This window comes from Erithacus rubecula (assembly GCF_903797595.1).
Source record: "Erithacus rubecula genome assembly, chromosome: 1".
Lineage (NCBI taxonomy): Eukaryota > Metazoa > Chordata > Aves > Passeriformes > Muscicapidae > Erithacus > Erithacus rubecula.
In genome coordinates, this window is record NC_136658.1 from 40747698 (window position 1) to 40891876 (window position 144179).

General features: G+C 40.9%; 3 protein-coding genes across 8 annotated transcripts; 1 reads left to right on the plus strand and 2 right to left on the minus strand.

The window, feature by feature from the left end:
* Window positions 1–11296: 11296 nt before the first annotated feature.
* ALKBH8 (alkB homolog 8, tRNA methyltransferase) lies at window positions 11297–54495 on the minus strand. 3 transcript variants are annotated; one of them, XM_079311963.1, is made up of 13 exons: window positions 54421–54495; window positions 50855–50991; window positions 49906–50046; window positions 47825–48065; window positions 46675–46806; window positions 45746–45841; window positions 44292–44396; window positions 41572–41642; window positions 24489–24595; window positions 21625–21779; window positions 20513–20778; window positions 13183–13332; window positions 11297–12005 (listed from the first exon to the last, which is right to left on the minus strand). In XM_079311963.1, the coding sequence occupies exons 3-13, from the start codon at window positions 50035–50037 to the stop codon at window positions 11436–11438; spliced, it is 2025 nt and encodes a 674-aa protein (XP_079168089.1). In that variant the 5' UTR covers window positions 50038–50046; window positions 50855–50991; window positions 54421–54495; the 3' UTR covers window positions 11297–11435. The 3 variants fall into 3 exon arrangements, with proteins under 3 accessions (XP_079168089.1, XP_079168090.1, XP_079168088.1); XM_079311964.1 differs by lacking the exon at window positions 54421–54495 and adding an exon at window positions 53509–53660 and having other exon boundaries at window positions 49969–50046; XM_079311962.1 differs by lacking the exon at window positions 54421–54495 and adding an exon at window positions 53509–53660.
* A 9542-nt stretch (window positions 54496–64037) lies between these two features.
* On the plus strand, window positions 64038–103360 carry ELMOD1 (ELMO domain containing 1). Of its 4 annotated transcripts, none has more exons than XM_079312007.1 (11): window positions 64038–64308; window positions 79195–79289; window positions 87557–87702; window positions 87854–87882; window positions 89040–89137; window positions 92945–93074; window positions 95748–95881; window positions 97071–97139; window positions 99503–99553; window positions 101054–101187; window positions 101994–103360. In XM_079312007.1, exons 2-11 carry the CDS (start codon window positions 79273–79275, stop codon window positions 102164–102166), a joined length of 981 nt encoding a protein of 326 aa, XP_079168133.1. In that variant the 5' UTR covers window positions 64038–64308; window positions 79195–79272; the 3' UTR covers window positions 102167–103360. The 4 variants fall into 4 exon arrangements, with proteins under 4 accessions (XP_079168133.1, XP_079168132.1, XP_079168134.1 ...); XM_079312006.1 differs by lacking the exon at window positions 64038–64308 and adding an exon at window positions 64595–64900; XM_079312008.1 differs by lacking the exon at window positions 64038–64308 and adding an exon at window positions 64833–65122.
* An 18907-nt stretch (window positions 103361–122267) lies between these two features.
* Window positions 122268–124156, minus strand: SLN (sarcolipin). Its single transcript, XM_079321185.1, has 2 exons — window positions 124019–124156; window positions 122268–122925 (listed from the first exon to the last, which is right to left on the minus strand). Exon 2 carries the CDS (start codon window positions 122814–122816, stop codon window positions 122721–122723), a length of 96 nt encoding a protein of 31 aa, XP_079177311.1. The 5' UTR covers window positions 122817–122925; window positions 124019–124156; the 3' UTR covers window positions 122268–122720.
* Between the last annotated feature and the right edge of the window lie 20023 nt (window positions 124157–144179).

Below are 144179 nucleotides of genomic sequence, written 5' to 3' on the forward strand. Positions count from 1 at the left end.
AGAGCATTATTATTATGTCTGACACCAAATGTGTCCACAGCTGCCAGGTAATAATATTCTTTAGGCCAAGGTCTGAGCTTGGGTAATTTGTTAGCTATTTGCATGGGACAGTATGTTTTCAAAGTGATAACAGTAATTTAATCATAATCTCCATGGTGGTATTAAATGTGTAAATTAAATTTGCATATTTGCTCAATTTTTGCGGACAGTTAACAGCATCTCAAGAAAAACCTGTTGTAGATCACCACTAGGTGCAGAATGATAACTGATAGACTTTCATAGGCACCATTTGGAAAAGCAGCATGTGAAACCTCTTCAGGGAACCATTTACAGAGCAAACAGATGGATACAGAAGATGTTCCAGCAGGATTGACTAATGCTACTTTCAGTCCTTGGCTATATGCAGCAAAGTACTCTGCTTGAGAGGGGAGAAGCAAGAAAGGAGCATGTCTGCCCCATTAAGGAAAGCCTCTTCTCTGATTGTGATGTGCTCCTCTCACCAACAAATCAGTTACTTTCCATCCCAGTGCTGCTACCACTTGTTCCAGACATCCAGCAGAGTAGCTCAAGTGGGTGCTCTCTAACTCACTGAGCACACAGCCAGGCAGATGGGCTTAATGGATTTGTATTAAATCTAACCAGAAAATTGATAGTCCATGAGTTGAGCCAACCACTTGTGGCTGAATCAGTTTAGGAAGTATTTGAAAATGAGAACAGAAAGTCTGGAAACTGTGGCATAATGTGAATAGTGACAAGTATGGACAATTTGGGAGTGGGAACAGGGAGTGTGTTTTCTACAGCAGAAAGTTATAGGTAAAGAAGAGGATTCAAAGCACAGGGTGATCTCTTGCAGTGTTAGGTGCTATTCTTCATACCTGTAACCCTCCATGTCATCAATAGAGTGGTTCTGCAAATTTTAATTTAAAACCATTTTCTAACACTCCTGGTTTTAGGAAAGAAACTGTGAAGCAAATACATTCTAGAATCTCAAAAACTGAAGAAGAGTAAAACCTAGAAGGTTATTTCTGAGAGCTGCCTTTAATTTTGAAGTCAGCAGTTAGGGAAATGTTGACATAATTTAGTTTCATTTCCTTTCCTTGTTTGAGAAAAGTATTTTCTCAAAGGAAACAGGTAAAAATTAAAGTTTAGCCTTACTTCTTTCAAGATATTAGTATGTCTGAGAGCTCCTCACATGCTCAGAAATCCTCAGTGAGCCTAGAGAACTAGTTCTTGGTATACCATTTTTAATGGTCAGCTGGGCACCTCTGTTCAGTTGTCTCATTCTCAGTGCTAAAGTTAAATGAGCTAATAAAACAGTAATGCCTTGGAGGTACTGATTTTTGATTAACTCCTTCAGGGAGGAACTGACCTTTCATAGTGAAGTATTATTTTCTGTTTAATGGCACATTTTATACTTTCTCTGAAAGAAACTGGTGAATCTCCAACTGACCTTTGTTATAAACCTCCATGCTTCTAACTTTCACTACTTGCCTTCAACTCTCTGCTTGATATTTTATTTTATTTCAGAGATGTTAAAAAGAAATAAAATCCTCTCCACTCCTGTGATCCTGGGCAGTTCTCTTTAAACAATAGACAAGGTTTCACTAAGGGAAAAGAGGTGCTTTTTTTCATGAGAATACAAAATCTTTTTCGACTATGATGCTGGAGAGAATTTCTAACCTCAGTTATAACAACACATTATAAAGTCCTCATACTAAAGAAAAACAATATCCAGTAAGGAGCTGGTAAGAGGATAGAAAGGGGACACACCCCAGTCAAAATGTACTTCAGTTAATTCTCATTCTGTTCATTTTTAAAACCACCTTGTTTTCAGTTGCCATTGGTACTATCGAGCATTCAGTTCTGAGGGATTACTTAGACTTAGATGGGAATTTTCATTATCTTTTCTCAGAAATAAAAATGTCAGTCCTTGGAGAAATTGCAGCAGGAAAAAAAGCCCAAACAAACAAAGAATTATGCAATTACAGGGAAAGGCATATTTATTTCATAGAAATTTCATTACATTTACTCAGGAGAAAATTAAAGCAGCTGTGTCTAAATTCAGTGCCATAAAATGATAGAACACCTCACCCAAAAATCAATGTAGCAGCAATGCCAGGTTATTAGTTGCTCTTGCCTGAATTGTGCTGTGAGTGCCTCAATTGTGCAGTGAGCAGCTGAAGTGAAAAGCTAGACAATTTTCTACTGTCCATCAAGAAGAGTGCTCCTGGCAGCAACAAAAGAGCCCCAGTGGCACTGAGGCTCCTGACAGCCTTGCTTGGAAAGGAGAGCTCAGCTTGCAATGAGAACAAATGAGGCTGTGGTGGATCGAACAATGATTCACCCATTATTCCATATTCAATGGCAGATTGCTAGTTGGTCTGCCTCGAGCAATAGTTATTTTGTTAATTTCCTCAGCTTCTTTGAAAAGAGATGATAATTTTGGCTGTAGTTCAGCAAACCAGGGAGGTGGGGTTTAGAAACGTCCATTTCCCTCTCCTCACCAAAGTTTCATGACTGTAATAAAGCAAATGCTTCATCTGGGAAATTCTCTAGTGACAGATTGGCAGTTCTGGGTTAGTGGTTGGACTCAATGATCTTAGATTGGAGGCCTTGTCCAACCAAAATTATTCTATTATTCTACTAATAAATGTTTTGTGAGGCAGCTGCTACACATGTGAAATAACTCATTCAGTTCATTTCTTGGGAAGCTTTTACATGCTTTGTTTGGCCTTTCCTTTGAGAAGTTGAAAACATTTTTATCAGACAGGAAGCCCACAGCAGGGGTACCACTCATCCTGTCTGTGATTTGCTGAGATTGGTAACACACCTTTGAGGAGAAATTACTGCATCCTCTGGTGCCTGCTCATCTTGGAGAGGTCGAGAGTTGCACATGTCAGGGAGCTTCAGATCAGCTACTTTGAAAGTGAGACACAAATACTGACTCAAGATCACCTGGCTGGGGCAGAGGATTAAAACCCTGGGGCTTTCACTCATCAGTCCCTATCCATCAGACCAGTGCAATAGTAACTAAAATACTCTAGACGGAGTTTCAATGCAATGCAATGGGTTGGTTTTGGTTTTAAGTGAGATTAAAGCACACTTTTGGTTCTTACAGGTAGGCCAGCTCCAGAGGCCATATTATAGCATAGTCTTACAGTGTTATATCAGCCCCTTTGTTGAAAGAGCAGCAATACCTTAAACTGATATTGGAGACTGTGCAGAGTAACCACAGCCTTTGGCTGCTCCTGAGACCTTGGGGCTTTGTCCTTTTCTCCTGCAGTGCTGCAGCTCAGTCCAATACACACTCACATGGGCAGCACACAGCAAACTGAAGGGAGCTGCAGTAACTGTCCCAGCTGGACTGTACACATGGAGTATTTCAGGAGTCCCCTCCTTTCGCTGCAACATAGAGAATAAAAAAAAGTTGGGAGCATGTTTTCTTATAAAAAGGTTAACACTCATGGGAAAAAAGTGTTGAGACCAGTGAGGTCTTGCTCCATGGAAAGGGCTCCAAGGCAATTCAGCACCGTGACAATAATTGCACAGAGAATTTGACTGCCACAGAGAGTGTTCATAATTGTCTCTTTCAGCAGCAACTTGAACAATTTACTCCTCTCCAATTTTCACCTCACAATTCCTGAAATTGATTTTCATTTTTCTTTGTGTTATACTACTCTGTTTAGAGGGAAGGGCAATTTCACATGCAATTCTTGTCTTAGCCCTTGACCCAGAAATAGCTGTAAATACTGAGTAATATGCCTGACATCCCAAGTCACTGTCTCTGTCTCTGTTCTTGACAGGAAACCCTCTGACAAGTGTGACACTGCCACCTTGTCTAGCCACTCATTTTGAAGCACAAAGGCCCCTCCAGGCCCCTGTTGATGCTAACACACAGGCTACACTGAGCAAGCATATCTCTAAGCATATGCTACCATGCTGGATACCACCAAGCTGGAAAAGAGACCATAAGTGGGAAGACACTGGATTTCTTTTAGTGTGCTTTTTAGGCTCTTCTGTCCCAGAAGTTTCAGAATGGGAGAGACCATAATGTGTCCCATAGTCAAGTTTCATTTAATAATTCCCCATGATGTGGTTTCAAGCCTCACTCAGTCTCTCAGAAGCATCTTAGGGAGCTACTGACACAGGCAAGATATAAACATCCTTGCAGGATGTCCTGCCAAAACGGTGGATTTAGAAAGGGATTGGTCACACAGGAATAGTCTTATTATGAAGTCTTTATACCTTGTAAAGCCAAGCACTTTTTATACAGGGAAGATGGGCAAGAAGTGATTTTTGACCTTATGTTCTCCCAGGAGATTATTTGGTATGTCCATCTGAATAAGTGGATTGACTGAGAGGATTATTTGGAAAGATCAAAGGTGAGGCAAGGACTCTGGCCATCCTAACAAACCTCCTACCAGGGGTCTTGGAGTGATAAATCTCACTGTGGCCTGCAAGCTGTCTCCATGTCTTTCAGGTTTTGCAACAGAAATGAGAGAGAATAGTAACAGCACCAGAGATTGCGCAATTGTGTTTATTTAATCTGTGAGATGTCCGCAGAAAGAAAGAGATTAATCTCTGTGATTTCTCTAATTTAAAGCATACAGAGAAGTTACATCTCCATAATCAGCATTTCTTCATTAAAAAGAATTGCTGAAAATGTTTTTTACTCCAGAACACCTTCTAATTTACATCCTTGCCACATACAACCTGATATCCAAGAAAGCTTGAGGCACAAGAAGAATGCACAATAAATATTTTTTTTTCCTTTTTTAGTGTATTCTTAAAACTCAGCAGTTGCGCCAGAAGAAATATACCCCCTCATTGTGGTAGCTTGATGAGAGGCATCAATGAATTTTAAATAAAACACCCTCTGAACGTTCCTTAGAATATGGGATGAAGAGTGAGGAAAGTGAGATGGGAAATGAGTACATGGAGCAGAAATCATTACAATGGCAATTTAAAAAAATAGGAAGCATTCCCCAAAGAAACCAAGCTCTCTTGAAGGGCAAAACTCCTTAATAAAAGGGTCATGTAGAAACTGCTAGGTACTGGTTCTTATGATAAATTAAAACCAGCATCAGGCTAGTTACCACATGGGCTACTTATTTAAGGGCTTTATGTCAAAATTTCCCAGCCTGAGATGCCTGTAAGAGTCCCAGAGATAAATAACCTGAGGAGAGGATTTGAATGGGAAATATAAAGTGTTAGGATTTTCAAGGACTCAAGCATGTCATTACTTATGAGACAAGGAGTCATTTGTATTGGTAAATTAGGAAATCTGATTTGGGTGAGAATTCATAGATCATGAAACCAGAGAGGAAATATGTAAATAAAGAAAGGTGAAAATATTGATGGCACACACAAACAAGTCCTCAGAAAGGGATGTTGTGCACAAAAAAATCGCTTTGCAACGGAAGAAAGAGGTGGGGGGAAAGCCAAGAGATTTGTGCTAATAAATTTATAGAGCACAGGAGAACATGTAAGGACTATGTACGGTGCAAATCACTTTTGGAAACTAAGCAAGTGGCAAGTGAAAAAAAAAAAAAAGAATGAACAACCTCTTCCCTTTTTCTTATCCTTGCTATCTTTAACTGGAAGAATAAGGCAGTGTGAAAAGCTGAGGAGCTTTGAAATTGGAACTGAAGGGAGGATTTGCCTTCTAATAATGGGAACGTGGGATTCACTGTAATTGTTCTAACAGAGCTTCAGATATTGCCAGATTGTAACTTGAATTTCTGCCAGAGAGAGCTGCAGCATACTGGAAAGGACTCTGCCTCCCTGAGATAGGTGCTTTAGCAGTTCCCTGGTTGCAATTCTATGCTTTGAATTCATCCAAGTGTATGAGGAGCCTAACATTAAGGACTGATGTGTGTTTGAGCAGTTGAATGTGATAAGAAATTTGCTGCTCTGCAGAAGGCATCAAAGATGAACTATCTGAGGAGACAGGATGGCTCAGCAGCACACAATAAGCTACTTTTATTGTTAGTACTTTCTAAATTGTCTCTAGGCCTTGGAATCACAGTTTCAGTTTTGATTTAGAGTCTGAATAAGACATCACATGGAGAAGCACAAAATAATTCATAAAAATATGTATTTCATGTTAATTTATTCTACTGTCTTGTGCTTTGGTTCAATAGTTTTCAAATAAATTTCAGTAGGAATATAAGACAAAGACATTGCTAAGAAAAAACACATCTATATAGTTGATTGTTGTGATCAAAGATTGGTTTCCTTTTTGGTTTTTTTTCAGATAAAGGTCTTGCTGTTGACCTGAGTTGTAGACTTCAACACCCATGTCTTTTACAGTTCAGTGAGGTGGCTGAGCCCAGGAATTTGTGTATGATAGCACCATGAGGCACAAGCTGTCTGCATTCAACAAGCATTCAACAAGCATCTCTGTAACAAGTGTCTGTTAAGGAGGCAGGTCAGAGAAGGAAAATGTTTCATTTCCAGCCACTTGAGATGTCAGGCATGGTTTTAAGAGAGCTTAGACAAAGAAGTGCAAGTCTGATTCTGCCTCAAGAGCACATAGCAAGTTATTTGCATAATAAATTAGGGTCCAAGTACTGATGTCAGTATAATCACTTCATATAAAACACATTAACACACCTAAAAGAGAATTGTAATAATGAATAGAATGTCTTTCTCTCTTTTCTCCACAATAAATTATAGAAAACCACAGTGACACACAGAAAGTGATAATGACAAGGAATCTTTAATTGTAGCAGCGAGAAGAATACACAAAACAAAGCACACTGGAGACAGTAGTTATTAATCTTCTTCAGTATTCCTGGGCAAATCTTTATCATTTTCACTTTCTGTGACAGGTGTAACAGAACTGGAATTCTGAAACTAAAAGGTTAATTTTTTTTAAATTCTGGTAAACATGAATATTTTGTAATATACTTAAAATGTTATCACTCTAAATCTCTCATAATTTAATGGGAATGCTCCCCATCCACCTAGTACTGTCAGGGGAACAGTTTGCAAAACTCAGAATATTTGCTGTATGCATTCACAGCTGCATGACATTTATTTCTGGCACACGGTTCCCCAAACACGCTCATTGACATTCACATTTTATAGAGAATTTCTGTCATCTGTATTTGTACTTACATGAATTAGAAGCTTCATATTCATAATGCTTCTGTGAGAGAAAGAAGATTCCTAATCCTGGTATGAGAAAGGAAGCAGCTGCAGAAACAACGTGTGATGAATTGACCATAATCCCCATTCCCCATCCCTCTGAGTCACTGCAAGGAGTTAGGGGATCAGAAATAAAATTAAGGCTGGGAAGAAAGGAAAGGTGGAAGAAAGGTGTTTTTTAATATTCAGTTTTACTTCTCCTTTTTCTACTCAGGCCCATGATGGTAATTGGTGAGTGATCTCTCCCCAGTGATATCCCATCCCATGAGCCTTTCATTAAATTTTCTCTCCTGTGTCTGGCTGAGGGAGGGCATGATTGAGTGACTTGGGTGGGCACTAGAGAGTACAAGAGTTCATCTTTTGTTCACAGTGCCAAGGCCAGTCCTCCAAGCTCTCTTAAGAGAAGCTATGGTCCTCATTCAGCTTTTTGTGGCTCTCTTTCAGCAAAGCAATGCAATCAGCATGTTGTCCCTTGCCATCTGCTGTCCTACACCTCTCCCTGCTAAGCCTAAATTGAGCTCTTCCAGGGAAATCCAGCCTCTCCAAGGTCCGGAGGAGTTTTGTCACGGGCTTGGCTGCACCAGGACATCAGTCTGAAGAACCTCTATGAAATTAAAAGAAGTCCTCCATGTTTTCAAGGTTTCATTTTTTGCCTGCCCCAGAACAAGAAATCTCCTCATCATGTACTTTGCTTTAAGCCCAGGGATGCACTAAAGCATGGTTTTTTTTCTAAGGGCAGGATAGTGCAACACATGGCACAGGTCTGCCCAGCACAGGGTCAGGGCACCTGACCCAGGATGGCTTGGTGGTCTGTGGAATGGGAGGCTGGACACAAGGGGGACAGTGACCCCCAAAACAGCCACTTCTGGCCACCACCAGATGCTTGCCTGTATGTGCCCAGAGATAGAAATTTCAGAGTAGAATTCCCACCTCCCTAGTCCTGGGTGCACTGAGACACTTTGATGATGATCAGGGAGGACTGCCATAGGAGAGGCACTGGCATTCACAGCACACATCACACAGGGAGCTTTGCTTTCCCTTTGTCTTCTAGACTGCAAATGAATAACCATTTAAGCACATTTGTTATTTCAATAAGGCCAAAAAGGGAACATAATTACTATGAAAACCAGTGCACCAAGAAACTTGCAATATTTAAACCCAAATGCTGACCTTACAAGAATTTAATCTCATTATCACTTCCAGGATGGAAAAAGGGGGAAGTGAATACTGCTGAGGGCATCTGTGGTGGCATGCAATTCTGTGTGTCTCTGCAATACTTTTTGTTAACATCTACCTGCCCTCCTCCCTTGTAATTTTCTCCCTCACCACTTCATTCCTCTTAGAGGATCTGAAGAGACTCTCTGACTTTAACCAAAGAAATATTTCATAACATTTCCAGGCCTCAGAGGATGTCAGAGTACCTTTAACTTTTCTACTGTCTTTGAAGTGATGGCATGCCACTGGGATCATTCCCTGGTTCACAGCCCTCAAAGTGCCAGGAAAAGCCTCCTTGGTAAGGAATTATGTATTGCATGTTCAATCCAGTGTTGGTTCAAGAAGTGTTGCCCAAGCTGGTATTCCCCATGCTAGAAGTCCTTCCAGAAGCAGGACCCACTGGAACTCACCCCTATCTGCCTAGGACAGGGAGAGTGACACTCTGTGCTCTGAGCCAGCATGAAATGGATTGAAAAAGCTGCTGTGACTCAGCTAAAAGGAATACCTTGCAGGAAGACTGATGGCATCCAAAAGACTGACAATGAAATTTGACTCTTCTCTCAGACATCCCAGGTGCTTCACTGCAGACCTGGTGAGAGAGAATCTGACCTATTCATACATATGGCAGTCAATAAATGATGTTACTCAGCCTGGAAGGCAAGAAACACTAAATGTGATACCAGACACTGCCTAATGCTGCCTCTGCCAGGGAAACAGAGGGAAAGCTGGAAAGCTCTACAGGAGCCACAGGGCCTGCAAAAAATAGATCAGTGTTATATAAAGTCCACATTCAATTATTCAGGCTTTGTCTACTTGATGCATTTGAGCCCCAGGTCAGAACAGTGCTTAACCCTGTCCAGTCAGACAATGAATTTGGAGGCAGCACCTCTGCACTATCCTGAGTCAGAACAAGGGTACATTGAGTAATCGAGCACAACTACAGACCTGATTCCTAATTTGTCACAAGGTCATGATATGGCAACACTTCAGTAGGACTTTCAAGCAGTAATTGTTCCTTGCCAGAACACCATATATTCTTAAAGAAAGTGCAGCTACAGCAATGTACAAACACAACAGCAGTTACTCTGTGCTCAACAGGAGTCCAGGCACCAGCAAACACACATGCAGACACAGAGCTCAGAGATGTGTCCTCCTCCTTTATTCTACATGAATGCAATTCACATAATCAGAAATAGGGAGCCCAGTCTAGTGAGTTAGTCACTGCACAGACACCCAGGAGAGGCTGTCCCTGCCTTTCTCACCAGTGACACACGGACATCATGTAGCACTGCACCTGGAGCTGTCAGGCCAGCTCTGGTCCCACAGTCCAGCTGGGAAAGGGGCGAGTTCCTGCACCCAAACACTGTGTCCCAGTACTGAAGCCAGCTCAGGGCTTGATGAAAGATATTTCCAGCTATGTGATATTCACTGAATGTGTGCACATCAGCCCCTGAACATGCCCAGAGGGCTCATTGCTACAGACATGCTTCCTTTGTTGTCTGAAGGAAATAAATCAGTTAAGACAAGGCTGTTGCTATATGAACAGCATGTGCAGCTGAGGAATGAGACCTTCCTTCCCAAGGGCTCTTCAAAAGCAGACAGCAAGTAAAGCACAGGCCAGGTGAATTGTGGTGGCAGCAAGCTCCTCTCTTACTGCTCTCATTCCCCTCAGATTTTCTCCATTACAAGATGGGAGCCTAGGAGAAATGGTGACTGTGAGCAGGCTGCCAGCACAGCAGCCTTTAACCTGCACATGGTAGGCCAAATTGTGCTCAAAGTCCCCACACGATTTAGGAAGGGCACCTCAGCTTATATGCCATTATTCACAGCAGCACAACCTGCCAATACCATAGATCTTGCCACAACTACAGGTGATCAATCAATGTAACAGGCATGGCTTAGCAGCCCTGGTTTCCAGAGGCACCAACAGCCATTCACCCTACAAAAGTCAGCCCATTATTGTAGCTCCAGAAATGCATTCCAGGTATCACGCTCCTTTGGCAGCACAAGAGTTGTATCAAATAAATTGCACTTGTAGGCCACAGCCAAAAGGGCTGTTCTGAGTCAACCAGCCCAGCATCAGTTCTCTACTCCAGTGCTTTGCTCTTCTGAAGTACATTAAATAAAACTTGCTCCACTTGCCAGCATTTAGGGTTTGAAAATATCCAGAAGAAACCTGCACCAATATTGCCTTTAATATTTTTCCCTTTTATTTCCCTGTAGGATCTCAGGGTCACCTCACCCCCACAACTCCTGATGCTACAGGCACAGAGACATGCACTCATAGAAATGCAGGTGTGTAGCAGAGCTGGTCTGGCTGTTCTAGATGGGCTGGAACTCATACCTCACAGGAGTTTTCACACAACACTACAATGAAGAGCTACAGAAGTCTGGGGATGGACAGCACAAATTGAGGGTATTTGAGTCAAGGAAGAGAAAAATGTCTGTGGTATCCTCACTAACTTTCCAGCTCCCTTTGAGGAAATCATTATTACCACAAACAAGAGAGTAAAGTCCAAACTGAAAGAGATCTGTCACCCCTCATGGACACCAAAACAGGCAGGACCAAAGCTGAGGCAACAGTTTGGCTCTTCAGCTTAACTGCTTCATATGCCATCCCCTCCCTCCTCCCTGATCCACAGTTTTACACAGCAAACAACTCTGCCTTTCCTGCCCAGATTCCATTCCAATTAGCTGTGGACTGCAGGGAAAGCACTGCAGCTACATCAATATAAAATGGTGTAAGAGAAGAGAGAACCAAGCCCTTTGTCTTTAAAAGCTCAACACTGGCCTTAGTGATTTGCATGGGCATATTTTCCCACTTAATCCTCTTCACTGTAATTCAGAGAAGTAAAGCAAACACTCTGCAGAGGTAGTAGCTGAGTTTGGCCATTATTTTGTTAACATATGCACACAGTGTTAGCCACTCTTATTAACTCAATACACAATCTTTATTCTGTTATTTTAAAAGAGGCAATGGCTGGAACCTGCATTAAAAATACCTTTTACACAATACCTTTCACTATAAAAAACAAAAACTCTACAGATAGTAGAGGATGCATCACAGGCTACAACTTTTCTAGAATCACACACCAGTTTCCCTGATCATAATAGCTCTTTTGAACCCTCACACAATCCAGGGATCTGCATACTGCTTCCAGTTCCCCTTCACAGAACACATGGTAATAGCGGTGGAAAACAGGGCTGAATTCTTGTGATTCTTTGGAGCCACCTGGAACCAACACTGCATCAACATTTTTCTCTTTCTTTTTAGTTCCACCTTTCAGGTGCCAGGGAACCAGCAAATCTTGAGAGTGAAAGGAGGTTCTGTTAGTGTGAACAGGCAGTCTAAAGTCTGCTACTGGCTTGGCACTGCAGCTTTCATCCTTCAAGTCATTAAGGAGCTGGTCAGACCAAGCTGAGTCTTGGCTGCTGTTATCAGGCTCTTGGTCACTAAGTGGTCTCTGGGCTGTGCCAGTATTCATTTCCTTGTCTTTGTTTTTACTACCATTCTTTTCCTTAAGGTATTTAGACTTCTGGTTTTTGTATTCTTGTTCCATTGCCCAGACATAAATGAGTGCTGTTCCACCAGGTCTTAGAAGCCGAGCTAGTTCCCGGACAGTAGCCAGTCTCCGCTCCTGGAAAGGAAAAGTGTGAAGCTAGTACATAAACAAGAAGTCAGGAGAATGGAATGGCAGCAATTTCTCCTTACCAAAGATACAATAAAACTTGAAAAAAAGGTGGTTTTCCCACTATTTATTTTCATTCATAATATAACCCACCACTGTGTGCAAGCCAAGGTATTTTCCTAAACACAATTTCTTTGTGGAGAGACCATTCATATCAAGCACTGGAACAGGCTGTCTAGGGCAGTGGTGGATTCACCATCCCTGGAGGTTTTTAAAGGACCTGTAAATGTGGCACTCAGGGACATGGTTTAGTGGTGAACTTGGCAGTGCAAGGTTAACAGCAGGACTTGATGATCCTAAAGGTCTTTTCCAGCCTCAATGATTCTACTATTCTCTTTCCATTTGAAAATAGTTCTGTGCTGAGCAGGATTTCTTGGACAGATTAGTCCACCTGGAAAAGACAGACACCTTTTCAAGAAGGTGATTCAGTATTTAAAATCCCAGATTCAAATCTACCACACCTGATTGATGCACAGGCTGAATCTATAGCTGAAGGGGTCAAACTTACAGTTTAAACACAGGTCCTCTGACCACACCAACAAAGATATGTCAGCCTTCTCCAAATCAGAGTTCCTTCTACTTTTTTTTTTTTTTTTTTTTTTTTTTTACTGGATTTGGAAATATTCACCTCATTTCTGGTATGCAAAGATCCATGAGGCCTCTCTAAGATGGTCTAGAAACTTGTTGCCATGGCACAGTTTCTGCCAAGAGAACCTTATCCAACCTAGAGATGCAGAATGGTAAGTAGTCTCCCTTTTGTTTGGAGATGGACAACCAATGCACAGATTAAAAAACCCAAAATCACAAGACCTATCTAAGATCTGAGCCAGGAAATAATATAATTCTTGACTCCCAAAGCAGACCCCACTTCTCCAGTGTCATTAATTACAAGAACACAAAAATGATACCCAAACATAGGACCAAAGCTTCAGGGTGAGCAAGGGCATCTGAGAAACAGACCGTGAACAGAAAGTCTAAGAAGCAGCAGTAGCACAACAGCTTAACTCTGCTCTGACAACTGCTTACACCAAATGCAAACTGTGGATTTCTTCCCGTTTGGTTCTTGCCTTTGCTTGTATTGTAGTACTAGCAGCTCTGCAGTACAGTGGAGCAGAGGGTGACTTACTGCTGTTGAGAAGTGGTGGATCACAGCAATTGAGATGCAGGCATCACAAGAACCGCTGCGGATTGGCACTGACAGGGCATCACAGACAAATGCCTGGAAATGTTTTTCTCCACAAATATCCACCAGGTTTTTGCTGCGATCACAGCCAACCTAGAAGAAGAAAATGTTTCATTAAGCTTTTCATGAGAGGATAATTACAAGACTGGAATATGATTTTCATTTGATGCTTACAGTAAGAGAGTCATCACAGTCTCCTACTGAGGGAACACAGTTTAAAATCAAAACAAGAGCAAGTGTGAGTAAACAGCCTTAAGAGGAGTATATTGTTCCCAGGTACAGACAAAGAAAACAACCCTGATGACACACCTGCCCAGTGTCCACATCAAAGGCAGTAAGACAAAACTCACTGTCTTTGAAACATCAGCATTTAGAAGTATTTTTTTAATGCCTGCATAAAAACAATAAATCTAATAAATATAAATGATCGAGGCACCTTCTGAAAGAAATAGTGAGGCATGCACCACCCTTTTTTTCATGTCTGCCATGCACACTGAATACTCCCAAAGCCCTGTTACCAGGTTATATATATCAAACTTTGCATGTATGAGAATAATAAATATATTTGTTTTCAGTGACTAGCAAGAAGCAGATTGCAGAGAACAGGTTCAGAATCCTAAATAATTACTGTTGACAGTGTTTATTGCATTTGACACCAAAAGAATACTAAGCCATCTTTGATGCAAGAAGAATAGCAAACAACTTACCCTGCTTAATCAACCCAGAAGAGACAGCAGTACCACTAAAATTAAAAACCTCTTTTGCAATGATTACTGGAAATATATTTCTTTTCCATCATAATTTTTCATTTTATCTGTTCAAATCCTTTTATCTTTCAGCCTTCCACCACCGTTTTGAAGAAAACCAGAATTCTGTTCCAGTATTATTTTGTGAAATCTTACCAGCTGCCTTCTACTCAGGTGCCTGACTTTTGATCCAAAGTAAATTAAACAGTTGTGAAAATGCCAACCTGACAATAAAAGATAATCCTCCACAAAAACTATGAATATGTACATATAATCCTGCCAATTTGCAATAAACAGACCTGAAAAGATCAATCCTAACATTGCTTTCTTCACACTCATTCCTCAGTCTCTCGCATTTACTAAAGCACTAAGTGAATTGTGTTGCTTATGAATAAAAAAGGAAACCCTTATTTACTTGAATGCAAACAAATCCCCATCATTTTACACAGGCAGCCAACTGAAGTGTCTTTAAATTACTCTGACAACCTGCATGTTAGTGATTGCACACCTCATTACTGGTACCTTTAACTACTTCTGCAATTAAGACATTGGCTTGGAGTTCTTAATAATAAAACTCAAAGGACCAAATTCACTGCTGGCAGAAGGAGGAAGAAAAATACTTGCAGCTTTCAGTGAGGGGAAGCTTTCCCAGAAAGAACTGCTTTGGCCCTCCACATCTAGAGTGAAAATGGGCTGGATAATGGAACACAATCCCCCGTTCCCAAAATGACCTTGAAAAGGACTACAATGTATGTTGATGAAATTGAATGAACTGAGAATAACAACAAAGGCATGACTGCCAGATTGCAAAGCCCTCATTTGCATCTAAATTATATCAAATATTATGAAGTCAGGTTTACTTATATTGACATACTTTCTAAAGCAAATGTACATCCAAAGCAAGAAGACGCTGTTTTACAGTGGAAATGGAGACCTTGAAACAGAACACTTTGAACACATGGCTGCTCTAAAAGAGGTGTATTAGGCTAAAACTTTGTGGTTTTAAATGCAAACATGACAATAGGTGCTATGTATATAGGCATACATGGTGAACACAGGGAGTCACCACAGATGCCTGGTGCTGAAGCAAGGCAACTTTAGCATCCTGACTAGAATTACCTCTAGGTGATATCTCAAAATAATTATAATCACCACACTCCTGCTTCTTCTAACTTACAAGACACATGCATTCATTAAAAACCAAAACACATTTGTTTCAGTCACTTAGAAAACAATAAGGTAGCAAAAAGCAGATAAGTTTAGTGGTGCAATACCAGCTTAGAGCTGCAAAATTACCTGTGGTGTTTATGAGTACAGAACACATTTACAGCAAACTTAACTTTTCCATTACTAACTGATTTTTAAATTCTAAAGCATGCAGAAACTTTGATGAAAATTCATCTACAGAAGAGTTCAAAGGACTGTTTTAATTGAGAATAGGTTTTTCTCTCTCTAATTAAATATATATTTAAAGCATTTAAAACAAATCTCAAAATATAGCTGTAAAGCTTTCATTTTTGCCAGCTCATTTCTCTATTTTTGATGTTCAGAGCAGGATATTTATTGTCATTGCTAGCATCTCTTGTAGAAGAGTGGAGAAAGGCAGGTGAATTACTATTAGTCTGGCATCCAAACCCAAAAGAATCTAGTACATTTCTTGGTGAGTCAAGCTGTATGTATATGTTTTTGGTTTCTATTTCTTATTATCTATTATTCTTCTCAATCATTTCTTATATCTCAGCTTTAAAAATCAAATTCCTTGCTCAAACTCCACAATTTCTCATATATATCATGGCTGATTATTCAGCTGAGTCTGCCTCAGCAAGTCACTCCACACATTTCAATATTTCCATAAAGGAGGCTGGCTTCTCATGTTTTTCTCATTTTGCTCCAGACATCCACATGCACGCCCTTTTTGGGAAGCACTTCCACCCATCTCTTCACCATTTTTTGTGATGTAATCAATAGCTCACAAGAGCTCAAGAGTGGCCACTGACAGGTACTGTGACTAAAATCCACTTGGATTATATTATCCTTATACACTGAGTTTCAGTGTATAAGGATAAATATCAACTGCATCCAACTCTTACTTTAAAACAGGAAATCTGTATGGAGGCCTGTAACTCTGTAACTAGAACCTCAACAAACAAAACTTAGGAAAGGGACAAAGGTATGTCATCATTCTGGCATACCATACCCTCTCTGGGCACACTAGATAATGCAAACCTTTAGATAAGGTATCAAAAAAAAAAAAAAAAAAAAAAAAACAAAAAAAAACCAACATAAAAGAGGAGAAGTGAAGAAGAAAAAATGTAACACCTGCCCATGCACCTTCACCTCCACCTTTACAGCAAAGAGTACCTAAAGTACATTTTATAAAGTCTGTTTAATATTGTGGTTTAGTATAAATCATTAGTGGGCAAAAGACACTAATAAACAGCTTGCTTGTAATGATGCTGCAAATCTGCAAAAGGGAAACCTTCTTGCATGCTGAAAAAAATATATGTAAAGACAGGTTGAGATTACTCACCACTATGTGTTTTCTTTCACATTATCTCATTATAACTAACACAGCCTGGTAGACTTAGTTCGTTTAAGTATCTGGGAACCTGATTTATTCAGCACATTACAAAGTGATGAACAAAACCATATCTAATTCTGAAATCCAGCCACCGAATAGAATTACGTCGCTCTCCAGAGAAACACCTCAGCTATAACTAACAGCATGAGAAGCTCAAGAAACCAAATTACATTCCAGCAAACAATTCATCTGAGTCAGGCTTTCAGCATTCCTTTCATGTAGTATTTTGGTTTTCCATTGCATAGAGTCAGGCTATCTCTGAAAGCAAAGTGCTATACCTAAGATCTGGAGTGCATTTCTCAGTGACAAAGCAACAGAACCAAGCTGAACAATTCAGCCTTCTTTCCAGTTTTGTGCTGCTCTTGCCCAGTTCCTTCTGTGCTCTCTTCCTGATCTCTCACCCATTTAATGACTATTATTCACTGAGAGAAAAGGGCAGGAAAGGTTTATCTGTCTCTCTCTTCAGTTGCTAAGATATTGTGCACTTACTCCAGGCATACCTTCACTAATTGGTTTTGTCCCTCCTGCTTTTACCCACTACTGAAAAGTCCTTGGGAGAGGAATCTGTTCCCAGTCTGTACAAACCCAGTGCAACTAAAGCCCACCCAACATTATGCAACCATAACACAGTAAATATTCACTCTCTCTCCTCCCTATACCCTGGAAAAAATTAATTTTACATAGTTCCAGTAGATTGCCGTTTGGGACAGTAATGCACAAAACAGAGGTGCACATTTCACAGCAAACCAGGTCTTACAAAGTCTTGTGAAATATTAACTGTGTTACCAATTACCTCTGAATGACATACACAACAGAAATAGCAATGTCTGTATTAAAGCAAATCATTTTGGCTCCTCTATTGCTATATATTTTCCTATCATCAGTACTCAGCCAAGTAGCATAATTTCTTTATACAAAAAGAAAACCTATCTAACCTATGGCATTTTCAGTTATTTGCCACTTAATTTCCCACCAATTCATCAGTTCAATTAAAAATGTAAACGACAAATTTGAAAGACTTCAATGACTTTTCATTCATGCTGTAGTCTGAATGTTCCTGCAGAGGCTTACACATCACCTCTTGGAAACAAAGAAGCAAAGCTAAAGGATGGAGAAATTAATGAGATCATTGCAATAACATCAATGAAACCCTTGTGGTTATCAGGGGAATGGCTAAGGCTGAAACACTTTGTTCCACAAAAATAAAAGCTCTGCTTACACATATGAATATTAAGCTTGAAAACACCTAAATAAACTCTGTTAAAATAATTCCCCCAAGTGAGACTTGGTGGGAAGGGAATTGTGGAAAAGTAACACTAAAACCATGTCTCTTTATTGCATTCATTTAAACAATAACAAGGTGGGCAAGATGAAAAAGTAATCTAAAACTCTGGTAAATTCAACCTTTCCCCAGCCCTTGTGCTAGCTACATCAGACATGGATTCCACCTCCAGCTGCAACATCCCTAACCTGAATTTGTTTGTCGTGGAATTGCTGCTCTCTGACTGTGTCAGAATAACGCAGCCACTGCAGCACTGTCACTTTTGCTGAGCGTAGAGGGACTCGTGCATTTCATTGTCACACGGGACACTCAAGTAGATAAGGCTGCACGTAATCATCCAGAGAAACTGAAGCAATTACAACAGCACAGGCCACGGTGGAGATGTTTCCAGACAGTACCTAAGATTAAAACCATCAAGAGAGCTACCTTAGCTGTGATCTACCATTAGCACTGCTACTTAAACCATGAAAGTGCACAGTAACCTGTAAAGCACATTGCTTGCCTTCAGGAAATGCTTGCCTTGGGTTTTCAGTACCTCTGAGTCAAAACACCCCAAGCTACAGAGCTGTGCCAACAGTGCTTTACCCAATCCCTACACAATTCCTAATTTCACAGCACTGCTTTATTGCTTCTTTCCCAACAGGACCTGGGCTAAGAGCTCCATTACACTCCGCACAAAAAAGAGATATAGAATTTATTGAGTTTATGCCTGGATTTTATGCCTCCAACTAAAGAGAGTAAATGAGGGAGAAAACTGATGTCCTGCATCTAGAGAGTGCTCCCTTTTATCTTAACAATGCACCTCATACATAAAACCTTGTTATCCTTCACACTCAGCTCCATGACTAAACCATGGTAGATGGAATTAACAGCACTTGAGATATCTTGTCAAAAGTTTAAAAACATCTGTAAACACAATATACACAGAGTTTTCTTTAGCCACACTGGCTGCTACAGAAAAATAATCTGGTAGAAAGCAGTCAAGTCCATCCTTCTGAGGCTCTGTGCTGATTTGCAGATGAAAACAGCCAAATGCAAAGTCTAGAATCTATCTCCATCTAAGAACCACTAGTTGTCACCAGGGGAAAATAAAATGTCAAGGGAGGCCTACAGAATGAAGCAATTCCCAGATTCTAGTTTTCAACTGTTTCAAGTGCTTCTTTAATAGTTTCCTCCCCTTCACGCTTATTTCTAATGTTTTTATTTCTCCTGCAGACACATATGAAATTAGATAACTCCTGAAGTATTAGAGGAGAGGAGCTGTCTTTCCTTTGACTGCCATCCAACATAGGATCTTTCCCTTCCTTAGCTGGTTAACTGTGGTCTCCAGAAAACAGACTGGTGCTGGCAATTTCTCAACACAGTAGCTTGCATTAATTTCACTTTAAAAGTCTACCACAAACCTCCCAAACTGCAATTTACCAAATCCATTTTAGGACCAGCTGACCTTCATGATACCCTGATAAATGTTTCTCCTCTCTAGTTAGGCTTGCTGGTTTTTTCTTACAGTAGTCAGGACTGAAAGACTAAAAGACTGAAAGGTACTGAAATAAATAACTAGACTACAGCAGTCGGGCATAAAGATGCCTATTTATTAATTGGTGGGTGTTGTTCTAGCCCATAAGAACAGTAAGGGAAGTAATTTACTAACACAAACAGCATTGTAAATAACAACTTGTCTTCTTTAGCTGAATATATATAACAGGACAGAAACTACTGAAACAGGAAAAACAACTCAAGTTTTATTATCAATAATGAATGCTTTGCCCTATATAGAAGTTTTCAGATGAATGATGGATTTCAGAGTGTTTCACAGGACAAACATGTGAAAGAATCAGACAATCGTGGAACACGACAGAGGAGATGCCATCACACACATTCCTCTGAGATTTCTTTGGGGCTAGAACAATGGCAAGTTTGACTTTTTGATTTCCTCCAAAAACATCTTTTAAATATATGCAATAAAAGCTATCTCTTGGTTTATATTTGTACATACTTTATTTCTCCCTGACAGGAAGGAAGAGAAGTAAAACCCAACTAAGTAGAAACAATGAGAGAAAATAAGCAAGAATTATATCAGAACTGTCTAAAAGTGAAGAAAAGGGAGTGAAAGGTCAAAAATTGTACCATAGTCGAGATCTCTCTGTGAATTTTATGTTGGCATATTTATTGGGCCTGTGCACAGAGCCAGAGGTGGAACAGCCAAACATGACATCATTCACAAATGAGACGTGTCACCAAGCCATAGGGAACTGAAGAGGTCATGAAAAATAGCATTGCCCATGGAGATTTCACCCACTCACCAAACAAATGACAATTTTGTTGGAAGCATTCAAATTGCCCAACCATTTAATAAATTTATTCAACAAGGACAAAAAAGGCTAAACCATCCATTACAACTTTTCAATCCACTGCACCCATTACTATTTCTCTTAATGCATTTTGAATTACAGAGCAGAAGTGGCTTTGAAAAAAAGAAAAAGGTAATGCACATAATGAATACATGTGGAAACATAAGACAATTGGTAATTGATCTTGGACCAGGAAATACCTTTCTGTCCTTGGCATTCTTCCAATGCCAGCCTGATCCTCCAGCATGCTACAAGTGCATGGCAGAATAAACACCAGAATCAGTGAAAACAAATGACAGTAGCTACTACTTACCATGTACAAATCCTTGTTGATGCCAAGGTACTTCCCATTACCACAACCAATATCAGCCACTATTGACCCTGTTGGCAAGGACCTGAGAAACTCTACAATCTGGGGCCATGGGCTATGCCTGGTACTGCTGAAGTGTGTGGCAATCTCTTCATACACCTTGTGTACATATTCTTGCTCCAGTTTTGAGGCCTCCATCTCATTCTGAGGAAATGAAGGTTGCATTGGTCTCTGCTGTTCTTTCTGGCTGTCACAGACAGATGGGTAAACTAGATACAGCAATCGATACAAAATATTAATTTTTTTAAGCAATTTCTCATTGATTAAGCATACTTAGTAAAATTAACTTGAAAGTGAAATATTAAAATGCAAAAAATGCTTCATTTCTCCTTTACCTTTTAAAAACTGAAACATAGGTCAAACTACAGAAGTGTTTGATGACCTGAAAACAAGTAACCGGCCCACATGTGCCAGAGGCAGTTTGCAGTGATCATTAATCTGCCATGTTAATGATGTTTACATTCTCAAAACTGAGATAGTGCCCTCAGTGCCAAAGACCACATCATCATCACAATTCAGCCTCTGAAATTCTGTTTTAAGGGCATAAATGGACTTCAGTTCCATGTGATCATTGAGCCACCTGTCTGTTATTATCTCTACTGCCCTAAGGCACTTTACATGGTTCTGTCACTGCAGATACGACTGCTTCTCCTTCTCTAATGTACCTATTTTCTCAAAATTACAGGCCCCCTCAAAACAAACAAACAAAGAAAAAACCAAACCAATCAAAGCTGAGGAAAAAACTTGAAGCATAGTAGTTATTTCTATTTTGTTATATTATTAAGCATTTGAAATGTCCACGAAACACAAGACTCCAGATTACTTGCCTGGCTCTGGAGCAAGCCAAATGGCCAAATGCCTTCATATGTAGAGAAACTTCAGCAACCATGAATGGAACAAATTCAAGCCATATAGTATGCTATGAACCATCCAAGAATTGCTATGTTGACTGCTAAAACTACCCAAAGGAATCAAATAATCTGCTCAAAAGAAGAAAAGCTGCCTATTGGTGATAAATAACAATTTTGACTAGAAGGTTGCCTCAAGACACTTACTGCAATTGCAAGGGCTTCTCCTCACTTTCCTGAATGTAAATGATGTCCTTGTTTCCCTTCGATTTAATGTTAAATCTCCCACATCACTAGTGATTGTTCCAACTTTGTGCCCAAGTTCTGATGCCTGAATAACATCATATTTCCTGGGTGTGATCCTAAAATAAAGCAACACAAAATAAAGGAATAATTCAATTTGCATAATCAAAAAAAGCCAATCCATTTTTGTAAGAAGGCAATCCTTATACTCTTTGATAGAAATGTGATTACAACATCCTATTTTAACATACTTCTGCTTCTCAGTTTTCAACTTATTCAATTTCAGAGAGAAAAGAGATGACACAAACTAATGAAATGAAGTGTTGTTTAATTGCATGTAATTGCATTTCCCTTCCCTTCTTTGATTTTCTTCCATAAAGTTTGACTGTTTATTTGTCTAGTACTATTTATTTATTTATTTATTTATTTTAGTCCTGGTTTGGCTGGGATAGAGTTAATTTTCTAAGCATCTGTGCTAACAGCAGCAGTGCTGTATTTTGGATTTAGTATGAGAATGATGTTGGCAACACACTGATGTTGCTGTTGTTTCTCATAATAGTTACTCTAAGTGAGGAATTTCCAGTTTTCCATGCTCTGCCACTGAGGAGGGGCAAGAGAAGCTGGGAGACAGCATGGCCAGGACAGCTGACCCAAACTGGCCAGAGGAATATTCCATACCACAGAGCATCATGCTCAGTGTGTGAACTGGGGGTGGGCTGGGCATCAGTCAGTGGGTGGTGAAAACTGCATTGTGCATCTCTTGTTGCTCTTGGGTTTTGTTCCTCTCTCTCTCTCACTTCCTTTCATTACTATTACTAGAACTTCCCAATGTCAAAAATAAAATGCTGCACACCCTCTTGCTTGGCACAGAGTGGTTTCACTATTGCAGTGTCAAGAATGAAGTGTTGCTAGGTTATCCAACCAAATATGGTAAACATCACTAATGAACTTTATCAGAAAAGTCAGAATTTTACTTTCACCTATGAGTCGAAAATACATCTTTCATACTCCTTGATGACACTGCATAGCTTATTTCTAAACCACATATTTCTCTTTCACAAAGAGCTGAACAAAAATGCTTTTCCTGTGCACTTTGTTAATGGGGTCAAAACAAAGTCTCTAATTCCTTGGCATCCAAGCATACACACTGAAAACATGTCCAGATTAATTTCAAAACTGACTCTAGTGCTCTTATAATTTGACTTCTGAGGTGTAGATAAAAGGCATCACAAAAATACATTTTGACATTATGTATGCAAGTGAATTAGTTACAGCTTCTCACTGGATGATTTTAATTTTGATTACAATACAACATTCCAGTGGCATGATGCAAGGCTTACTCCAGCTGAGTATCTTGACCCACTATTGCTTTTAAAAACAGAAAAACTATATTAGGAAAGGTGGACAAGAACCAGCATGGGTACATCTGTACATGAAGAGAAAGGTCTGGGATCTTAATTTTCAATGCAGTTGACTCATTGGTTCTCAAAAGACAGCCATCACTGGAAGTTCAAGGGAGTTAAGTAATAATCTCATTCCAGGTTTTAATAGACAAGTACACTACTCCAATCTCAGTGGTAGCTGGCCAGAACTGCAAGTGCCCACCAGCTGGTGGCTGCCCATCAGCTTCCCTGGCCAGCAATGTCACTGACATGGAAACTGCACTGTGCTCTCTGAGCTCTGCATGACCTTTCCAAAAGACAACTGACACTATTTGACAGGACAGAATAAGAAACTTACAATGCTGGTACCTGTATTCAGTCCTGAAAAAGGGAGTTCACTGCCCTGGGCTTCTATAGCAATGCACAACAGAGGGACCAAGTGCTTTTTACAGCTCTTTAATTTAACAAGGGAATATATGCAGGTGGTATAAGAGCTCTATAAAATTAACAACATTAGTGTTATCAGGGAGTTCCTATTCATTCTGTTTTCATAATACATATTAACCAACAAAATTAAAAGGCAAAAATTTTTCTGCCAATAAAAAGATTTGGTGTATAATTTATGCAGAATGTAATTAGTATCTCCAATTGACTGCTGAACCAGTGACAGCTTGGGTCAAACAACAGAAGAAATGCCTTACTCTGGGCATTTCTGTCCAATACAGGGTTGCCATATGCTTCTAAAATGCATTACTGTCACACTCAGAGTTCATAAAGGTTTTAGCCTTTTTGCCAATTTCAGCACTCCAATTGAAAGTATCTCCCAGTGGTGCACCATTTTAAAAGCATGTATTTAAGTTCTACAATAAGCAAAACCCCAAGACATATTTCAAGAAAACTCTTCCCAGCATCCCAAAACTGCTCAGTGCAGTCTTACCAAGCAGCTAAAGTGTCTCTAAAGCAGCTGGGAACAGCTCAGGAAGACTCCACTCTGCCACCCTCAGGCTCTCAGTGCAGGGGAAGTCAATCTCTTAAACTAGTCCCTCTCTCAAGCCTTTGGCATATGTGATCCAATGGGAAAACTTGTGGGCTGAAAAGAGCTAAAGGGAATGGTGACACTAATTGCACTACAATCAATTCTTTGCCAGCTCAGAGTCATTGAGAACTTTCACACTGCAGATGTGAGAGCAATTTCCGACTGAAACCTCACTTGTAACAGCAGCAGGAAACTGCACCTCAGGGACTGGCAATTAGCTTCCTAAATCCCCAAGTTTTTCAGTTTAACCTAAGCAGCATCTGAGCAGCAGAGTGAATTTGTACATTAATTATAAAACTTGACTTGATTTCTGTCAGGCAATTTTAAATACAGAATGTCATTAAACAAACAAACAAACAACATTTATTATTCCTCTATTATCAGCAGTGCAGGTACTCTTACATACATACCCATGTGTCCACAGGTATCTGGATTCTCCAGTCATCACCAATAAACTGCATCGGGGCAACATAACTGCCACTGTATGGCCATCAGGGTGTTTGAAATCCATCACAATCTAAAAAGAAACAAAACCAGCCACCATGAATGAGCATGACTTATAGAGCTTCTTATACAAGCCAGGTATTCTCAAGCCCTAGCTTTGTTTGTCTCTCTAATGTGTTCAGCTGAATACTGCTATGAAATAGTCACATATTTCCTAGGGATGCAAAAGTCATCAGGTCTCCTGCCCAAAAGCTCCCTCCCTTTCAGCACTATGTTCAAATCAGAGGCAGTCACAAATATGTGTATACAGAGGTAATTACAATTACATATCAATTACATTTCACAATAAAAACTTTGTAAGAACAGTAGCACTGTTCAATCTCTATGTATCCCTGTGAGGCAGGAAAGGACTGCCATTGCTCAGCTAAAGGCAGCAGCATGAGAGGGTTCATTAGCTGCATCTCAATCATCTGAAAGTTATGTACCTGGACTAAGGCCATCAGCTACTGTCTTTTTGTAATATCTATGCAGAGAGACAAGTTTCTCCACGGGGTTATTCATTCTAGTGTAAAATGTAGAGCTAAGTGATGTGAAATGATGCTATGCCCTCTGGAATTGCCTATCCACTGCCATTCACAGTGGATGAGCTGAGACAATTAGCTCAGTAGATACATAACACTGAGATAAGCAGTATTAGGTGAGAGAAATAATTTCCAACCTGCCCAAATTCTTGGAGATTTGAAGCACAACAAGCACATCCCAAGATTCTGACTAACATGCCAGCTATCAGACCATCCTTTTATTATCTGCCATCTGGCCTCCAGCCATGGCAATACACTGAGGTAACACTTTCAGCTTTATTCCAATTTCACAGCCCAGATGGCAGTGGTACATTTTGCTTCTGCTTGGGCTAGGAATGTTATCCTTTTACATTTCCCAAATGAGAGAAACTCTTGCTGTGGAAAATAAGGAGCAGGTCATTTAAGCAAGCCAAATGAGTTACAGAAGATCTACTGAAAAAGAAAAGTGGTCAAAACCTATTCAAGTTAGCAGTTGCTGCTACACTGGAGAATTAGCACCATGAAAATGCTGCCATCTGATTTGTAACCTACTAAGTATGCAATTTAAAAGCAGGCTTACTCCAGTATACCAGATTAAAACAAATTAGGCAGTTCTCCTTCTGCGTACAGATGCTTTTAACAAAGAAAAAACAGTGGCACAATCATCAGTCATTCAGCACAAAAACCCAGCATGACAGAGACTGAATAAGCAAGACTCTTAAACACTACAAATTGCCACTAACAACAATTACTATTTAATGTTGTGCACACTGAAGCAAAGCACAATGGCATTTACATTTATAGGAAAAAAATTATTTATGTTATACTACCACTCAAACAGCTTCTCCTGTTGGGCTATCTAAATTTAAGGGAAAAAGTGACAAGGGTGACAAAGAGTGGGGTTGAAAAGGTAGAGAGATGTCGGGGAAGAGTAATAAAGTGTAACTATAAGCTTTGATTAATAAGCATGAAACATTTCAATAGCTACACAAAGTGATGAATGGCAGACACTTGCTACTGTACTCCTTCCCTTGGACTTTGCAATTCCTTCTAGGAAACCTCAAAGAAGCATGGGGTGAAGAAGGAGAAAATACAGCAGGTTTTACAAGTCTGATGGGGATCCTGTCCTGTAAAGCACAAGTAGCAGAAGGTCTCTGTAAAAGATGCCACTATCTCAATAAGGCAAATAAATCAGAAGATAACTAATCAGGACTAGCAAGCAAGGAAAGAAAAATATTGGGAAAAAAAATGGGGAGTGAAGTGGTAGGATGAAATGGGTCAGATGCCTCAGTCTGTCTTTTGCCTCTTGGCTCACTGCAGCAGGGGACACATGTGAGGGGACAAGATAGAGTCCAGGTTCTTCAGCAGAATGGCATAATAAACTGAACACAAGAATGTCCAGATTCTTTCCTGGAAGTAATCCTGTTACCCTCCTGGTCCTATTTCTGAGTCAGTAGTAACTACAAAGCTCTGCTCTTGCAGATGATATTAAAAAACTACACTTAATCCACAAATCAGTGAGGAGACCTCTAATGGGTTTCCTTGCATTTCCAGTTCCCATCTCCCTCCAGGGCCCAAAAGAGGACCTTGTTCCCTTTCACTTCCATATGCCAGACTGGTGACTCCATGTGAAGTAGTGGGAAACAACAGTGTCTCCAGCTCCCTGCCTTCTCTGTTGTTTTACCTTATTCAATTCCTCTCCAATTCCTTTTCCCCCACCATCTGTGTGGCCCCAGAGTCTCTTCACAGGAGATGCTCCTGAAACCCTGTCCTTTAAACAACTGTGCATCCAAAACAACAGAGGGTCAGAGTGCATATAGGCAGGTGACACATTGGGAATGAGAGGCCACGAAACTATCCCTGGCAGCTGGATTTTCAGGCAGCAGCAGCAGGAAAATAGAGAAGAGCATGTTCTCCTGGCTGAATTTCAGCTACACTAACCCAACAAGAAATACATGAAACAAAATTTCTGATAGTGCAGAATTTGAGGCTGAAAAGCAAGAATTTATCTTGGTAACATCTAGTCCTCAAAGAATCCGAGCTCTGTTACTGCTCCCAACTTTTCTGGGAAGGGAAAGCTTCTGTACTATAATCTCACTGTGTGTAGCTGCTCCCCATCTAACTGAATTTCATCCTTATGAAAAGCTGTGATGATTTGGGAAGAAAAATATAAATAAAATATTAATTTGCTTTCAAATGGGCAATGATATTAAGCAATTAGCAGTAATTAAAACAGTCAAAAATCTGAAACTGACTCTTGCTTATGAAGCAGACTGAGGTCCTCAGTCTAAGGTTTTGCTTTTCCTAAGGTTTTCCACTGATCTATTAACAACAAATTTGACATTGCAATTGAGACAGAGAATAAAATTTAAGGAACATCTGAAGAAAATTATTATAATTCCTATGCTTCATTCCTTTACCTAGATTAAGCACACCTGAATGTTTAAAAACCCCAAGCAGGAGAACTTCTTCTATCCTTTGTTTACAGCACAGTAAAAAGCATTCAACCCAGAAGGATTTCTGAAGAACTCTGCTCCTATCTCTGGCAAGCCTGTTACTGACTGAATTAGATAACATTCCCACACTCCTCTATGTGTCTTTATCCTGGCAGAGCATTCTCAATTGTCACTGTCAAACACACATGCACACAGAAGATTAACGCATTTGGTCCTCTTTTTAATTTACTAAGGACTTACAATCAATAAAGTAACTTTGCCCCTGCTGAATCAATCTGCTTCATGACAGCTTTGCTCCACAGAAGCTATTTCCAATTACTATTTTTGTTTTTACCTATTTTCTTTTTTCTCTTAGCTGGCAGAGTCAATAGAGATCAAATTTCCAGCTAGCTCATGGTGTATCATCCAAGGATTAATCAAAAATGAAAACAGTGGGTGCTATATAAGTTTTACCATTTTTCCTTCTACTATGGAAAAAGTGGGTCTCTGAATATAGCCAAAAAAACCTTAAAAGAAATAAACAGCTAACATCTACTTGTGGTTTTAAATAACTCGTCATGATGCCAAATTATTTAAGAGAGTGTTCATGACAAGGGAGCACATGAAGCAATAAACAGCTTTCAAGGATGGCTAAACACAAAGCAAAGAGACACCCACATTGCAGACATTGTTCCTGTGGTATCAAGTACAGCAAAGTGCAAAAATCATGAAATAATCCAACGTAAGAAGGGAATAAAGTATCTTTTTCTTAACACCTGAGGGTGCAGAAGTCTGCACCACCTTTCAGTGCAGTGGTACTGTATTCATGAAAGAGTAGGAGGATGAAGGTGAATGACTGGTCTATCAAACAAGTAAAGATTTAAAGGTAAAACAGAAATAATGCAACAGAGCTACAAGGACAATGTCAATAAGAAATTCACAGCTACAGTGAGGATTGACAATTATTTTTCTAAGCTTTGTCTCTGATGCAATTTGTATTTGATGTTAATAGACTACCTTAGACGAAACACACTCTAAAGCTAAAAAAAGTACAATGTGGAATGCTTCTCAAGTCTCTGACATTATTTACTGAATGTTCAGAGAGCAAAGACAGATTATCAGCCTACATAACACTTTCCCACATGTAAAACAGATGAAAAAGAATGTCTACTTCAAAGACAGCTGAGAGGTTTAAAGCCCACACACGAAGCTTGAACAACACAGTGGCGCTGTATGCAGAGACAAGAGCCTGCTGGCTCACACAGGACCAAAGTAATTAATTGGTAACATAGAGCACCTTCCACTGCAAAAACCATGCTAAATTACAAAATCTGAGATTCAGAAAATGCTGAATTTTAAAAGGAAAGCAATTAGGATTACCTTTCCTGAATAATCCACATCACAGCAAATTTACCTTAGGTAATATATGCAGATATTTACAGTGTATCATGTTCTCTGGCCATACTTCAGAGAACGAGTGCAGCATTGACAATCGTGACCATCAACTATTTCAGTACTGCCTTTCTCAAAAATCTCTCAACACATGTGCATATTAGATCTATACCAAAGCTCTTGCTAAGCCTGTTTATCCACTTAGGCACTACGGTGGTATTACTCAGATGCTTTATACACTTACTAGGCTTTTTTTCTTCAAAAATCATATTCAGGTTTCCATCCATGCAATATGTTACTATCTTCCTGAATTCTCTGTCATTTTAAGTATTTATGTATTTCTTCCTCTTAATCAAAGTCTATCATATAAGTGTTTAAAATATTTCAATATATGGACAGCACTTCATTCCTTTATATGAGGTCTCACCTTGTTATGATTTTCTTGTTAAGCCCATGGAGTTGAGTGCACCCACTGAACAGCACACCAGTATCTCTCCTAGTTAGTCTGTATGCCGTTTACTCCATGATACAAATTGTCTTATTGTCTGGCCTCTGTCTAAAAGATTCAGGAAGTGCACAAGAAGAGAAAAACTATTGCAATTTTCAAGCTAACCAGGGTTGGATGGAGGAGCTTCTAATCCTTTACAAACGTTGTCACAGCTAGCTGGAATATACACCACTCTCCTTCTGTACACAGGGATTCATCTCTGGAGGTTCACCAACTCCAAGTTATTAGAAATTATCAGTCACCTCACTAAGCTGGATGCCAGCTCCTTGTAATATCCAACAAGGGAGCTGCTCTGCCCAGCCTTGGCAGAGGTGGAGATGCTGGTGGGATACTTCTGGCAGCATCCCACCAACTTTTAACTGCTGCTGTTCCCACTCCAAGATCACTCACAGATGCTACAAACTTTTGTGCTTCACTCATATGTTTTCTCAAGGTGACTCCTTGTTTCAAAAGCCTCAAAGTATTTCAGTTCCTCCTGCCTCTAAAAATATCAAGCTTCTTTTGTATGTGAGGACATTACCTGTGGTCTTTGCACCTTCCCAGATCATTATCTGTGTTAAAATTCAATGCTGAATATTAGACCCACATATAAAATGCTTTCAATCCCTACAGTAGAAGGCAATAGTTGCATTACCATTGCTCTCCTCCCTTTCTCCCCCAACAAGTATTGATCTCTTCTTTCTGGACTGTGCTATCTGACCCAAGCATAAAACCTTGATGTCTTTGTGAATCCAGAGTCAAAGAGTCTGTCAAGTTCCCAACAAGAACCAATTTATTCATTCTCACTAATATTTCATCTTCATCCATTAATAAATTGCCTCCCTAGCTCTTAGCTTAAACTCTTTTAGTGCACAAAAAGCAAAAAGGCTAATGCTGTTAGTCTTCATGTAATTTATTTTACTGACTTAGCCTCCTCTGCAGCATTTTCCATTCTTCCAAGCCATGTATCTTCCCTCACCAGGGGTGCTACTACACAGACATACAGGGAATTGCATCCAACTATACCAGGGCAGAATGTGCCTGAAATTCACCAAATCATTCGCCTTCCATTCCAAAGGAAAGAAAATTTCTAAGGTTTTGCATCACTTGCCTTCAAATGCAGTACTATTCAATGGATGAGCACAAGAGGACTCCTAACATCCTGACCCTGATGGCCTCCATAGGGTTCAGTCTGTTAAGATATGAAGCCCAGACATCATAAGAAAACAGTTCTGTGTCCTCAATTATACCTCCTCAGACTTGCACTTAATGTATTACTCTATGTCCTGAAAGCAAATAATCATTATTTACATGTCTAATACTGTACCAAATGTCCACCAAGAAACCACTAAACAAGTCCTTACAACACAGACACAGCTGTTCTATAACAAGCACTAATTTATATGCAAGTATGATATTTAGAGGATCCTAAATGTGGTAGCACATGGTCCACGTGATGCAGTGGCATATCTGTGGTATATCTGTAATTCTTCCACTCATTTAGAAAAAGTTCTCAAGAGATTTTCAATATCTAAGTAGAAAGAGAAGCACTTTGGTATTCAAAATGCACATCTCACCTTTGACTATTTACCAATATCTGTGGAAATACACACAATTCTCACGTGACTGCAGTTGCAAATACAGATAAGCAGGACTCTCTTCAACTGTAATTTTATGTCCATTCCACACTCCCTATACATTTATCATCCTGTCATCAACCATTCCAGGCTTTAATTGCAAGTTTTCTACAGCAGAAGCAGTGTGAGGAACAGTAAATAAAGCCCCCATGCAATATAAATATAATTGATACAGCAAAAAAAAGGCTTTGGCTGAGTAATATTGCCAAACATGGAACAGGAAAGTGTAATTTGCAGTAAAGAGAGGACCTGAAATAATTACATGCAAAGTGTAGACTCATACCAAGTACTAGTACAGCACAGACCCACCAGCTGTTGCAAAATAGCCCAAGTGCTTGCAGGTTCAGTGTATTTCAAGGCATGGATAAAACATGCTGTATGTTAATTATCCTACATTGTAGAAAACCATCTTCTCTGACTCTCTACAAACACTGAGATTTTTCATTAGACCTTATTCTCCTCTGCAGGTCTCAGCTTTCTGCTTGCAGTGATGAAGTACAGGAATTCAGGCTAACTTTAAGTCTATGATGGAAATAGGCAAATCAGTTCAAGATTAAGATCTATATTTGGTCTTAGATTTTAAAACAACCCATTAGGGAACTGAAACCTATGAAATGAAACAATAGATGCCTAACTCAGCATGAACTGAATTATCCCATAGGCTGGACTGACTTAATCCCCATTGATTACAGAGGAGCTCAGGCATGCAGTGCACAGGTACACACCTACTTGTAAACACTAAAACTTCAGTGTTTTAATTCTGGACTAAATACCACAGAAAACAAGTTATTTAATAAGGCATCCAAGTATGGATTCAGCAGATGCTTCAACTCAGTTTAGAACAGTTCTGCTTTAATTTAAACCTCTTCCTGAACTATTATCACCACTAAAATCCTGGCCCCTACTACTGAGAAAGTAGTATGGAAACAGTGTGGTACTGAATATCTGTAATTCAAAGGGATGAAATGATGAATTTATGCACTCATTGTTTGAAACAAAGGTCAGCTAGTCCTTCTCATACCTGCATCTAACAGCTGTCCCAGAGATCATTATAATAAAAGGGAACTGCCAGGATACAAGACATGCAAACTGTGCCTTCCCAAACTAATTTTTGCATCATATATCATAAGGGTTGACAAGACATGGTTTTTAATCCATTGCTATAGAAACTACCATATGGTCTGTTTCTTAATCCTCTACATCTCCACTGTAAAAGGGAAATCTACTGAGGAACAAGATCTAGGCATGAATTTAAAGCAATTGCTTCTATACATTAAGAAACCTCATTCCTTAGCAGTCAAAAGCATAAAACCCTCAACCCCCCAAAAAAGAAAACAAAAAAAACCAAAAACCCAAACAATTAATGAAATCCAATTAAAGCCATCCTCTTAGTTAATTATGTCTCCTGTGGCCATAAAGTATAATTCAAAACACTGCATGACACAAAAACACTTCTTTAAAATCATTGAAAGAAAAAACTGTTTTATCAATTACTCAATTGCTATGTTTCACTCCACAGAGGTCCCACACATCTGACATATACATATTATTTTAAAGCAGAGAAAAACAACCATAAAGGAAAAACACATTCTGAAATTCAGATAGGCAGTATTCCACACTGCTGATTTTCATCAAAAACAATGTCATCTCTTTCTTCTGTCATTGCCTCCATCTGCTTCATTAGCACAATGTCTTGTCTTCTCATAAGGCAGCCAAAAGTTACACAAAAGGGCTCTAACCAGGGCCTCAACATCTGGCCTTGAATTTACAACTGACTGTGTGAATGCACATGGCAAAGATGCACCATCAACCTTGGTTTGCTCCAACCATTCCTCTGCCACCCCAGCAAACAGACCAGGGTTTTCCCTGCACTGCCCTGGGCAGCACCAACAGGCTGCCTGCCTACTTGCTTCTCTGCTAAGGGCACAACTCTCCCACTGACAGAATCCTTCAGCATCACAGGTCTGACAGCTCCAGCACACTTCAACTGCTCAAAATTCCTGTTCCTCAGCAAAAGTTCAACTCTACTGCAACAAGAGCTCTGTGGAGAAACCCCTCCCAAAACACAGCTGGTAAGAAAAACAGAAAAAGAACATTACAGCATGCAAAATACTAAGATTTGTAAAGACAGTATAAATGTAGATAGACTTCAAACCCCATGTGCTACATTTACTGCTACTACAAAGTTCTGTCCAAAGCCAAGAGAGACAATACACCACAGCAGGAGCTTAACAAGTTAAGCTTGTTTCTTTGCTTATAGGCTACTTGTGATTATTATTATTGACTGACCAGGCATTTCTACATGAAATTTGCCACAGTCATAAAACAGGCTCCTGTGACAGAGAAAACATCAACAGCTAATGAAATTAGATTTCCTTATTGAATTCCAAAACTGAGGTACAGTTGAAATGCAACAGCTAAAGATAAGAACCTTTTAATGTTCCAGTTCAGTTTGTTTGCTGTTAATTGGTAGCAGACACCAGGATTGCATTTCACTCAACAAGTGTTAACCTTCTAAAAATAACATGTGGAATTAAAGTAACTTCCACTGATGCACCTCTTAAAAAAATAAAAAATCCTTTAAAAAATTTAAGAAATTAGTAACTACTAAAAAACAGCAGAGGTTTCTATTAAAAAATTGAACTAGATTTCAAGAATGACAACTCAAAACCTGACTCAAAAACAATTTCTGCTGTAAAAATACCAATTGAAATATAAATTCAAATGCTCTGTTAGTTTTCATAGAATCATAGAATGGCTTGGTTTGGAAGTGACCTTCAAGAGTATCTAGTTCTAAATGCCCTGCCAGGGACAGGGACATTCTACTCCACCAGCTCAGAGAACCATCCAGGTATGGCCATGAACCCTTCCATGGGTTCAACCCTTCTGATGGGGCATTCACAACTTCCAGCATCTCACCAGCCTCACAGTGAAGAATTTCTTCCTAATATCTAATCTCAATCTATCCTCTTTCAGTATCAAACCATCATTCCAAATTTTGTCACTACACTCCCTGATAAGGAATCCCTGTCCAACTTTTCTGTAGGCCCATTTTAAATACCTGAAAACTCCCCAGTCCTCTCTTCCTTAGGTTGAACAATCCAAACTTTCTCACCCTATCTTCACAGCAAAAGCTGCAGCTCTATTATCATTCTCATGATTCTTCTCTAGACTATTTCCAAAAGGTCTGCTTAGGCTGGCAGACCCAAAGCTGGATGCAGCAGTCCAAGAGGGGTCATGAGAGCAGAATAGAGGGGGAGAATTCCCTTCCTCAATCTGTTAACCACACTGCTTTTGATGGTCTCCTATCTGATGCTTCTTTTATTATATTAACTGCATTTTTTTCCCCTGGAATAAATAGAAACTTCATATTTAAACAGCTAATTCATCTTACCACCACAGAAGAATGGTTCATGTATCAAAGTGAAGGATACATGGGAGGCATGAAGTACAAAAAAGAAAAAAAAAAAAAAGTTTTAATTTAAAATGAATGGTACTGTATGCCATAATATAATGGTTTTTACAAGATTGTTACCTATCTACATTTTTCCTACCAGATGAAAAACAATTAGAAATATGTAGCAATAGCTATGGAATAGCAAGACACTTTTTAGAGAGTACATTTGCTTCCAGTGAAAAATTCAGTATCTGTATTTGTGTGTCACGGTAGCGCCTTAACAGCCAGACGTCTGAGAATTGAAAATGAAATGGTGCTGCCTCAGCATACAAAATAAGCACACTACAGAAACAGCAAATAGCCTGGAGACAACAGGTTCTGGTGAAACAGAATCAAGTTGGTAAAGGAATTAAGAGGAAGTTTTCCTTCATTATTTAGCAGTTATGACCCCAATCAGAAAATCGTAAGCTCTACCGCAGACTGCAAACATTTTAGAAAGCATTTCAATCACAGCAGGAGTTTTCTCACAATCACACAAAATAACTGGAACCATATGACATTTTTATAGCATCTCTATGTATTTTTCTATGTAATATTGAGTGGATTTCATTTTCAAATTCTTCCTAATTGCAGTTTCTTTTATCTCTCTTTCCACATTCACCCCGGATACACTGCCCAGAGGACTTCAGGAAACAAAGAGAACATTCTTCCCACAACCCTTTCTCAACACTAAACAGCTCAAACAAAACACAGGATGCTAAAAAGAACAACCAACTGACTGTGAAGAAAGCAAACTGGTAGGAACCAAGAGGAGCTGAAGCTCTGCCTTTCCCCCCAGTAGCCAAAATAATGGACCGTGAACAGGAAACAAAACCACTACAGAGAATGGAGTAAGGCAACTTCCCACTCTAGGAGACCCAGGAGAAATAGCTAAGCAAGTCACAGCACACTCTGCACATCAGAGATCCCACAGCAATCAAACCACAGGGTGCCTTCCTTCCTCAGCACTGAAGTAGCAGCTACTAGGCTTTGCATAGTGGGGAACAGCTTTATGGAAAGGCATGGGGGATGATAAGTTTCTTCCTTCTGTGGAGAGGAAGGCAAGCTGGTATAAATTCAACAGAAGGGAGACAGAAGACCAACTTTTGCAGAGCTATTTACTTGGTACTGACTCACTGGTAGTAAATGCCCAGCCTCAGACAAAGAAACTGAAAACTTTGATGTCTCCCCAATATGAAAGGGGAGTAAAAAAGAGTATTTTTACATATAAAGCTTTGAAATATGGTTCTGTCATAGCTTAGCTTTGATTTTGTTCTTCCCAAGTAGCTGAGATGATGTCAGAGAAATCTCCTAGAGAAATAATGCTATCAAATCATTGTTCTGGGGTCAATTCTGACCAAATGCTCCTCTTGTATCATCCTAACACAAATTGAAATTGATTAGCAGATTCTACAGTGCTTGGGAAACAAATGCTTGTCTGCATTAATTGCACAGTGGGTGCCTTGCTCTTGTTCCCCTTGGCTAAAACAAGAGTTAGCCTATCAACAACCAAGGAGTTTTTTTTTACTGCAGGACAAGCTCCCTCCAAACAGTTTACATGAAAGCTGGGCTTTCAGATCCTTCTAAAGGTTAAAATAACTCATCAGGTGGAAACATCAGTGAGCAGAATCCTGTATGCAAAGGGGGAAGAGACATCCAGCACAGAAATAAACAATCAGAACAGAATGTTTCACCTTCCCCAAAAGAGGCAGTTACACTGCTACAAGTATTCCCATGAAGGGACTGCAGGTTTTGTTGCTTATCTCAGAGGGCATATTTAAATGTTCAATTACATCAAAAGAAAGTTCTCCCTTGATTTTGGTGGTTCTTATATCTCATCCAAGCTCAGTGACAGTCCATCATGGTATGACATGGACAGAAACAAACACACAGGACATATCTCTAAAGAGAAAGTTCAAACAGGAAAGAGATTTATGAAGCCTGCATTTAACTTGCAGTGCTCAGCACACCCTTCACATGGAGAAGTTCCTCATTAGTTTTCAAAAATTAACTATCACTTTAAATGGAACAAACCAACTGAGCTTGGCATACAAGTCCATACATAAAGTCCATTTGGATTTCCAGTGAAAACCACTGCGAGTTGCTATTCTTCAAGAACCAATAAAATCCATGACTGTAAGACATGTTTCTTGAGTTGTGCCTGTCTTACAGATAGGGAAAGCACATTACTGAGCTTTATGAATCCTACTTCATCTGAACAAACTTCTACACTCAGCATGGTTGTAGTGATTAAAATCAGTATCTTCCATTTGGGTTCAGAGACAATTTGATTCTGCTAACACAATCTTTTTTAATAGTGATGACTATTACTACTATTTCACTCACTACCATCATCCTGCCAGGACAGAGAGAGAAAAAAGACTTTGGTACAGCCACTAACATAGTAATTCTTTAAATAGGTAAGATGCTTTCTGCCTTCCCTTACAAGAAAAATAAAGCAATATATATGTAAACAGCAAATTAAATTGAATTAGCAGCTAACCAAAATAAGCAGAATAAGAGCTGGGCCACACAGCAATATCCAGTGCCTGCCTATCTTATTAAAGTTCATGCAAGACACAAAACAGATGCTAACTGTCAAAGGCTGGATACAGTCTAGACTTTCTAAGGGCTTCTCATAAAAATCTCTCAGCTACTACAGAAACAGCTGCTGCTATACAAGCTACAGGTTTCTGTTTGTTAGCAGAGACAGACTGGAAATAGATCAACAGATAAAAAGCAAAAGTGACAGAAAAAGGGTCAATTATCAGACTGAGAGATGAGTAGAAAAAGCATATCTCATCCTATCAGTTCTAGAATGACCATACTCAAAGGGTGTTCAAAAGGTCTGGTGAAGCTTTTCTTTGAAACATTGCTCTGCTTTCAAGGCTTAAGAGTGTCACAGGTTTTCTTTATAGATCAAAGCACTTTAAGATCCACAGGCTAAGAGATGATGAATGTGTTCAGATGAACAGAAGCTAGGCAGAGGTCAAGGATGATCAATACCTGTACTCTCCTCTTTAACCCTGAGTCACAAATCTGGCTGACATCCCTAAAGCTTTCCTTCCTCAGACATTAGGTCAGGGAATAGACAGAGCATCACAGCAGTTCTCAGTGTTTGTACCAGCCTTTTGCCAGCCCAAGGCATAGGAAGCAGAGTAAGGCAAGGAAAAACAGAGCCAAAAAGAGAATGACAAGCCTGGGGCTGCAACTTATGAAAATGGGACACAGCAACATAAATCAGAGTATTGTAACATTACACCTCCTTTGAGCAAACTATGACTGAGTTTTGCTCTCTGGCAGGGGGCAGAGGGTGTCCCACAGGAGTCTTGGACACAGAAGGGCAGAGCTGACAAGGAAGGACTACAGGGTGTTATTGACTTGAGACTGGGAGTAAGATCTGCACCAAGGAAGGGAAAATTCTTCAATGGGTTGGATACATTCATAGCACTACTTAACTCATAATAGAAATAGTACCTCTGTATTTCTAAAATTTTAATGAATCAAGGCTTACACAGCAGTATATAAAATGCCAAATTAGGAAAAGTGGAAAAACAGAAATCTCAATATTGATCAAGTTCCTGCTGCAAACCTGCAAAGAGAAATTGGACACAGGCTTTAGGATTCTTTTGAGACAGCTGCAGACTTAGCCAGGCTTCTAAGATGAAATACTGTAAAACTGCTTATCTTTAGAGACACCAAATGGAAGCACTGAAAATAACACCTAACTGAAATAAAACCAAAATTCTCAGCAGAAAGGACTGATCCCTGGTTTTCCAGTACGTTGTTCAAATTCATGCATACAGATCATGATTTGCCACTAAGTTTAATAAAAGATTGCTCACCTAAATTTACTACATTGCCTTGTCTTTCCCAGTATGATAATATCTGAATATGAGAAAGCTGCATTCAATAACAGAGCACTGAAACTGATATTCATTAATACTTTCAGTGTATCAGCTCTTATAAAGACAGGGTGAATGTGATGATTTATAAAATGCAATTACCAGCCCATAGGACATTCTAGAAGTCTCATTTCATTCTGCAATTTCCCAAGAGATGGCAAAGAAATGGGTTACAAACAGGAATAATTAGCCGAGATACCCACTTTTCCTGAAGTATTATAGGACAAGACAAATCACCTCTCACTGCTTTGCCCTCTAACTATTCAGTAGTTTTTATAAGCTAGGCAGAAGTGCAAAGCAATAATGAGATCTTCCTCCTTCAAAACAAGTTTAATCCATCTTGTAAACTCAAAGCACAATGGATTGCACCAACCAGGGCAATCACTTGGCCATGCTGTGCCTCTCAATAAAGCTGTTTCATGTGACTGAGAGAGGAAAGAGGATCTCATACCTACATTTCCACCTATTTCACACAGATGCAAGAACTCGGATCACTGTAGATTATCTGATGCAAGACAAATGCAGTGTTGTGAAGAATTATGACTTTATTTCTCAAAATTATTTGTTTATATTTAAAATGAATATACATGTCAATAATTATTCCTTTTTCAACATAAATCAGATATGTAGAAACAAATTAAACTTACAATGATTCCTCTACCAAACAGTACAGAGTGCTTTGTTAGTGGATAAACTCATTCCACAGTGAGGAAAAGACTGATCCACAGTAATGTGAGTTAGGTTGCAAGGTAGCACTGCAGATGGTAGCAGCATGAAGCACAGTTGGAGACACATCACTACTGGGCTTGATACTTGGAATCATCACTTGGGATTGATACTGGGGCTAGCACTACTTAACAACCTCCATTAGTAGCCTGGATGATGGGGCAGAGCACACATTCAGCACCAGACAAATCTAAGAGAAGTGGCTGATAACAGAAGGTTGTGCCACCATTCAGAAGGATCTTAACAAGCTTAACAACTGCTGCCAACAGGAACCTCATACAGCTCTACAAACAGAAGTGCAAAGTCCTGCACCTAGTCAGAAATAATCCCATGTACCTCTATGCACCGGCAGCTGATGAGCTAGAAAACAGCTTTACCAAAATTTACCAAAAATGACCTTGAGGTCCTGGTGAGAAGTTGAACATGAGCCACAAATATACTCTTGGAGAAGAAAAGGCTAACCATGTCCTGGGTTGCATTAGGAAGAGCACTCAGCTGGTAAAGGGAGGTGATCCTTCCTCACTTATCAGCCCTGGTGAGGGAGTATCTTTTGCATTCAGTCCAGTACTGGAATAGACTTGGCTTCCCACTAGAAGAATGCCATGGACTTACTGGAACAAGTCCAGGACAGGGCTGTAAAGATTATTAAGGAATATCTTTACATAAGAGGATGCTGAGAGAGTTAAGACTGATCAGCCTGGACAAGGGAAGGCTCAGGGTCAGATAAGATTGCTCTTATTAATGTGTGAAAGTAACTGAAGGGAAGGAACAAAGAAGAAGACGGATTCCTCCTAACAATGTCCATCAATAGGACAAGAAACAATGGGCACAATTTAAACCCCACACCATTCCATCAGAACACAAAGAAACAGTTTGGGTTTTTACTGTGACAGATTTCAAATGCTTTGAAAGGTTACCTACAGAGGTTCTGGCATCTACATCTGCATGAATATCCAAAGCACAACCACAGTCTTGGACAACCTACTTTTGCTGACCCTATTTAAACAGGAGTTTGGACTGCATGACCTTAAGAGATTCCCTTTAACCTAAACAGTTCTCTGGGCCCATAAAGATGATATAAGAAATTAGAGAATCTGTGGTGATAACTAAGTCACCAGGCTGGGAGGGTGTATGTGTTTAGTCCTCTGTTCTGCCAGACTCCTTTTTCATAAGCCAAAGCATTTATTGTAGTTATTAATTATCACAATCTGCCTAATTCAGATCCTGGAGGGACAAGCATATAAGCAACTGAAAGAAATGCTCTTTCCATTACTCAGTATAATGAGGCATTCTGCTCCCTTTTTTTCCTTTGAAGTGTCTGCCAATTTCTAAAATAGAATACTGAACCAGCTGGGTTGCAAGGTTACTTCTTTATGGTACTTTTTATGTAAATGTGTGCATTTACTGTCGAGGAGAAAAAAGAAAGGACAAGGCATATGGCTTTATGCATGTTTTCCACCACATTGCAGTGCAACGCATTCAGGTAGGAAAAAATGTCATTCTACAGGGAGAAAAATAAAGAGAAGAAGAGAAAGATACACATACAGCATCAACCTTTGGTAAGTCAAATAATTTATTAACTTACCTGTGGTAAGATTCAATGGGAACAGAGAATGGGGCTTCACTCCTAAAATAGGTAACTCACATAATACTGCAACTGATACTTTCATTTTAAAATCAGATGAAGAGTTAAGCACACAAAACCACAAAGAAACCATAAAAAAGTTGTAAAAGTACTAGAAAGAAAAACCACAAATAATACAGCATTTCATGGACCACTGGCTTGTTTTACTACATTGATTGCCTGCACCTGAAAAGTGTATTTATGGCCCATTAGGAAAAGGCACTGAAATTTGTGAGATACCTAACAGGCTGTAATCCAATGCCTACACCTGAAATATCCAGAAATTGTCCAAGTGTGGCTGTGTCCCTAGTTGAAATGTACACATTCCAACCATTTACAGCTTCAAAACACTCCAGGCAGTCCACTTGGCAGAAAGGTTTGTATTTTTCATGTGATTAAAGTTGCTCTGCTTTTGGCCACCTCTGAGACCATTACAAGGTATGCTGCAATACAATAACCTAGAAATGCACTACTTATGGTGTTACATCAATGAAGAAACAGAGCATCTGAGGCTGTCAGCCCTTTCATTGAAATGGAAAGGATAAGAAAGCCCATGACTGCAGTACTGAGGCAGAATATGTGAAATTAAAGGATGAAATAAAGATGAAGAAAGTTTAATGGAGACCTAGATGCCAAGATTTAAAAATCACTGATATCACTGGCAAATCTTCCAGTGACATTGTACTGCAGTTACTTATTTAATCAGCATATCACACCACCTTTCATACTTGATATTAAATTCAGATGAATGTGGACAGACACCATGGAAAATCAAATTAGCAAATTAACAATATAAAAATGGAACTTCTCAGTAAAGCAACAGACCACATGCAAACATTAAGTTTACCTCAGCTCCCAAACTGAGTGAGATTATTTCATCTTCAAAAGCAGAATGTGTATCAATATGAGGGGGAATTCCTGTTTTAAAAAAACAAACAACAAAAAAGTCAATATAATAATAACATCAATGACTCTAAATGCTCTCCCTGCTGCAGAGTAGGCAATCTAGCCCTTAGCTGCAATACTTATGGCACCTATGGTGATTTTGGGTTTAGTTCATCCATGATCATATATTTCTTCCTCACTCCCTTCACAAAGGAATAATCTCAAATCCTTCTATTTCCTAAGCAAATGACTGCATTAAGGGCTTCAGCTTCAACATTAGGACCTACTACTTCAGAGCCAGGCACTGGTAGGACCAAGTCCTGCCTCTGTTTTGCACTTCCTAGGCGAACACACATCACTGCTAGGCTAACCCCTGGGTAATACATCTGCCAGGGCATGTATGAGCACACACACAGAACTGAGAATTGCCAAAAGGACAGTCATTTTTTAAGGTTTGTTTAGATTTCTCTTTCATATCTGCTAATTGGAAAGAAACTGCCAGTCCCTGCAGCTTGTGTCACACATTTTAATGCCAAGTGCTAGAACAGCAGTGTGCATGCCACAGCAAGATCTCACCACATGGTGGGGAACAGCAGTCAGCAGTGGAGCAGGGGAGAACAGCAGACAGCTTGAGAGAGCTGCAACTGCACCTTCCTCTGATCCACTGCAGGCCAAGGTAGACAGGGTCATTCCTATACCATCCAAACTGAAACAGTTTTATTTGTTTATTAAAAATTCTACCCAAGTTCATTTTGGCTCTGTAGAGAATATCCAAGCTGAAAACAATTATTTCTGAAGTGTCAGTCAGCTCTATAAAGTACCCTTATTATAGAGGCAGATTTTATATCCAGATGTAAATATTCAGAATTCCATTAGTTTCAGTGAAAACGATACCAGTGTTTTATGAGACCAACATTTAATCTGACAGAAAATCAGTGAGACTTTAAAACCAAGGACAGGAGCCTGTTTGCTATGGCTCATAACTTTGCCTCAGTACAAAGCACTGAGGCTCTGTTTAAGAGGCACACTGAAGTCAATGCAATTCACTGTGCAGCAGGAGTACACTGACAGCTTTCCACACTGTCACCAGTAATTCAGCTAAGACCAGACTGACCTACCCACCTTGTTTAATGTATCTTATGTGCAGCCCCTCCATCTTAGATACTCATAGCCATAACTCACTTTTTAAAATTTCAAGTATAATTTCCAGTGAAAAAATGGCTCAGAACCAAGATGCAGACAGTATTAATCTGACTGAGCTCTGTGCTCCTTCATGTTATAATGATTTGCACTTAAGAAAGGGTATTTTGCTTTGGGCTTGGGTTCTTATTTGATTTTTCAAAAAAATCTGCTTCCATTATTGATAGAAATCTACAACTCTAATCTCCTCAAATGTCCCAGCCAGAAGTACAAAACTATCAATTTAACAGATTGTCAGATACACAAACAAATAGGATCAGCTTTTCAGACCCTTGTTTAGCAGACACTGTAATAGCTGTTAGACATTAATTCTGAGAGTAAATCCATTGTTCTTTCTTCCTAAGGACAAATGAGAGACTCGCCCTGGAAAGCAAGCCAGATACTTAACCTTGATGACTAAGCTTAGCAAAAAGTACAGCACGTGATTTATTCCCTAGAAGTTTGATTAAAAGCTCCTTTTTCTTCAGAAGCCTCCAGTTTGGGAAAAAATTACAGAATTAGAGTAATTCCTTATTTCTAAGATAAGGGAGCACTGCTTGCCTCCTACTTGAGACTCCATATATCACATTCATGATAACATTATATCATAATGAATAATAACATAATATCATATATACTAACAGCAGGAGCCTTTTCCTGGAGACTGTATGCACACTACAGGAAGCAATTCAAGTTTGGAGTAAAAAAAATGAACTTAACTAGAATACCAAATATGACTATTTATTCCTATAACTTTTTATAGTTAGTTTTCAAATCATGGCCTTGGACTCAAATGCCATCATTTTCCATAACAGTAGTACTAAAAGCTGCACATAGAAGTTCCCATGTGCAGAAACCAATATTAAGACTTTAGTTTTGATTCAAAGCATCTCTGGTCACAATGGAAATACACTAAGGAGGTGCTTAAATCCTGTCCCTACACCATTCCATAGTTAGATGCTACACTCTCATGCTTTTTAGTGAAGTTGTACTGGTTTGGCTGGGATGTAGTTCATTTGCTCTACAGTTGCCTGCATGGTGCTATGCTTTGGATTTGTAATGAAAACAGAGTAGATAATACATGGATGTTTCAGCTCTTTCTAAGCAGTATTTAGACAGCATCAAGGTCTTTTATGCTTCTCATGTTTCCCTGCCAGCAAGTCAGCTGGAGGTGGACAAGAAGAATATTCCATATGATCATATGACATCATGATCAGTAATAACACCAAGGGACTAGCTGAGCACTGACTGGCCAGTAACCAAGGTTGGTTGTTTTTTTTTCCATCACTTGTCTTCCTTTGTTTTCCTTTTTTTTTTTTTTTTTTTTAATTTGCTAAACTGTCTTGATCTCAACCCATGAGAATTCTCACTTATCTTCCAAATTCTTTACCTCAGTGAGGGGAGTGAGCGAGCAGCTGCATGGTGCATGGTGCTTAGTTACCTACCAGGGTTAAACCACTATATAAAATAATATAAAAATTTTGGAGGGACAAATAAACTTACCTTGTCCAGGTTCATACTGATTTACAGTCAGTTGATCAGGTTTATGTTTGATATATCCCTGCTTTAAGCACTTTTCCAAGAATGGCTTGCAAATTTCAGGAAGACCTAGTCAGAGAAACAGAACTGTAAACAAGACAGGACAGCTTTTTACAATAAATGTAACTGAGAAAATACATAGAAATAGCTTCATACACATGCAAGTCCATCTATAATGATGATTACTCTCTATCTGCTGCTAAAGCACACATCAGAATTAGGGGCCTAATCTTCAAGTCCAATATATTTTTAAGATCTCAAAATTAGAAAGGCCACTCTTCCAAGGCCTCTGCATTCAGAAGCAGATTACTCCTTACAAATGCAAACTGTAGTGTCTCTACACATAAATAAAACAACATCAAATCAGAGGCAAAGTTTTCATCAATTACCAAAAAAAAAAAAAAAAACTGCAGTCAAGAAGGAAAATTATTATGCTGTCAGTTGTGCAAAGAGCTCTCTAAAAAATTCCCCGGAAATCTCTTACTGAATTAGATTAAATATCATCAAAAAATCTGCTGAAGTTAAGCTGGTCTTGAAACAGGAATGGAAGGTATAGTCCTCCACTGAAGCTTTGGTTTGCTACTTTGCCTGAGGACTTGATTGAAAAATTCTGCTGAAGGTAACTCCAAAAAATATGTTATATCCCTTCCATGAATCTACTGATTTTTATTCTTGTTTTCTCCCCAGAAGTGTTTATGCTTTTCTTACACATAAAATAATCTGTGAGACTAGAAAACAATTCACATATCAATCCTCTTACAATGATATAGCTTCACAGTTAAAATTTTAATATAACCAGAATCCTTCTGTTGCATGCTACATCCACCCCAGCATATATGCATCACCTTAAACACCTTCAAGTTTTACAGGAATTTAACTCTCCTATTTTACTATTTTTAAATCTAAGTCTATAAGATGACTCACTTGCTTTGCTCTGACTCACAGCTTTCAACTCCAAATATGAGTTATTGAAATGTTTATGAAATTGCTTTCAGAGCAAAGGAAATTTTATTTCAGTGTGCATCCAGCAAGCTTCAAGCTGGTTGAGATAAATAAATACAGCAACATACGTCACATCCCCCAAATAAATTAATATCCCATTTGTAACACGTAACTGTTTTATGCAACAAAAAGCTGAAAAGGAATGACAATTACAAATCCCAAAAGCCTTATTTGACCAGACCTCAACAAAGGGCAGCAACCTCTGGCTCCAAGTGACTGGACAACAGACTTAAAGCACTAACAACAACTTGGAATGAATCTCAAAATTCAAAAGCACTTTTGTGTGTGCTTAAGATACAGCAAAGGCTCTCCTTTAACCAGACTCTCACAGCTATAACTCAGTGAGGCTTAAAGGCTTTACATAATGGTTCAAACACCAGTGCAGAATAAGCATAGTTTAATAGGGAAGTTCTCACCTCCAGGCAATGGTTTGTCTTTGTCAACATTATTGTTATCATAGCGAAACTCATATCCAAAATGCTTTACTCTTCTATGCTTTAAAGTCTTCTGGGCTGTAAAAACATATAATTTTAAAGTAAGATTAGACTACATAAGACTACATGCAACATTGCAGGCAATTTACTATGTTTTCCTATCCCATCCTCCCTGTAAAGCCCAAATGCTATTTAATTAGCAGTTAAAAAAGCCTATGTGACCCTCATTGTTCACATACACACTTCTGCTTATTACCTTTTGTAATTCATCAAGCATCACATTTCACTGCTGTTTTGAGTCAGAGATGGTGTTTTTTGTGTATGTAAAAAGCAGAGAATACAACTTTTTGAGCCATGCTTAATGCATCTTTTTCTTGCCCTGATCTCTGAATTTACACCTGATGAATACCCTACAGGTAGATCAAGATCCACCATTCTCATTAATCACCAAGCTACATATTAGCTAAGGTCAACATAACCTTTTGCAGAGGAACTCTGAAGTGATTTCCAAGAATTCATTTATTGAAGGATTTAACTCCACAAGCTCAAGTGAAAGCATGAAAGCATTCAGAATGTATGCCTCACTAAGTACTTTTTTTTTGCATAAAAGAAGACACAGCTCTTCAGTTGGACATCAAATTACAAAGTCTTGTGCTTGGCACAAGAAACATAAAAAAGACTTTAATTGTCTCTGGATGCAGAGTTTTTTATTCAAGTAAATCCATTCTAGAACATCAATTCAGATCACTTGCCCCAAGGAGCTGCAGTATAAGACCCAATTTCTAAAATGCTAAGAACACAGAATCACTTCTGACAATTCATTTACCAAGATGCAGGCTTCCTGTAACCTGAAACTGCAGGAAAAAAACAACACAGAAGTACAGAATCTGGATTCCTAGAGTTCCACCCACCATTCTGAGTATCTTCATCTCCCTTCCAGTCAATACTTTCCAACATCCTCTTTTCTTCTTCTGGAGAAATAATCTTTTCAATTACCATTAAGCCTGGAGGCAAGCTTGTAGGAACAGCATTTTGCAAGGAAACTGAGGTAGATGGGAAAAAAAAAAAGAATTTTCTTACTTTTTGGAGAAAATAAAACCTGTGTTCCCTATGGAGATATAATTACTTTGTATGAGAATATAGTACAGCTGTATAAATATTTATTGATACAATGGAGCACTCATTGTGGTCTTATTTGGAGAATGAATGATCCCTTTTTGACAAAACAGGGTAAAGCCCAAGCTTTGCATTCAAGCACTGTCTAAAAATTTTACTGCATAAGACAAACAAGACTTTACAGTATTCAAACACAAATTGTGGTTTTCCTGCAAAAATAATGGTAAACAGAATTTCTCAAATCACTTCAAGGCTGTACCTGAATTTCATTTATATTTTGCAGAATTCTAGTAATTTACCATACCAGCAGATTCCTTCCATTGACATAATCAAATATGTACAAATGATGAGTACAGAACAATACCTAGGTGAACATAAAACATCAATGGGACATTCAGTTTGCCATTCCAAGAGCTCAAAAAAAGCTATTTGCTGGCAGAATGTACAGACAATACCAGGAATCCTTTTTGCTAGACACTATGAAAGCTCACAGAAAGAGCAACAGTTCTTGTAGTAAATAGCTGATAACCAGAAAAAAAAAAAAAAAAAAAAAAAAAAAAAAAAAAATTCTTGGGAGAAGGGGAGGAAAAAAAGACAGAAATTTCATTGTATATCTTTTTCTTCTTGGAGCTGAGACAGTGACTGCAGAATTGGGTCACACAAGAACCCCAGTGAACTGTCCAAAGATTCTCCAGGCTCCTTAATCACAAAACCTTCATTTGCAGTACTGAATAGTCAGGAAATTGCCAAATCTTTTTATCCCTTTTGCTTCTAAGGAATAGAGTTGAAATTATAAGCATCCTGAATCTCAGATTCTAGCTTTCATTCTCTGCACCTACTTACAAAAACTAGTGTGCTTTTACCTATATTTACAACCCAGGAAGAAACAGCAAAGGGGAATAGTATGCAGGAAGCTGGATATATAGGACAGCAGAAAAACTGTACCTTTTTCCACAAAATTAATATATAGAACAATGTTTTGGCTACAGTCTTCCAGAGTTATTTCCTTCCCATTAAGGGCATTGAAGGCTTTCTTGGCTTCTTCTGTTGTCTTATATTTCACAAATGAATATGGTTTATTTGGGGGCATTAAGAGTGTTTCCATTGCTCCATATTCTTCCAGTATCCTGAGCAGTTGCTGTCTACTCATCCCATTACCAAGACCAGCATTAGCAATAACCAGGCTCTAATTGAAAGAGAATTTAAAAACATGACAAAAGAAAAGAATTAGTGATTATTAAAACTAACATTTTACCAAAAGAAGAGCACTATAAAGAAAAAACAAACCCATGAGCACTCTTTTATGCATTCTGCACAAGATATTTATATTTCCATGAGCTTGCTATACAAGGCTAATGCAACCTTTGCTTGCTCACCACATAGTCTGGCTGAAAGCCTTGCAACCTCTATCAGAAACACCTCCCCAGTTAATGCATGCTTTGAATGAGTGTGTCAAGAGTACTGCAAGCGAACAGCAGCACTGGCACACAATTTTGGAGGCTTCTGAAACAGCTGGGCAATGTATTCAATTATTGTAAATGACAGCATTTCACTTCTCTAAAAAAAAAATAAAGAAAATGAGGTTTAGAACTGAAGAGGAGAGTCATTAAAAAAATGAAAAAATTATACACTGAGCACTGCTGTGATTATGCCTATTGTGAAGGCTCTGTTAACATCTGTTCTAAGCTCTGCATCAGGCTGTCCACTACAGATCATACTTTTCAAAGTGCACCTCATTACTAATTACTGCTATTTTCTAGAATGTTATTGATGGAGAGACCCATGTGTGCAAAGGACATGCAGTGTTCAAACCCCACTCCTTTCACTTAATCTACAAAGACTCTACCACACAACTGCTCCAGCACATGCAGAAACTCATCATGTAATTCAGAGATAGCCAGACTCTTGTACAAAGCCTGGAAGTATTTTCTATTTCAAGTTTACCACTAGCACCATTATTTTGTTTCATATGTGACTTATTCAAATATTCTGTCACCAATAAGGACCTGGCTGGATCCCAAAATGACTCTTTGGATAGATTAAATGGATAATTTGGTGCGTGGGACTGTTTCAAGGGGAACAAATCCCAAATCACAGACCCATTTCCAAGTAAAAACACAGTCTTTGTTCTAAAGAGTTTACAACCAACAGGGTTGCTGAGTCATTAACATCTGTCCATGTGGTGTCCGAGCAAAAATTAAACCAAATTTTATCACAAAAATGTATAAAGATCTAACTGATGCTTCCATATTTGAATGGGAAGAATTTGCAGGCTCAGGATGAACAACCATAGGGTAAATGACACTGCTCTACAGTGTTTCAAGCCATTTGTATTTCTTTATAAATGAGAGGGAAATTAGAAACTCAAACTTCCCTTTCTGTTGGCAAGTTCTCATCACTTTTTGCCATATCATTATCTGTGAGGTCATTCTCTGATCTGCTGTAACTCTACTGTGGCAGAACACTACAAATCAAAAATCTAAGTAGCTTTCTGCTATGTCTCTTTTCTGTAAGGAAAGAAAAAGCTGTCCACATTTAAACAGCTGCAAGCCAGCCAACCAGTTCAATTCCCACAGAACCACAGCCTTAATTTGTTTAGAGGAAAAAACAAAATGGAAAAGGCTTCCAAGATAGACATGTTTTTAATTGAGAGCTTAGATGAGACAAATTACACTTGACAGAAAACTATGGAGGATAGAAAGGTACAAAAGTTAAAAACCTGAGAAAAAAAAAAGAAATAACAGAGAAAGAGAAGAAAAGTTTATCTACTTCAATAGCATTTCCAATGCTTCCTCCTCAACCTAAGTAACTACTGTTTCAGGTTAAAAAAAACCTTATCCAAAGGCCATCAAAGTCTCTCCATAGACACTGAACTGCTGAAGTACTGCTTTGAAATCAAAGAAGCACAGAAGATCCTCAGTCTTGGGAAATGCATTTTTAAGAACAGCATTTTACACATGACACGAGAAGAGAACATAGATAAGCAGCATCTTAACAGTACCATCAAAATCACAACTACCAGTCACCTGTGTAGCATGGGAGATGCACTTTATGCCCTCATGTCTCATCAGTGTATGCTGAGCTCTGACCTGCTTCCTCAACACCTTCTTCTTCATTTTCTGGACTTTTAAATGATCTTCACTGGTTTGAGTTTCCATACTGAAAAGCTGAAATAACAACACATAGTAAGTAACCTGCTTGAAAAGGAGCTATCCCAAAAATAAAGCTTTAAAAGATTGCTATGATGCTTAACTAAATTTTCCCATTTTTGTCTTCCTCTTCATTCCTCTATTCACATTCACAGTACCACTGCATCCATTTGTGGGTTTTAACCTTTCAGCTAATTTCCTTCTCTCTACAGTCTCTCCAGAGCAGAACATGAGAAAAAAATTGTGTGGAACTGCCATGAGATTTGTATTGTCTCAGCTTCTCAGTTATTCTCACGCCTCACCAAATGCTTGAGTTGGAGATGAAACGTTTGGCTCCTTTTACTTAACTGCACCCAAGTGTGATATTTGGCCAAACTTGCCTTTCTTGAGAGTAGAAAAATGTGTGCAATACTTAGATGTCCTAGAGTAAGCAACTAGGATGCTCCACACATCATTTACCACATCTCCCAAGCTTAATGCAAATCACATTCCTGTTGTGAGAAGGAACAGAAAACTGTGTACACATATATATATATTTATATTAACTACTGAATTTCATGGCAACACAGCATTTACCAACCAGTAAGTACTTAAAGGCCACTGGCATTCTCAAGGTTTTGCTGCATTTTTTGCCATTTTTGGTCTAACACTATACTGAGATCATACAGTACCTCCCCACATTTCTCTGAGCCTACATTATTTTCCTTTCTTTTTTCTACCTCCTTCAAACCCAAGGGAGGAGTCCAGATCTCATGTAAGATTATGACAAAGCTCCCAGACACTAATGCAGCTTGACTTTATCTCTTCCTGTAACATAACCCCTTACCTGTATTTTAGAGGTATCTCCTCTTCTTTGCCAAAAATCCTCCTAACAGTATAGCTGGACAATCCAACTTCATTTGTCTGTCCTGTTCCATTCCTTTATCATCATCAACCTGACAACAATCCTTTCATCTTCTCTTCCTGCCAAAAAATGGTTTTGTTTCATTATTTTTAAGGAAAAAAACCAAAACAAAACTTATAATTATTTAACTCTGTCAACTGTCCCAACAGTCACTTATCCACTTGCATGACTGCAGAGCTGTTTTCCAATATCTAAACTGCAGACACTATCATGATAATATGACAATGTACCACAAAAAATGGTAAAGGTAAAAAAATCCCCTCATATTAGTATTTGCTGCAACTTTGTATTGAAGGACTTAGCAAAAATTTTGTTTTAAACAAGCACTGATATGCTAGTAAAATTGTTATAAAATATTGAAGTGTTCCAAAGGAGCTGTAAGTATGTATTCCCTGTGATTGCTACAGCATTACCATCATCAACCTGCACAACTTGTAACAGCACTGCACAAGAAAAATCTTTAAAGAGAATCAGGATGACAAAAGCACTCTGTGGAAATAAAAGATTCTAATCCTCCAAAAAGGAGCAGGATAAATGCTGCCAAAGAAGACTTAGTTTTTTGCCCTTCCTTTCCATTTATTAGTTCATCCTTCTACCATTCTTCTGTTCTCAAACACAATTTACAGTGGTCTTAAATGAATTAAAACCCTTGTCAACAACAATTTCAAGCAAATGTAGCAAGTTATTGGCATGGTGGGCATCAGCAATTCTCTCTTGACATGGTTTCAGTTAGTTTTATTACAGATTTGTTAAGAACTGTCTGTCATTTCTCTTTAAAGCAACAGTGCTCATTAAGGGATTATTGCCTATTTTATACTCTGTTTTTTTTCCCTTCCCTTCCTCAAACTCTTGGTACCTTGTTAAATAATCACTTTCCCTTCCTGATGGCACACTTGCAAACAGGCCACGGGTCATTCTTTGAGAACAACATTCTTCCTTCTAACAACAAATAGCTCAAAACAGCTCAAAATAAGATTCTTCACTTGATCAGCAAAAAGTGTTAAACACACAGAGAGCTATGGTCCTCCTAACTTTCATTATTTAAATAATGATAAAAATATCTCAAACTTGCCTAAACAACAACAACAACAAAAAAAAAAAAAAAAAAAAAAGGACAGTGAGAAACACACACAAAAAAAAACCCCAAAACTGAAAACCAACATCCAAAAGTGTAAGATAGATAAAAGCCAAGGTGACTGAGAGGGGAAAATAAAAGTCTCATGAAAAGAAGCACCAAAAGTTTTTGTTAAGTAAATTCTCCTAAGAGCATCTAATGGGTTCCCTTACCAAGATTCAGCTGATCTGCAGGCTCCTTCAGCAAACTTACTATGACCAAGCTGTGCAATTACAAGATTTCATAGAATCACAAAATCATTTAGGTTAAAAAAGACCTGTAAGGTTGAGTTCAGCTGTTAATCCAGAACTGCTAAGTCCACCAGTAAACCCTATGTCCCTAAGCATCACCATCTACACAATTGGGTCCAAAAGGCTTGGCTTGTCCCACATTCCTCTGTAAAGGGTGTCATGCAGTCCCAAACCACTTCACAGGAAAGTGACATGTTTGACTTGGTGAGTTCACAGAAAGAGAGCAAAGATACAGGACAGGTGAATACTTCAGAAGTAAACTGGATTCAGATGGAAAAGCATGGAGGCTATGCATGTCACCCACACCAGTCAGACCCTGTCACACAGCCTGCAGAACAGAGGACTTCAAACTGAAAGGGTCAGGCCTCTCCCATAACATCCAGACCTCTATACACTAGAAGACCCCATCTGATCTCTGAGGAAAGCAGTTCTGAGTTTAGTCAGGCCTTTAGATCCTCACAAACTCCCACATTCTCCAGGCAAAAGCAAAGGATTCATGCCACAATGTTTGTCAAACCAGCACAGAAACACAAGCTGAAAGGCTAATTTTTGTCCTTTCATAACCCTGAACTAAACAACTGAACAAGGGTCAGCTGAGGTGTGATTCAGCCATCTAAATAGCATCTAACAGACAGAGATGACCTATCCCACAACACTCTGCCTTTCACCTCCTGCTCAGGAAGCTGAAGACCTTCCTGATATGCTGTCATGCTTGCCAGCATCACTCTGGTGCCTCCAGCCTCTGAAGGAATCTTAAACAGTACTACCTGCACAACTGAGACAGCAGAATATTCTCTTGGTCTTTGTCTGAACTGGGTCTAAACTGTCTTGTCTGTTGTATCACTACCAGTGGCTCAATTCAGCAGGCACAGAAACCAAATCTGCCATGATTTCTGAATAAAGGAATCACACTCGACTGTATAGGAGTAGGAAACTTCATTTGATAGGATCTCACACATCCTTTAGAAAGGCCAATATGACTACAGAAGAAAAAGGGTTAATCCACTGTTCCATTCATTACTGTTACTACCTAGTTTTGCAAGTATTTTTAAAAAGTAGCTCCAGAAAATACCCACTGAAAACTGTTTCCCCTTGCAATACGAACTAAGGTCACAAAACTGGCCTGAAGTTACTACAAAGGTTAATAGAAAGCTTTAATGCAATACACGAAGCTTATCTGCTGTAGAAGCCGCTTCTGAAAGCGAAAGTACCTGGTGGCCGGGCAGAGCTGAGCGGCGGCTGTCGGCAGAGGGAGCGCCACGATCAGGGATAAGTTGGGCTCTTTGTTACTCAGTTTTGGCTTGGTTTTGTGTCGCAGACGCGCTACAACAAACGTATAAAGACACAGTATTCGCAGAGACACCTGGGGAAAAAAAAATTAAAAATCAGGAGGCCCGATAGGCGAGATTTAAGAGCTCCAGCATTGGCTAAATGCGCCTGAAGGCACCAGCACATCCAGGCACCAGCATGACCCCTCGGCTGTCCCATCCCATCCCATCCCATCCCATCCCATCCCATCCCATCCCATCCCATCCCATCCCATCCCATCCCATCCCATCCCATCCCATCCCTGCTAGGGACAGCCAGCACCAAACGCCCAACACACCGCAAACCCTGGGCTCGGGGCACTCGCTGCAAACAGCAATAACAGGAATAACCACAGGAGTGCGTCTTGGAATCGCAGGCTGTTAAAGGGGTTTAAACAGACCTTAAAGAAGGTCCCAAACGCCGTGCCATGGGCAGGGGCGCGTCTTGAACACTGCCAGGATTGGGGCACCCACAGCCCCTGTGCAACGTGTTCCAGGGCTCCCCATCCCCATCGCCTCCTTCTGCTGTGCCCTGAGTGCACAGGGGAGGCTGTTAAAGCCGTGTGGCAGGCGGGGAGACTGACTTTGCCTTCTCCCCTTACACCACCTCGTCCTGACAGGCACAGAGACAGAGCCGGAGCCGCGGCCAGGCCGCCGCGGGCTCTGCTCGCCGCACAGGGCGGCACGGCGGGACGGGAGGGGAGCGGAACCAGCGGCAGAGGCCGCCGGTGATCCCGCCGCCCCCGCGGCTCCCCGTCCCCAGCCAGAGCCGGGCGAGGCCCGGGCGCCGCAGCCCCGGCCCGGCGGGCGCGTTACCTGCAGGAAGCGGCCATGTCGGGGCGGGCACCGGCACCGCACCGCCCCCGCCGCGCCGTCACGGCACCGCCCCGCTGCCCGGAGCCGCGGGGGAGTTTAGGGAGCGCCTGCCGTTTAATTGCAGATTAAGCCAGGGAAGCCAAGCTTTGAAGTTCAACAAGAGCGAGTGCCGGGTCCTGCTCTTGAGTCACAGCAGCCCCAGGCAGCGCCACAGGCTGGGGGCAAAGTGGCTGGGAAGGACCTGAGAGTGCTGGCAAACAGCAGCTGAACATGATCCAGGGTGTGCCCAGGTGTCCAAGAAGGCCAGTGGCATCCTGGCCTGGGCCAGCAGTGGTGTGGCAGCAGGAGCAGGGCAGTGACCGTCCAGAGAAGGGACACGGAGCTGGGGAAGGGTCTGGAGCACAAGTGCTGTGAGGAGCAGCTGAGGGAGCTGGGGGTGTTCAGCCTGGAGAAAAGGAGGCTCAGGGGGGACCCATCACTCTGCAGCTGCCTGGAAGGAGGGGGAGCCGGGGGGAGTCAGCCTCTTCTGCCAGGTGATAAGTGACAGAAGATGACACAGTCTTAAGTTGCGGGACATTCAGGTTGGACATTAGGAGGCATTTTCTCATGGAAAGAGTGGTTAGACCTTGGAATAGGCTGCCCAGGGAGGTGGTGGAGTCACTGTCCCAGGAGATGCTTAGGAAAAGACTAGACGTGGCACTTAATGCCATGGTCTATTTGACATAGTGGGGTTGGGTCAAATGTTGGATAGATAATCTCCAAAAGTCTTTTCCATCCTAACTGGCTCTCTGATTCTCTGGCAGCTGCCAGCTCCAATTTTTCCAAGATATCCCCATGACCCGACCAGGGTTCTGCAGCACACAGCCATGTCCTGGGTAGATGGATGTCCATGCTGGATGGATCCAGGGCAGTTGGTGTGGCAAGGGGAAGGGGGTGAGCAGCCCTCTGCAGCCACCTTCCATGGACACACACTTACTGTCACTGTGCCACCTCCTGCTCCTGCTCACTCCATGCTTCCCAGCTCCACCTGCCAGCAGGCCCTCTCTGTGTCACCTTTTCTCCAAGCAGAGCCAGCATTTTGATATCCTCTTCTCCATCCACAGAGTTTCCCTCTGAGTCCTCACAGAGCAAGTACAATGCTTTAACTTTGGTGGTGGGACACCATTCCTCAGTCGCACATCTGCCTCCATTCCTTCATTGAAGCCTCCTCCAGCACAGATGGGGGAGCCACATCCACACTGCAAGTCAAAGACAGCTTCCACCAGCCCAGGATGGATTAAAGACAGCACCACAGCTTCCCCCAGGCTCAGGTGCTCACCAGAAGACACCATCCCCTGGACAAGCCACTATCACAGCCAGCACTGATCACGTTACTTTTGGCCCACTGCAGCTCTAAGGACAGAGGAAGATAAAACTGTGCCAGTCCAGAGAAGGCCATGTGAAGACTGAGCCTCTGGTTGTACATAAATATTCCACTTTACCACTCTTGACCTGGCCAGCAACCCTCTTCAGGCTGTGGAGTGAACCCACACTAGTGAGAGGCCTGCCCCACTGAAAAGAAGCATCTCCACACCTCACTGACTCTATGGAGAAAGTGGTCCCTTACATCAGGGATACAGTGTGTTAACCTTTGCTTCATTTTTATTCTTCACAGGCTAACCAAGCTTCATACTATGCCCCTAGACATAATCTTTCTCCCTTCTTTATACAAAATGCTGGAATTTGGGTTTGCCAAAATATGTTTACCTTACAAATATTCTCACTGTATCTTATTACCTAAGGTCTGATGCTTCTTTTCTCTCTCACTGTTTAAGTACCAAGCTGATTTTTATTTTTCCTCCTTCAGCCTCCTGTGGGTATGTAATCTTTTTCAGCATCAATGATGTATGGGATTCCCAGGCAGGTGGTATGTAAGGTGACTGATGAGCCTATAAACCTATAGAGTAAAGCCAGCTCCTCAAGTTTTTCCCAGATGCACACTCTGGAGGAATCTACCCGTGGCTGTGCTTACCCAGAAGAAAACAACAAAAAATCCAGCGAACTAAGAAACAGTAACAACAGAAAAATCCTTTCTCTTTCCCTTGGAACGCCCTATGCCAGGGACACAGCTGTTCCATGTACAGAAAGTACAAGTGCACTAAGCATGTGGGGCTGACAGGGCATATCCACCAGCCTGTAATATTTGGGAAGTAGGAAGTACTTGGTCAAAAGGATGGTTCCACTTCTTTTCTTCTACCACAATCTGTTCTATTAAGTCACCCTCTGTCCTTGACCCACACAGTGGATAGCCAAGTGTTGTGATAGCACAAATCTTCTTCCTAAGATTTCTTACATTTAAAGTATGAATATTTTCTACCTAACTAGTAAGAGTACAGCATAGAGCTTGTTAAGCTTTGTGAGTAAGCCTTAGCATCATCTGCTCTTCCTGAGAGCCAGAATGAATGGGGAAAGAACAACCAGGCCCCATCAACAGCTGCTGTCTCTAATAAAACATTCTCTGAGGATCTCAGCCCTGGAAACCACCCAACCCTGAAAGCTGCTGAAAGGATGATCCTAATGATAGCAGTTTGTAATTCATTACCAATTTGTTCTGACAAGTGAAAATACCTGCCCAAAGGTTATTTCTCTTTAGTGTCCACATTCCAATTCTGTGCACTCTCCAGTCTACGTGCACGTCCACGTGTGTTCTCTGGGAGAGAACAAACTCACTGTGAGGTGGGTTGATTTGGTTTTTTTTAATAACTCTGTATGATTAGCATTGGTCAAGAATTTTTCATGCACATTGGAATAACATTTCATCTCATAATGCATCAAGGTTTTTCTTCTATAAACAATATTCTCACATAGGAAATTTCCACCATTTAAAAGGAAAACAGTTAAAGGGTGGTTAGGAGTTTAATAGAAGCTTATTTCAAACCAGAACTGTTATGCACTTCAGGATTTAAGTCCAGAAGCACTGTGCATTCTCCTCCCATGCTAGATAAGATGGGTACAAGCCCCTCCTACAGATACCACAGTGCTTATTGACAAGTGAAAATACATCTCCATTGGAAACATTATCACTGACTAACCCACAAAAGAGCTCACAGAAGTGGAGATTCAAATACATTTACCTTTGATGTTAATATAATCTCTGATTTAAAGTGCTTTAGCAGAAAACTCACAATTTCTTTTTAAAAACCCCTTTTTTATAATTTTCATATTTTGGCTTCAAACGTCAGAAAATATTCTAGTTTGATATTAAGTCTTAATAGTTTTCTTAAGAAAAAATAAGGTTTATATCAGAAAATCTTGGCTCTGGCTCTATTTTTTGTTTAAATTGATAATGAGGAAAGATGTCTTCTAAAGCAGAATATCATGCTCCCATTTAGTCATAGGTGACTTTAGTCATTCCTGACTTTTCTCAGGAACAAATTACACTATTTGCTATGCTATTAGCTATTTTACCTTGGCCACATTCCCAGGGAGAGTCAAGGCATTTATCAGTCCCTGGGAATCAACTTCATAGGATAACAAGTAAACACTTCTATTTCCTTCAACAAACAAGAGGTTACTGGCCTTTAGGTGCAAAGACAATCTTACTCCTTTTTATAGCAAAGCAAGCCAAACCATGCTTTAGCCTAATGTGATCACACTGGATTTCCATTAATTTCAAACCCAATTAAAAGGGATTCGCAAGAAGATAGGATTTGCTATATCAAATCTCTTGGTACAAGAAACTGCAGTTTAAGGATCGTGACAAATAGGATATATTTCAGGACAGCAGTTTGTTACAGAAATAAGAAAAAAACCTCTTAGCACAAATCCAGCTCAAAACCACCCGTGACTACTCCTGTAGAGAAGTACTGTAATAAAGGATGAGACACAAGATGAATTGTTTTAGGATAGCATTCATGTAGCAGTTCTGCACTTGGACAAATATGTGTTGACCTACATTCAAAATGTGCAACTGCTGCTGCTTGTGATAATAAAACTCTGCATAACAAACCTCTGCAATGCCAAAGGCTTATATTTTTCAGGAAGAAGGCAAGGCTGGCTCTGTGCTGCATGTGTTAGATTTCATATTTCTCTCTAAAGAAGAAAAACAGTCAGAAAAAAACAACTCTAGAAGTTTGTTAGCAATTGCAAAAGACTGAGAGGGACATGAGAAATCTGGGTCCTGTTAAAATCAGTGGGATTTTCAAATGCATGTGATCAAAATGCTTGTACTCTCAAGAGCCTTAAAATGTCAAGTAATATCAGTATGCTTTCTGATTTCTAAGCTTTAGCCTACATTCTGTTCATAGCTCCAAACTTTTTCAAGCTCTTTTCCACAAACAAGATTTTAGAGTACTTTTTTCTCCTTTCCTTTAATAATGATAATAATAATAAATAAATAAAATAGAAAAAAAAAAAAAAAGGCAGCTGAACTTTTCCTGAAATCTCAAGACTCATTGTACTGGTACTTTAAGAAATACACTAAATAGCATGAATCTCACTGCAGAAATATAATGTTTGGCAACACTGCATTTCTGGCACAAATACGATTATTGGCAGGTTCACTTCCACTGTTACCAGGTGTGATCCTCTTGTGGAGCAAGCTTCTTTAGCATGATGACACAGCTTTTTCTGAGCAGGGAGATTCCAGTTGTCTGCTGGGACAGCTACAGATTTTGTCATCTGTGGAACCAAACCGGTCAGTGAATGTTTAGGATTGGACAAGGGTTAAATTGAGCATTTCTGCTGTGCCATGAGATTGCACTAATGAAGTTCAAGACCGTTTATTAGAGGCAGGGAGGAAGAGCTTTAGCTTCTGTTGTCAGACACACTGCAAAAGCATGCCTACATTGCTGGGTGACCATTAATATTGCACTTGAACTGGGAGCAGAGTCTGTAAGCCCCAATAAACAGAAAATCTTTGATCTTTTTCTGGTGAATCTTCAGAAAATTTCTGTGAACTTTCAGGCATAAGACAGAAATTACTGTAAGTATGATGTGCATGCTACAAGTCTGAAGATATTTCATTATACATGCTGCCAGTGCAAAGAATCAGCTCTTGAGAGGCTCCTGCAACATGTGGATACACATGTCAAAAAATTGATAATTTCTTGATTTCATTAGGGAACAGTCCAAGAGATGTAAATTCCCTAGGCACAGCTACTGGAAAGCATAATATCCATGAAGTTAATTAAAAATTCCAGTGACGCTCCTGCCAGCTCTTTCTGCTCAAATAAAATCTCTCAATGAATGGTCCTCAGCCTTCAAAGTCCCACATGCACCAATACTAAGCAAACCATACAATGCATGAAATTGTTTTGTCCTCAATTTTAATTTTTTGTTGGCATTAACAATCTTGGCAACTTGGGGGTTTAAATCTTTCCAATGCCATGCAAGCTTTAAAGAAAAGATGGTAATTCTCTGCTGAACAGGAATTGTTGCTTTCACTGCTGCTGTGACTCTTTTTCTGCAGTTCAGGCAAAGTTTAGGTGAGATCTTTCACCAGTGTAGTACACTTTCTGGGGTGTCAGAAAAGTAACATGAAGTACTGAAAGAACCATACAAAATACTGATTTCCTTCTAAATCACTAAACCCATGAACACATGGTGTAGTTTAGCCTTGAAGGCAATGTTGTTGAAAAGAGCTTCACAAAATATTTGTTTTCTCTGACACAAAGACTGAAAATTGTCATCTCGTCAAAGTCTGCATGTACTTTACATTCTCTTCTGCGTCTTTATGTCTGTTTTGCATTAAACAAATAGGAAATATATTTTTTAAAAATACTGTTTGAATTGTAGTGTACTCTTCTGGTCATAAAGTCAAAATCTTACAGTAACCTAGGAAAACTCAGTGCTGTCACAAACAATTAGGATTTTAGTAGGCATTCAGGAAGCAAAGCGACCTTGCACAGGGATCCTCCCTGATATCGACACCAGGCAGGCACTCTGCTTTCCTGCATATCCTTGGAAACCATCGTTTCTCACAGCTGTAACTTCAGGGCATGAATGTATCATGAGGACAATCGTGGAATGTCAGGCTCTGGTTCTGTCTACTTGAGAAATCAACACGTTTTTAAGGGTGCAGTGCTTGCAGTTCAGACTGCAAGTTAATTTGTGAAGTTAATTTTTAAAGACATAGTACTGTTTACATAAGATAACTAAATGTTACATTTCCATAGGAAGTGAGATCCTTGATGCCCCCACTGACTGGAGAGAATATTGCAATGTACTCCTTGGCCTGGGACTCCATTCTTTCATCTCCTTTTAGGCATCATCTCAGGAGAACTCATTAGCTGTTGCTCATAAAACACATTTACTTCTTTGTAAGAAGAATAGCTGTTCAATCATAAGTTTTCCAAACAAAAACATGGTCGGATGAGTCACACCATTTGCTGCTCTTGTAATCTAGTTTTCATTACTTCTCTGGATCTATGGGCACATCTGACATACCTGAAAAACAGGAATTGTAAGCTTTTAAACTGAATAAGCAAAAAAAAAAAAAAAAAAAAAAAAAAAGATGCATCCAAACTTAGTGATTTTTTTTTTCCCCAACACTACTTGTCTGTGAGTCAGTTTGCTGATCTGTATGACATTTACATAAATATTTACCCAAATCACCAAGGGTTGTGAATCTTCATGAATCATTGTTGGTGAAACACTTTGTAATCTTTGCATGAAGTGTAGCACATGCATTCAGAGTATGGATCTAATTAATGGCAGAAGATGAATGCAAATAATAGATTTTTAAAAAATCACATTTTTTATTTTCTTGTTTGAAATTGATTTAAAATTTGTCTTTTATAAATCTTCCTTTTTCACACAGACATAGTATGGTTGGTGCACATCTTGGTATGATTAGGACACAGTTTCAGAATATTCAAGTTTGTTCACTTCTATTAAGAGAAAAAAAGCTAGCATATAGTATTTGAAATTCATGATTACACCATTTATTTTACTCTTTCCATATAGAAATATCCACCAGAGTGATTTAAATTAAAATATTATAACATTGAACGCTCTTAACTTATATATAGACAAAGTCTTTTCTGGCAAAATTCTTTGCTTTAAGAAATGGATAAACTAAATAAACTAAAACTGAGCATACTGGCTGCTTCACTTGCTGTCATCTTGCTAAAGGCTCTATGAGTAAGCCTGACACACTTCATCTCTCACATTACCATCACTACATGCTTCTGTTAGTGTCTCCCATGTTAAACTTTATGGTATCTTCAGTCTAAGAAATACAAATGAGGGAAAGTGTGGGACTGGAAATGAACAAAATAACTAGGAGATTGGTTTAAGAAATTATCCTGAAGCTTGTGTGCACACAGCCCCTGTTGCTGTAATATCAGTGCATGAGAGCAATATAATTCACCATCGCAGGACAGTCTGTATTTGCTTATAGTCCTAAGCCAGGCACCAAGAATTGCCAGCTGACGAGAATCCCCTCAAAAATGGCAAGTGGGAAAATTTGAGAACAGCCTGAGAAGCTTGTCATTTTTGCAGAGAGAGTAGCCTATCTCATGCTGAGTGAAAACTAGAGGGATTGATAATCTGAACAACTGATTTTGCAAATTTATGTAAATAGGAGGGAGTTTTCTTATTCCTTCTTTATTCTTTCTTACTACAACTTTTAAAATCCTTCCAGCAGTACTGGGATTGTTAGGTAAAATACCTTCTTTCTCTTGTCAATTTTAAGTCAAAGAATACAAGTGTAGCTAAAGTATTTCTGTCACCTCAGTATTGTCACAAAATGAAAAATGTTTCTTGTATAAAAGGAAACAAAATAATACTATAAAACAGTTAACTAAAATATAACTCCTTATGGTGCATTTAATAATGCTTGGGTGGCACATTGTCTAAGAAAACTGCTAGGTGGTGTCAAAATGGTCAGATTCTTCACAAGGACACAGCATGTCCTTGTTATCAATTTTGTCTTTATCAGTAATTTCTGTAACAGCAAGACCTTCTATCCAAAATAATAAGGGACTTGAGCTTTTGATTTTTTACCAATATCTGAGCAAGGTATGTTGCTATCTGGTTTTCCTGCTGCTTCTGTCACCTTCTTTCCAATGCTAAATTAATCATACAGGTGACCTTGCTGGTTTTTATTAAGCACAGCAGGCTATATGAGCTATTGCTGGGGAAGTGTGACATTGCTCAACTAGTGGGGTCCTACATCTATTTTTTACTAATACAGTTTCACTGCCAGTTCTGAACACAGGCTATATTTCTGCTGTCATGCACAGTTTCTTTCATTTGCCATCAATTAAAATTAATTATGCTGTTAAAAGGAAAGTACATAATAATAAAATACTCTGTAACTGCTTATAAACAAATGAGCTTTTTATAAAATGCTGAGTTGCCTCAACTTCCCACAAAACAATGATGCTGAAAATAGGAGTCATAGTAACCTGGGTTGCTTCCATATCAACATATTGAGTGAATGGGTACATCAAACTGAAATTTGACAACAAGGGTCACAAAAAGTTCAGGCAAATCTGAAATGGCACTAACTGCATGACTACAGTACAGCTATGTACTAATGCATGATTCCAGAGAATGAGCAGGAGACCATCTGGAAACTCTAAATATATTGGTCTGATCCCCTAAATTTGCCACAACAGTTAAGGGAACAAGTCAATAAGACTTTCTGTCTCACATTTTGAATTCCTTAATATTACAAGAGCATGTCATCTGGGAAAGTAAGTCTAGTTCTGTAGCAAGGATCTGGCTTTTCATGCTCACAATTAATCTTGCATAATTATGAATGAATTGTCTTACAAATCTCTGCTTCTAGATTTATTTTGGGAGGAATAACCCAACTCTGCTCCTGAAGCCCCTGAAAACTGCCCCAATTTAGAGCTTATTCTCTTCAGACATCTACAGAGTTGCAGTGGATGTTCTGGCCTTGTGCTAGAGAAGTTTCTGACAGGCACAGAACCTAAGAGCAAGGATCTGATGTGCTGGGGGTGAACATTGTTGTGATATAATAATTAGAAACATTGCTGTGATGCAGAAGACAGGAGAAAGAACTACTTTTCTAATTGCATTAATGCATGGGATTTAGCTTGAAAGATTACTTCAGTGTGCAAAGCATGATGCAAATAAGAGATGAGGTGGTAAAGCTGTAGTCTGATACCGGCCATTGAGTTGTTCATTGAGTGTCAGACCTCATTTGCTGATGGAGCACCCAGCTGCAGAGCAGGCTGCTGGGACCTGCTCCATCCCTGCCACTCCATCAGCTCTGCAGGACACAGCACCTGCCAGCCAGGTGCATCAGGCCTGCTCATGGCAGGTGGCAGAGAGACTGCATAGATCCAGCTAGGAGGGGAATCAAATACCAGTCTGCTTTGCCTTAAGACATGAACAGTGTTTCCTAGTCATTAAATGTATATCAAAATGACCCAAGTGTTTTCACTACACTTCTTGAATGTGACAGTTGATTATGGGATCAAAATTACTGACAAGGGAGAGTCAGAAGAAATGAAACCATGGCCCTGAAACAGGCATGCAGCTATTTTCGAATTTCACATAGATAACACTTTAAAAAATAGGTTAATTAGGATTTTCAAAGGACTTCTGAGAACATGAGACTATTGGCCAATGTCGGGATGCCAATGTGGCCTGACAGGCTGCTTACAGCTTCAAAGGAACATCTGGACAGATGCATGCAGCAGTAAGGATGGAAGGAACACAGATTACTTGCCTACTGGCAGTAGATACTGCACTGGGCAACTTTAAATGATTCTGTGGATGCTGCAGACAACAGCTGTTATTCTCCTGGAGGGGAGAGCTATATAAATAGAACGACATGCCTATGATCCCAATTAGCTGACTTTAAACTTTGAAGATCAAAAGCCTTCAGGATATACGGCTGGGAGACAGAAAGGACACTGAACTGCTTGGCAGGTCGGTGGGATGGGATGGGATGGGATGGGATGGGATGGGATGGGATGGGATGGGATGGGATGGGATGGGATGGGATGGGATGGGATGGGATGGGATGGGATGGGGTATGGAGAAAGGCTCACCGAATGCTACCCCAGCTAGCCGGGGCCTTAACACCTCGGAGATGTTCCCCGCTTTCCTGTAGGACCTTTACCGTACTGGTGTGGCTGGACTGCCCTGAGGCGCAGCCAGGTACCGCCTTTCCTTGGCAGCGCGGGAGGGCGAGGTGGGGAAGGTGTCGAAGCGCAGGGATGAGCGGCGCATCCTGCCCGGGGGCAGGGGCCGGGAGCGGCCCCGCGCGTTGGCTGCCGCGGGTCCCCGGCCCCTTCCCCTCCCCGCGGGGCGGGTTCGGGCCCCGCCGCAGCCTCCCCCCGCGCTCGCCGGTAGGCGGCACCGCCGCCCGCCTTCCTCCGCCTCCTCCTCCTCCTCACCTTCGCCGGGCGCCGCGCCGGGTGACCCAGATCGCGGCGGCGGCGGCTCGGCGGCGCTGCCGGCGCGGAAGGACGGCTCGGGAGGCGGCCGCGCTGCCGCGGGGATGGAGCGGTGCGGAGCGGTGAGTGCGCGGCGGCGGCGGGCCCCGGCGGCGGCCCCGCGGGTCGCTTAGCGACGGGAGGCGGCTCCGGGCATCGCATCGCAGCTCCCTGCGCCGCTTCCCTCCCCCGTCCACCGCCCGGCGGTGGCAGAGAAGTTTTGCCCCTCCGAATGCGGGACGCTGTATGGAAAGACCTTGCGGCGTAAAGAAATTTGGAGGCGCTGAGCGGTTTGCGCATTGGGGGTATTTGTAGTCGATTTCTAATAATTTTTAATGTGGTCTGTATTTTTTCTAACGGCCCCATCCCTGCTGGCACGGGAGGAGGCCGGCGCTGGGCGGCCGCCAGGCGCAGGGCGCTGCGGTTCTGCAGTGGGCTCCGCGCCCTGCCGTGCCCCGCTGCCCGCCTTGTCCCGCCGCACCTGCCCTGCCTCTGTGCGCCCCGCTCGCACCACCCTGCGCACATGACAATGGTGACTTCTTTCTTCCGCGGCACTCTCTTCTTCCCCGCCTCCCCTTCATCCCCCCACATGGTCATTGTGTGCTGAAGTTACACTTGCTCCGAGTTTATTCCAGGATTGATGTCTTTGATGTTTCCCTTTGTCCTCACCATTTCTGCTTTCCTTACAATTTCCTTTGAAATGGCTAAAAGAGGGTAGAAAAAGTGTATGTCAGAATGGGGACGGTGAGGGAGAGGGAAGAACAACACCTTTGTCCCAATTCAGTCAACTCAACAGTCAGATCACAACAAGCTGGTTTTTTTGTGACAAAGGCATTTGAAACAAAGAAGCCATTTTAGAAATTGAAAAAAAATTTCTTTTGTGTCTTGCATGCTTCAGTAAATCCAGGTTTTCATTCTTTTCTCTTCTGCTCCCCCCCAACCCCCTCCTCCGCTCCCCTTTATTCTAATTTATCCTGGAATGAAATAGAATAGGAAAATAGCATCTCTAAAATCCTACATCATCCCTGTGCTCTACAATAAGCTTACTGATTGCCTTCTGTTCCAAACGTTTCATTACACATTTTTAAAGAATGTTATTTTGTACTCAGAAATCGATGAATAGTTCAATCAGTTGAGTGTGATAAGAACATCTCATCTCCCCAGGAAGAGAACAGCAAAAGCCTCATTATGTGTAGTAATTTGGTAGGTGTTGCATAGTTTTATCTATTTAGTGAAGTGCAGGTTCAGATGAGACTTACTGATTCTTAGGAGATCCTGTTTTTCTCTGACTGTCTTAAAAAATGTGGGCCACTGTGCTGCCAAACTGAACAGGTGGAGTTACATCTAGAAATATCCTTTGACTTCTTCAGTTCTCATAATCTGTGCATTATTTTAAGCACTATTTCAACTAAAACTGATGCAAAACTACATTACTGTAGCAAATGACTTATCATCAAGGCTAATAGAAGCTTGGAGACAGGAAGCCTATGATTTTCAAGAGTGAAATCATGTGACAGCATCAGATGCTGTATGTATCACTCTAAACAGAAAATGGGCAGAAGATGATTTCAGGAAAGCAGCAAACAATGGAAAAATCATGCAACGGAATGCATTTCTTAACTTTCCTATTGGCTTGCTGATACACAGTAGAACATGTTTTGCTAGTGTAAAAACCTGCTATGGCTAAGCACATAACCAAAGTGTCTATGAATCCTTATCCAGCTCAAGTTTTGAGACAAGGCTTTATTAACCATGGGACAGCATCACATTAGCTTCACTGACATGTGTGAACCCAAGAATTTCCTGTAATGAAACATCTTCCTGTCACTCTTGACAGGGAATTGCAGCCCCCTAAGTAAAGCTATACTTAAGTAGTAAACTTCAGGGCTATGTTGCATTAAGTGATTATTTTGTTATCTATCATCTTCCCTGGCAAACAGACCTGCTGCTGGTTGCAGGAAAAATGCTGTTGCACAAATGCTGGTGTATGTAGGGCTCTAAACTGCAGCTAATATTTAAATAATCTTGTATTTTAAAGTTAAGCTGTGATCAGCTATAAACCAATTTAAACAAAAATTATGTTCAGTTGTACATTCAGGGCATTATAACTATACAAAGCCAGGCAAGCTTTATTTTTCCCAAGGGGTCATTTGAAGTGTTAGCAGAAAATTGCAAGAAGAACAAGCTTGGGTTGCCTGGAGATCAAATCTTCTTGGATTTAATGCCCTCTGGCTCATAAAACTACATTTTAATTTTGTTTTATGAACATCTGCTCAGCTTTCTTGATTGGAAAGCTGCTTTCATTTGATATTCCTTTTAAATCCTTTGCTTGGTAGTGCAGGGCAAAGGACTGCATGAAATATGTTACTCTTTGAAAACAAGCTTTGGGAAGGAGGCCTGAAAAGTAAACTAGAGAATAACTTACTGGAATACTGAGAAGTAAACCAGCTGGTGAGATTCCAAACAGGCAAGAAGGGTAAAATAAGGAAAATAAAATGAAAGGTGAGACTGATGTAAAGAGATGTGGAGAATGTTTGTGGTCGTGCAGGACTGTGGTAACAGTTCAGGCTGATCATCCTCAGCATCCATCTAACATGATCCAGGCTCAGCCACCTAACTGAGCTCAAGTGCTGAGCTGTGCTGTACCACAGGATTTGCCAAGCCTGAGCTGGGGGTGGAAATTTTGTTTGTTCCTGCCAGGCAGTGGAAAGGGAAGTATGACAGCAGAAGCTGTGGGAGCAGCTTCCCGAGTCACTGCTTAGTGGTACGTGGGACTGTGTGAGCACTCCTTCTCAAGGCAAAGCAAGCATTTTGGTGACAAACTGACCTGTCTGACTTTGCCTTGAGACACATTATGGATATGTTTACACTAGTGATTTGGCTTGCATCCGGATTAAGTATCTGACACATCCTCCAAAGACCGTCTCCGGTTGCCTTGCAGTGGGTCAGGTCTCAGAGCAGTCTGGCTGCAGGAGACCTGAACTCTACCACTGAAACCACACCAGGTCTTGTGCTTTGGGAGTGTTCCCATTCAATTACTGACCCTTTTATTAACTGTATTGGTTTCTTTTAAGTATCTCCCAGTTGTAGTCTAGTGTGCAGTTTTCATCCACTTTAGCATAAAACTAATGAAAAGCCTCACACCAACTTCACCAGCTTCAAGTATTTCTGTCTGTTCTGGAGCACAGTATCCTATTCCTCTGCAAAATGTGAACAAACACTTCTCAGTTTTATGTTACAGCTGAGAGGCCCCTCAAGAAGATAGTTTCTAGCCCTCCCAGTTGTTAAAGTACCTGAGTGGAATGGAGCAGTTTGGCATAGTGTTTTTACCTCATCCTAATCTGTCTGCAGATCTGCAGGCTGAGCACTCCGTTCTAGTTCAGACAGATACAGCCACAGACATCAAAAGGAGCCTGGGGAGCAGGAGAGATATCGGAGTACAGAGACTGGAATGAAAGCAATTGACAATATAAGCAGGTGAAATTGCAACTTGCTAGTGAAAAGTAGGTGCAGTAAGTGGTCCTCAGGACTGTGTCTGTAGGAAACTGTACAGTGAGTTCTTCCCTCTCTGGTAGGAAATTACTTCACAGGCATTTTTAGTCTAAATATAGATGTCTACATTAATGTTTTTCAAGCAAATCTCACAGCTTTGGAGATTTGGAGCACCTGAGAATAAATAGGTGAAAATGTTTTGGGAGCACACCAACTGTAACTTGGTATTCAGCCCCAGGGACCTGCTTGAAGCTACTCCAGCATCTGTGTAGGGTGTTTTGTTTAAAAACAAACTGCCTTTCCCCATCCTATGCAGTTTCAATTTCAGGTGCTTGGCAGCAACATTTCTGTTTCTCCACACTGATGTAACTGTAGCTTCTGTAGTAGCTATATATATATTGCTTTTCCAGGGAAGGATACTCAGGTAAATTAAGGGACAAGACCAAACCCAAAAGTATTAGTTGTACAAAGTCCTGTCTCCACAGCTCTCTGTATCATCCTTCTAACTTGGCTGTGGTGACCAATATTTTCTGATGGTGCATAAGAAGGAGAGGCAGTTTCTGCAAAAAAGGCTTGTTTAGGGCTGTGTACACCTGGCTATCAATTTCACAGGCATAGGAGTTATTCCTTAATATATATTTATACCATCTGCTATTTAAGCCCCTATTGTATGCCTGTGCCCATGCCTGTGTTTGCTATAAATGAATCAGTAAGACTCCTAGGACCCCAAAACTGATACTATTATACTTGCTCAACTGAGCAAGGGTTTCTGTGGCTAGTTACAGATTGCACTAATGATGAAAATAAGTTTTCTAATTATTTTTATTTATTCTTTATTTTTTTAGTAGTCTTATTCATATATTTGAAAAATAGGATTAAATCCCTATCTTTAATTATCTTCCAGGATGACTTGGATGTTGAGACTTGTCCATGGTGCAACAGCAATTTGTTACTACACTGATAATACTTGCACAGTCATGTGGGTGTGTAGGTGATAAAATTGGGCCCCTTAGTGCAAAGCTATCCTGTGGTCATGGAAACTATAGTCCTCATCTAGTAGGCAGTTATAAGAGCAAGTCTCTTATTCCTTCTCCCACTCTGCTCTCACAAAGCTATATCCATGTCAACATTGGCTTGGATGTGTGCCATCAAACAGGTTGTTCCTCTGAAACACAAAAATCAATGTGGGGTTTGTTAATTTTGGGCTTGCTAGGCCCTCACGCTGTCAGTGTTAAAGCAGCCTGAGGAGAACAGATGGGTTGAAGGAGGAAAAAAAGGAGTTCTTGCTGAACTGAGTGAGGAAGGAAAAGAAATGGTGGTGCTCCCAGATGATGACATGGAAAACAGGATATACCATAAGCACAACTTAGGAAAAGGCCACACAACCTATTCCCCAGTTTTCAAGTAGGATTACAGCAATATCTCCAGTGGTCTGAGATAGTCATGTTCTTCTTTGAACTTCATTTGTCTGAACCAACATCAGGTTGTGCAGGTTACTGTCTCAAGGATAAGGTCAGTTCATACTGCTGAATTATTATTATGGGTGTATCTGCTGCAAGGGTTCTAGAAACTTGTTTAATGTATTTCCTTTTAGAAGTTTTTCTCTCACTTTACACTTATGAGGTTAAGAGTAAGACTATAAGAAATAAAATTATGCCTACTTTTCTAAGTAGAAAGAGACACTGAAGGAAGAAAATTTTCAGTGTTGCAGTGTGTTAAGAATAAATGCTTTATGGCAGTCTTGTCAATCATCCTGCCCTAGTCTGTATTCCTCTTGGCTCTACTTTGTTCCTCTTCCCACTTGGTAATGTTGTTGCAGGAACAGTTTTCAACGGTTTTCATGTTTCTTCTTTCTTTTTTCTTCCCATGTGGTCTTTTCCCTCTTTCCAGTTTTCTACTATCAAATCTTTGCCAGCATCCTTTTCTGTCTGAGAATGGGCACCCAAAAGAATGTGAAGGTCTGATTTTAGCAGGAAGTGGCAGACAGAAGAAGAGCACCTTGCACTTTCCTTTGTCACTTTTTTTTTCCTATTTGGTTGAGAAAATACATTTTGTACAATTAACACATAAGAATGGCTCCTACACCATGCTTGAAGGTGTATTTCATAGGTCTTGTGTAACAGCTGGTGTGAGTTCATTGTCCTTCAGACACTCTTTCCATCTTTACATTTGCAGATCTTCATTGCCTTTTCTTCTTACTTTGTTGTGTTAGTGTGGTGTTTGTGTTGATTTATCCCTCATGTTTTTTGGCTGTCCCTGTTGCCAAACACCATTATAGCTTTCTTTCTCCACTGCTTATGGAAGCAGTGTTTGACTTTGATTCTACTTGGAGGTATCTTAAGGTACATAAAGGTGAAGGGAGTATTAGTGTGATCATTCTTACAGCTCTTGTTATTAGACATAAAAATTTGGTAAGACACTTGTGATTCTTTCAAGTTGGCTGGTACATAGGTCTGTCTGGACAACAGATTTTGATAGATGCACTGAAGTGATTTTTGTTTGTTTTTGTTTTTGTTTTGAGGTGCTGCCATTCAAAATTTTTCCCTAAAAAGGGGCTTAAACCTGGTTCAACCAGAGCATGGAGTTTGTAATACATATTAGAGAAACTTTTCTAAAGTTTCTAGTTTCTATGATAAAACACAGATTATTTCTTCCTCACTTGAGACATTGGTAAAACCAGAGCAATCTACCCTGCATGTGTCCTTCTGGGCAGCAAATGCATAGCCAGAGCTTCCAACAAGGTCATGTACTTGGAGTTGTCCTGATTTCCAACCTCCTGGGATACAGAACCTCTCACTGAGCAGCAACCAGGAGATTAAATTGTAGGCCATGAAGTTTGCAAAATAACTGCAGTGGGATTTTAGATCCTCCTGTCTGCTGAAAAAATTTGTTCCTCTTTTATTGTGGTCCCCCTGCAAGCTGCAGGACAGCAGGCAGCAAACATCTGGTGAATAACACTTACTATAGGATGCTTATGGTTTTGCAAGTGTGGTGCTTCATGACAGCATCTAATGGCTGACTGCATGGGAGGTCATCATCCTCAAATCTCATTTTAGTAAAAATGCAGAAGAAAATGCAGAAATTCTCGTGGATCCTACTTGCTCTACTCTTGCATGTCTGTCTCTCAGAGTTCTGTGGAAAAATTGCCACTTCCATGCCAAAGTTATCTGGTGAAATGATGGGAAAATGACACCATATGGAAAAGTTTTCTATTAGATTAGTATGAATTGTGTCTGATCTCCACCAGATTCCTGGGTAAATAAATTGATTTATGCTCCTCTAGTTCAAAAGCTGAGTTTGGCTTTTGTGCTGACACTTCTCATATCCTTGTCTTAACTTTTTTGGGGGTGAAGTTAACAAACTAAATCTTAGTCCTTTGTTTTACATGCTTTCAGACTGACACTCTGTGTGGGGTTGTATTAATCTGATGGCTGAGTTAACTCCGCTTGGTCCAAGAAAATATAACCTATGTTGGAAAGGCAGGGGAATGGAAATGTAAATCTATTGACAGTGCAGATCTGAATGTAACATGTTGATAAGATGATGTTTCTTCCCCAGAAACTTCTGTTTGTTAAGAATTGGTAGTGCTGTAAAGAAAATCTAGACTTCAGTTAATTTTGGTGGCTAGGGAATATTTCATCTTTGCATTTTAACTTGTACCCTACACTCATCTCTAGGCAATGGAATGGAAACCTAGAAGGGAGGGAGAGCTAAAGCACATCAGCCATTCACTTTTAGAAACAGTAATTTTGGGTTTTTTCCATGAAACCTCTGAAATAATTAGTCTAGGAGGTAGCCAGGCAGCCTCTTTGGATTTTATGTATCCAGCCTTGTAGGATTTATTCTAAACTTGAAGGATTTTTGCTACAAAGTGTGATGTTTTATTTAGAATACACTTCCTTGCAATACAAGCTGTCATACAGTGTGTCTGGCAACAGAGCAAGTGGGCCAGAAACATTCCACTGCAAACCATGTAGACACATGTGAGCAACCCAGATGAAGTTCTCCTGGGTGAACTCATTTGTGGTCAAGAGAAAATTCACAAGAAGACTAAAAATTATGCCTTTTTTATAATGCATGAGGGAGGGGGGGCAGAGGAAGTTGCTATACTTTGAAGGCTGTTTTCAAGCATGAGAACTTAATCTTTAGCTGATATGTCATTTACTCCATGCCCTTCTGGATAAAATATACTTTCTTCCATATGTAAAATGAGCTTGTTAAGGATGGACACACTATAGACAGACACAAGACTTGGATACTTTAATTCCTGTTGAGTTTAGGATAACATTTCTAGAAGTTTATGGTATTCTGGTTTGTGGACAGCTTCCTCTATTTTTTCCATTGTATTTATTATTAAAAATAGAATTATTAGCACCCAGCAAAGTCTTCACCAATGACATGAAGTGACTTCATACAGTTTTGTCCTTTCTTTACATCTTCCAACATTGTAATAGAGCAGAGTTAATAGAAATTGGAAAAAGTAGGCTATTCTCACAGTACTGCATGCAAAGTGCAGCTTTATGCTTGAACATTTCCTTTGCTGGATTTCTGGGATTTAGTTTGCTTTGAATAGTCAGGTAGTGAACCCCAGCCTTCTTCTTTTAAAGGACAGAGATCTATAATGAAAGGTGGAGATGCCTCTACAATGCTGAGTTTTGGTTTGATGTTACCTTCATCAAACTGTGGGGTGTCACTGAGCCAAAATCTGCAGAGGAATTACACCATGTAGGCTGAATTCAGTGGTGTTAGAGGTAACTTGCCATGTGAGATTTGACAAGTAAGTTCTCTTGAACTCAAATACAATCCTACATGACTGTCTCTTACAAGAATTGTAAGACCTTCTTGATCCTTTCTTACAGTCGTAATGCTTTGAAGAGGCAGTAATGGACTGAAATGCTAAGTTAGAACTACAAAATTAGAGGCTTTCAAAGCTCTCTTCTGTAGTTTGAGAGAAGATGGGGGTTTTGTGCCCTCTGACTCCCTGACTCTGCTGTGATTTTAACCTTTTATTCAAGCCTCTTTTTCTTTTTATTGCATAATTGTGTGATATGTACCTATACTCACAGAACTAAAATTCAGTTAAATTTTACTTCATATCTAGCCTTGCCCTCACTCTCCTAGTGAAATGCAGAAATGTAAAATGTCAATGTGTGATGGAGATCAGAAGTGGAAAAACTCTTATTACCTGTGACAGTGTGACTGAAGTCTTGCTCATTAGGGTCATCAATCAAGTGTGACATTTTGTTCCAAGATTTTCCTCTAAAAAATGCTTGACATTGAATACAGCCTAATCCTGGCACATGGAAATGCAAATACCCTTCTGTACTGAGATGGGAAACTGAGCTCACACAAAACAGGCTTCCACTTTTGATCTCTAAGGTGACTACTGCCAATGGTTGTATCCATTTGGACTCAGTCAAAGCCACTTCTAGCCAACACAAAACTTTTGAACTGCATGGAACGGGTGACCTCTTCTTGAGAGCTTTTCTCATTTCCCAGGATGTCCTCAGAGTTGGAGAGGTGTGAGCAGTGTTCCTGCTATAACATGCAAAGACTTATAAATGATTATTCTGTGATTGAGATGAAGATCCTCCATTTTTACTAGTTTGTTTAATACACTTGAAGTGATTTTTATGCCACCTTTGGGTATGAATGCAAGAAGATATATGTCTATTCCATGGGATAGCTGGACAAACAACACTTGTTTAGAATTAGAATGACTTACAAAACTGGGGTGCTAGAGTTGTTGGGGTTTTATTTGTATTTGGGAGTTTTTCTGTGTTTTTCATTGGCATGACTCTTGTAGACTCTCATTCTTGAATTGTAGGACTATAATATGACTTGTTTATGGGGTGGAGGGTTTTGATGGGAGGAGTGGGAAGAGACGAGGGAGGGAATGATTTCGTTCCATCCTAAAGCTGAGCTTGTTTCTTGGGAAACATTGCAAAGTATATTGAGGAGTGGGTAGCTCTTAAACTGATAAAAGAGCAGGCTTTTGGGCACCCAGTCAGTTGTATCTCCATAGCACCATAGTACTAAGAGTATTTGGGTATAACAGAGGATATCTGAGATTGCCCAGTGAGAGTGACTGTGGGGGAAGCAGAAAATCAAAGCCTGGAAGGGTACTCAGACTATTTCTGCCTAAAACAGAGTCTGCTTGAGGTCAGGCTTCTCAGGGCTTCATTTGGTCAGAATTGAAACCCCAAAGTGTCTCTGAGCAACCTGTGCCTCTATCTGACTGTTCTGGGAAAAAAATTTTGCCTTGTATCCAGGCTGAACCTCTCCTGTGCAAGTTTTTGCCTGTTGTTTTTCCCCTTGCTGTCCTGTGAAGACTCTGTCTCTTGACTTTTCAGTGACATCCCCATAGGCACTGGAGGTGCTGTTATGCCCTTCCAAAGCTGTCCCTGCCTGAAGCTCATCTCCTCCAGCCTCACCCCTGCCATGCCAGTGGCCTCTGCTTAGCTCTCTTAAATTTGTTGGTGTCTTTTGTGGATTGCTGGGGCCCCAAACTAGGCAGTGTCTAAATATGGCCTAGAGTGCTGAGTAGAGGAAGATAATCTCTTCCCTCAATCTACTTACTGGCTCTGCTTGTGTTCATGCAGCCCAGAGTGCTGTTGTCTGTCTTTGCATGCTTCTGGCTTCCAGCCAGCTTCCACCCCCCAGAACCTCAAGGGACATTTCATAATGTGTATCAGCTATTCTTCCCCTCTCCAATTCTAGTTATCTTAGATTGGTGTTTGAGATACAGAAGCACTAACATTCCCATCATCAGAAGAAAAAGGAATATACAGTAGCAAAACACTTTTGGTGACATAAGGCTCAAGCCTATTGTCCCTCAGAAATAAATAAATGTAGGGTTTGGAGGTGAGTGAGGAGTGGATGCCGACCCAGAATACCACTGGAAAGAAAAGTGGCAACCTGAAGTCAACAGCACGGTGGTGACATTCAGAAGAACATACTTTAAAATGTACTTTAAACTGCAACAACTAAACTTTAAAATAAATTACTTGGTTTGTTGGTGGTTTTTTGGGTTTTTTTTGGTTAATCTAATGGTCCACATAAACAAATTATTATATCCAACCTGCTCACAATAATGTCTCTGATTTATTTCTTTTTCTGCAGCACACTTATTCTTTTTTTATAATTGGAATACAGATTTAAAAATGTTTGCAATATACCAGGTTGGAAATACCATTAGCTTGCAAAACAAATATTGTGAAGGGAATACCTTGGGTTTATATTTTACTCTGAAAGTATGGTGATTTATATTAAATAACACAGCTTTTCCCTGCAGCTGTATCTGCAGCTTTATTGAAGACAAACAAAGCAAACCCTCAGCTTTAGATAAAGAGGTGACGTTTAAGGCTTACTCGTGATTTCTTTAAGCCTTCAGCAACTCTAAACCTTTCAGATTGATGCATGCTTTGCTATATGACTAAAATAAAATCACAGAGTCACAAGGAATTCATATAGTTGATACTTATTTAAGGAAAGCTTCATTTATATTTTGAGACAGATCTTGCAATAGTTTTGCTGTTGTATGTGATTATAGTAGGACTGCATCTCTTCCAAGAAAAGCTGTGGTTAGTTTTAGGAGGGGAAGTTGCTGTCTAGTTTAAATTAAACTGGATAAGACAATTGGCAGTGAATGGGTTCCTGGGTATGTTGTTGGAGGGAGTAGGAAGCTGCTTTGTGGAAGTGATGTGGTATGGGATAAAATCTGCAAGCTGAGAATATGAGCATGTGGGAAACCCAAATTTCATCCTCACCCCATCATTCTCAACTTAGAGCCTTAGAACATGAATGAGTCTCTTCATGTCAAAGAAAAAACTTCAAACCTAATAGCAAATTAGTTTTTTTGTAAATTCTAAATTGTTGATAGAGCTTATTATCCTAAGCTAGGGCTGTTCTTCCTGTTCACTGAGATGCTATAACAATCTCACTGGAAGTTTCCCTTATGATAAATCTATTACATTTTGAGATAAAAAGAGATTGGCAGAAATAAGGTCTTCTGGCTCTAGAGGTTTTTGAATAGTTGAACTTAGTTGTAAATTGTGGTAATAATAATTCTTAAGAATTTAAATGCTATTTTCTTTACAGTAGATCTTTACTGAACTCTAGAGGATTACTTATTGAGATATATGAAAATAGAAAATGCTGCCCTCCTCCTACTTGTTTAAAGATGACTGTAAATTCTCACCTGATTCTGCTTCTCAGTTTATCCAGGATGTAAATAGCTTAATGCCATCTGTATATGCCATCAGAAGTGAATTGTTGCAACCACAGAGCATAGTGTTGATTTCTAGCCCTGTACTTAACAGATAACAGCATTTAGAAAGGCTGTCTGCCATACACAAAAATAAAACTTTTTACCTTATGAACCAAGACAGCAGCATAGATTGCCTATACTTTTTTTTTTTAAGCTGGAAGTCTTGCCTCTAGATCTTAGATGATGTCAGGTGGGATTTGATTGCTTTGTTCCTCTGTGGAGGAAATTGCTTTGAGGCCATGGCCTTCCTATGGACCCAGTTATTAGCTGGGCCTGTACTGCAGGGAACAGGCTGTTGAACTTGCAGAGTGAACTCTTTCTCCCCTTGCTGAAGGGCATTGATGTTTACTTCTATGGTATCATGTCTTCAGCAGTAAGGTTCTTTCTGTAGACTTCCCCACACGTATTTTAATTCAAAGGGAGAGAGCAAGGAAAATTTATTCTTGTAATTTCAAGTGTGGGCTTTTGAAGAGATCCAAAATAAGCACTTTTAACCACTTATCATGCTTGTTGTGACACTTAGTTTTTTCTTTTTTTTTTTTTTCAATCAGCTATCCTCTCTTCAGTTTAGCTTTCTGCATAGAATACAAGGGTCTCTGAACATATACAGTGATGCTCTAATTTTTAATGAGCATTGAAAACAGATTTATAATTTATAGTTGGCTGGAGCTGAAACTATTCATAAAGAGATAGCATCTTGAAGCTCCACCATGCCATGTTTGTATGAGCCATTTCTGGAGTTGGAACAAGTGGAATTTCTCTTCATTTTAAAGCAGTAATAATGAAGCAGCATAATTTTCAGCAAGGACCTTGGTCAGAATGAAGAAGGAGCTGACCTCAGAGGCTGAGACCGGCATGCACTTTTAGTGGGAGCTGATTTGACAGCTTCTGGCACTTCTGGTGTGTTCCTTACACTGATGCCCTTATGGGTCAAATTTTGTGGTGGAGCTTCCTTTGTTCAAGTTGATGTTAAAATGCTGAGACTCAGCTGTGAGAATCTTTCACAAGCTATATCTTTTAAACAGCAAATTATTAGACTGGAGAAGAGGAGCAGGTTACATCCCCTCCAGTTTTTTGCTATCTCCTGTGCTTGCTGCCATAGAAGACCTATCAAAAGCTGTAGCAGGAAGTGTTTGCAGCCTGCCCCTTGTGTTTATTAAGAACCAGTTAGCATCTCTGCCCTTGCAAGCAGGTGTCACTGCAGCCAGCACCAATTACAGCTGTATTCAGGGGACAGCAACATGATTCAGCCAGTCAAAAACAATATAAATGAAGGAAGCTTTCACAGCTCAGGGATTATATCTTTTTAGCAAGCTGTTTGTGATATAATCCAACAAGAGAGCTGTATTTTTCTGAACTTAAATGCTTGTTCTGTTCCTGTCAACAGGCAATAGCACAGTATAAAATTTGCAAGTTACAAAGAAGAAAGAATATAAGAACATGGTAGGGCAAGGAGATTTTTATCCCATTATTGCTGATAGGCCCTGCAGAAGAAAATAGGTTTGAAGTTCTCTAAATTTCTAAAATTTGTGACAAAAAAGGTCAAATTTCTTTTCAGTACTTTGCAGTGTGCAGTGCTAAGGAAAAATGGGGTCCTAAATGATTTCTTAACAACTTAAGAAACTTTAATTCAGGTCTTTGTGTATGGTTTGTACATAGCTCAAAACTATGATCTTGATCCCTTTAAGTGTTGGACTGAGTTGTCCTGATAGCAGACCTGTGTAGTAGTGTCTTGTTTTATGGCAGCAAGTAAAAATGTTTTACTGCCTTTTACAAGACATGAAGTACAGTAATTTGAGAAGTCTGCATCTTTTAGTCAAGTATCAATCATATCATATTCATATCAATGAATACTTAAATTGTATATGAATACTTAATTTTAGAAACATAAAGAGGTGGTGACTGGGGAGAGTCTACAGTATACAGGAAGGGTAATTTTTATGAATTTTCTTTATGAATTCTTCCTTTTCTTGTCTGTTGGAACTATCTGGTAATCATAATGAACATTAACCATAGGACACAAGATCACAGAACCAATGGGCAGCCTGGTCAACTGTATTTTAGGAACTCAGAATACAAGAAGTGTTTGGGCAATGCCCTCAGGCACATGGTGTGACACTTGGGGTGCCCTGCACTGGACCAGGAATTGGACCTAATGACCATTGTTGGCCCCTTCCAACTCAGCATATTAGATTATTCCATGATATGTATTAGGAAGATTATGGTGAACAGAGGACTTCTAACAGCAGAGTGAATTGAATGTCTCTTGAAGCTGCTGCTTGAGAGTTGCTGTTAACCAGACAGGTGTTTGAAGAACACAAGAAGCATTTAAAAATTTCTAGATACTTTTTCAAGCTTTCTCACTTATTTCTGTATTCTTATTCAAGTTTTTTACTTCTCTGTAAAAAACCATGGGTACCATAGTCTGGTCAAAGTATGTGCTCAGGCTGAAGTGTGAACACCTTATGATTTTTCTTGTTGTTTTTATTTACATGATATTTTTTTCTTAATATATTTCCTTTGTATTTAATAGATGTTTGTTTCAAGAGCAATTTTAAAAAACAAGTATCCCTTTTTTTTCCTATTTGTAAAAATGTCTCAATTCTATTTCTACAGCACTAATATCCCCTGTGAAGAAGAGACCATCACTGATCACTATATTTCAGCTCTAGCAGCACAAACCAAACCATCACCATGAAACACTTCCTGAGGTAACTGTTCTGTATTTTCTCAAAAGTGTTGAAGTATTCTAATTATTTTATGCTGCAGTGAGCTAAGTGGTTTAGCTGTTACAAGTGTTACAGAAGGGGTAAACTAGTTTATACTAGACTGCTTTCTGTTCACCTAGATTTCACTATTTAATTAAATCTATTTTAATTTAAATTTTCTTTTGCAGTTCTTTATAGAAGCAAAGAATGTGGGAACTGTCTTGTGGGACTGGAGCAGTGATGTATCACATCAGTGCCTGATATGTCAGGGGAAAAGAGAAGAAATAGTAGCATAGAACTGTGCTTGAAAAACATTGGGCTTTTTCCTTCCTGCTCTTGTCCACTGTCTGGATTTTGGGAGTGCTGTTTGTGAAAGCAGAGATGCTTGCTGAAGATGTGCAAGTGTTTTGGAAGCTGATCATGCTCAGTTTGCAGAAGAAATGTCAATTACTTTCTCCTACATATGACTTGCAGTTGTTCCTCTATAAACCAGTTATAAAAGGGGGACTTGCAGACAACAGATGTAGGTGCAGAAAGCCCATCTTGTATTTGTTCTGTAGTCAGTGGAGGGAGCTGAGTGCTTCTCAAAGCTAATGCAGATCAATTTGTGTATAAACCAAAGAACTCATATTCTGTCTGTGTGGGAAGAACCTTTTCAAGAGGACTAAAACATATGCTTCTGTATAGAGCATCTGTCACTATGTTTTTCTCCCTTTTTAGACTGTTTATAGAAGAGGATCTTACACACTATGGATATCAGCACCATTACCTCTAGGCTGATCATCTGTAATGATTTTGCTGCCAAGACAGACATAGCTTAAGCATTTCTGTGGAGTGTTTGGGCCAAGTTCCTCATGTATCTTGAACCAGCTGCAAAAGGGCTCTGTAAGCAGGGCATAGATCAAAAATATAAAGCAACTATTTGTTTACTGACATCCACAAAACACAGCCAAGGCTGGATTGAGCTTTAATTTACACATTAGTGTGCTCACCACCTGATAGGCACCAGTCAGGAGGGAAAGAATTGACCCTTGCATCTCTGTGGCCCAGATCCAGGGTGGTCCCAAGTCTCCAACCAATTCTAATTCTCCTGGTCCCTTGATGATTTTTCCATGTTGGAGAAAGGGTGCTGTTTTGAATATGTGAGTTCCTGAGGCTGTAATGGAGAAACTACCTTCTCTTCATGTTGTTCCTGAATTGAGTGAATCCTAAGAGATTTGCAAAGTCTCAGTGGTGCTAGATTCTCTTAAATAGTCAAGGTAGATCTTCTGAAAAACTGTTGCCTATCTAACCAGGACAGTCTAGTTTATGGAAAGTCCAGTATTTCAAATGCTGAACAGAAATTTGGATTAAGGGATGAGGGAGAGGAGAGTACAGAGCACCAAAAATGTGAACACAGTGTTGAAATAGGAAAACTATTTCTATTTACTTACAAGCATCTGAATTTTCTTTATATTATGTTAATCCTTTGACATGAATTGATAAGAGTTCCATCCTCCCCATATTTTGTAACTATAGAAGAAAACCAGAGGCATTTAGAAGCAAAAATCCTCCAAAGAAAGCACTTACTGGGATAATGAGTTCTGCTGTATGTGTTGCTACCTGCAGTCGCAGGTTTGTGTGACAGGGAAAAAGGCAGTGAAGTGTGGACCTGCAGGGACAAGGATATTAAACCTTCCAGCTTGGAAATCAGTTGGAAACTAAGTTACTATTTTTTTGTGTCCCCAAGTTTGTCTGTTACCAATAGCAGCACCACCAGGGAGCTTAAATCATCCTTAGCTATTTGTGAAGATCAAATGCAGGGCTGAAATGTGGAGTTCTGATGACAGGGACTGCTCAATGGCTCAGTGTTTTCCTTGTTGCACAACATGGAACAGACACCAGAATAGCTGATGCTGATGGCATAGATTATCTCTGTGTTTAAAACTGATGACTTAAGTCATTTTGTTGATTGCAATGTGTAAAATGCCATAAAACAGATGTTGAGAGGAACAGGGCTTTCATCTCTGAAGTTATGATAACCTTGACTTTGCTTTCTATATAGTGACAATAGTTTACCTGTAGCAACTTCATGCAGCAGACATTCACCTGGAGACCCAAGGAGGACTTTGAAGAGTGGATTTCAAATCCAACTTGTTGTAAGTGTTTAGTGAGGTTGAAAGACAGCTCTGGAAGATGCCCCATCTGTTTCCTTTAATTATCTCTAGGGATGGTGATTGCACCACCTCTCTGGGCAGCTTGTTCCAATGCTTGACAATTATTTTTGTGAAGAAATTTTTAATTATTTTCAATCTAAAAATCTAAAAGGCTCTTATGTTCATATTTCCAATTCAATGCAATGTCCAAATGAAAATACTTGATCTTTTCTTTTTCAGCTTGCTCTGATATGAGTTATTTCTGACATCTGAAATACTACTTATGAAAAAATAAACTGTTTCTCAGTTAAATACTTAATCTTTCAAGGCTTTCTCTTTCTGTTGTAAAGGGGTTCTGCAAAGTCTGTCAGCAGCACTTCTACTTTGTAATTTATCTTAAACATCTGAAACAATAACAACTTGGAGAGCCAACTGTAGCAGACAGGTTTTTTTTTTCAGTAAATCCTAGAAATCTGACATCTCTTGCTCTACTGCAAAGCAATCTTTAAGCTCTAGCAGATTTTAAGTGTACTGGAGTCTTCAGATAAAATGAAAATTAAATCAGCAAACAAGAAGAGCAGTGAATGTGTGGAAAGCTGCTGTTAAAAACTACTCTTATGTCTCCCCTAGTTGCCACAGTGGGTTGTTCCCATGTCTAAATAGGGAGATAAGGTGGGTTTCAGTTGTCAAGACACAGAATGAAAGCAATTTCTTGTGTTTTAGAGGCAATAGCAGGTCTTCCTATGGCAGAGATGGTGATTGGTACTTCACTTCTGGGTTGACCTTGTATACACACTGTAAATTATGTACATAAACCAAAGGTAGTCAAGTTAATGAGCTCCTAGCAGGGTTGTATCACTTGCTTACTCACCCATCTGGCCAGCTTGTCAGCCATGACTAGTGTGTCCTTGACTTCTCAAACTCTAATTAGAATTCTCAGGAAGGAAATGTGATGTGTAATGCACTCTTTTCTGAGATAAGTAAAGACAAGTTTAGGGAAAATAATAATGTAAAAATCTTCAGTATCCATAGGACTTAAAACATGAAACACAGGAAAGAAAATAATGTGTAAGTATGCTCAGTGATTTTTATTTCATTATTTTAAACTAGTGGGTTTGGAGGAGTGAGTTTTTTTGTTTTGGTTTAGGGTTGGGTCTTGTGTTTGTTTTGTTTGGGTTTTTTTTTTTGGTAGGGCTGGGCATTTTGGCTCCTTGTTTCATGGTTTGTTTTTGTTGTTGTTTGTTTCAGGTTGTGTTTGTTTGTTTGTTAGTTTTTGTTTGCTTGCTCCCCCCCAGTTTCAAGTCCAGTAACTAGCATTGAGTATCTAGATGAAGCTTTCACTTCACTCAGAGTACTTCTGTGTTACTAGCTCTAAAATACTAAGGTTCTGAAATCATTGAGGGAGGGAATAAGCACCTTCTGTTTTATTAGTTTCAGAAATGTTGCACAGTAATTAATCTCTACTTCCCTTCAGGAAGTTCTTCATGTTTCATTAGACATATATCTCGCTATTTAGTTGAAGAGATTACACAGGAAAGAGATCACAGAAGTATTAGGCAACTTCAGAAAGTTTTGCACAGTTTTGCTTCTGACAGTTTACCATGGAGAAGATTGTGGTTATCTTCTAGAGCCAGCCACCTTTAAATAAAAAGCCAGATTTCATGAAAATGTGATGTCATACTGTCATTGGAGAGAGATGTAAATTCTAATAGCCGATGCATTTTCCATTTTAATCACATTGTCCCAGCATCACTGGGCTAGTCGAGGGCAAACCTGGAAACCCCTGTTTGAAAACCACTTATGTCCTTCCCTTTGCAGTGTTGGGGTGTGAAACAACATGCTCAGAGCTCTCTGCTGGTTGCTGCCACGTGCTTTCTTTCCCCAGGCAGAGCAGCACACTCTGTGGAATACAGAAGCACTGTCTCTGCTGCAGCAGTACTCCTACTTTGTGCTGGCTTTGCTCTAAATTTCTCCCTGTTTTGCAAGGGTCTGAGCAATTGTAGAAACCCCTTTCTTTGTCTTATTAGTCATGGAAGAGAGCTCTCCAGAATCTCTTGAGCCCCATTATTGCTGATAGAGATAGGTTGCTTGATCAGTTTTGTCATGCAGCACCCTTGGCAAGGGAACTGAATGTTGATTTGACATCTTATTATGCAGTTTTTTCTTTGTTTTACTTGAATAAATGTTCATATGAACTGTTTTAATGCATGTATAAACACAAATATTCAGGTTGATACAGCTGCTTGGAATACAGGAGGGAAAAGGAGCTTGGGTTGAAATAGGAAAGGGTAGATTGTGAGTCCCTGAGGAACCTCTTCATTTCTGTAATACTTCTGTTCTCAGACCTCACCTCTGGATCTGAAATAATGCTGTACATGACCACAAAAGCTATTTTCTGTGCTGAGAAACCTGCAAAGGCAAGCAGGTGGGGGAAAACCCACAAAACAAACAAAGAATAACAAACTAAAGGGGCAAAAAAAAAAATCATCACAGAGGAGACTGAGTGGAGAGGAGGTTTGGAATTTAAAACAAACCAGAAATTAATGTCACTATGCTACAGTCAAAGCACATGGCTGTGCTTTTGGGAGATTCCCATTCATGATATGCTGTGTTTTGTTTTACAGTGCATAGGGGATAAAATAAAACTTGCCTTGAATAATCACTAGTGTGCTTTTATTACAGGATTTCTGCAAGCAAGAATTCCCTTTTATAAACAGCTTGTGATACTTTTTACATCTTTCATGTTACAAACAGAAGGTTTCAACTATTGTAAGCTTGAGATGGATGAGTGGTAGAAACCTAGAGGTACCCACAAAGGCTAACTTTCTTCTATAAGCTACCTAGTCAAAATTAGTGTGTGTTTGGTTCATTAGTAATAGCTGCTAAGCATATTTTAGTGAATCACAGAGGTGTGTGCTTGTGTGCTGTAGTGTCATGTTTTTAGTAGATGCATTTTAATTAATCTTTGTGCAAACCACTGCCAAAGCAGAACTTTAGTGGAGAAAGTGGTTGCAATTCTGTGGTTACAGGTAGATTCCATTTGGAGTTTTTCCTTCAATTTACAGATCAGTCATTGAGCCTAAAGCAAAAATATGTCGTTCAAATGCACCTGATACCTTCCCTCTTCCAAGTCCCTAAAGCTTATCCACAACACACAGTATTCAATTATCCACAGTATAATACTCAAAACATTTTTAAATGAAATGGATTGTCATGTTTCAGCATTGAAGGCAATTAAGTATAGGCATGAACTTTCTTAAAGGATGTGTGTTTTTTACAGGAGCTGTCTTGCTAATTATAAAGAAATCTTACATGGACTGTTAACATGAAGTCAAGTGATCCTTTCCTTTCATCTTACATATAAATGAGCTCCTCCTTTAAAAAGGCCTAACATTTGGAAACAAAGCAGACCCAAAAAGAAAGCAGCTCTCATTTCTGGTACAAATACATTATGAAAATTGAGGACTTTGTTTTACCATACTCCATCTTCCAGTTTGGTGTTTTCCTGTGCTTTTAACCTGACTAAGGAGATAAGTTGTGCTGATGAAACTAAAGCTATAGGATATATTTGAATTCTTCTTGGTCTAGTGGAAGGTGTCCCTGCTCATGACAGGAAGGTTTGGAACAAGATGATCTTTAAGGTCCCTTCCAGCTCAAATCATTCTGTGTTGATTCTATTATTCTACTTATGACTGTTATAAACTTAAAGATTGGCTGCTTGTCTGATGATGGCCTTGCCTCTAGTGTTGTTCTTAATACTGAAGGTGATAACCTGCTGTGAAGCACAAATTAACTCCTCACAGTAGTGTGTTCTGGCATAACTTGAGTCAGGGATGAGGGAGTACCCAAATACTTTGATGTCAGCACCTGAAACTTCTTTCTTGTCTAAAACTTGGTTCCATCATGGGACTGACTTCTCATTCTTTAGGTGTCAATTTGTATCCAAAATAGAGGCTTCCTGTTGAATAAAACCAAGGAGGTTTGCCTGCACACAGGCATTTGGGAGTCCTAAGTGAATTAACTAAAAGTCTGAAGATAAAGTGGATGCTTTTAAAGCATTTTAAATACTTGTGTGGATGCTTTCCATTTAGACATAAAATGTCTTTAGTTCCCATAGCTTAATCTCCATTAAAAGATGATTAAGCTGAAGTCAACATAAAGCAGATTAAACTCCTGTGTGGACATTAACATGAGTTAATTCATCCTCCCTTCCTTGAACATCCTTCTACATCATGCCCTTCAGGAAGTTTTTAGGAAGGGGTGGTGCTCTTCAAGCTTTACATACATATATACATATACATATTTATAACTGATTTGAGTATCTGGAATTCAATGTTTTGAAATAATCACTTCAGGCTATTGAAAAGGATAATAGAGTCCCCTAAGAAATATCTATCCTTTGAAAGCATCAACAGCAGTGAGCTAATAGTGAGCTCACAATAGTGAACTAATGGTGAATATGCATACACACAGGCTTAGAACATAATGGACCACATTATTTGTGAATTTTTATTGGCACACTAGCATATCAAAGTTGTATTGATGTTTTCATATAATGTAATCACAGAATATGATCACAGAGAGGTTGAGATTGGAAGACATCATCTAGACCTGTAGACATCATCTAGTCTATCCCCTTGTTCTAGCAGAACCACCTGTAGCTAAGGACATTGCCTAAGTGGCAATGTTCCTACTGCTAGTTCTTTGCAATTTGTCTTTTATGAGATGTGTTTCTGAACCCAGGGACTGTGGGTGGATCCATGTGTACCCCAGGAGGTTGACAGATAGTTGGGTAATGTGGCAGGATCTGTGCCATCATAGCCATAGAAACAAGATAAATTATTTCCAAATAAGTTATTTCCCATTAAAATATGTGTTTGGGGTGTGTTATGTAATTGTGGTAGCAATATGTGGGCTTTGGTAGTAGCTGTAATGCTAACCAAGTCTAAAATAGAGTGTTTCTTATATATGGAGCCTTTTTCAGGTTTTTGTAGGATCCCAGTTGGGAGGGACCTTAGCAGGCCTTCAGTTCAAGCTCCCTCTCACAGCAGGTTTAGCACCAAGGTCAGACTGGGCTGCTCAGGGCTTCTTCCAGTCAGGGATTAAAAATCTGAGGAAGGAGACAGCACAGCCTCTCTGGGCAACCTGTGCCACTGTCCACCCGTCCTTGGGGGAGAAAAGCTTCTCCTTGCAAGGCTGATTTCTTGTGTATCAGCTTAGAGCTGTTGTTCCTTGTCTACTGGCCCTGCAGGACTGTCAAGAGCCCAGCTCTTTTTCCTTCAAGATCTTCCCACAAGCACTGGTGGCTGCTGTTAGATCCCCCTGAATCTTTACTTCAGGTGGAACAAGCCCAGCTCTCCCAGCCTCTGTTCACAGGGTTTGTGCTCCAACCCTACCATCTTCACTGAAATATATCCAGTTTGTCAAAGTCTATCTTCTCTTGCTGGGGCTCAAAACTAGTTGCAGTAGCTACATAAGGAGTTTCTTGGCTTACTGTCAGTTCTGTATTTTGAGAAATTGTGCAGCATCCATGCTGTGTAACAGCTGGTCTTGGGAAGAACTGGCACTCCTCAGGACAAATTCTTAAACACCTTTTCTTCTGAAAGGGGAGAAGCTTTGATTGCCTTAATTTTCCTTCTTAGGGATATGACATGAATGCTGTCAGGATGTCAAGTTTGTCAGGATAGCCAACTCTGCTTGAGCAGATGGTTGCTGAGGCAGAACTAAGCCAGGGTATAATGTCTTCCTGGCTTCTCAGCACCCATGATATCAGGGTGAGCTGTACTCCCTTCTCATGTAGTCCTGTTCCCCCAAAGCATTGGTAGGAACTATACAGCCTTTTATGTTAGGAGGACAAAGAGTTTTCCACAAGTACTCTTTTAAAACTCTGGAGTTTACTTATTCTGTGCTTCTAGTTGTGGTTCTGTGTGTGTGGGTAGTTTTGTTGGCTAATACTAAAAAGCATGGTTTAACATTTACCAGCATAAATGTCTGTAGTGAGATTGCTGCTTTTGCTCCGAAGGTGCCCTTAGGCAATGGGAATTTGGGGTGAGGAAATACTTGCTGGCTGGGTGGTGACCTTGTTGAGACAAAGTCTGCTCCAGACTCTTATTTGCAGGCTTCTTCTTTTGCCAGGATGTTTGTCCAGGTATGCCTGTACTTCTACTGCAAATGCTTGTGGCGCTGCCTGAAATTCGTGGTCAGGAAACTAACTGGTCAATGTGAACTGCAAAGGATCTGTTACAACACCAAACCTGGAGCTGCCAGAACTATGAAAATAGGTAACTGCAATATACTTATTCTCTATGCCTGTGTAATTTTCTACATGTGCTAAAAAATTGTATGATATCGTTATTAAAAACAATTTGTTAAATTGATCCAATATAAACATATTTGTTTGACATGATGCTTTCTAATACTGTTCCCTTACAGAGGCATCCCTGAAAGGTTCAAAAAGTAAGGTGAGTGAAAGATCTCATTATTCACCTTTTCTATTGTGTCCTGTATCGTTGGTTTGTTCAGTCTGCTGTTTGCTCCACCCAAAAAATCACTTTAAGGTTTGATATGATTTTACATGAAAACCATTTTCCACTGAAGAGGGTCTTGTGTATGCAGTAGCAGCTGATCTTGCAAAGTTGGGTAGAGTGTCCTGTGTTCCAGGGACAGGCCCAGTATGGCAATGATGGAATCAAGGGAGCAACCCGCCATGCTGGAGATAATGAGAGTGAAGTGTTGTAATTTGGGGGTTCTTGGCTTGATTCCTCATCCTGTCTTAGGATATCTGTATTCTGCAGTCAGTCATTTGCAAATTTAGAAAAAAAGAAGGAATGTTTTTTGTCTGGAAAGCAACTTCATCAACTTTGTTCCCTCTTTTCCTTATAAATACATTGATGGAGAAAAGCCTCTTTCACTTCATCCTTTTACTGTACCAGTGGTTGTTCTTACCTAAGTTCTTCCCTAAGGCATTTGTGTGTAAGTTAAATAACATCCTTCAGCCTTTAAATTCTCTGTCACAAGAGTCAATGATGTTGAAAAGCTTACTTCAGCATTAGCAAAAATGGTGTCATGTAGCTCTTAGTTCAGCATAGTACTTCCAAATGTATTTCTAGCACAAACAGAAAGGCAGAATCTTATTTAAAAACCTGCATTTAGCAATTGTGCAGTCCTGAGACAAAGCATAAGAAATTTCAGCCTCTTAAATTTTCTGATGGCATGTTGGTTTTTGAATACTGAAGCCTCAGAGGCATTTCTACAAATAGAAATTACATGTGAAAGAAAGAAAGATTTGCTGTGTTACTGCAACATGTTGGGTGAAGGAATGTCAAATGAAAGCTAGAAATTCTGGTGTAATTAGGTGGATGGTCTAAAGCTGCTTCTTGATTAGCACTGATCATCTTCACTGACAGCTGCCACACAAATGCAGTGATCTGACTACAAGGGTGAAGGGACTCGAGTTCTTACAGGGCAGGTGCACTGAAATGAGTTGGTAGGGTGTAATAACTTGGAAAGATATGTACATGTGTTCAGTTGGGTCTTCTGGGCTCTTAGTGCAGAAGCTTTCAGGTATCAAATTTACCACCTCTGTAAGAATTAATATGTGTTTAAAACCTCTTTTTAGCGGCTTCAAACATCAGTAAATGTTCACCCTGATGCTATTGAAAAAACGATAGATGACATCATGGAGCTGAAAAGGATTAATCCAGATATAAATCCACAGTAAGTTCATAGTTTCCTTACAGAGCAAGTGGGAATTACTGATTTCATCAGTTCCTGGGTCCATGGAGAACTGCTTCTCCATAGTTATTGTGGTACACAAGTTGAAGATGAAATCTGTCGCTCAGCATAAAATTCTAATTTTAGCTTTGCTGCCAAAAAGTGATGTTTGATGAATGATTTTTTATGGTGACTTAATAAGCATATCCTGAGTCTTTTATCTATCTGGTTCTGTCTTAGTACCTTGTTGATACATGGATTTAGGGGGGTCACTTCCCCAGGGATAAAATACCACCAAGCCACAGGTCCTGGCAGGAATAGTGATGGCTTCTGAGAAAGGCTCTATGCTGCCTTTAGAGCAGGGAAGAAATCATCCTGTTTTAGCTGATACAGACATATACTGGTTTGCATTTTAAAACTGCCTTAAATTATTCAAACAGAAGTGTTAATGATATAACTGATGTTTATTACTGTAAGAAGACAACCAACCATCACATTTATGAGTGTGTATTTCAAGAGCAGGTGATGATAACACTTTTGTGGTTGTCTTACCTTTCAACTCCTAGCTTAAGGCACAAGATGTCTAGGTCAGGAATCAGTAGGAGGAAAGTTGAGAGTGTATTATCCAGGTGATGAGTCTGAGGCTCACTCCTCTTCCCAAGCTTGAAGTTGATATACATAATTAAGAATGGGCATCCATAAATTGACAGCTGCTTGTCTTTAAGTGGTCAGCAGCATCAACACATGATAGCAGCTCTTGAATGTAAAAAACCTGTATCCAAACTGTCTTGTTTGAAAGCTCTGCCCTTATGTTGAATAGCAGAGACTTGACATTTCCTGGGGTAAGGACAAAGGGACATGTGTCATACTGCATGTGTTTGTGCAAACCCATATGCAGTAATTCTGTTAATGTGGCATCTTTGCAGAGCTGAGCTAGCATCTCAGGGGTGCTTGCACTGGCTGTTCTTGGGGACTGTGGGCTGCTGTGATCTAAAGAGGAGAAGGCATCTCATAGTAATTTTCCTTTATCAATGCCTCTCAGATAAGTGTGTGTATCTAGCAGTAGGAGCAAGTAGGTTGAATAACCTGGTGGTGACGTGCAGTCTACACTAAATGTGGAAGCAGACATAGAATCACAGAAAGGCTTGGGCTGGGAGGGAGCTTCACAATCATCTAGTTGCCCTGCTCCAGTTTTGGACTTGCCTCCATCTGGTGGAGCACCTGGAGCTGAGTACAGTGGGAGTGAAGCCCAGGTATCTTGCTCCTGCACTCTGAGAACAGGCACAGCCAGCACCAGCATGCCAAGGAGGAGATGTGGGACATCAGCACCTCACCCACATCCTGTGTTTGGCAAGAACAACAAGCATTCATGAAAAGGAAAGGGGGTTATCTAATTCAACCCCCATCTCCTCACACAAATAACACTGCATAGAGCTTTTGACTGCCTTACATAAAGTGCAAAAATGGTTTACTTTGAATGTGTTGTGCACCTTGGATCCTTAAAAGCATGGGGTTTTTCTAACATAAAATTGCTCTGTTTTGCCACAGTCAGTGTTCTGCTGCTCTAAACAATTCTGAGTCTATAAAGAAGTTAAAAACATTATGGCTGTGATTTAGTGATACTCTACAGCAATTCACAGTCTGTCAGGATTTTCAGCTTTCTTTGAAATGCAGCCTTTCTGTAAAATTGGAGGCTACAGCTAGTAAAGCATGTTTAAAAAATTAAAAAAAAAAAAAAAAAAAGAAAAAGAAAAAAGAAGCAAAGGATGGAAACTACTGTGAAGGGTTTTTTTGTCTGAAAGGGTTATAGCCTCAAATGGGATAAAATTGCAGCATGAGAAATGAATGGACTAATGTTGATATCTCTGATTCTGTAGATTAACCATGGAATCATATAGGTTAGAAAAGGTTTAAAATTCTGAAGTCATTTAACCCAACATTGCCAAACCATTTCCCTAAGTGCCACTTCTACACATCTTTTAGGTACCTCCAGGGATGGTGACTCTGGTACTTTCCTGCAGCCTGTTTCAGGGCTTGACAACACTTTTGGTGAAGGAAATTATCCCTAATATCAAATCCAAACTTTTTCTGTGGCAACTTGAGGCCTCTTGTCCTGTCATTGTTACCCGGCAGAAGAGACCAGTCCCACCCAGCTCCCCCTCCTTCCAGGCAGCTGCAGAGTGATGGGTCCCTCCTTTTCTCCAGGCTGAACACCCCCAGCTCCCTCAGCTGCTCCTCACAGCACTTGTGCTCCAGACCCTTCCCCAGCTCCGTGTCCCTTCTCTGGACACGCTCCAGCCCCTCAGTGTCTTTCTGGCAGTGAGGGGCCCAGTGTTTTGCCTTGCTGAATCTCATACAATTGGCCTTGGTCCATGGATCCAGCCAGCCCAGATCTCTCTGCAGAGCCTTCCTGCACTCCAGCAGATCAACACTTCCATCCAACTTGGTATCAGCTGCAAACTGACTGAGGATGCACTTGGTCCTCTCATCCAGATCATCAATAAAGATATTAAACAGAATGGTGCCAAACTGATCTCTGGGGAATGCCACTAGTGACCCCAGCTGGATGTAACTCCATTCAGCTCCACTTTCTGGGCTTGGCCATCCAGACAGATTTTTACCCAGTGAATAGTGCACCCACCCTAGCACAAGCAGACAACTCTAGTAGAATGCTGAGGGAAACAGTGTCAAAGGCCTTAGTAAAGTTCAGGTAGAAAACATCCACATCCTTTCCCTCATTGTAGGCAGGTCACCTTCTCATAGAGGGAGATAAATTTAGACAAGCAGGACCTGCCCCAAAAGATAAGCAGTGAAAATCCTTCTGTTTGGAAAATTTGAGAGTATTAGAGAATAAACAAAATATTTCAGTGTATCAAACACAACAGACAAGGAAGCTGTGCTGCTTAATGTCAGCAGAGGAATAAGAGTGCACACTTAGCTTGCCCTCCAAATTCATGCCATGTCTTCAAATACTTTTAGGTACTATTAAATATTAAAGGGCTTATTCCCATGTATAAGCAAATATTTCTATCAGCATGGCAGTTGCATACTGCATGACTTGCATTTTGTATTTTAAAATCTTAATGTAAAGCTGTTGTTTGGTGCAGAGTTTTCTGGTGTGGTTTTTTTTTTAAGTTTGGGTTGGGATTTTTTGAGGGTGGTTATTTCATGTGTGTTAGGTTTGGTTTTCTTGATGATGCATCAGGATATGTAAAAAGGAAACACAAAAATCTGCATTAGAATGAAAAGAGAACCATTATGACAATTCTTAACATGACACAAAAGCCAAATCTGCCTGGAGGCAGATCTTTGAATCTATATTACTTCAGGGTTTTGGCTTCTTTATGCTAGCTTTTGTGGCACAGAAGCAAAACAATAATTTTTAGCTTTTTGCTGAGTTTTCTTTCCCCCTTCAGCCTTTTTGAAGTTCATGTCTGTGATCCCTGGGAATTGTTTGTGAAGCTGTCATTGGAAGGAGGAGAAAGATTCAGTAATGTGCTTGTTACAGGCCTTCAATGCTGCTGTGTATAGTTATAATGGGATTTTCGTGTGAAAAATCATGGTTCATGGCTTTAAAAAAATCCCAAATATTATTGTCTAAGGAAGGCACTAAATGAGATTATGCCTTTTGCAATGCCCTGCTTAATGTAATATTGATCTCTTGGAAATTTTCCTCTTACATCTGAAGTATTATGCTATCAATTGATGGATGTATCACTAGTCATGTGTATTAGCTGTGTGTGTGTGCATGGCAGTGCTGTTTCATGTCTATACATGACTGAGTTGGGATGTGTTGCTGCCCCTCCTCAGGTTGGGAGTGTCCCTCCAGGCATGCCTGCTGCAGATTGTGGGGTACAGAAACCTCATTGCAGAGGTGGAGAAGCTGCGCCGGGAGCCGTACGACTCCGAGAATCCGCAGCACGAGGAAATGCTGCTGAAGGTAAGAGCTGAGGAGGCATTTAGACAGCATCCTTTACTCATGTCAGCTCCCAAGAGCTTCCTGAGCCTCTGAAACATCAAGAGCTGTTGTCACCTTCCTCCTTCGTGTACCTGTTTTAAGATAGGACTACACAGCATTATAATCTGGTCTGGGAGTAACACCAGCCAAGCAAGCACTCACTCCCTGGTAGATAAATGCATTTCCTTTGGCACTGGATAACACACAGAGGTGTTATCTGCAGTGAGCTGAAGAGATAGAGAGTTCTTATATTAGAAGTGGATAAAAAAATGGAGAAAAAACTAATGGTTCTGGAAAATAGTCTAATAGGAAGCCCTGGTCCTGATCCTTAACCATATTGGTCCTTAACCATAGCTATTGCAGGATGCTTCAGAAAAATGCCAAGAAACACAGAATAAGTGATCATGAACTTATTGGCTACAAGCCAAATGCCTTCTTAGAGAACTTTCAGAGCTTTTATAAAAACATACTACCTGTTTGGTTGGGGGGTTTTCTTTTTAATTTAAGACAAAAGTACTGAAAACTTTAATGATGCCATACAATGATGAAGATGTCTTCCATGCTGATGCTTGCAGTGCAAATTTTGTACAAGTTACAGTGAGAGAGAGAGTATTTTACCATAGTTACTTGGTCTTCCAAAAATCCCAGTAGGCATATTACACAAGCACTGTCTGATGCAAGTAACTACTTCTAAAAATGCCTCAGATGATCAGGGTTCCTGTTGGTGTCTGGAAAGCTGCCTTTAAGGTTTGCTGCTGCTGGCACCAAGGAATGGTCCAAATCCAGAGCTGCCCTGAAGGAGTGTTCTAACCATCACGTAGACTTGGGCAGATGGACTCCTCCTGCTCAAGTCCTGCCCCTGTGCAGCCAAAGGCACAAATTTATGGGATGAGAGTGAGGTTTAACTAAAGGGACACACAGATTTACCCATTGAGGAAGCCTGTGTCTTGCAGGTGAGAAAAGCAGGTGGCAGCCTACAGTGTTGGTCCCTGAAAATATCAGGAACCTCACTGCAGATTAAAATTGCCTTTGGCTCCAGGAAAGCATCCCTAAATACCCTGGGTACCTGCATTGCCCAGAGACTGAGTAGGGTCTAGGGATGGGATTATAGGTGAGAAGGACAAGGACCTGGCTCTAGTCTCTCCCTGCCATCCAGCCTTGAGGGCAAAGTCCTCAGAATCACGTCAGCAATGATGTGCAGTCATGTAAGTGCTTTAAAAACAGAATTGCACGAGCATAAAAGCAGAATGGAAACTGAAGGTTTAAGGAGAAATTAAGCAGTGCAATTCATGCAACATTATGCAAACTCATAATGTTCAAAAAAGTATCAATTTCACCTGAGAATTAGCACTTGTTTACAGCAGATGTTCTACTTTTGCAAATGTCAAATGGAAATATGTCCAAGGGTTTAATTCGTTTTCCAATCCTCACTGTAGAAGAATAGGCTGGTTGGTTTTCATTCCTTCTAGACACTCTGCTAAGAGATCTCTGAAATGGGTAATTCAGGTTCCTAATGGCTATCATTTATTCATGTTTACCAGGAGAGCACTTTATGAATGAGAGAAAGATTATCTTAATGTGATTGCACTAATGATTAATACTGTATTTAGTGTTGATGGATGAACATTGGTTTAAACAATGATGCTTTATGCAGTCATTACAAAGTGAAATCATTAAAGTTTTAACCTTCCCGGGACACTTAATTTTAAATGCAGTTAGAATTGCTAAAATTAAAACAATTTCTGTTTCTTTAGGAAATGTGCATACAGCTCTTTCCAGTGGGTGGGCATTGTCTCAGTGATTTTCTTTAGGGTGTACTCACCAACTCATGGTACACTTTCTTAATTCTAAATTCTGTTTCTTAATAAACACTTCAAAAAGGCTGAGTTTATGGTATGGCACATGAGGTGTGCATAAAGGTATTCATTTGTTATATGTCAATTTAGGCTGCTTTTAGGTGTATAGCAACATGATATCTAGGCACTAAAGTTGCTGGACCAGTGCAGTTAAATGGATTTATTCCAGCTGACGATCTCACTTGTTAAATCACTTCAGACATTTCTTGATATGAGATCAATTAATGATTTTTCCCTTAGTTAAATATATGGTGCACATGCTAGCCTTGTATGGATTTTTTTTTTTTAATGTTCTCCAATTTACATTTCAACACAGTGATAGCCAACTCAGCTCTCTTAATTTATAACCTTTCCAGAGACTTGCAAAAGATGCCAGGGAAAAGATTGCTGCAGGGCCTCAGGGACTCAAAGGTGCTCTGCTGCTCAGTCTGTGATTTACAACCAAATTCCAGCCCATTCCTGTCTCTGTGCATATGGAGGCAGATACCACCTTGATGCAGTAAGCATGAGCAAAACAAGTCCTTGTGTGAGATGTTAGAGCAGCAGTGATGAAGTCAGAAGGGCCTTGTAGGGCTGAAATGTCTGCAATACTTCAGAGTGGTTTGGGATTTCCCCCTGCAGACACACATCCAAAGGAACTTGGTTTCATTTTGTGTTTGGGTTGCTGGATAGCAATGCAGTGATGTTCCTGCAGTCATCTATTCAGAGATCAGAACTTAACTTGGTTTAAAAAGAGGAATAAAAAACCAAAACAGTACTGTATGGAAACTCAATTATGTTTTACCTATAATCTTCCTAGCTATGGAAGTGCTTGAAGCCGGATTCACCACTGAAAGCTCGGATCTCAAAGCAATGGTGTGAAATTGGTTTCCAAGGTGACGATCCTAAAACAGACTTTAGAGGAATGGGTCTCTTGGGCTTATATAACTTGGTGTAAGTATGTCCCTCTGCAGATGGGTTTACGTGTGTCTGAAGTCATGAAAAGCAGATTTTTGGCAAATCTGTGGGAATAATTTATGGAAGTGCTAGAGACTTCATATTAAGCAAATGAAAGAATTTATTTGCTAGCCTAATTTTTGGAGTGTTTCTCTTCTCAAAGGGGTCTCCTTTCTTTCAGCATTCCTAATTCAATCTTGTAATACGACTTGCTATGCCCTTTTTTTAGTTTCTCTGTAAGACAGTAAGTTAGCACTCTCTTCCTACCAGAAAGAAAGTGTAAAGTATATTTTCACCAGTATATAGATGTCCTTAAACAAAATGCCCTGGAAGTATGTAGGTGGGAGGTTTATGTTACTGTTCAGCTGCTGTCTTTGGGAATTTCATGCTGAATTCTTAAGCAAAACACTTGATATGCAGTCGCTGATGCCAGACTTAGGTGGTTTGACTACTCCTTCAATTTCTGTCCATACTCAAAATTAAGCAGTGAGTTTACATCATTTTTCCTTCCAACTCACGCAAACCAGGTGTTAATGCCATAGCTGTGCTTAGTAATTTGGGAATTGACTAATGCCTGTCATTTTCTCCAGCCTTTGTATTTGTTGCATGCAGTTACATAACCTAGAAACGTTTGGTAAAATAATTTCTCCTTACAAGGCAAAAAAAAAGTATTTTCTGCTTTTAGAGATTGAAGGACATAAATCATCCTCTGTCCGTATGTTGTTCCCTAGTAAATCTCAGTGGAGAATCTGGACTCTTTACTCTGGCTTTGAACTTCTATTTGAAATTAATCCCTACCATGCATTTAATTTCTTAGTCTTCTGTGATGTCTCTTATCTTGCTTAATGAGTCTGCCAGATCAAGAAGCCTGAACTGCTTTCTCTTGAGCTCAGCACACAACTGATTTTCTGTAGGGTGGGTAGAGAGGAGAGTCTGGTAATGCACATTCACTAAACTCATACAGGAGTGCACTTGTAGTAGGAGGCAGCTTTAATCTTTCAGTTTGGGGGTGTGAGTGGCAGTTTAATGAGTTTAATACGTCAGATGCTACTCCTACTCCTATTCCTACTGTAACACATGCACTGAGTTTTAAAAAGGTGTGTATAGACAGCTTAGTATGACTTCAGATGCTTTTCTTGTTTGGTTTTTTTTTTAAACAATTTACCCTAAACATTTATGTCTGCAGGTATTTTGCTGAATGGGACACTGAGATAGCTCAGCAAGTTCTCACTGATTCTCTTCACCCTAAATACAGGTAATGCTTGAGATCAGAAAGAATAACTTGAGAGAGCACTCTGCTGGCTCTCTTTGAGGAAGAGGGCTGGGTTTTTTTCTCTTTGTTGGGCATATTCTTGGGTTTTGCCACATGCTGTCTGTTTTGAAGTACTGATCCTGAAAGTCGAACAGGTGCAAGAGGCAAACTTGTATTCTGAATCTTGGAAATAGTTACATTTAGTGTTAAATGTTTTCACTTCTGATTTCAAGTGATTTTTGTATTTTTATTTACCTTTCTTTTAATTTCTTTGTGTTTTTTCATAATAAAGGGAAGTCACTAAGAAGGAACTAAGGTATTTTTTTTCTTTTTTCTAAGTTTTCTGAGACACTACATGTAAATAAAGATAAACTACAATTTGGTGTGTTATAAACATAAAGTCTTTTTTGCAACACCAAGAGATCCATATTCTTTTCTTTGGAGTTGACCCAAACTGTGGGGTAGAACACTGCATGTGTATGAATATGCTTATATATCAAAAATTAAAATCCACCTTGCTTGATGTAGTTAAAGTGACTGATTGATAATCATAAGTAGTCTAGGCCAAATATTTGTTAGCAGAGCAAAAAAACCCCTTTATTTATAGTCACATGCTCTGTCTACCTTGACTAATGATGGTTCCAATCTGGCTACCCCCTTGTCCTGACTGTTGAGAGATCAGGTACCCTCAAATGTCACAAACTGTGTTGTAGGTAATTTGTCAATAAGAGACTCCATAATTATTGGGGGGTAGAGACCTCTTAGCTGGTTACATAGAAATCAGTTACCTTAAAAGACATTTTTATTCTGCCAGTAATGTTAGATATCCATAAAGCTGGTTCACACTTAAATCTTGAAGCTTTTGATCTCCTCAGGTTTTTGGGTTTGTTTTTTTGGGGATTTTTTTTGTTGAGTTCCTAATGGTAATTCTGTGACAAAAAGCCCTTGGAGCATATTGTCCTTTCTTTGCATGTTTGATTACCAAGGGCAGTCTGGGAGTGCTGTGTGAGCATGTACAATTCCTATGCCTTGACAGAGCTTTCAGTAGAAGACAGATGCTGCAGGTGGTGCCCATGGGGATCTTCCTGATGTGGTTGCTTAGCAGCTGTGCTGTTTTCTGATGGGATTGTGATCCATGGATTTTCTATCTCAGTTGAACTGTTTCACTTGCCCACATCCTATGTGTGCCACCTTTATTATTCAGTCTTTACCTTGGTTTTTATAACTGGTGTTATTCCTTTACCTAAAAAGATGGTTCACACTTTAGAGGATGAGCAAAGAATAGTGTATTCCTGTATGCAAAGCTGTTTAGGAGCTGGAATTTTGTCCTCATGCATGCCACCCAGTAACCCTCAGATCACAATGGGTATGAGCCTGTTAGCATCTTGAGTAATTAATGACAACAATTTTTACATCCTATATTTACATGAAGCTCAGGGAATTGTTTTTAGTGTAATATATACTTATTGAAGTTCAAGAATAGTCTAAGAACAATGCTTTCACACACAGCTGTCTATAATTTGGGATCTAAAGCTTGCAAACTCTGATTTGCCCTACTAAGGCAAAACTCCCACAGCCATGTCAAGGTTGTAGCCCCTGGTTAGGGTCAGTTCTGTGCCTGCCTTTAGCTGGTTAGAAATGCAGGCAATGATTTCTGCTAAACTTGCTCATTTCAGTGGGCTCAAACCTGCTTAGTGGGATGTTGTCTGACTGGTTGGATCACACAGCTCTTTTAAATAATTGAAGAGCTGAAATTTGGTTTAAAATCAATCTGTTCCCTAACTAATTTTATTTTAAGGGAGGCGTTTTCTGTGTCCTTGAAAAGCACTGCATTATTGTGCCAAATAATAGGAAACAACACTGTTCCTTATACTTTGGCTGTTGAATGATTTCTAATTTGGCCAGTCAAAAAAATGTGCTGTTGGAGGAGTATTTTCATGTTTGCTGCCTCAGGTGAATCATGCCTCCAGTGATGAGAATCACATATATCTCTGAAAACACCAAAAAGCTAAAACCGTCTTTGATTAGTTAAATGTAATTTCAACTTCTTGTACAGCTTGAGCTTAACTGAAGTGGATCACCCTTGTGGTCAATTTAGAAAACAATGGGCTTTTGCTGAGGACATTGACATAGGTGCATTTTGTAATGGTGAGATGAGTTTGCTGGCAATGTTCTAAACCAGTTACCCATTTCAAGTCTATTTATATCAATCCATTCAGCCACAAGCAGTGTTAAATGGGGTTAGCCATGTGAAAGAAGGTAAAATAGTTTAGTCAATGTTATAACATCAGAGAAGTTAAAAGAAAATATTTGTAAGTTAGCAATGCTTGGCAATATCTGGATTTTAATTATTTTTTCTTCCTCAGCCAACTTAGCAAAGCTGAATGGGAGAAGAAAAAGTTTGACAAGGCAATTGGGTAAGATTAAAGACCTTTTTTAATTTGCTACAAACACAGCATGATGCTGTATATTTGAGGGGGAAAAGGTGTTTCCTATTAACTTTTTAAAGGGAGCTTTTGTGAGCATATGTACATCTGCTGTCTTGACCACACTTGGTTTTGATCAAAGATTACAGGAGAAACAGTTCAAGTTACATCAAGAAAAAAATAACCAAAAAAAATTGTAGCAAGGAGAAACTTTCTCTGTATGCTATATATAGTATGGTGATTAATATCTGTTTAATTCTTCTTAGCACATGACATGATGAAATCTCACTTCTTTCTGTCAAAGCCAGATTCAGAACTGCTTTTTGGAAAATATAACAGCAAAGAAATGATACTGAGGGTTTTTTCTTCTTTAACAATGGGTTTGGTACAACTGCATTATTCATGAGAATGGAACAGGATGTTCCTTCTGAATGTATCTAAAAATCTGTAATACAAGATTTTACTGCCCATATTTAATTTTTCTGTGAAACTTGCCATTAGGCCTCATGCTGAAGTTAACTTCTGGACTTCTGATTTGGTTTTTTGGTCCTGAAATGCAGGAAAAAAAAAAAAAAAGAAAAAAAAAGTAAAGAAAAAGAACTTATTTTGGTTTGCTTGATACAGGTAGTTGAAAAAATACCCAGGAAAGTCTAAAGAAGGCTGCTGTTTTAGCTGAGAAAAAAAATCCAATCACTCAATATCCAAACCTGCTTGCTTTTATCACTAGATGTCCATGTGAGACTTTATGTGCATTCTTGGGAAATAATCACTGCTGGAAATGTCAAATTCTTTATGCACCAGCCTCACAAATTAACTTCCAGTTTCTGATTTTTTTTGTGTTTAAATATTCTTCACTTGTTGGTGCCTCTTAGCAGGACAGTTTGCTTAATGAGTCTGATTTTCTTGTTTCTGTGTCCAGCATGCTCTGGTTAGGTTTTTGCCTGTTTTCTGGCTTTTGTCTCTAGTTCTCTTTTAGGGAGAAACTAGAGGTGATGGCTGGATCTTTTTTTAAACGTTTTTTAGCCATATGAATGTCTTTATAGGGCAGGTTATTGAAACCTGATGTTCCTAACTATGGGTAATGAGTTCCAGTGGGAACTCCAGCAGCTAAAAATAAGAAATGATGGGGCCACCCTGCAGCCGTGGCCACCGTGTGGAGTCCTTGCCCTGTTTCAGAGGCCAGTGCAGGAGCACGGGGAACTCTGTGCTTGTTCTTTTTTTGTAGGAGTTAATCAGTACTGTTCCACTGGAAAGGCTAGCACAGTGATGAAACTCCTCTTTTGCTGTGTATTAATGCAGAAGCATACAAAGCATGCAGAATAAATGTTTTCCTTGCTTTCCACCCCACACACACACCTTGGAAACTCACAAAGGAGAGAATTAATACATCTCAGTAATACACAAAATCTGCAATGTCAGATTCATCAGTGTTCCTTAAAATGTGATGAAAGAAGGTGAGCTCTCAACCAAAGCTGCTGCTTTTCCTTACAGCTACTCTTTTGCTATCGTGGGCATTAACATAACAGACCTTGCATACAACCTGCTGGTGAGTGGGGCTCTGAAGACCCATTTCTACAATGTTGCTCCAGAAGCACCAACGCTCACTCACTTCCAGCAGACCTTCTGTAAGTGCTGGGTGTGAGCATGGGGCAAGGGGTGGAAATGCATAATTGGTACTCTGCTAACAGAGTACTGCCATAGTTTAAAAAAGGAAATAAAGTTTTCTGACACAGCACAGAGACTGTGCTTTCCTATCTTGGATGCTTAGATTAATCTCTTGGCTGTGATGGAGGCCACTACCAAACCAAGGTGTAAAATAAATAAAAAACACAAACAAAACAAAATGCACTAAGTACCTAAACAAGTGACCTTCATTTTTTTGAATAATAAAAAGAAAGAAAATTTGCTATAAAGAGTGTCTGAATCCTTAAATACAACTGCCATATCTACATTCTAGTGTTACTCCCCATCCTTTAGCAGAGTTGCAGCTCCCCTGCCAAAATAATGCTTTGACAGCTCTCTCCCCTGTATTTGAGCATCCCTTCTAGAGCCTGCTGTTCATCTTTGCTCAGTGGGAGGAACACTTCTAATATTTTTCAATGTGTAGGCAAGGAACTGATAATAAGAGCCTGCAGCATCTTTCCCTGTTTTTATACTCCCTAGTTTTATGTTTCAATTTGTGGATCCATATGTGAAGGGTACTAGTGACTTCTTCTATTTATTGTGAAAAATTCTGCCAGTGTGTGTTATATTCATCCAATTTTGGCATTGTCCAGAATAGGTTTAGTGTTGCTCCTGCACAGCAGTGTCAGATCTCAGTGACCTGGATTCTCTGTGCAAATAATAATTATTAATTCCAGCCTAGTTTCTAATTGTATATGTCACCTTTACATTATATATCTACCTCTTCTTCCTTTTTATTATTTTGTAGGCTACTTAATGCATGAATTCCACAAATTCTGGATTGATGAGGATCCACTGGACATAATGGAATTCAATCGCGTCAGAGAGAAATTTTACAGGCGGATCTTGAGACAGCTCCAGAACCCAGAGATGGCTCTGTGTCCTCATTTTGCTGCATCAGAAAGTTTAATCAACATGTAGTTGCTCAGTTGATCTAATTTGGAAGCACTGTCTCACTCTTGGTTTAGATCACTGTTAGACCATCACTAGCATACTGAATGGCCATGGCAATCGTGTGCATGTTTTTGGCGCAGTGTTCATCTATTTTTGTCACACGATCCCCTTACGCTTCTCTTGTCGGGGATTTTTCATTTTAAATGGGTGCTCATATTGCCTCATTATGCAGTGTTACCTTCTGAATTGATGTCCAGATATCAGAGTCTTTTCTATTTTTTTAGACTTTTCTCATAATTCAGCATTGACAATTGAATTGTATTTCTCTAGCAGTGTTTTTGTATATGTGGAATAAGTAGCTGGATCTTGTATTGTGAAAGCTTTTTAACTTCTCAGTATGTTTTAAGATAACTACTGGCATTTCAAGCAAAATGTATGTTTGGACCTCATCTAGAAGATAATGTAATTTAATCTAATGCAGACAAACACATTAAAGTCCAATTTTCTCCATGCAACCATTATATGCTTAATGCAAAATTAATGAGGCTTATGAGATACGTGTTTCAGTGAGAAGAGTTTATGCAGAATTATGATCAAATGCATGAATACCAAATGGTCTGGTGATGCTAACACAGTGAACTGTGAACACATTCACAACTAACAGATACTGGCAGGCGCCAAAAATTACAACATCAGGCTGTTGTCACTGACACCACCATGCTGAGGCATGGTCTAGATCCCTGCCCTTTCCTTTGGATATACAGAGGTTAGTGTTTTGTGTCACACATTGGAGGGCAACAAGATTTGGTCACGTGGTGCGTGGTGAATTCAGGGGAGCAAAAATATGTGTCTTTTCTTTGAACTACTGAAAATGTTGCTTGGGTTGTTAATTCAGTTTCTAAGAGCTGGGAGAAATAATTGATTAGAAGGTTTAGAACAAAACCGCTTGTGTTTCCCAGACTACTTATAAAAAATAATTAAAAATGGCAAACTGCCTTTTTTCTAAAACAATAAATGAATGAAAGTGTTTGACACTAAGATTGTGTAGTATACTGAACAACATCTACCATGGCATTTCATACCCATGGTATTTTTTACCTTCTAAGCAATCAATTTTAGTATTATATGTTTGTGTAAATCACTTGCATATGGAGATTAAATTGAGTAGTGTCCAACTACTTGTGAATTATATGAATAAATTATACATCATTCTAAACTGAAGCACTGTGGGTTTTATTTTTGAGATGCACAGTAATACAGAGGCAAGATGTTTTACTTAATGGATCAGGTAAAATGGATTGTAACACCTCTGAGGTATTCCCAAGGCTGAAGTGTGGTGATAACTTCTAAAGATAAAGTGCTTTATATCATTTTAGTTACTGCTTGGGCCATCACTTTATTTAACAAAAATAAAATAAAGAAATGGGAGTACTTCAACTTCCTAGGAAACTCCTTGGGCTTGAGCTGTCTCATTTCTTTGCTAAAATGCAAGCTGGGGGTTGGGACTTCTCTACACGTCTGGGAACTTGCACTCATGGGGTTAAGCAGCAGAATTTTGTGGGTCTTGCAATAATTAGTCTTCTCCAATGAATTTGGAAATATGAAACTGGAAATATTAACATTTGCATAAGGCAAGGAATAAAAACTATGCATGTTTAACGTAATTCCACTGATTTTGGAAAGTGGTTATTTGTAGCCATTAGGTCTCAAGGACATTTTTTGTGTGACTCTTGAAGCTTCTAAAATAGGTTTCTAGTAACAGTTTTCGTTCTTTCAAATTTTAGACTCTCTTCTTCTTTCCTTGCCCCACTCTGACTTAAATACCTCCAGCAATTTATTAGGTTACCCTGGTTTATTTTTAATACTTTGCAATGGAGTTCATGGAGTTGCTGGGGAGGAAGGGAAGGTTTCTGCTACCTTCTTACTACTCTGATCCTCTCAGTTATGCCTTGTCTCAAGGTGTCAACTTCAAACAAAATCAGAAAATGTCATCTGGCTCTGTGTCAGATTGTATCACTATAATCTAACTGGTTTGGTTGGTTATTTTTTCTGTTTTGCAGGAAGATAGATTTAATGAAGCTAAATGTGAAATTCCTTCTCCTGTGGAGCCCTTTCATCCTGGTGCCTTCAAATCTGCCCACTTGTGCTTCCCCTTTGTCCTGTGACATGCTTGTTCCCAAAATCTATGTCAAACCTGAGGCAGAGAATATCCGTGGTGGGTACTTAAAACTGGCTGGGCAGTGCTGAGGGAGGATGTCTGCTGGGCCCTGCCTTCCTTTGTCCCCAAGAATGACCTCTTACCATGATGCAAATACTCAGAATTTTTTTGAAAGTTACAATTTACACTATCACTAGGACAGATCCAAGCTGACTGTGAGTAACTGGATGCAGCTTTCCCTAGGGAGGAGAAAATGAAAGAAGTGGGAGGGAAAGTATTAAAAATTTGTTTCAATAAAGAAGAATCAGTATTTATATTCACTTCAGGAAACAGAACTTAGTTTAATTAAGTATAGAGAAGATTTAGGTTGGATCTTTCCAAAAGCTTTCCACAGCTTCATGGTTGTTGCATTTCACCAGCCATCTCTCTCTCAGGCTCATGCCTGGCCATGTGCACCTTGAGCAGCAAGTGCTTCCTGCCCAGGCTGTAAAGTAAATGCTCACCTTCTTTCTTAACAGGTAATTTTTCTCAGGCAATATGTTACATTGGCAATGCCATGCAGCCCAGGTGTTATTTAAAAAAAAAACAGCTGTGTTGTGAGTCTAAGCTGATACTTTATTGTATAAAAATCAAGACAGCATGCTGAAGCTATGCAAAAATATGCATTGCTTAAAAAATGTATTGCTTTAGGTCAGCAGATGAGAAATGATGGAAGTGTAATATTGAGAGATTGGATGTGTTCAAGTGCAGAAATATTTACCTTGATCTGTTTAAAGCTGGGGGGAGGGAAAGGGCTGTGTGTTTTGGAGTTCTTTAATTCTGTATGCAGCCTTTTATAATGGTGCCTATATTCCTGTCTCTTACAGATTCAGGCACTTCCCATAGAACAGCATTTTCTTATGCCAGCAAGTGTGTATTTAAATTGTTAACAGGGCTCCTTCAACAAAAGAGGCGGACAGTGACTTTTCTTCACTAGCCTTGGTGCTCAGCCAGCATCTGTGGAGCTGGGGCTGTGAGAGCTGACAGGGTCTGTGCCTGGGGGGTTCATTACAGCCAGGAGGATGAGAACAAGAGCTGCTCCAGCTTCCTGACACTTTATGGCTTGTACTTTCTTTCTCTCTTTGAGGGAAGGAGAAATATTTTTGCTGCACTTCTAATTGGCTCTTTTGGAAGGTAGTTTTTCAAATGCTGGTGCTGGTGGTATTTCTGTGTACTATTTTTGGAAGCAAACAAGGTCTACCTTATCCATATGATTTGTCTTGGACAATTGTATCTCCTGACTGTTTCCTGGAGCAGCACTGAAGCTCGATTGAAAAATTTACTGTCAAATAGAGGGAAAAGGAAAATTTATTGTCTTTTTAAATGAAAGAGCAATTTCTAAAAGCACCTGTTCCCACTGTATGCCCTGGGGGGCACAGACAGCTGGTGATGACTTAGCAGGCTGAAACACTTTGCTGCAAGCAGGGCATTTTCAGTATGTTCCCAGCTGAAGTAAGTGCTGTAAGGTGGAACAGGGTGTATGTGAACAGAGTGCTGATGCTCAGGTTAATGGATCCAGATCCACCTCTACTGGGCCAAAGAATCATTGGTAGCATCATGAACAAATTATGAGGGACCATCATTTCTTTCTTAACCCCCCCCCCCTTCATGGATTGTGGTTAGCTTTTTTCATGTTACTTGCTGACCTGTCCATTTTTGTCAGAATGTGACCAGAGATTTTTGACCCTTCCACGGGAGTGACCAGCATTGCAGGGTTCTCCCCTAGTGGGGTATTGCAGATTATTGTCATTCCTGCCCGAGCTCTAGAGGAAACCTCAGTCCCAGCTCCACCACTTGGATGGATCTGACTGAGATGGGAATCAGTTACAGCCTGAAATAGTAACTGGAGTGCAATTCTATAACTGCTAAGTTCATGTCTTTGGCAAGTGATGTTGGGGAAATAGGGAAACTCTGTATACACTTTGGGAAATACAAAAATTCTGATTATACTTCCTTCTGTCCCCCAGCTGGCTCTTAACAAGCTTGACATCATCAGCATATGACCATTTTGGCATCACAGAAAGGACTCCTCTGGAATGGTGATTTTCAGAGAATTGTTCTACTTTGAATCTTGTTAACTTCCCTGACTTTCACCTTTCATTCCTCACTTGGACCTTGGTCCAATAGGAATTCAAATTTTGCACTAATGAATCCACAAGGCTACACTGAGACAAACAGTAGGGTTCCCCTCTGTACTCTTGCATCTGCAGCATGGTGCAGCTAAAAATCACATGAATTATTAAAATAGATATTTTGCAGAAAACAATCCTGAAATGGATTAGGAAATGAATTATTCATTGTTTTTCTTAGTTTGAGGCAGTGTGGGTTTTCTGTAAGACTTAACAAAGATTAGACAGGACTCTTCCTACCAGATCCTATAGGAATATAGCAGGACAGGCTTTGTGCTTTCCCCTGTGAGCAGTGCACATAGAAATCAGGTCATTACTTATTCTAGTAAAGGAAACTTTCTAGTTCTATAGTTCTACTCTATCTAGAACAATAATTAGAAAAGAGATTTAGCTCAAAACCTCCAAGCAAGAGCTGGGTATAGCAGCTTAGTTCAAAGGAGCTATGAGGAAGGGCAGAGGGCTGGTAACTAGGCCTGGGCTCCACTGTGCTGAAGGACTATCAAAATTATAGCTGCTGTATTCTCCAAAGAGCTTACAGCTTGGAATGAGGGAGGGTAGCAGGATGGGGAAGCATGAGGCCAACACACAGCAGCACAGCTGGCAGCACAGCTGGCAGCTCAGCAAAGCAGAGCAGCACAAGAGGAGATGGAAAAAAGAGACATGTTGCCTGTTGTATGTTTGCAGGCAGTATCACCCAATTGAAAAGGTAACCAAGGAAGGCATGTGCAGGTGACAGTGAAAGACCTAGCCCATGGACAACAGGGCATGGCCCTATGACACTGGAAATGAGGACAGACATAGCAGACCCCACCTTGAGCACTGCATCAAGCTCTGGGGTCCTCAACTCAGGGAGAACAGGGACCTGTTGGAGCAAGTTCATAGAAGGGACACCAGGATGATTGGTTAAAGGGATGGAGCTCCTCTCCTATGAAGAAAGGCTGGGAGAACTGGGATTGTTCAGTCTGGAAAAGAATAGCCTTAGGGTAACCTAACTGCAGCCTTCCAGTACCTGAAGGGGTCTACAGGATGGAGAGGCTATTTACAGGAACATGTAGTTATAGGACAAGGGGGAATGGCTTTCAGCTAAAAGAGGGAAGGTTAAAATAAAATATTAGGAAGAAATTCTTTACTTTGAGGGTAGTGAGACACAGAACAGGTTGCCCAGAGAAGTTGTGGATGCCCCATTCCTGGCAGTGTTTAAGGACAGGTTGGATGTGGCTCTCAGCAACCTGGTCTAGTGAAAGGTATCTCTGCCCATGGCAGGCAATTAGAACCTGATGAATTTTAAGGTCCTTTCCAATCCAGGCCACTCTATTATTCTGTGATCCCTAGTGCCTACTGCACCTGTGAGGAGCAAGTCTGTGTTTCTCAAAAGAGACTGGCCTGGAAGTATCAATAAGATATGGACATGGCCTAGATGTAAACCCTGAGGGGAGGCTAAGGGCCAAATTGAGGCCCTTGGTCATGGTCCAGAGACAAGATAGGATTGTTGTCCAGAGTTAGAAAGTGCTTCTTGGCACATCAGCCTGTGAAACCTGCCTGCTCATCCCTGAGAATCTGCCTCTGCTTGATGTGCTGGATGAGGGAACACAAAAGGGCAGGGTATAGAAGATCCAAGGATGCAGTTTGCTTTCTCTCTTTCCTAGGGAAATCTGTGATGATGACTCAGCTCTGGATGGTCTCACATGTTCCTTTAAGCTGTAATGAGTTGCTATCATTTCCCTCTTTGCTCTCTCACAGTTTTTCATTCACATTGGCTCATTGGTTTGAATTTAAGCCAACTGGCACACACTTCACCTCCAGTTTCCATGCCTTTGGCACCACTGGCCCTTCTCACACATTTGTCAGCAAGCCACTTTGCAGAGGATGTGTCACTTCTCCACAGCTTTGTGGCCAAAAAAGAGCAGGAAAAGAGCAATGGGAGCAGAGATCTGTGCAGGCTGCTCTGAAATGCCCTGACCTGGTGAGTCTCCTCCTGCTGCCATGCCCTGGCCCAGCTTGCAGGAGGCCACTGTGACACCAGGGGTCGAAAGCTGTTCTAAGGCTGCTGTTTCCAGCTGCATTGTGCCTTTCTCGAGGGCTGTGGGAAAGGGACAGGAGCATGTGGCTGCATGGACAGCCCAGGGCTTCTCTAGCTCAGCTGCTGGCAGTGCATGGAGCTGTTCTGCCTCTCGAGCATCCTCAACCTCCCACCACGCTCTCTCCAGGGACAATCAGTTTCTTCTGTCTTAAAGAATAAAACAGGGATTTCAGGAGTTTTTTGATCCATGCCTGAGACCAGCCTCAGTTAGTGTAATCCTGCCTGTCTGCTGTGAGACTCAGCAAATTTACACTGGTTCTACCTCTGACTGTAAGAAATGAATCCAGCAACAGCAATGAGCAGGGGATCCTGAGCCCTGGCAAGAAGTTTTATCCCAGCACAGTGCTCTCCTTCATTTGCTGGATAAAAAGACAGGTCTGAGGAGATGTGAACATCAACTATCTAGCTGTAACCAAACAGTAAAAATAAACTAAATTAAACTAAAATAAAATAAAATTAAATCCTTGACAGTGTAATGCTAAGAATCAGGCATTCTTTATTTGTCTGGAGGCATGAGAGAATGTGTCCTCCAAAATACTGTACATGCTGAGTACAGAAAGCACCTCTTTATACACTGTATTTCACATACATATTCACTGATTGTCCCAGAATGAACATATATATATATGATAGTAATTTCCCTGAAATCATTGACATATTTTCCCTCCCCTTTACACATGTGTTCTTCTGTGCAGAGGGTCTCTGTTGGTCCCTGGTGGTCAGCAATCCCAAAGTCACACCTGAATGATCAGTGAACTTGTAAAATTTGGCAGAACTGAGGCTGGTTGCTTTCCAGTTCTTCTTACACAATGAGCATTGTGCAGTTCCAAAGGCCAGTGGGTTTTGAAGAATAAGCATTGTTTTAGCTCACCAGGTGTAGATGATTTTTCATCTGGCAGCACAGTGAGTGTGTCAGAAAGCCTTCCTTGATCCTTGGAGTGAGTGCCCTTGCATTAATGGGTGGACTAAGCATCCACATCCTTAGACACTATTTTGAAAGCTTGCCAGTGACTTCCTCCCTGTGTGCAGTATCAGTGCTTTTGGAGTGCTAAACTAATTTCTAATTCCAATAGAGATCCAAAAGATACAGAGAGATAGATTTTAGAGCTGTCTGAACTGCAAATCAGAGAGACATGCTGGCACTTTGTTTTGCATGTAGAGGTGCAATTTAAGAATATAGAATAAAGCATTAAACATCACTGCCTAGAAACAGTCTCTTTTGTGATCCTCTTCAATTTATTTTGGATGTCTATAATCACTGCCTTAGAGTCTTATACATAATGGTGATTAACTTCTGTGTCACAGTTCTATTCCATTATTTTTTAGGCACAGCAATGACAGCGCAATGACATCTGATGAGAATTAGAAACTCTCTTCCCCAGAGAGAGAGAATTGCCTTTGGGGTAGATCACTGTGGGAGGCAATGCTGCCTATGTCATTTGGGTCAGGTCATCTGTGATGCTACTGAAAATTTAATCAATATAACCCTAAGTGCCTAAACTTCAGAAAGCACAAGTGAAAACATTCATAAAACCATGTACCTATCTAGGGAAAATGTAAGCCTGGAATACCCATTGCAGCTGGAGACTGCAGAGTGATGAAATACCTGCACTAGCAGTGGGGCTTCCACACTGGTCTTGTACTGAGCTGGACATTAATTCCAGGACACCTTAGCTCACTGCTGCTCTTGGGATCAAAGCAGTTGCAATATTTTTATTTTCTTCATGTTAAGTTGTCTGTAACAAACACTGCAATGGGAAGAATATTGTGGTTTAGACAGAGCAAATTTTTTGCTCACAAGCCTACATAATACCAGTGTATCTCAGCAGACTGCTGTGGTATGACTGAATCCCAATATCCATGGTCCAGCAAGTAATGCTTTGCCCATCATAAGGAATTCAGTTTCACAAAATCCCTGTACCTGGATGAATAACATCTACTTCTCACATTCAAAGAAAAATAGGTATAATGCAAAATAATGTAAGCAAATATGATACCATCTGAGAATGAAGTATCTTGGTTTGTAGTTGGTGAATACAAATTTTGGGTATGATGTCATTGTTTTGTCTCAGCTGCTGTACAGCCACTTCTCCGACATGGCTGAATTTTGTGGTTTTCTGTATGTATGTACAATGAGCATGGAACACAGTGTCTCATCCTGCTTCAAGCTATCACAACATCATCATCCTGCAACACTTGAAATCTGACCTTTAAGCAACATCTGTGCTGATTTTGGCCAAGGGAGAGTTGGTTTTTTCATAGTAGCTACTACAAGGCTGTGTTTTGGACCTGTGCTGATTTTGGCCAAGGGAGAGTTGGTTTTTTTCACAGTAGCTACTTCAAGGCTGTGTTTTGGATCTGTGCTGGAAGCAGCGCTGATAATACAGAGGTATTTTTGTTATTGCTGGGAAGGGCTTACACCAAGTCAGCAGTGAGTAGGCTGGGGGTGCACAAGAAGTTGGAATGAGGCAGAGTTGGGACCAATGAGATATTCCAGATCATATGAAATCATAATCAGTATATAAAGCTGGGGGAAGAAGGAGGGAATGGGGATGCTTGGAGTAATGGTGTTTGTCTTCCCAAATAACCATTAAATGTGCTGGACTCCTTCCCTGGAGATGGCTGAACACCTCCTTACCCATGAGAAGAGGTGAATTAATTTCTTAATAAGAGAAAATAAAAACAAAAACACAGAAGACCACTTCAATGCCATAAGCACTGACATTTTTATGAACAACCTCATATTATGGTGAGTGAAGGGCCATTATGATGGTGGAAGTTATAGAGAGGAAGAAGTGGAACAGCCATGGGGCTCTGTTCAGCCTGGAGGAGACTGAGGACAGACCCCACTGCAGTCTGCAGCTTCCTTGTGAGGGGAAGAGGAGGGGCAGACACTGATCTCTGTGGTGACAGTGACAGGACCTGAGGGAATGGCCTGAGCTGTGTCAGGAGAGATTTTGTTTGGCTATAGACAGTGTTTGGGCACTGGAACAGGACCCGAGGGAGGTTTTAACAACATCAAGCCTGACAGAGTTCAAGAATGACTTGTAAAGCGCTCTGAGGCACATGGTGTGATTCTTGGGTCGTCCTGTGCAGGGACAGAAGTTGGACTTCGGCGATCTTTGCAGATTCCTTCCAACTCAGGTGATTCTATTATGAATTTCCTTCCAGCTCTCTGCATTATAACCAAGGACCTTTATGGTGAAAGCACGAGATTTCTCTTCTTGCTCTACAAAGCAACCAGGGGCTGTGGACAATGCTTTCTTCCCTGTGCCAGGGTCCCTCCCAGCCCGGCGCTGCCACCGCCTCCCTCCGGGCGGAGCCTCCCCGGCCGCCGCTTCAGCACCCTGGACAGCGCCCGGCCCGCGCCGCTCCCGGGGCTCCAGGGCAGAAATAACAACCAGCTCCTGGCAATTCCCTGCCGCAGCCTTAGCTGCCACCGACTGCTGGAACAGCAGCAGTGGGGATGCTTGGTAGCTATCTCCAAGAAAGCCCTGTTAATCAAATTAGGCAAACTGTAGTTGAGTTTCTGATGGATTTCAAAGCTTGGCAGTTGTGTTGAGGCGATGCCCTTCAGGACTTTGGATCTGTGCTGGGTGATTTTCCACTCAGTTTGCCTGCCAGAGTTCACAGAGAGGCTGGACAATGCTCTTGGCCATGTGGTTCAGTTTTACGTATTGCTGCAAGGAGCATGGTGCTGGACTCAATGATCCTTATGGGTCCTCTTCCAACTTGAGATAATTTATGATTCTATTCTATCAAGAGTTTCCTGAATAGAAGTTGACTGTTATAAATTCCCTCCCCCTGGGGATAGTCTGCCAAGGATCCTGCACTTCAAACCTGGGAGATCCCAAAGAGACAGGAACAGCCTGAAGCAAATAAAATCAATGCATTTGCCTTCCATGAGGCAAGCATTTTCCATGCTGTGAAACACTGCTCTGAGTCACCTAAACACTTCCTAAATTCCATCAAGGCAAGTGCAGATAGGCCTATTCACATGCTCCTTTTTTGTTCCTATAAGAAATTTACAGCAACTTTCTATTAACATTTCTCTCCATTGTAAAATGTCCTCATCTTCATTGGGCCAAGCTGAGAAGGCTGAGGACTCTTAAACTCTCCAAGAAGCCTTTGATATTAGTTTTCATAGGAAATCCTCAAGATTTCCTTGATATCCCTGTCCAAGCTAGGACTGTTGTTATAAAGTCCTTCTAATGTTTCTTTGAACCCATTTCTTGGGATCACTGGCAGCATCTCTTGACATTGGTAGCCTCATACCTCTCAACATTGTAGCATAGTAATTAACTACACCACCCATTAGTTAGACTGAGAAAACTGCTCTGCAGTCTCTGTTGCTAACATCCAAACCCAATACTTTGTGTGCAAGAAAGAGTTTCTGACTTTCTTCTTTGCTGCTGTGTTGTACATATTTTAAGGTTGTTAACAATCTTCTTTTGTCTTATTTGGCCATCCTCTTTCCTAGGGAGATGCCTGGTATCTGCTGAGGGTGCTGGTCACATTGGTGCCCTGATGATAGGTGGAACAAGGCACAATAACTCCTCAAAATGCCTACTGAGATTTAGCAGTCTGTGGGTTAAGCTTCCTGTGGAGCCAGCAAGTCTATCTTCATATCTGTCAGGACTCAATATCTTTTCTTCTCCTTCTGCAGATTTGTCTAAACATTTTTAAACACATCTGTTCTGTTTTCTTTCAAAACATCTTGTACTTTTGAGTTTTGCATTTCAGTTCTGCTTTGCAAATCCTTTCTTCATTTTATGTGTCAGTATTATGTTTGCTATTTATTTGATGGACTGAGAAACTGCAAATACCCAGTCTTTTTGCCTTTATTTGTTATTAGTCATGCCTTTTCTTCAGTTACCTTTTATTTCAAGGTTAAAGGATCTATATCTACCTAATTTCTTCTCAAAACTGTTAAAATGCTTTTTATGATTTTATTGCCCTCTGCAATTTTTCCAAGAGTGACCATGAAGCTGATGTGTTCAGGGAACTTTGCAGTAATTCCTAGATTTTTCCTGTATACCAATGTCTGCTGAGCTCATTATTTTGTGTGTTGGAATTTTCTTTCTCCCTATGCATCCTCTTTCACATTTGTCAACTCTTTATCTACCATTTTATCACTTATCATTTGCCATTCATATGACTTTCTGCAACCCCTCATCTATGACATTTATACCACCAGAAAATTTTGCAATCCTTCTGCTTTTCCTGTAAATATGTTAAACAATGCTGTCTCTTGTGAACCTCCTTTTATTATGCAATTTTACTGTTCACTGCCACTCTCTTTCCATTTTTCATCCAGTTAAAGGGAGAACTCCCCTTTCTCTCCTATCAGGTTTGTGGTTTTTAAAATGTATCGACTGGCTTACTTTTACTGTTTCAGAACTGCAATAGATACCAAGAGCAGAATTTCCCTTTACAAAAGCTTTGCCACTTAGATTCATAAAACTGTAGAATTGTTTATATTGGAAAAGATCTTTAAAATCATCATCTCCAACCATTAACCTGGCAATGGCAAGCCCACCACTAAACCATGTCCCTGAGTGCCACATCTGCACATCTTTTAAATGCCTCCAGAGATGTCAATTCCACCACTTCCCTGAGAAGTCTGTTCCAATGCTTGACAACCCAAGGCAATTATGTTCCTTTAAATTCTGTCTGTTTTTCTGTGGTTTGGCGCTTGTTTGTATATGGAAATGGAGTTTCCTGGTCTGTAACAGCCCAGCTGTCCTCTGCAATCCTCTTAAAAACTGATACTTCATCTGCCACCTCCCATTTCTCTGGTACCAGTCTGATGTGAGCAATAGATTACACTCCACGGTAACTTGGCAGGCAATTTCATATCCAAGCTCCTTTAAAATCACAGGGTGAACATCATCTGGTCCTGCTGATATATCACTGTTCATGCTATTGGCTTCTGGCCCATCAGTTGAGACCATTACTCATCACCTGCAGATAAAAGTTCTAGCATGGAAACTCTCCTAATCCCTTCTACAGTGAGCTGCAGGTAATTAATATATCTTTGCTATACCAAACATATTTTCTGAGCACTCCTGCTCTGTATCTATCATCTACAAACCCTGCAGTCTCCCGGCAGGTTGCCTGATTCTGATGTATTTTATTTTTATCGTATAATGCATCTGCCCTGGTATTATTCAATGATTTTCTTGCCCTCCTTGCAACCTTCTATTTAACTTTTCTGAGTTCTTTTCAGTTTTGCTAATGTAGATACATTTCCTGTGTTTTCAGCAGTAGTATTTTATTCATAACTCCTCCCTGTGCTTTGCAGATTCTTCTTTCAGTTCTCCTAGTCTCATAAGGAAGTTTCCCTCATGCACATTGTGGCCACTGTCACACCATCATTTTACCAGGGTATTTGATCCTAATCCTGTGTTCTCTTAATGGCTGCATGGCATCTCCTTCTCTGACATCTGACTGCCCAAGGAGAAATAATTTATGTTGCTAAAAAGTGTATCAGGAATTAGAGTCCAGTTTGACATTTTCCCACTTTGTGCAGGCAGTGTGAAGCTGGAGTTTTCTAAGGCCACTGTGCTTTCTGCCTTCCAGCCTCCCTGCTGTCTTATTCTGGTTCACACTTTAGTTCTAATTGCACTTTTCCTCTTTTTAAAATGTCAGCTTAGAGGGTTATTAAATTTGTTTTAACAGTGAGTTTACTTCAATGAAGATTTCATTAACTTTTTTTATTGATATTGTTGTCTTTGTCTCTCTGATATTTGCATTTACACCTATGGCTGTCCTACATCTTATGGTTGTCTCCAGTTCCCACCTCTTTCATAGGCCAGTCCTGGTTAACAAACAGATGTTCCAAATCACTCAACTTCATTTTTTAATTAGTAATATTTCAAGGGGAAAAAGCTCAGAACAACAAAACAACAACAACAACCACAAAACAATCACACCAAAAAAACATAAAATCAAAAATAAACAAAACCAAAAACAAGTCAGCACCACCAATATGCCTAACTCTGGTCTTTTTCTGTTTCTAACTAAATGGGCCTTTATTTGTTGAAGTTGCTGATTGGGTTTTTTTTCCATCTGAATTCCATTGACTTTCACTCTATATCAGGGGATGCAGTATGGTATTACTTTAAGTCTAGAAGCTGAGCACTCCACATTTGGAGCTGGCTGTTTATGCAGAAAAGGTTTCCCCAAGCATGAAAGGAAGTTTTCAGTGATTTCAGTGCTCAGGTGAGTGCAGCCTCAGAAAAGAGAAGAGCCAAAATTTCCAACCAAGGCCACAAAGGGAGTGCAACTCTGGGGACAATGGGTGTAAGTTCCTAATTATTAATCTCACTTTATTTAGCCTCATTATGACATGGAATTGACTGCATCTGATGAGGCAGCTTCAGATTCACAGTTTTCTTGATACACAGGTAAAAATGCAGTTGAAGTACCCAAAGGTATCATTAAGTAGGGAAGTATCCTAGACTGAAAACAGAAAAAACATAAGGCTTAGTGTTTGCAATGCTTATTATCTTCTGACTTCACTTAGATTTAAACCACTTTAAAAAATAGGCTAGATTTAAAATTCTACTGGGGTTATAAAAACAAACGTGCTGCAAAAGAAATCTATTGAACTCAGTTAATTGTTATTACTTATTTTGTTCCAAGTTTTAGAACCTAGTAATTTGAAAGCATAAGTTGAAATACAGGTATAGATCTAAAGTGTGAAGGTTATTTTTCCAAATCATAGCTTCACTAAAGTGTTAATTAATATTGCTTATAGTGAAATTCTTTTATTGAAAATTGCCTTGAAGTGAAAGATCTAAAGCCACTTCTGGGGTATCTCTTCCAGGTGATGCTAAAACAGGACTTTGTGGAGGGCAGATCAGAGCCAGAGAGACACAGAGGGGCAGATCCTTGTCTGATATAACAGGCCCAGCTCCACTGGAGCACTCTGGGGAAATGCTGCAGCAAGCAGAAGCAGATCCTGCCTAACATGGTAACAAGGCTTGGGTCAGTCCTGCTGGAACTGGCAGACACCAGTGAAACTGTGCTGCAAGTATTAAAAAAATTATGCCCCTGCTTTTAGCTATGCCAAGAGATGTCTGAGCAAGAAGCTGAACAGCAAAAGGGTTGAATACAGCAGGGAAAAGAGGTACATGCAAAATCCATTCTAGATTATTTGTTGCTCAACGTGTCCCGTAGTTTTGGTTAAGGAATTGGGTCACTCCCACTAGATATTTTGGGAGATGCATCTGGGCCAGGCTGTCACAGTGATGTGCAAGCCCACATACAAGCCATGTGCATGCAGAATTATTCAGATTTCTATGAGCATGAGACAGGATCTGCACCAGGAGCTTCCTCCCATGGCACATATCCATGAGAGATTAAGTCCCTCCTGAGTAGCTCAGATACCTGGATCACCATCAATATCCTGGCCCCACCAACTTGATCTTCAGGTGATCTGAGCCACACTTGCTCCAGACCTCCATACACATGGCAGGGACAGCAGACACGAGCAGGGGGTGACATTATTCTGGTAGACTGTGTATATCTCTGGCCATGAGGCTGAGACAAAACCCACTGCCTGCTTCTCAAGAGGGCAGAGTTGAAACACAAGGAAAACAGTCACTTGGAAGAGAGGCACAGCTCTGGCTGCTCCTCTGGGTACACCAAGAGGAGGCATAAACACAGAGCCAAAAGATTAAGGCACATCCAGGCACATATAAAAACCTTCCTGGGCCCTGCCATACAAACTGTAGTAGAAGGAAGCATGAGTCTACATTCACCTAACAACTGCTGCCAAAACCACATTATTACTCATCTCCCTCTTCCACCCACTAGAGCCAAGAACTGGCAAGTGGAATGCAGCACACACAGGGGGACAGGATGAACACCTCTGTTCATTCCATATACGAATTTTAGGCTTCTTTGCAGTCCCTCACAGATCAGCCCAGTGTGAGTGGAGATTGGCATTAGCTGATAAGCATAGCAGAGCCTGCTTGGAAATGCTGTCATCTCTCTGCAGAGGCTGACAGCTGAACTGTTAAGCTGGGAGGTCAGAGTTGATTGGCTTGTGTGGCTCTAAGAAACGTGCCAAAGGCTTTTCCAGCTCAGCCCTGTGAGATTAATCCGTGGGTAAACCCAGCACACAGGGGGCAAACCAGCTCAGCTGTTCAGGTGGAGAGTGATTTAGGAGCCCCCACAATGGCAACCAGGGAGTCAGCACCTGTCAGTCTTCTTGATCCCTTCAAGCTCACTGCACCAGCAAAATATAGATTATGATTGTGCCAAGTTCTTCTTGAATTGCAAGGGCATCTATTCCCTCTGGCACACTTCCAAATGCAGTTGTATAAATAGAACCGTGCTGGACTTGCTACATAGTGAGGAAGTTATTTATGCTTCACGGTTTTTTTGGCATGACCCAGAGAAAGATTCTGTGCATACACAGGAATGCTGCCTTGATAAGGCTGAGAAGCTTGAGTTTTGCATTTTCTTCTTTTTCTTTGTCATCTGCTGAACACATACACAGAACTTATACATTTCATGTTATATATTTCCATCTGCTGAACACAGAGATTACAGAGTGTGCCATTTTTTTTCTCCCATGGAAAACTGAATTTTGAGTGAATCTTTGCAAACTAAAAAATGTCACTAAGAAAATGTTTGTAATCAATCCACTTAGGAATGCAGCATGTGCAGTTCCTGGATGTCTTTTTCCCATACTCACCTCTCTCTCATTGCATGACTGTTTCCTACCTTGTGACTTGGAGGTAGCACATCATGAGAGTGGCTGGTTATGTCACACGGGATACAGAACCTGCCTGGCCTGGAGCCTGGGCAGTAAAGGAGAAGGGGGCTCAGGTCACACAGCCTACAGCAAAATTGGCACATCATTCAAAGGCAAAATGGACACAGTTGGTTTTCATGCGTGACATTTGCCTTGGACAAATTTTATTTTTCCTTGATAAAACAATTTTCTTGAAAAAAAATAGAGAAACTGGTTTCAACTGAAAACATACTGGACTGATAAAAGCATTCTGGTAAACCTCACTGAACAATTTTCTAAGGATTAGCCAAAGTTTCAAATTTTATTGCCTAAATTTGTCCTAGATTGGTATTCAGGCTCATAAACTAGTGGTCTGATTTTTCCCAAAAGGATGCTGAACATCCTATGTCTTGAGTTTCTCTGGAGTGAGGTGCTAAGGGTTTAGCAATTTGAAATCTAGAGTCAAGGTTCTGAAATCTGAACATCTATGACCAGGTAGCTATGGTCTGATCCCAAGCCCAGTAAAGTGAACAGAGAGACTGCTGCTGGACTTCCTTTTGTGTGTGTGGCTAATTCATCAATGCTGAGTGAAAAATACCTTGTTTGGGCCAGGTCAGTCCTGAGCAATCACTGTTTCCCTTGTCATGAGCAGCTCCTGCTGCACAGAAGGCTTTAATAAAGATGGGATGGCAGAGGGGATGGGGCAGTGAAGTGTCACCTGGGCAATCCTCCTCATGTGCAGGAGCTGGGCTGCACTGATGCTGTGGGCACGCTGTGTAAAACTTCTGGTGGGTCAAATGCTGACATGCAAATGCACAGGAGGGGCCAAGCAGCTGGAAAGCAGCTCTGCAGAGGAGCTGAGGTTCACTCTGCACACCAGGCTGACCATGAATCAGAAATGGGTCCTTGCAGCAGAAGCCAAACATCCTCCTGGGCTGCATCAGGCAGAACACTGCCAGTAGACTGAGGGAGGTGATCCTTTTTTTTCTGCTCAGCTCTGGAGACACATGGAATGCTGTGTCCAGAGATGGACTTTCCAGTGCAAGAGAGACATGCAGAGACTCTAGAAAAGGGCTATGAAGATGAGGAAGCATCTGGCACATAAAAAAAAGGCTGAAGGAGCTGGGGCTATTCAGGACAAGGCTTAGAGGGGTCTCCTCAGTGAATGTAAACACCTGATTGGTGGGAATGAACAAAACAGAGCCAGACCCTTCTCGGGGTGCCCAACAACAAGACAAGAGGAAATAGGAACTAACTCAAAGGCAGGAAACACATTTAAACATAAGAAAACCCTTTTTCCTGTGAGGACAGTCAAGCACTGGAACACCCAGGGAGGCTGGAGGGGCCAGAGCAGCTGCTTACACTAAAGTATTGTTTTAATGAAAATTTTGCGTAAAATAATTTGATTGATAAACTAAAGACAAATCACTGTTAGGCCAGAAGTCCTTTGAAGTTTTCCATCTCCTTTGTACTACAAAGGAATGGAAAATCACAACATCTCCACAAAGCCATCTCTCATCCAGGGATTCTTTGGTGAGCAAGAAAGTGATGAAGAGAGTTTGAGCCTTAAGGGTCACACCAAATACCTCCATTAAGGCTCTTCAAACTAGGAAACTTAGCATTTATATATCTGCATTTGGTTGAAGTTCTTTGACATTAATGTGCCTGTACACCTACAAAACATAATGCTGGCTCTTCATAACCTCTGACACTAAATGTTGCATTGACTTTTTCCTCAGTTTCAGGCAAATTACCCAGGTAAGTAATTTATGTCATCCAAAACTTGCTTGAAAACTAGAAATTCCTGAAAAGAGAACCACTTAGGCTGGTATTCTCACTTTCAGGAACTTGTTTGAGGTGATTCACCTTAATCACATTGTCAAAGTCAGATGCATGTCGACTCTGAAAAGGATTGGTGACTAAAAGTTGTGGATGACCCAGACTCTGCAGAATATTTTCTTAGCATCTTTCAGCACGAATACAGGATGGGTGAAGAATGGATTGACAGCAGCCCTTAGGAGAAGGACTTGGGGACATCAGATTATGAGAAATGAACATGACCCAACCAAGTTCACTCCCAGCCCAGAAAGCCAAACGTGTCCTGGGCTGCATCCAGTGGTGGCAGCAGGGCCAGGGAGGGGATTCTGCCCCTCTGCTCTGTGAGACCCCACCTGCAGGGCTGCAGCAGCTCTGGGGCAGCACAGGGAGGGCAGGGACCTGCTGGAGAGAGCCCAGAGGAGAGACACCAGGGGAATCAGAGGGAGGGAGAACCTCTCCTGTGAGGAAAGCTGAGAGAACTGTTCAGCCTGGAGAAGAGAAGGCTTTGGGAACACCTTCTACAGCCTTCCAGTACCTAAAGGGGTCTGCAGGAGAGCTGGAGAAGAACATTTTGCAAGGGCATGTAGTTCTAGGACAAGGAGGTTGGATCTAAAGTATAAGAGTGGTCTAGTGGAAGGTGTCCCTGCCCTTGGCAGGGGGAGTTGGAACTAGATGATATTTGTTGGTCCCTTGCAAACCAAACCATTCTGTGATTCTGCCTATCTGAAAACTGCTAGGATCACTTTGAACTGTTTCTGAACTACTGCTGGTTCAGACAGCAAAGACCACACCTCTGGTTTTTACATTGCTAGACTGAGATGAGGCCAAAAATGTCAATTCACTCATGGTATTGGTCTCTTTTGGGAGTTATAGCCAGTGAAAGATTCTCATCTTTCATAGTGAATTATCAAGTCTTCACGGTATTTAAAAATAGATTTTCCATGTCCTTCTCCAGCCATTCCTTGCATGTCTCACCCAAGCTTATGAACACAAACAGACCATGTGCAATACTGATAGAAGAGCAGCATCTGCTGCAAGGTTGGTGCAAGGGCTGCAGACAAAGGCTGTGTCCATTGCTGACAGAGGCTCATTTCAATGTCTCACCACTTTTTTTCAGAAAATTTGACATCCCTGGAAGTGCTGGAGGCAAATTTGCTCATTTGCAGCCAAGAATAAACAAGAGGCGACATTTTATCATTGTACTGTAGTGGGGATTCCTTGACTAGGAGAATGAGAGGCACAAACTGCAAGACTACAAACCCACAGGGATGGTACAAATGACACAGGGCAAGGGCTCATTTATTAGCAAACTCTAGGTAACACAAACCCTTAATAAGTGGTGCTACCAGAATATTTGCTCTTTCCCTATATCCTGGGCCCAAATCCCACCTGTGAGGGCTAGATCTGCCTCACCATCAAAGCCCATCACAGCCCTGCAGTGTTGCCTGTGTCCATCAGCATCATGGCACATCCTGAGTTCCCTTCCTACAGCAAGCTGTGCTTTGTAGAAGATCCTGATTTTCTGAAGCCATTAAAATGACAGATGGGGAATTCCTGGGAGGAGTCTGATGACTGATTTCACAAACCCAGGAGCTGTGGGCTCCTCAAGCTGGCTCAAGATGTTTTAGCAGGCGATGACACGGTGACAGCAGCCCAGGCAGAGTCACACCTCAGCGTCCCAAGGCTGGGCACGGCTGTGCTGTGATGCCTGGCGTGCCTCACTGCACACAGAGGGAATTCTGCTCTGGGCAAGGCTCACAGCAGGGCTGGGGAGCCAGCAGGAGCTGCAATTGGCCAGGCTCATCCCTCCAGGCACTGCTCCAAAAATGGCTCCGAAATAGAACTGTGGGAATCCCTGCCTGAAATTGAGCTTCAGAAAACGCGATTACTGACATTGTCCCAGAGGGACAGTAGCTCTCTTTGTGTCCGCAGGCACCAAGTGTGTTAGTGTCTCTGGACAGAAAAGTCACCCAAACAGGTCACATGTGTGGCTACATGTCTGTTATGCTGCAGGGTTTCCATTCTACAGCACTGTTTCAAAAACTACAAATTAAAATGTAAGTAGGAGGAGCAAGCAAACCACCCCACTTTTAGATCACACTGTAACACAGATGTTACCATCTTAGGCCAGGAGAAGGATAAGAAATGCTCAAAAATGATTTTATGTGGTCTTTATTTAAACAAAATGTGCAAATGGAAGCAGAGATTTCACATTCATTTTTGCTAAGCAAGTTTATGCTTTTTCCATTGGACAATGCAGGCTCTCACATTACTCACTGCAGTTTTACACCCTCCAGAATCCAACACTGATGCCAAACAAGCATCAGTGAGCTGGGGATACAGCACTCACAGAGACTATCAGAGGAGACAGCCACATCAAACTGTTCCTAAGCATCTCACATTTTACAGCTGGATCACTGCAGACTGAAAGAATTACACCATCACAGACCCAATACAGACATTAGCACAGGCAACAGACAGGAGAGTAAAAAATAAAGGTTCAGGACATCTTCAGTTGACTGAAAGCTAATTGGTGTGGCATGTTGTGGGTGGTACTGATGTATGTGGAGGCACACACTGAAATCACCTCCAGAGTTTCTGAGAGTCTTTCAATCCTGATAAGACTTCACAAGGAGCCACATGAGGATCACAGTAATCAGGACAACCATGAAGTTGAGGCAAATTTCTCGTGTGGAAAGTTCCATTTTTGGGGGGAAGTAATGAGGAGAGATCAGGGGTCAGCAGGCAGAGCAAAGGGAAAACTCTGGTGACTTGCTTAGATTATCCTTGAGCTCAACCTTCAGGTCACAGGCTCTTTAAAAAAAAATTTTAAAAAATTAGTTAGAGACAAATGCATGAAGGTGGCAAATCCAGTAGAGCTTTTTATGTTGGTCTAAATAAATGTTGTTTCAGTGGCCAGGAGACAGTAAGCACTGGGGTGCCAAGAAATAAAAGCCATCTTTGGCAGCTTATCACCTTCTTTGATTTCCTGCAAGGACGTTCCCAGTGCCACCCCAAAAACAGTGCACAGGGGTGAGCAGGCTGTGGAAATCAATGCTGCTTTCTGCAAGCTTTTTCAAATAAATAATGCCCAAGTCCCCTTTGACACTTTCAATGAGTATACATGGTAAATATATTATTGCTAAGAGGTTTGAAATTCCTATATTTGTCAGTGTATTGTTTTTAAGAAACTTTAACTAGTTTCTTATTTTATAGAGACAGACAAATAAACCTGAATTATTTGTTACTACTAAAAATACAAGGAGAACCTAAGGTTAGACATTTTCATGTCTGAAGAACTTCACAAATTTTGTGAGTCATTTCCACAGATGAAATAGTATTTTCTCAAGAAAATACTCTGCCTTTACTCAATATTCAAGAAAATTTCTGCCTTTCCTGAAATTTTGAATTGAAAAATTGAATTAAAAAATGGTAAAAAATCTCATTTTTCAAAAATCCCATTCAAGTTGTAATAAAAACTTTTTCATTTGGTTACTGATTTTTTTTTTTTTTTACTTTATGAGAGCAATTTCTGAATTTTATATGATTTTGGAGTTCATGCACTGAAAAAAGAGAATACTTTATCATTAATATCCTGCACTAATCTCTGCACACCATATAAATAAAACAAGAACCTTTTAACAAATGAAGCATTAAGTCTAGACAAAGAATTTCAGCTACACAACCAGATTAGGCTGTAACATCTCTTGTGCAAATGAGAAGCCTTGGGACCATACCAGCATGAAGATAGTTTCAATTACTTTAAAATTGCTTTAGCTTGCAGATTAAATATTAAAAGCCTAGTGCATGCAGTTAGCAAATTCCTACATTTTCAAGTTGTTTTGCCAGCCTTCTGTGTCCTTGCACACGAGAAAACCTGACCTAATAAGTAAGGCAGTTCTTTTACCTTGTGGAGGTCAGTGGAGCCCTGTGGTTCTGCCTCTGGACCTTGGGTCACTGCAGATAATTTTTCCCTCCAAGCTTCTGCCTATGTCCCACTCGGTCTGGATGCTGTGTCCCTGCGTGGGCACTAAAGTAGGCTGAGGGTGGAGACCAACAAGTGCATTGGCAATCCAGGTGCTGACATCACCCCCCCCAAATATTTTTAAAGGGCTAAGCTGGGCTGCAAATTTGGCTAAGGCTGTTTATGCAGTGGGTTCTGTGGGCTGATTTGCTTCTTTTGCCATGGTGTTGTACTAACAGCAGAGCTGTGTGCATCCCTTGGGAGTCAATTGGATCTGATAGAGAATTTCATGCAATCATACAATGGTTTTGGACAGAAAGAACCTTAAAAATATCTATTTCCAACTTCCCTGCCATGGATGGGGCACAGTTCTCTAGACCAGGTTGCTCAGAGCCCCATCCAACCTGGCCTTGAACACTTCTGGGAATTGGGGCATCCAGCTTCTCTGGGCAACCTGTTCCAGTGTTTCACCACTCTCACAGTGAAGAATTTCTTCCTAATATCTAACCTAAATCTACTCTTTGAGCTAGAAGCTACTCCCCCATATTCTGTCACTAAACTCTTTCTTTTGGCCTGTTGATGTCTTCCTCAGTGTGGGGAAAGAGAAAGAAAGAGCCACTTGAAGAGTTCTGCATGCAGAGCTAAGGATGTCAAGACCATTTCCAGGTGCTCCATATGGAGCCTGTCTACACATCTACCTTCTTGAGTATAGTGCAGCTGTTGCTGTTCCACGTACCTGTAGTCTGCACAGCTTCTTGAGTTCATATGCATTTAAAAGAAGGTGAATACAAGCAAAATACACTTTTCATTTCAATACAAATAACTGAAACAGGGTAATCTGCTAGATAGAAAGGTTTGGGACTTGTCTGCATTGAGAAACACAAAACACTTCTTTAAAGAACTGCTTACACTCTTGCATGCTCTTCCCCTACTGAATTTCAGTGCTGGTGTGAATGTTTCACCTGTCTGAGCACACAGAGGAGTATTTCTGCCACCCTGCAGTGTTTCACCCCAGAAAGAGACTGCTCTGTGGCCTAGGTAGCTGTAACCCCCACATTCCCTTATCTTTGCTCAAGGCACTGCTAGAACTTGCTGTAAGCAGGAACAAGGAGTTGCTCTTTGCTCCCTTTGAACTAACACAGCAGAGCGAGCTGGAATGAACTGGCAGCAGACAGTGCCATGGGTTTCCCCCTACTTGGAAAAGACAAGTATTTCCACTGAAGTCAGAGGGGCCACTGCTGCAGCACTGCTACCAGAGGAGTGGGGGGACCCTGCTCAGGTTTGTGTGTAAGGCTATCCACAGCACTGACCTTATTCTCACTGCCAAACACCGTGTGGCACACGGCGTGCAGATTATTTATTGATTCTGATGCCTTCCGTATATTTATGTTCAGGCATGCTGGGACATACTTTAGCTCAGTGTATCCATGTTTGTTTGTCACTATCCTCCTCCCTGAGCTCCAGGTTTGTCCCCCTGAACCATTGCTGGCACTCACATCACGGGACTATGGCCTGGTGAGCCAGACCAGCTGGCTGGAAGGCTGCCCATGGAAAACACAACAAAACAAATAGCTGTGGGTAACCAGGGGGGTGGAGGGGACTGCTGCTTGGGTTTTGCTGGATGATCTCCCTAAATAGTCTTCCCATGGGATCAGTGGAGGCAGGAGGGGGAGCAGAACAGTAGAAGATTTCCTTTTCATTGCTTTGACTGCCTTGCCACTGCCCTCCTACACAAGCAGGCAGCACGTTCTAAGGAGGCAGTGTGCTGCGTGGGAGCCTTGTGCTAAAACACACAGATCAAACAGCAAAGGCTTCAAGCCATGCCTCACTCAGGAGTTACATGCCTAAGCAGGTTTGCAGGGTCCTGTTATGATGCATGCTCTGCTGAGCCATCCCTTTAGGGAAAACTTGGGCAAACTTCCCACACTTACAGGGATTTGGGATATCCAGGGTGAAAATGCTCCTTTTAGCCAGAGGGAAGCAAGATCATGACTACCATGAGCCTACCCTAAAATAATTCCTCCCTTGGCATGTTCTGAAGCAGAAATCCGTGAATTTCTCATGCTATACCCATCTACTTCACCTTGAATCACATAACTCTTCACCAGAGAAGTGATGAAACATTTGAATGTCATTCACCCTAATTATTAAATGTTCCACAGCACAGTCTAAATATTCCCCTTGGGCTATGGAAACCTTGGGATTTATTTTACTCTCTGCTAACAAAAACTCAAAAGTGTATTTTTTAACTTAGAACTCATCTGGTCCCCAGGCTTAGGTCCCCTGCACTTCCACACTGATAGAGAGCTTCTTCCTCCTCTGTGCCAGCTCATCTCCTTCTTCTTTAATGTCCTGCATGACAGCTAGAAAACTTCCCTTCTTCAAAGCAGGGAAACAGCACTATAAATGTCATTAATCGCAATACACACAATAAACAGCCTAACTCAAGTCTACAGGCACTGATGTTTCTCTCATTTTTTGTGCTGAGGATCCTGCAGTAGACCATGGATGAGCATACACAAGCATTCATTGTTGAATGAGAACAAAGTTCATCTAACCCAACACACTGACTGGTAGTATACAGAAACACAGGAAATATAGCATGATCTTTGCCTAGATATCCTCAAACATCTGAGATTCAGTCTATGGGATTGCTAGGTAGGAACTACCAACAGGCTGTGTTTATGGCTCCCTCTTGCTCATTTCATGAATAATTCTACATCAGGCAACTTGTTCATAGTTCAGCTTTACCTATATATTACATAAGGTACACAAAGACACACACACACACACACACACAGACTTGTGAAAAAAAAAAGGGCTTAGCACTGACCAGGAGGTCCAATAAACACCCCTGAGCTGTGGAATGTGTCTGGATGCTATCAGTGAATCCAACCAGAGTTTGAACATCTGACTTCAACTCACCACAGATTAGAGTCTGTCACTTCCAGAGACTGAAAATTCTGTCCACTCCACTCAATAACACCACCCCCCAAAAACCCACTTATTTCTACTCTTCATGAAAAGGCACAAAGACCTTAAAGGCTGTTTTTTTAAGAAGTTGATTTATTTATCCAAATGATTCAGTACTGATTAAGAAAGCAGAAGAGAATTAACATAGTGATTTTACTTTAAATGCTAATGCAGAGGTTGAATATTTTTCTCATTGTCACTTTTTGTTCTTCTGACAGATCTGAATGTTCTCAGCTTTCATGTGGCCATGCCAAAGCTCCATTTTCATGCCACACATACTCAAACTTACGTCTCCAGTCTATATTTAAAGTTGCTGTGACTATCTCACGTTCTTCCCAGCCTACTAATCAAGTTCCATATCACCTTTCAAAGCCATTCTTACACAATTAGAGGATATTGTGTTCATTTTTGCTCTCAGCATTACCTTTCTTACCAAATGTAAGTATGGGCCAGGAGTCACACAGGTGTTTACAATTGGTGCCAGGATAATGCTCTGTTAGAGTTTGATTTTTTTATAGTTGTTCTTACAATATTTTTATTGTGTTTTGGATGTTGTTTTGTCAGTTCTAGACTTCAGAACACACTCCTTTTAATTCTCTACAAAATTTTCAACTGGACAAATGTTTCAATACTGTGAGACAAACTACAACTCTCTGTGGCAATGTACTCAGGCCAATAAAAGACCATGGGCAAACCTGAACACAGAGGAGAAAGGAGAAAACTTGAAATTACTTCTAAAGCACCACAAACAAGACTTAAGATAAGAAAGATAAAACAAATGAGGCCTTAATTTTAATTGTTTATAGCTGGCTGTCTCAAAAAAAAATTAGTTAGATCAAGAGTGAAGAAAACATCAATTCAATAGCAGTGACCCAGTCACTGCAGGGTCAATCAAGCTGTAAATAGAATTAGGAGATTAAATATCACAGATGAAATTGTACAAAAATTATGTTGAAAGTTAGACAAAAATGGGTGTATTTTGCATCTTGGCTTCTATATTCTTCCTCCCCACTTGTGGGACACAGCCTCCCTCTTTCAGAGGGCTTTACAGAAAACCACTAAAAGACAACTTCCCTCCATGATGCTAAATGTCAGACCTTGAAGTTAATGAGTTTCTCCAGGAAGATAACTAAAGGCTAGTATGGAATTTATAGTTATGCACTGGGATATCCTATTGCTGCACTGTCTTGTTTAGACAGTGCTGGTGGAAGCTATGGAGAGGGTTTTGAGCTTAAATGTTGTAAAGCTGATTTCAGCAATCAGCATCAAGGTCACAGACATGCAGATTATTGAGGCCACACTCTTCCATACCACCTTAAAATGTACTGCCAGGCAGAGCTGCAGTTTGGGCAGAGAGAGTAGGCAGGAGCACATTAAATCCCTGGGAATATGAACCCCTGCATTGGCAACATGTTCAGAAGCACAGTAATTGTGACCTTTGCCACATCTGTCTCCTAATGAATGCCATTTATGAGGTTTGTGCTTGAACTAGCAGACTTCTGTCCACAAGCATAGGAGAACAGATCAAAAATCTAGTCAGCACTAGTTCAAAGAAGAAACTATCTATTGCCTAGTAAGGAAATACATGAGAGAGATTGATGGCAGAAGATGCAGTAGAAGAAGAGCACATTAAAATCAGAAATAAAATCAATCTCTTTAAAAGTGATTTCTGAGTGGTGCAGAAAATTTCTACAGGTGGGAGAGGAGAAACTGGTGCAGCAGGGTCAGAGGCCCAGGCAGGAAAGTGCAGATTTCTGTACTCAAGCCATGGTGTTCAGTGCTTTTGCATCAAGAATTATTGATGTCTTTGTAGCTATCAACATGTCACGAGTCTCCTGCAAAGGGTTCAGCTATCCCAGAACAGGTATGGACTCAGAGTAACAAGGGTGGCTGTGAACCTATGACCTGTTGGTTGCATCCTGGTAAATGAGCATATAAGCAAAGACAGAGTGCTTTTCTCTGAAAAAAAAAAAAAAAAAAAAAAAAAAAAAAGGGAGGCAGCTTTGTAAATAACAGTAAAGTAACTTCTGAGTAGGACTTTAGCCATGAGTTTCCACTGATGTCAATTAGGTTCTCCCCTTACTTTAGCACACAGTGAGGCACCTGTGCACTTACAGCATGGTTTGATCTCCTCCATGGAAAGAAGTGAGTCTTCAATAAACTATGTCCTGGCACCATGAAGGAATACAATTTTTATCTCTGGGAGCAACAATATCAGCACTACTGGTATGTGGCAAGCTTTCAACTTAACCCATACAGCTGTTGTGTGTATTCCTGCATCTCTGAAGTCACTCACAGGGCAGCCAGCAGCCCCTTCCTGAGAGGGAGATTTGCCTTTGGTTACCAAGTAGCCACCAGCTGTTGTGCCAACACACCCTGGTACTTCAGCCAGTGGTGTTTGGGTGGTTTTGCAGGGCTGTGGGCTGATGGAGCTGTCTCTGAAGGCTCCCAGCCCAGCCCAGCTCTGCCACAGCACACAAACCACAGGGCTGTCCTTATCCCAGGTGAGCTGCACAGTCCCTCTGTCTGACATGTTCCCCATGGAGCAGCCACACAGATGCCATGGACACTGTGGAGAGGGCTTACAGCTGCTTTGTGAGCCAGACAGAGTTTATTGATAAGGTTTACTTCTAAAGAAATTTTACCAAGGCTGTTGGTATGGAGACTGGGAAGAGAAGGAGGAGGAGGAGGAGATAAGCAAGAAGAAACCTGCAGCTGGGAAACGCATTCTTAGAAAAGTCTGGTGAAAAACAAACTGGGGTGGAGATGGTTTACACCAATGAATATTATGTTGATCTATTGTAACCAATGAACCAAGTGTAAACTTTGTAGAGTGTATAAAAGACAGCATGCTGTTGTAATGAACAGATTCTGAGATGCAGTGCATCCTTTGGTGTGTCACCCTCACCCTCAGCCAGGAGATCATCAGGAAGTAACTACCAGCAGTAGGCTGGTATTTTATACAGTCCAGCATCCACAGTGAAAAGACAGAGAGCCCATTCCTGGAAACATGGAAAGGAACTGTCCTTCCCTAGGGACACTCAGAGGAGCATGTGAACAGAACCAGCAAGCTGAAGCCTCAGCCTGGAACCTGTCTGGGGGAAAAAGGAAAAAAGAAAACCAAACCAAACCAAAACCAATATACAAACAAAAAACAAACCAAACCAATAAAATAAAAAATAAAAAAACAACAGCCAAAACCCTGCCAAGAAAAACAAATAGAAAGTAACTGCCCTGCTGCTGGAGTTATGGAGCTCAGAAGTACATAGCAAAACACACACTTTCATCCAGAAATCAAGAAAAAGAAGAGTGGGGAGTCTACAAAATACAATGTATGTGGTGAGCTCTGGGTCCAGCTCAGGACTGGTGGATAGGAAACCACACTAATCTGGGTGTCTGTATTAGAACCAGGAATATTGCTGGACTTAAACAACAATAAAAGCCTATCTCTATAAATGCTTCATGGCATGAGCCCTGGAAAAGAACAGTTTAGCACTCATCATCAGTTAGATACTGGGTTTTACAGCAGTCTGTGTTTCTGGATGCTGTAGACAAGAACACTCAGACAATGCCTGGAACAAGGGGAAGTCAACAGGCCTGGAAGACCTCATGCTTCTGCAAGATTTAGGTGTCCTCTGCAAATATAAATGCATGTGATGAATAAATAAACTTCCACTAAACAGGACCTAAAGCATCTCTTCTGGCCCATCACTACCTCAAATGCCCCTTGCAGAGATGTTGACACTCACATTTCAGTATTATCCATTGAGACAAACCCAAAGCCAGTATTATTTAGCAAGGAAAGCTCATGGAGAATCTCATCATTCTCTCACTGAATTCCAGAGGAATCTTGCTATGTGTTTTACCAGGGGCTGAGCTGAACCCAAAGCATTGGGTTGCAGTGCTTTGTGTTCACTAGGATAAACAGAGTTAGGCTGGATTGACTTGATGGGGGGAAGGCAGGAGCAGATTCTCTCTCAGCATGGGTTCACCCTTCAGTTTTGAGGTGTTTATACACAGCCAAAGAGAGTCAAGAGGTCTTCAATGACTTTCTAATCACAGCAGCCATTGATCCTGTGTGAGTGGGATGAAATATAATACAAAGCTTGACTCAAGACATTGCAGACCAGAGTTTTGTAACAGAGTTTTGTTTGATGAAAATAAACTGTTATTCTTTCTCTGAGCAATGTACTTTTATGGAATAAATGAGAAGTAAAACATGGCTACTCTCAACAATTCAGTAACCCCCTCCTTCTCCAGGACCCAGATGATTGCTCCAGGCAATCATGAAATGTGCATGAAGACTGTCAGGATTTAATCCAGAAAAAAAATTTGAACAGCCAAATTAGTGAAACAGTCCAAAACGGCACCCCCAGCCTGAGCCTCAACAGTGCTTCTTTTTTCCTCTTAGTCAAAATCCACATCTATTATAATTGTTCTCCCACTCTGTTTTGATGGGTGTATGTTCTGGGTCTTGGAAAGACAAGTGTTAAGAGTGAACAGTAACTTTTAACAGGACTACTGATCAGTAATATATTGGGAGCAAGGTCTTTTAACATTAGATAGCTGCATCACTAAAGTTAAGCTTCCTCTGTTGTTTGTGATAAATGTTCTTTGCCTTCTTCTTCTCTTAGAAATCACAGTTTGTGTGTCACTGATGGATACTTAAATTCACTTTTTGCTTTCTGCAAAATCAATTCACACATCTTTGAATGAGCAGATGGAGGCTACATTACCTGAGGGTATACAAAGTGAGCAGCACACAGACACCCACTCTTGTGCCCCCAGACTGAATTGTTATGTGCCTAAGGGGCAAATAGGAGATCTGTTCTCTGCTCAGCTACCATACCTTTCCTTCCCTTCCTCTATTAATACATTATTTTTCATTCCCTGATCTGGAACAGGAAACTATTTCTTTTGCCCTCTCAGGGCTTGATTAGGTAACTGCTCATATCAAGCCTGTGCACTCCCAAACCAGCTGCCAGCATGGCTCTCAGGGTCAGGTCATGGACATAATCCTGCAGCAGTAAAACTCACCTGCCAGTGTGCACTCAGTGTTTATGGCAGCTGGAGAGGGCACCCCACCTTCCCTTTACCCTTGGGTGTGCTCCTCAGTGCTACCCATTTTGCACAGTGCAAACCTTTCATGGTTACAAGATGCTCTGCTGAAAGTGCTGTGTGGAAAGGATTGGCTCAGTGCACCTCTGGCATCTGCCCCTCTGAAGCATCTCCAGTTCTTTTTTATTGGAAAGCATGTTATCTGCCAACTTCCAGACCTTTCTGCATCACAGGAGACACACTCCAGCTAGATGGTCTGGCTAAACTGTGGACAAGAATGAATTCCTACCCACTGTAGAACATGATCCAGGGTGTGCCCAGGTGTCCAAGAAGGCCAGTGGCATCCTGGCCTGGGTCAGCAGTGGTGTGGCAGCAGGAGCAGGGCAGTGACCGTCCCCCTGCCCTGGGCACTGCTGAGGCCACAGCTCCAATGCTGTGCTCAGCTCTGGCCCCTCACTGCCAGAAAGACACTGAGGGGCTGGAGCGTGTCCAGAGAAGGGACACGGAGCTGGGGAAGGGTCTGGAGCACAAGTGCTGTGAGGAGCAGCTGAGGGAGCTGGGGGTGTTCAGCCTGGAGAAAAGGAGGCTCGGGGGGGACCCATCACTCTGCAGCTGCCTGGAAGGAGGGGGAGCTGGGGGGGGGTCAGCCTCTTCTGCCAGGTGATAATCCTTTCACTGAAAGGATTGTCAAACGTTGGTTGTCCAGGGAAATGGCGGAGTTATGGGAGGTGTTTGAAAATGTTAAATACATCACCAGGGGTTGGTGTGACATGGTTTAATGGAGAACACAGCAGTGCTGGGTTAACAGTTGGACTCAGTGACTTTAGAGGTCTTTTCCAACCTAAATGATTCTGTGATTGTAACTCTTCCCTGCCAAGAGAGGGTCAGGGGTGCAAGTCAGTGCACTCTTTGGCTTGATTTGACAATATTAACAAGATCAGTACTTTGCCCATAGGACCTAAGCAGCCATCTAAGCACCTAATAGACTGCTCAGGCTGGATGACATGACACTGACCTGTGTCAACCCTGGATAATAGAAGTATCTCTTAATCCAGCAGGAACAGCCAGGGAACCACACTCTGATCCTCTGCAGAACTCCTGTGGGGCTTGTTATGCTTTTGGAGAGAAGCTGCAATCTGTGCCAGGTCAGACAAGAAACTCATTATTCCAGGAAGCTTTAGAGGAATGTTGCTTCATAACTTGAGCTAAAGTTCAGTTTTTCTGCCAGACAGACAAGAGTTGAAGTTGTTGATGATTACCTGGGCAATAAGGGCATGAGAACCTTGCTAGCCTGTGTTGTTTTCTGTGTGCAATCCTCCTCGTAATAAGAAGTTATTGATCCTGTGCCAGTTATTTCCTGAGTTTGCCAGCACGTGGCTTGGGTATGACCAGCCTGAGAGAACGGCAGGTGCTGGGGAAATGTCAGCCAAGGAGTAATGCAAGAGTGTGTGTGGCATACAAGGGGGCAGGATGCACGGGATTCCCTGAGCCAAGGATCCTGCTTGCTCCCCATCCCCAGGCCATAACTGTGTGCCTTTGCCTGCTTACTGCCCCCCAAGCCATTCAACTTGGAAGAAAAAGAGGGTCTTGGCCCATGAGAGAATTGCATTTCTCAGGAAACACAGTCTATCAGACTTGGTTGGAGGGAAAAGTGGCCAGACAGAGCCCCATTCAAATTCAGGGAAACTGGTGACAGACAAGTCACAGTGACTTAGAAAATACTATTGGGCCCCAGGTACATACAGTGAGGTTGGCAGGATTTAGAGACCATGTTCAGGTAGAACAGGGCTGAACACAGCTGGAGATAGATGTAGGGCACAGAGCTTCCTGCATCCAGCAACAAATGTTTTTGAGCATGATTGACTCCACCATCAGTTTTCATTGGTCAGTAGTGGTATCCAGAATGGGACTTTCTGTGATTAGTGGTCAAGGCTGGTGCTTCTGGCTTTACTGCACTAACCAGGCATAGAAGAGCTAGTTTAGGAATGTCAGGGAAATACATCTGATTTGGGCAGAAAACTGCAAATAAAAATGTGACTGCATAAATAACTGGGTTTCACCAATTAACTTTAAAATTCCTTCTTCAGTGAAAATTCAGACAATTGCAGATTTAAAAATGCAGTAGGAAAGAGCACAAAAAGCCCATCCCAGTTTCATTAATAAGAGATTGTTTCTAAAATCAGGTTATCTGGTCTGTTTTCCTTCCCTCACAACAGTCCTCTGTTCTTCAATCCACAACCACTCAGCCCAAACCCAGGTTATCTTAATTGTTCAAGCTATGAATTCCATAAACACCTTTGGCACTTTAGCAGGTTGATGCCTGTAAAATAACCAAAATCTCAGCAAGAAATGTTGCTGATCCGCCTACAAATCCAGCCTTGGGTTTGGGTTGCAATCTCATTATTGTATGTCTTGTCCAAAACACATCACAGAAGGTGATGAGTTTTCTGACCAGAATTCTGAGTGCACAGCAGAGACAAAAATTGCAGCCATCTGTCTGCAGCATCCCCAGTGCCCACCCTGAGGGACCCCATGATGTGTGTGGTGCCCATTGAGCCCTGTCATGGAGGAGGGAAATTTGTTCTTCTGAAATCTGACCCAGAGGCCACCAGCTCTGCATGTCTGTCACACTCACTGCTCTGCATTTTGTATTCCACTTCTTTGTGTTTTATTCAGAAGTTTCAGATTCCCATTGCAGGTTATCAGGTTGCACCTGACATAAGCAAGTGAGGGAAAAGGTGTGTTGTATTATTTGATCTCAGTCCCACCAGGTTTGCTATAAAGCCAGAAGTATTCCCTGTAGGAAGCAAGCCCTTTTACTGAACAAGGCACAGCTTGCTACACTTCACACACAGCTAGGTGCATATCCTCCCTTCCTGCTGTGCTGAAAATTTAGCTAAGCTCCAGTTTGGAAAAAAAAAAAAAAAAAAAAAAAAAGATGCGACAGGATTATTTACCTACCCATAAATTTGACAGGACTGTGTCTTTGCTGCTCCTTGTCCTTTCAGCAAAGTGTCCAGGCACACAAGAGTAGTGGAGGGCTCTGCTCCCCTCTAAAACCCCAGAGATCCTCCCTTTGCCATTCAGATGGCCCCTCTGTGTTTCCCACTACCCCAAAGGCACCATTTGCCCAGCAGGACCCACAGGCTGAGCCCCACGGAGGGATGTGCCCAAGCATGGCTTGCAGCCTTACTGGGACAGTCTGGGTATGCTCATCCCAGCTCAAGAGGGAAGAGAGCAATGGGCAGGGCAGCTGGGGCACACCTCCCCTCTCAGGGCAAATAATGGCCCTGGTTTGTTTTATTTGTTTGGTTTTTATTTTATTTGTTTGCCCTGTGCAGGGCTAACGCTGTGCCATGTAGCCTGACCTGCCCTCACTGCCATCCCTTGCCCAGCTCTCCAGGGCTCCTCACCTGGTACACCTTGCTGGACCTTCATTTGAGTTCTTGTGGGCTGAGATGAAAAGCAAAGTGTTAAACTGAGCCTGGGAGAGGAGCAGCAGCTCTGGGACTCCTGACAATGGGGATCCATGCTATTAACAGCATCACAAGGGAGCAGCTGTCCCACTTACAGTCCATGGAATATTTCTGAAATGAACTTCTGGAATGTGATAAGAAGGTGTGATAGGACATCACCTCCTGGAATTAACAAAGCACCAGAAGCACTGTGAGGTCACAGTCCTGCAGCAGGTAAGGTAGTGTGCTGTACAAGTGGGAGTTGCTGATAGGAGGCACACCTCACCACAGGAATATCCTGGTTTCTGCCATGGAAAGATAATGCAAGCAGAGAGGCAACCCCTAATTTCTCACCAGCCTTTCAGCCTAGCTAGCACATTATAACCTAAGACCAGCTTGCTGACAGGAAGGCAGTAAGAGGAGGGAGGTCCATGTGCTTCAATGGCTTTTACCTGACTCATGCTGCATAACTTCCTCGTTCTGCATAATCCCAGCTACCAGAAAATGTCAGGAGTATTAAATTAGCTGCATCAGGGTTTGTTTGCACCTTAGGAACATTCCCTGAAAACTTCTGGTAATGACTTATTTAAACACCTTACTTTTTTTTTTTTGCTAAAAAGCATTTGAGCAAAGAAAGCCTGGAGAAAATCGCTGACACTTTGAGTGAGATTTTAAAATGCCTCTTCTCCCATCTTCCTCCTGATAGGACTGGGAGGAACTATTCACAGTTTATTTCTCACTATCTTTCCTGAGAATGGTACACTGAGGTGATGAATTTACATAAATTCATCTGATCTGTAAACACTGTACTATTTCTTAGTTTTCCTACAATATGTTGCTGGACAAATGTGAAAATTTCAGTAGAGAAGCAGTCAATGTTTACTGCAAATTGTAGCTCAGTGAGCTCAGGGAGAAACAGCACAGCTGGCAAAACAACCTCCCTCTAGGGCCTGATTTAAACTCAGGAAATCCAGAGAGACTGTCATGTTTTTAGTTCAAGCAATACTTACTCTGTCCATCTCTTGGACCTTTCACACTCTTGTGAAAATTGGATGGACCTGCAGGACAAGCTGCTAAAAAACCTGAAAATATTTTCAGGTCTACTTATTTCATTTGGACAAAAAAATATTTGAAAAAATATTGGATGTTTTGTTCAAGAGACAGAAAGAGGAAAGCCTGAAAATATTACTTATATCAAAAAAAAAAAAAACCAAACAAACAAAAAAAAAAGTGTTGGGTTTTTTTCCCATTCAAAAGCATAATTTGTTTACAGACAGCAAGTCCTTTTCTTTTAATTTCAAAGCTGAGGATCACCAAAGACCAAGCTACAGTCTTTCCATTTGAGAAAGGGCATATTGGAAAGCTGTTTGCTGTAAGTAGTTCATGGACAATGAAACTATTGCATTCAATCTTTTTTATTCCTGGATAAACCCAGAGGAGAGAATAGGGGAAAAAATATGAGAAAGGCATATACAGAAACCCAGCATGATTTTTTATTTTTTATTTTTTCAGCTGTCTCTATGATGAAGACTTAGGTGCACACAGCCAAAGCACAACTTCAGCCCAATGAGGCCAATCTTTCTGAGATGCCCCAGCAGTCAGTGGAGAGAAAGGCCAAATTCAGCATCCCAGGAGACCCTCCTGTGGGATGTCAGCCAGTACAGGCCACTGTGGAGAGCAGGATGGTGCTGGGGCAGAGGTCTGCCATCCCTTGTGGGGAGGGTGTAGCCTGCAGCCCCCAGGAATGGGGATGGGCCTCTCTGAGCCAACCTCACGAGGTCTGTGCCAAGCCTTTCACAGGGAGCAAGGGTCCCCCATGTCCAGCACTTTCAAGGAAGGGTCGTGCTGCAGTTCAGCTCTACATGGGACTGGGACAGCTTTGGTGGTATCTGCAGAGGCCAGAAAACCCAAGAAGAAATTCCTGTGAGTGCTGAAAGACTGGGGCAGCTTTTACTTAATACAGCTTGAGTTCTCCAACTTTCACAGGCCTGCTTCAGTCTCAGTTGGAGATGGATAGTGAAAAACTAGCAGTGTTGATATGAATGAGCACAAGACATTCACATTTCTTTCTAGTGTAGCACAAAGAACTAGACAGGTACCTTCTTTTGCTGTTCTTGGAGATGGACAAGAACCAGAAAGAATATTTTCATAACCAGACACCATTAAGGATGCCAAAATAATCCTCACCTCTTATAAACATTTCATTCCAATACAAATCTGCTTCCTGAGAACAAAAATAACACAGCCATGGCACAAGATGCTCTGAGCACGGAGGAAAAGAAGTCTAGGTATGAAGCCTGGAGTTCATGCAGGATTCACCACTAACCCCTTCATTGAAAGTGAAATAAATTGGCTTAAAAATTGCAATCCAAACCCAGTTGGGATCAGTCCCACTTGTCAAGGTTCTACATTTGAAAATATTTGTATTTTTCATATACTTTATATACTGTAAATATCTTCTGAAACAATCCAGGAAAGCTGGAGGGCTTTTTTAGGTTTTTGAATTTTTTTATTTCCAAAATTATTTTTTCAAAAAGAGACATACCAACTGCCAATTCCTTGCTCTTGCTCTAGGTCACAATATTTCCCTGTTGGTGCTGTAACTATTTTATGATTGGGAATATGTGTCTTTTACCAGACTTTTGGAGCTTGTCATTCCTACGAGGAGATAATCTGAAGGCCTTGGTGTTTATGGACAGGACAAAGGACAGATTCCCATTTTTTCCCATTTGTAGAGGGTTGAAAGCTAATCTTCACAGGCACTGAATGTCAAGCAGAGCTCGCTCTTCAGTCATGAGTCCTTGCTGCAGCAGCATCTGAAGTATTCTTTCCAGCTCACAGTTCTCCATCCACAGAGCCCTGTTCCAACGTGCTCCTGAGGCTGGCAGCTTTCCTGGGATGAGGAGTGTGGTCTGCAGCCACCAAGGCACAGTGTACAGCCAGAGCCTGCTGTTGACACCGTGGCCAAGGCAACGTCACGCCCCTGCTGCCGTGGGTCTGGGGCTCCACAGCTGTCCCTGGAATGTGCATCCATCCCTGCCACAGGACATCTGTCAGCTCGTGCTTCAGAATCTTGTTAAGGACTGGCTGGGTATTATCTAATCCCAGAAGGACTTGTTTGGACTAATTACTTCTACAGTGAGGATCCTGCAGTATAATATTTCAGCTGAAGTTTGGTGTTCTTATTCTTCCAGGTATGGAAATTAAGAGAACACACGAAGAAGGATTTGGAAAACTAGATAACTCCTCACTGAGGGCACTGGTTAAATAATCCACTGGCACCTTCAGCCCTTGCTTGACTATTAAGAGGCAATCCCTAAATGGACATAGCTGATTAAATCAAAGTAGGCAACAAGACACAGAAACCCTGCAAGTGTTCTCAGCCTGAAAAAATAGCTCTTCACATACAAGCAAAGTGTTTTAAGACACTTAAATAAGTGCCTTAGTTGTGCAGTGGAAGGAATGTGGGTGTGCAGTTAGCTCACAGCCCAGCTGGCACCACAGGAGGGCACCTTGACCTCAGGGCCTCCTGAGAGCCACACTCCAATTTGGAACTGAAGGGAGCCAGTGCCACTGGCTCCTGGATGCCAACCTCTTTTCTGCCTAGTGACAAAAAAAGTGCCAATATAATAAATGTGCAACTCGGGGGTGGGGGCTGTCCATTCCCTCCACCCCCAGCCTGGCTGGGTGCCGAGATCCCTGCAGGGAAGCAGCCATGCTGCAGCATCCCAACAAGTGCTAAAGTGCACGTTTAGCTCTTTGGGAGTCAGCTGTTGATCTCAGAATAGCTCTTCTCACTCAGAGTTGAGTGCACTTGAGGAGCTTTGCTGAATCAGGCTGCAGGCAAATTGTTATGCATGGGTGTTATATTCAAATGGTGATGCCCTTAATGAAAAGAATTGTACCTAGTCTTGTTCCAGCCGTTCCAGATTCTGAACTGACCAATAGAGGGCCTTTCTGTAGTCCAAGAAATATCATGAAATGCCAATACAGAGAAGTGTAACCAGTCTCAGGTTTTCAGAAGCTTTCCATTCCATTAGCTGAAGCCACATGGTCAGGCAGTACATGAAATGGCACTGACAAATGCATCACGCTTGCTCTGTGTAACAGAGGGATACCATGCACCATGGCTCACAGAAACAAAGGCAGAAACCATTGCCCAATGTTCCTGCAGTCTGGTCCCACATACTCAGCCAAGCCAGACTAAGGAGTTTGTACCTCAGCTACTGTCCCCATTTTCCCCAAACCCAAATAATTTTACAGTGCTGGGTGAAAAATAACCCCCACAAGCTGTACTGGGAGAAGCAAACCAGGTCTTCCCTAGGCTGAGGGAACTGACTCCAGGTCTTTTATTTCCCATGTAAATGATGCAGTCATCTCATTAAACTCCAGGCAAGCAGCTGTCACAAGACCCACCAGTGCCACCACTGAATTTAGTGAGAACCCTGCTCCTGGAGGCATGGGCACACAGGTACAGAGACCAATATATGGGCTCCAGGAGAAGCAGGTGGCACCTCTGGAGACCTCTGAGTGAGATGTGATACCCACCCATGCTCCCTGCTCAAACTCTGGAGCCAAACTCTGGAGTCCCTTTTCAGATCCCAATGATTATTGCCACAGCTAGCCTGACAGGATTCATGTGGGGATCACTGGCCATCTTCCCACAGGTCTTCAATGCCATTCTTTGCTCAGAGTCTCATTCTGCTGGAGGGTAAGTAAAGGAAGGTGCTGTCCTTTGGACCACTGTTCTGCCTGTTGTAGCATTGGTACCTGCTGGAAACCTCCAGGAGGTTGTCAGAAATCAACCAAAGTGAGGGGAAAGTACTCCATAAAGACATATAGAGAAAAGGTTCCCAGGAATCCTCAATGAGCCTCAAAACTCCTGCAGCCAGGCTGGCCTTGCCAGAAGAAAGAGGTTGAATTTACTACCAAAAAATTGTAATAATGGTTTCTAGTTGATTTAGCCCCTGCTGGTTTTTATTAATCTGGTCCTTTTGATTCTATTCCGCATTTGGTTTTTTGGGGTTCTTTTGATTGCTGTGATGTCTTCTTCAGTACTGTGCTCTTTAACACCTCAGTTATTGAAGTATATGTCCTTGCAGAGGGAGTATTGGTTGGGTTGCTTCATATCACTGCAGTGAGAGAGAAAGAAACTGCTTGTGCACTGAGTTCTCTTTGCAATGAGCTCTCTGGAGAGCTCATTATGCTTATGAATGACTGAGAGCACAGCCAGCAGTGCAAACTGTTAACTCTGTGGTATCACACACCCACAGTTCATTTATGGCTGTCAGGGACTAAGACTTTTCTCTATGTAGTGGCAGTGCTTAATATGGTGCAAGAAATACCCATTTGCAAGTGTGTTGCTAATGAATAAATTTAGCAGATGATTTCCTTTTAGAGTTAAGTTGGTATGATTTGCCAGTCCTCCAAATACTGCCATCCATGATCTTGAGCAGCCTGGAGCATAGAATGAAAGATATATTCAGTTACATAGGCAGGACCTCCCCAAGCTGTAGCTGTATCTTGTGTCAGCTAATATGTAAGTGCAATTTTATTCCCACATTAAGAGCTGCAGTATAGCCAAGGGCTACTTATGAACTTAACAGTGATTTTGTTGCTGCCCTTTGAATTAGGACCTGGAAACCAGAACATTTGCTTGAAAGGTGAAACACAAATTGCTGGGTCAGGAGGTCATTTGCCTGATGGCTTCGCACCTCAAGACTCCTATTTTCAAGCACTTCTAACTACAGTACATGCACATATGATTTTCAGTTTAAGTGGAGTATTCCTGCTCTCTAATATGCTTCCTCATGCTGGAGCTGCAAGGGGGACTTCAAAGGCACTGTGAAAATCACTATGAATCACAAGACTTGGATTCATTTATTCCAACTGAAAACTGAAGTTCTTAAAGATTTAACCTGGATTGTGACTGATAATGGGACCCCAAACTTGTCAGAACTTTGAATCTGTTTCAGCAAGGGCAAGGAATTAAATCAGTCCAGTGACTCAGTTGCAGTGTCAGGGAAAGGGCTCAGACTCATAAATAAGAGATCCCCTTTTCATTTCAGGTTCAGCTTAGCCTTACTCTTTTCTGTTAAGAGCTCACTGATCTGTCTCCAGACGTTTCCCTGCCTACCAGGCTTATCTGAAAGCCTCCTTTTGGTGTATTCTTCCCTTCCCATTGTCTGCAATCAAGCATGAGTGTTTTTTCACAATCAGTATGAGCTCAATGCTGATGAAGTTGTTCTGATCTTGGTTCCTCCACCAAGGTGGCTGTAAACAACTGCAGCCCATCTGCCTTTGTAATGAAAAGGATGAAGAGTGAACGTGATTTGGAAAAGATGCTGTGCCTATTTACAAGGCCAGCTCCAGCTATAATTAGGCAGTGCTCAACTGGATGTGAAGGAGGTCCCTCAGCTGTAATGTAACACTTGTGTGGAATAGAGCAGAAACAAATTTGTAACTCCAAACCCAAAGACTGGATAAAATATGGAATAAAATTGAGCAGATGAAAATAGGGAAACAAAAAAGAAAATGCAGGATTAAAATCTACACTGGATTTTCTACTCACATTTTACACCAAACCTTCTTTTCAGCCTACAAATTAACTCCCTCCTTCTCTAAATGTTTCCATCCCAGAAAGAAAAAGAGGCAAGAGCACAGACGGGGAGAGCACTTGACAAGCTGTAACTATTTTTTATCTCTTTAACTATTTAGCTTTATCTCAGGAAGTGTAAATAAAAAGCATCCCTCAACTGTAGTGCTGTCTTGGGGCTTCTGGGGGCTCATGGGACCCCCTAGCCAGGGAGAAGCCTCCAAGTACTGATAGCATATGGAGAAAACCACATTTGGTAAAAATGGGGATGAACCAAAAGTATTTGGAGGCCAGATGAACCCACAGAATATTCTGAGCAGGAAGGGACCCAGAAGGGCCATCACATCCAGCTCTGACTGAGTGGCCCATAGGGGGGTCAAACCCACAACCTTGGTAACATCAGCACAATGCTCCAACCAACCCATCTGCTTCATCTTGCTGAGTCACCATACTGCAAATTTCTGAGCTGGTATTGATTTCTGATTTTAGTGGAGATGGTGTTTACAAGAACCAATTGTAACTTGACCTACTTATGCTTCCCAAGTCTAAGAATAGCATGTTTGGGCTGCTGCTGCCTGCCAGGACTGCCAGCTGTGCCTCAGAACCCCATCAAACACACTTGAAAGGGTGTTTTCCATTCAAGGAGATCGACAAGATGCCTTCTGCTTTTTTTAGGTTTCACTTATTGATGAGGCGGGAAAAAATACTAATTTCAAAGTATTTGTGACCTAAAATCAGCCTTGCAAGAACTTGCCTTCCCTGTCCCTGCAGCAGCACTGGCAGCACTCAGCCATCTCTTCGTGGTGCTCAGGATTCAGCTGTCCCTGATTCCCTGCAGGCTGCACCAGCCCCTAATTTTACTCCTGTCTTCCCATTTTCCTATTCTGGGTTTTCCACTTCATTTTAACATATTTTTCTCCCAAGATCAAATACACCCATGGGTTTCTGGTGACAGCCAAATATCTTTGATTTTTTTTTTTCTCCTTTTATTTCTAATTTTAATTTTTTTCCTACTTTTAGGTTATAGAGCACCCTCTAGGTAAGAGCTGTCAGATTTCTCTCCCTGAGAAACATTTGTGTTTTACAAAAAACGAAACTGAAAAATAATTAATTGCAAGTATTAGAAGTTGTGGGGAAGGCAGAGAGAGTGTGGAATTAGGCTTGAATTTTTTTTTTAAAGAAAGCAAAGGAGGTGTGGGAGTCCAGGGTTTTTCCCTGGCTCCTTTGGGGGTGCAAAAACCCCCCTGGCAGACCCCTCAGAGACCCCCGAGTGCTGCCCAGGAGCTGCAGGGGCTGGATTTGGCTCCTTGGGAAAATCTGCCCACGCTGAGAGAAGAGACACAGAAAAGAATGATGAGTAGAGTGTAAATTAGATTGTTAAAATGTAGTATAAGTAGTTTTTTAGATTGTTTATATTAAGGGCCATGTGGCCAAGATGGAGGACCCTGGGTGTGGTGGACTTCTTCCTCCTTCTTTTTCATGTCATCCATGTTGAAGGTGCACCCTGGGAACCACAGATTGGATGGGAGAAAACTGGACATTGCAAAGAGGTTACATGGCATTGGGGAAAATTTGTAAATATTGTATACGTAGTTTAGGGTATAAAGACCTTGTCTCAGCCCTCTCAGGAGACTTTTCTGCAATGGTCACCCTGCAGAGCGGACCTGTGCCGGGCTGGCAGAAACTTTTTTAAGATAAGACAAATAAACAGCCCCAAAACAACTCAAGGTCGTCTCGAGCTGCTTTCTCGTCGGCGCCTCCGAGAGAACCAGACCTTTTACCACCTCCATGCCCTCTCTGGGGAGGTCTCAAGCCTGAAGAGACCCTCAGAGACGGGACAAGGAGGAACCTCCACTCCCTGCGCACTGAAGGGTGATGAAGTCCATGCAAATCCCTGGGTGCATTTCACAGGGAGTGCAAGGGAGACCAAAAAACAGCAGGAGGCATTTCCCTGGCTCTGTGCCCTGCTGTGCCCACCTTTGATGCTTTTTGGGATTCTGAGTGCTAATTACACTGCATTCCC

Excerpts from the sequence above, each read along its gene's own strand:
- SLN (XM_079321185.1), bottom strand. The coding sequence starts at position 122,816 with ATGGAACTTTCCACACGAGAAATTTGCCTCAACTTCATGGTTGTCCTG.
- ELMOD1 (XM_079312007.1), top strand. Across the intron at positions 93,075-95,747 it reads ACGAGGAAATGCTGCTGAAG|CTATGGAAGTGCTTGAAGCC; the intron begins GTAAGAGCTGAG and ends TAATCTTCCTAG. Across the intron at positions 101,188-101,993 it reads TCACTTCCAGCAGACCTTCT|GCTACTTAATGCATGAATTC; the intron begins GTAAGTGCTGGG and ends ATTATTTTGTAG.
- ALKBH8 (XM_079311963.1), bottom strand. The coding sequence starts at position 50,037 with ATGGAAACTCAAACCAGTGAAGATCATTTAAAAGTCCAGAAAATGAAG. Across the intron at positions 46,807-47,824 it reads TATTAATTTTGTGGAAAAAG|TTTCCTTGCAAAATGCTGTT; the intron begins GTACAGTTTTTC and ends CATCTACCTCAG. Across the intron at positions 12,006-13,182 it reads TCCACCACTTCTCAACAGCA|GAGCGGAGACTGGCTACTGT; the intron begins GTAAGTCACCCT and ends TTTCCTTTCCAG.